This window comes from Lissotriton vulgaris, chromosome 1_1 (genome assembly GCF_964263255.1).
Source record: "Lissotriton vulgaris chromosome 1_1, aLisVul1.2, whole genome shotgun sequence".
NCBI lineage: Eukaryota > Metazoa > Chordata > Amphibia > Caudata > Salamandridae > Lissotriton > Lissotriton vulgaris.
This window is the reverse complement of record NC_141685.1, coordinates 1,808,345,655-1,808,489,833: the sequence shown is the minus strand read 5'-3', so window position 1 is coordinate 1,808,489,833 and position 144,179 is coordinate 1,808,345,655. Positions and strand designations below refer to the sequence as shown.

The 144,179-nt window shown below is 44.9% G+C and overlaps 1 protein-coding gene across 1 annotated transcript; it reads right to left on the bottom strand.

The window, feature by feature from the left end:
- Window positions 1-45,520: 45,520 nt before the first annotated feature.
- SPIC (Spi-C transcription factor) lies at window positions 45,521-136,026 on the bottom strand. Its single transcript, XM_086938097.1, has 6 exons — window positions 135,990-136,026; window positions 99,775-99,801; window positions 93,781-93,874; window positions 56,386-56,516; window positions 54,214-54,331; window positions 45,521-47,085 (listed from the first exon to the last, which is right to left on the bottom strand). Exons 2-6 carry the CDS (start codon window positions 99,775-99,777, stop codon window positions 46,658-46,660), a joined length of 774 nt encoding a protein of 257 aa, XP_086794223.1. The 5' UTR covers window positions 99,778-99,801; window positions 135,990-136,026; the 3' UTR covers window positions 45,521-46,657.
- Between the last annotated feature and the right edge of the window lie 8,153 nt (window positions 136,027-144,179).

Below are 144,179 nucleotides of genomic sequence, written 5' to 3'. Positions count from 1 at the left end.
TAACACCCCAAGGTCTGTGCCATTCATTCATGGCCAGCCTTGTCTGTTATTTGAGGAAGGTACCTATTTCGGTAATTAAAATCTGATATTTTTGCTATTTTCAAATGACAGCTACCTAATTTTAAATGATTAGGGTTGCTGTAGGATGAAACCAGACGCCCTTATGTAGTCACTGTTTCCAAGGTTGTCTCTTGCCTTTAAATGTTTTATTTCCCCTCACACTTTCTGCTGGAGAAGTTACGTTGTGGCAGAAAGAAATTCTTTCCCATATTCATTTTGATCTCTTAAACAGACTAAAAGCTTTATTGTTTCAAAAAGACGATAAGATGTGTCAGAGGAGCATTTACTCTTCAAGTGGCAGGTTCCTCGACTTAGGTACAATCATTGTTGTGCACTCAATTACAACTGCATTTCGTTAAACTGATTCACCCTATTTTTAATGCTTATAACAGCGCTGGAATTGCTCACTTTTTCAAAGTGGTTTGCTCTGGTTATATTTCTACATTTCAGACAGTGCTTGAATTTTTTTTCATTGCTCTTTTGGTTCTATTTTTGTTACTTCACAATAAATGTCCCGCAACAAGGCCTGATGGTTATGGAACTACAACATGTTCTCCTGTGTTGTGAATGCATGGTGCAGTACTATAGAGAGTCCTTGCTTTTGGAACTGAACGAGAACTGGTCTCTGTCCTTTCAGACCACGTGGTTTAAGAGTGTGCAGCCTGTGTTTCACTGCCTCGACCGAGTGTGCCCTGGACTTATGCCCTTCTAACCAATTGTACCAATCTCTGAACATAAATCAACATGTGCGTCATGTGCAGTTGCATCAGTTGTGCTGTCCTGTGATTCTGCTCCCTTTGCTGCAAGAAACCTATTATGATCTGCCATTGCCCAGGCCGGATGCTCCTTCGCCTTCTAGTACCTCTTAGGAGCCTGCACTCCTACCACTGTTGCCTTGACTTCTGTTGAATGGGCTGGAAATGACTCTCTTTGTCCCTTGGATCTTGTTTTTCAGGCCTCTGTTGACATGCTGTCTGATGATGTGGGCTCCATCCAGGGTCCCTAATACATTATAGATATGAATGTGGTGAACCTGTTGGACATGCTGCATTTCATAATGCAGGGCTTTTTACATATATACATTTTTATTGCTTATTTTTATTTTTAGTTGTCTCCTGTCCGACCAAGGAGTGGGTGTTTTGTTGCCCATGTTTAGTCTCCATTTTAGCTTCTCATTTTTAACTTACCTCGTTTTCTAGAGGTGGTTTGCACATGCTTTTCCCTCTTACAATAATGTCCTTTGCTCGCATTTCTTTCGGATCGGCATTGTGGCCCGATAGTCTGCACATATAGTTCCAGAGTCGTACACTTCAGATTATGAGGAATTGTTTTATTTTCTGTGCTCGTAGGAGACCACATCTTTGCCGCAGTCTAATTTAAAATCTGTTCTGCACTTCTGGCACAGTGTGAAAAGCTTGCCATTTTATTATAAAAACAGCATCCATGCTGAAGTCAGGGAGAGGTTATCTTCCTGCCAGATTTGTGATGGAACCCTGCTGTGACCTGTGGCTGAGGTGCTGTTTAGCTGCTCCTGGTCTTCATCCTGAGAAGGGAGACATCAGTGCAGAGGAAGTGTGCAGGCTTGCACACTTGAAACAGAGTCATTTCCTCAATACATTAAAGCTAGCTCGCTGACATGCAACAATAAGGTATGGGGTTTGGTTAGTCCAATAGGCTGGCATGCGGAAGGGTACTCACGACATGCTTCTTTAGCAAAGAGATATTAGGACTAGATATGAGTAATGTTAGTAACATTATGAACGATTAAAATGGTTGAATTGTGTTTTTCACACTTCTAATAGTGCTTATTGCAATGATGAGTCTCATCTTTTTCATAATCACAGTTTAGGTTATATTTAAAAAGATAAGAGCTTTTCAATATACGTATGAAAGCACACAACTGTATCTTTTCTTTGTGACACTTTGAGCATGCACTAGTGACAAAGGAAAGGGTTCAATCTGTTTCCACAATTCATTTGGGAATCTGAGAATCATGTTCTAGGTTACTAACAACATCTATAATTCTGTTTGTTTAGGAGTGTAAATGCAATACTGTGAGCTAGCCAAACAGGCCAACATTTGCTGATTATTTAGTAAGACTCAGCCCCTGTAATGTGAAGCTTTGTTGTTCTAAATATAAAGTCCTGCTAGATCAGTGGGAACAGCTTATCAGCCCATCACCAGAACATCTCAAATCCTACAAACAAGCCCTAATTTCTCTCATATCTAGTCTCACGAATGCTAAATTTTCCTATTAACAAATCTGAATCTCCTCATTGTATGCCCACCCCACCTTCTGGCTTACAATATTAACAACCTTCTATCCTCTCATTGTATGTCCGTCACTCATTCCTCCCTTTTAGCTGAGGTCTAAGTTTTCATATTTTATCCTTAAGCTCGCCTCATTTCTGGCTTTACTCATGAGTAGAAAAGCAGGCAGCAGGCAGATATATTGCCCGCCCTCCCACCTTGAAATATCTCATTGCTTCACCCGACAATTGAAAAGGTGTTAGCGTACACATTACAATATAGAGACATGACACACCTAGGTCACTTACACATGGAGGGTAGATTTCAGACATTAGTTAAATTCCAACAGGATTATGATACCACATCACTAGACATATTTATATATACCAGAATGAAGCAGGCACTGCACGCAACTCTTCTGTCTTTTACAGAGGAACCACATACATTTGACACATTTGATTACTGTCAAAACTATAGTTGTGGGTATCAACACACGAAAATATTGTTGTGCACAGACTTATAAATATCAATGAGCTGTAGACATAAATTACTCTATAAGTCCCATCTGTGGCAGATGTTTATAGACGTATACTAACTTCATTAAGTTTGCTTGGCATTAACAACATGTAGCACACAATCAATGATGTTATGTCCTAGATCTCTAATACTCCTTTGTCTTTTTTCACCACTGGTATTACTGTTGGATTATGTGGCACAAAGTATGTTACCTGTCATGTACTAGCTCTTGTGCTTTTCTTATTGGCTAGGTGCCAAATGCAGTGACATATGACCAGGTGCCAGAAAGCAGCAACATGGGTAAAGACCCTACTCCAGGTGTGCAAGACTGGCTAAGGGGCACTGTGATGGTAATGCAGAATTACACTCTTCAATGCAACCAATTACTGAGAGACCTAGAGAAACATGGCTGCCCTTTCATAACTTATGACCATACATTTGATTAATACATGGGTGTTGGTCTTTCCTGTCTGTGCATACACCAAAGGCTGACTTATAGATATTTTGTGAGCTATTTATATGCAATATTGGTGTTATAACTGAGGTGGTAAGTGAAGATCACATAAATAGATTAAAAAAATGCTCACCTCATTCTTCCTATATATTGCCTATCCTTCTGACATTAGTCCTAATACAAATTTTCCTTGGCTCTCTCTCCTCTCATGCACAATTGAGCGACTCATGCTCAATAGCTTTATGACCTTCCTCATTGGTTATAGCCTGCTTAGTAACCCACTTCAGTTTGGTTTTGATTTTCTGCAGTCCACAGAAACTGTAATCACTCATATGTCCAGTTGTATTAACTCTGCCCATCACAATCAACTCTCTTCTGTTCTTATACCTCTTGAGTGCTCTGCAGCATTAGACACTTTAGATTATCTCACTTTATTATTCATCGTTTATTGAATTAATTCTCAACCCATTCTCTGAAAGTACCTTCTAAATGTTGTGGTACTTCTTGCTCTACAGCCCCTCAATTCTGTCAGTAGGTGTTCCACAAGGGTAGGCTAACACATATTAGATTTAAACCTATAAAAACTGAGAAAACCTAACCAAAAGTGAAATAAAGTGAGAGAATGAGTCAATGTTATTTCTTCCTGAAGGTGACACCACAAATAAAGCAGCAAGATTGGTTTAAGAATATTCTGCTTGATTTTTGTTGTTTAGGGTTGCCACTTAATTATTGTATTGTCTTTCTGTTGTTTCCTCCAGTTTTGTGCATTTGGATTAAAGGTCCATGGTTCACAAACATTTTTTAATGTGGTCTAAATATTTTTTACTCTGTAGAGAATCTAGGAATATTAAAATCATATTTGATCTTTTGGCAGTTTTTAATTCTTTCACTGAAAGTTTCAATTGCTGTCTGATAGGAATATTTGGTAATAGGTACTATTGCATTTACCCACAGACACTGAATAGGCCCCTTCTTTAACAATTCAGTATTTATAATCAGTCAATTGCCAAACACCCTTCGCTTTAAACATTCAATGCAAGCTGTAATGACAAGCACCTGTGAAGATACTGCTGTCACATACACTTAGGATAGTGGTGAAAACATGACTCAAGACTTTTGGAGATACCAACAAAACTCCTAGCTGCAAGATGTCCCGTTCTTATATGTGATGCCTTAAACTAACGTGGCTTTTAACCCAAGTGCAGCTTACTGTAAATTTACAGTTACAATGTTATCAGCAAAATGTAAATTCCAAGAGTAGAATGTGATGTACTTTAAAAGGTCATGTGAGACATATACCATGAGGACACTTGGCAGCTATGATTCATCCACACAACAGCAGCACCACCTTATTGTAGTCAGGCAAAGAGTACAGAAAAGCAGAGGCGAGCATGCTTAAAGCATATATGGGCTCATGCATCAAAATTTGGAAAAACAAGTCCTTATTAGCAATAAATAAGGAATCGCAAATAAGGTTTCGTTGTTCGCGATGCATCAGCAGATTCGGTATTTTTTTCCAATTCAGTAAAAATCGTTAAAAATTACCGAAAGCATGATAGCAAAAGCGCAAAATAAAGAATAGCAAATAGCGATTTTGGTATTAGCGAAATCGCAAAAAACTGGTCGCTTTGGAAGCAGGTTGATGACATCACAACCAGGAAGTCATCCAGCCCATGCTTCATTCAGTGCCCTGAGGAGCTCAGAGGAGGAGGCAGAGCACAGGAGCTGAGATACTCAACCTCAACTCTCACAAACCAGCAATCCAGGATGGACAAGGATGCACCCCAAACCTCAGACACGCCCAGAAAGAGGAAGAGACAGTTCTCTGGCAAGGAACTGGAACTTTTGATTGAGGGGGTGAGCAGCAAGCATGACAAGCTGTTTGGAAAGCTGTCACTCAAGGTGCATGAGGCGGATAAGCGCAGGATCTGGCTGCGCATCAAGGAGAGGGTGAATGCGATCGTAGACACGCACAGCAACATAGACGATCTGAAGAAGAGGTGGTATGACCTCAGAAAAAGGGCGAAGGAGAGAATCCCTGAAAGGGGAAGGATGCAGCTCCCACTGGAGCGGGGACATCCAGAGTCACTCCCAACACAGCCCTGGAGGACCTCGTCGAGGGTACCATTGAGCCCGAGGCACTCGTGGGAGTCACCCAACTGGACACTTCCGGCGCAGCGACCGGAGAACAAGGTAAGATGCATGCCTGTGCTGATACCCTGCGTGTTGTATACCCATGCCCATCCCCCCAGGCCAATCACAGTGTACAGGTAGAAGTGCCTAACACATATACTCTCACAGAAGTGTTGCATCATGGGAGTTGTAGTCATGCCAACTAAGTGTGCACTATGATCCCCAATGTGAAAGAAATGAGACCAGCAGCACAGGGCTAACAGTCTGTCCAAATATGTCATTTATGAAGTAGAAAGTATGCAAAATGATTAACAGACACAGTTTGAAATAAAAATAACAATGCACTGTTTCACTCACAGATGCATCACCCATGGACTCTGATGAGAAACAGATCAGAAACACGGGCAGGGACCGATGGAGAGACTCCATAGGGACGTCAATCCACACCACCACCACTGACATCAACACCATCACCACCACCACCACCACTGACAACACCACCAAGACTCAGGGCAAATGTCCCCTCCCTGCAGGTGATGGAGACGAAGCAGAGGCCAGCACCCACAAATGTTTCCCACCAGTCACATGTCACTCCTCCAGCTCCAACGCCAGCCCGTGTCTGAGTGAGACAGCGGCACAGGCCTCTGGGAAGACTTGCTGAGGGATTTGAAGAGCCTACACACGGATACGGTGGGGTAGAGTCTCAGATGCTGCGTGTTCAGCACCTGCAGGGGAGACACATGGGAGCAATGAACATGAACATAGCAAAATTGGCAAGCAACATGTGCATAATGACAGACACTGTGCATCAAATGACCACAGCCGTAGCAGAGGGGAATAGAGACATCAAAAAGTGCCTACAGGAGCTAACCCGTGCCGTCCTAGCAGGGCAACACAGTGTGCGCAGGAGGCATTGCCAGAACTTGCTCCATTCTAATGCATCTATTCGGGCCATCACCAAGCTCTGCAACAGCACAGCTTTGAATTTTGAATTTACAGAAATCTGTATAGCGCACATATACCACGCGGTTTCTTGGCGCTTGTAGGATACTTAGCCCATGGCTGGGGTGACAGAGTTACTGGGGTGGGAAGGCATGAGAAAATAAGAAAGTCTTAAGGGCCCTGCAGAATTCGAGATAAGAAGAAATAGATCTAATATGGAAGGGAAGAGAGTTCCAGAAGGTGGGTGCAAGGACGCTAAATTTCAGGACCCCAGATTTCTTTTTCTTGAACCGGGGGACAGAAAGAAAAAATGTAGTGGAAGAGCGAAGTTCTCTATTGGGGCAGTAAGTACTAATGGCGGAGGAGATGAAATCAGGGGCAGTTCCCGCCATGGCCTGAAATGTGGTACAGCCCAATTTAAAGAGAGCCCGTTCCTTGATAGGCAGCCAATGTAGGGATTGGAGAAGGGGGGTGGTGTGATGGAATCTGGGCAGGCCATAAATCAGGCGGGCGGGCTGATTTTGGACTAGCTGAAGGCGATGAAAGGCATATGCAGGAGCGCCGTTGTATACAATGTTCCCGTAGTCCAGCCAGGACAGGACCATCGCCATCGAAATTAATTTAAGGGCAGGGACAGAAAAAAACCGAGAGATTTTCCGTATAGTGCGGAGAGCAAAGAAACAAGAAGAAACGACAGAACTAATCTGAGAATGAGGAGTAAGATGTTTATTAAGTGAAATCCCTAAGGTTTTTACAGAAGGAGAGGGTGTGGGGGAAGTGCCTAGGGAGGGAGGCCAAAGGTTGGGGGACCAGGGACTGGGAGGGCTACCAGTGACAACAAGTTCGGTCTTGTCCGGGTATAATTTCAAATGGTTGCCATTCATCCAATCACTGATGAACAGCATGACAGACTGAAAATTAAGTATACTGGTTGGGGAGTGTGACAAATTGAAAATTAGTTGGAGGTCATCGGCATAGTTATACACGGTGACCTCCATTTGCTGAAGTGCAAAAATAAGTGGAAAAATGTAAAGATTGAATAATAGAGGAGAGAGAGAAGAACCCTGGGGAACACCACACCGGACCAAGTGAGGAGGGGCAGTGAATTCAGCAAGGATGGAATGGTCAACCGTGTCAAAGTCGGCGATGAGGTCTAAGAGGACGAGGGCCTGAGAAGTGTTGGTGTCTAGCCCCTCTTCGAGCTCGTTCATCACCGAAATAACCACCTTCTCGGTGGAATGCCGGGGGCGAAAGCCGGCCTGCCGGGAAGCAAATCCCCTAATCTCCTCCACAAAGGCACCTAGGACCCGGGTGACATGGGCCTACCGGGCCTTAGCCAAAAAGGGGAGGAGGGAGATGGGACGATAATTAGAGGGGGAGGCCGGATCAGCCCCCTTTTTTTTAGAAGGGGGATGACAATGGCAGTTTTATGAAGGGCTGGAACAATCCCCTGTTCAAGAGAGTCGTTAAGGAAAGTGAGGGGGGGAAGATAGCAGCTTGTAAAGAGCTTGCGAAGAATGTGCGCCGGGGCAATATCCACAGGGGATCCAGATTTTACACGGGTCAGTAGGGAAGAAAGGTTTCTCTAGTCAAGGGGGGTATATGAGTCAAACTGGAGGTAAGGGGGAGGCTGGGGATCACAATGAGTAGGGGAAGCGGGCGGAATCTTGGCCTTAATAAGGGCAACCTTCTCAACAAAAAAATTGTTGAAAGAGTTGCACAACAGCTGGGAAGGAGGGATTTTGGAAGATTCTCTATCAGACGAGGACAGTTACCGGACTATAACAAATATTTCCCTGGACTGGTTCTCTGCAACAAGAACTCTCCCTGAGAAGTAGGCTGTTTTAGCAAGGAGGATATCCTTTTTATATTCTTTGAGGATGGAGGTATAACGGGATTTCAAGAGGGGACAGTAGGCACGCCTCCAGGCTCTCTCAGCTTGATGCGCCTCCAGTTGTTTTACCTTCAGGGCGAGAGACATCCATTTGTTCGCATCATGGGCTCGTTTGACTGTAACACGCTTCAGAGGAGCAGCTTGATCGCAAGCCCTCAAGAGCCAGCTGTTCAAAGCATCCAGCTGCCTGGATGGCGTAAGATCAGCCAGGTCAGGGTCAGAAGCTGAGAGGGAGGAACAGAGGACAGGAATGTTAGCTCTATTCCAATTTCTCGCCCAAGTGTCTTTAGAAAATGAAATAGTGGATGAGATACTAAGATCTAGAGAAAAAGAAATCAAAAAGTGATCCGACCAGGCGCAAGGCTGGACGGAAGGGGCGGAAACCAGAGTATTAAGGGTACAAATTTGGTCTAAAGTGTGGCCATGGATGTGGGTGGGGGAAAGGACACGTGAAACAAAATTCAGACTAAGGAGGAGTTCAGTGAAGTTGCGGGAAACCGCATCTTCCGCTGGGTCATTGGGCCAGAAGTTAAAATCCCCGAGGAGCAAAAACGAAGAATTGTTAATGGCCAGAGTTCCCAAAAGATCAGAGATAGCAGGGAGGAAGCGAGGGCAAGACTGGGGAGGGCGATAGACAAGGCCTGTTAAAGGGACCTTGGAAAAGGTGGAGCGAATAATCAAACAGTCCGCCATGGGTAAAGAGGGGGAGGCGAGCAATTGAAAATGGAGGTCCGCCCGGACAGATATACTGTCACGCAGATCTGTGTCACCTCAGGTCGACCTGTATCATTACTGTGGTGATGTGGCCAAGGCCTTGGGTCAAGTGACCACTGCAGTAGAACATCTGCAGTCTGGAACATTTAGTGCCAGCAATTTGGGAGTGGAGGAGGGGAGTGAGGCTGCATCAAGCGTCAGCAGCGTCTCTGCGCTGGAGACCAGCGATAGGAGGTGCAGTTAGCGCAGCTCTACAGCCACCGACACACATCATGGTGTTGTAGAGTAGTCACGCGACAGGAGGCTGGGGGTACGTGGAAGGAGCAAATAGCCATGTACTACCGGCTATTTGGCCAAGGTGATGTAACCGTGGGCCACCTACATTTCGTCAAGATACTCCCGTGATGCCAACGGACATGTATCGCTCACAATGCTTTGAGTCTGCGTCATGTTGACGTATTATTCATATTCACTTGACAAGTGCTCATGTGTATTAAACATTTGCACACCAGAAAAGGTAGTGATAGCTCATTCTTACCTGTCTCTGAAGTGATGTTGTGTGATGTAGGCCCACTTCCTTTGACCTTCAGCTGTGTTTGGCACGTTTGCCTGTCTGTGTTGTGGGGGGGTTGCTTAGCACGAAAGTTATAATTTCTGTTCACCTCTATTGGTATCCCCCTTCTTGTGGCAATGTTCTGCAGCATGGCACACACTGCTATTATCCGGCAGCAGGTTACAGGGTTATGCTGCAATGTACCTTCCCTCTTGTGTAGGATCCAGAAGCGACTCTTGAGGATACAAAGGGTTCGCTCCACTACATTCCTGGTACTGATATGTGCTGCGTTGTAGTGCTGCTCCTGAGGTGTTGCTGGGTTGAGGTCGAGAATGAGGAGATATTCACGCAAGGCGTAAGCGCTATCACCTGCAAGGTGGGGAGCAAAGGGTTAGCGGCATGAATACCATTACATATGTGATGATGGAGTTATTGATTAGGCATAAGTATGTACCTAGTAGGTGTCCCTCTCCAAATTCACCGCTGAGCAGGCGCCTGTGGATGCCACTGTGTCTGAATATGTATGCGTTGTGTGTGCTGTCGGGAAATTGTGCTACAATGTCCGTAATGATGTGCTTGGCATTGCACATAACCTGCACGTTTATGGAGGGATATGACTTCTGGTTATAGAATATGTATTCGTTGGCTGAGGTAGGACAGATGGGGACATCCCTGCAGTCAACCTATGACATGGGGAAATTGTGCCACCTGGTAGAAGTCCTGTTTGGTCCAGTTCAACTGCTGTGGGGTTGTGGGGAAGGTGATGTGGGTATGTATCATTGTCAGCATGGCATCTAGGAATTTGCTGAAGAAGTGTGAAAGTGCGCTTAGCGATACGACTCCGGCAACCGCTACAACCCCATGGAAACTTCCAGACGCCAGCAGATGCAGGCTACATAGGACCTGGACGTGGGCAGGGATGGCATTGGGTCTGGTGCTGGAGTAGTTGTTCCAGGTCAGCAATGAGGCACATGATCATGGCATGATTCAGTCTGTACTTGTCATAGATGAAGGTCCTCATTCTGGCCCAGCAATGTAATGCGCACCCTGAATACCCTCTACTGGATCCTCCTTCTGCACTGCGCTGCTGCATTGATTCTCGTTCTTCTAGCAAGCACGTAGAGGGCAGCCATTTTGGATGACATCCAGGGTCTCCAGTGGCATATTTGAAGGGTCTCTGATTGTATCCACCTGTAGGATTTTTTTTTCTTTCACCAACTTTACCTCCTGGTTGAGATTCCCCTTATTTTGCTCATGCTAAAAAGCGATTTTGGGGATTTTCGGTATTTGCGATTTTTGATGCATTCCGTTCCAATTTTTTTATTGCAATTCAATATTTCCTGGGGCTAATGCTTTTCTCTGTATAAATGAATCGCTATTTTGCAATTCGATAATTTAGTGCGTGGGTTTAGTTGCGATCCTTTATTTTTTTCAGTATTGGGGTTGATGCATTGGGATTTCAGTTTTTGTGTTCGGCAAGGGCCTGTTTTACCGATTCACTATTTTACCGGGGGCAATTTTGGTTGATGCATGTGCCAGTAAATGCTTTTAGGTGCCTTAGAATGCTGGTTTGTAAATTAGTTGTAATGCTAAGTTCTAAGGGTTCTACCAAGTAATATGCTGTTGGTAGGGATGATCACCCCTATAATGTCGTAATAATCAGTAAGGCGTATGGAAATTACCCTTAACTATGCCCAGGAATTTGTTTATTAAAACATTTGAACATAACACTCTTAATTTTTTAATTCAGTAAAAGATAATCAGATGTGAGAAAGTGTACTGCGATATGAATGTGAGTGAGAGTGCAATACAATTACTTTTTATAGGTATTCGCAAACATTTTCCCAGGGGTCACAATGTAAGGTCTGGGGTGTGACCGAGGGCCGCATGAATGACAGGACAGTGGCAGTGGGGCTCTTTGTTATGCTGCATCTGTGTCACAATACCTGAACCTCACTTTGGGGTAAGCCTCCTCTCTGCGTACTATCACTACCGTGGAAAAGTAAAGTGTAAAAGGGAAGTAACTCAATTATTGAATTGGAATGAATTAGAATGGCACAATTTATAAGAGCACTGGGAGGTTTGGAGGCTCGGTAGGTTTCTTTCAATAGAAAGTGCAATACTGTGTTGTCTGATCTCATTTTAAAAGCCAGCGCTGCCTTGCAGGCTGCTTTTAAATAATAATTATATGCAAAGTAGTAATCTACCATAGTTTTACATATAAGTCACACCTACATTCTTCCCTAGGTGCCCCAGGGGTAGGGTACCATGTAACAATAAACAGGGATATTATGAAAGATGTTATGTAAACTCTGGTGAGGGAAAAACTGCCAATTTTGTTTTTCCCCATTGTAGATAATGGGCTCCATGGGCTAACATTGATTTGTTTTATTTAACTATAAATATTGATAGCAGCCACATAAAAATATACTTCAAGGTATCACATTAATATTTAAGATAAATACAACAACCTGCTACTGTTAGAGTAATAATAATTATGACAGGAAATAAGTTATTAGACTTTCTTTTCTGTGAGCCAAAATCCAGCCTTTCAGCTGCTCTCTCCTGATTGGTCACTCTCTGCCAAGGCTCGCCGGGCTGCTCTAATGAGGCGTGAAAAGCTCTGCTAGCGAGACAATGGGTTTCCTGTGGGCAGAGAAGTACAAGCTGCCAAGCAGATGGCAGTAAAGGAGTGAAAGTATCCAAGCTGCTCTTTAAAATGGATAGTGACACTTTAGGACAGCACAGGCTGACCCCCACTTCCTGGCACCCAAGCCACACAGGAGCCCCTGTAATTAGATTAGATAGAAGGTTGGAAGGGGAGTGTTTAGGAAAATTAGCTACACCAGTAGGTTGGGTTAGCTTGATATAGCTCAGCTCCTCTGGAGAGACTTTCTCCATTTTGAGAGAGAAGTGCTTTCTGGGACAAGATGAATATGCAACACTTTGGAGGAAGTGGTCATACACATGGGTGGCACCCTGCATCCCATTGGTCAGGCGTGCCCCCCTGCTTGATGACCAGGAACACTGGAAACATATGGTTGGGCTGCATAGCTACTCAGATCTCCTGCCTGAAACTACTAGGAGAAAAAGGACTGCCTTGCTGGTACCCTGGCCTGTACCCAAAAGGATTGCACTCTAAAGAACTGCGCCTGCTGCACACTTAGGACTACAGCCCTAAAGACTTTGCCTTGCTTCAAGATGGATTAAGGAGTAGACTCCTTGCAAGCTGGTTAAAAGAGCCCAGCTGCATCACCTCCACCAAGAGTCCCCATCCTGGAATGCGTCCAGTGGACTTTTAAGGATTTGGCTAGGGTCATTGTTGGAATTGTTGTTCATACATCCCAGGGATCCTCGAGGAAATTCCAGACCCTTGGATTTGTGTTTGGGTCACCCTGTAACTCCAAAAGGAACTTCAGGAAGAAGTTCCAAACGTTTTGGAAAAAGCTCCATATGGTAAACAGCTCGACGTCGAGCTTCAACCGTGACCTGACCTGGATTTTAGGTTTATCCCACTGAATACTCCAAAGCTCTAGACTTCCAGAATTTGACTGGGGCCTTGTGGAGAAGCAATCCGGCCATGTTGCTTTGAAATCGACTTGCTGGAGGGGACTGCTTGACATCGAGAGAAAAATCCTCTGGTAAAGTTTCTAAGTATGAAGGTAACATTTTGACCAAGGCCTCCTACTTGGTGTATCTGACCAGAGCTCCAATCTTAACTTGGTCCTGGCCAGAGGATATCAGATGTCCAAAAGTGGCGCTATATATTTTTAAACACTATAAAGTGTTTATTCTTTAAAAATTCATATCTCCAGTCCCCTACAGTGGATTTTTGACATTTTGGTGTCTATTTGTCCGTAAAAATGTAAACCCTTTTTATAAATTGGAGTTGGATTTTCATTGTGTATTGTGTCTTACTTATTTAATGTATTAGTGTTTTGAAATGCTTTACAAAGCTGTCTCCTAAGTTATGCCTCCCTGCTAGTTTCCAGCGCCCAAGTGTTGAGCAAGGGAATAATTTATTAAGACCCTGACTGACCCTTTTATTGTGTTTGTGGCCTTACTAATAGTGGTAAGTCACTACTTATCACTACTAAATATTCACTTTCCAACACTTTGGGGGTCATTTGGATAGCGGCCAGACGCCACCGATCCGCCCGCTAAACACCTCCGCCCGCTTAGGATTTCCCCCTGCCACATTTCCATGGCGGGGGGACCCCGGTGGACGGAAAGACCGTCCGCCGGTTTCCCACCCGGTTGCAGAGTCGACCGGGTGGAAAAGCTGTTAACATGGTGGCGGTGTCTGGGAGACATATATGCGGGGTTGTGCCTTTCCATGGCGGCGCAAGGCGGTTTTCACCATTGGGGCCCGTAGCAGGCCCCCAGGGATTCTGGGGGGTGGGTGGTGCACATGGCCGGTACCTATGGTCCCCCCCTGCAGTTCAATGCACAACATTGCATGCACTGCGCGGTGCCTGCCATGTTGAGCATGGAAGTGCACAACATGCCTTCTTGCGAGAGCACCGCACTCCACGATGTCAAGAATGGAGGATGCACCCGCCAGTGTGGCGGGCGCATCCTAATGTCAGCAACGGGACCGACCCACCAATGGCGGGCGGTCCCATTCCACGAAAGGATGGCGGGCGGACAAAGTCTGCCCATCATCCTAATGACCCCCTTTGTCTCTTAAAGCACCACATATCTAGTGTCGAAATTGGACTAATATAGCATAATATACATCAATCCTACGAGTAAAATGAGTAAACAGGTGCCAGTCTGTAGAGGATTGAGAATCGGGCTGTCAAACTATACTTTCCTTTTTTGCATGGTCAGCCTGGATTTTTCACCTTTTCTTGGATCCTAATAATGCTGGTCTTTGTGCACTACAACACCACCATTTAGTGCCACAATGTGTGTGTTTTGCTCCTAAAACTGTACTGTAGCAGTGGTTTGACCCACTCGGTTATTTAACTTTGCAGATATGTCATTGTATGCAGGTGAAGTTGTAATTATGCCTGCACAATTGATGTAATTTTGTAGAGCAAAGTATAAGTGTAACTACAGAGATTACACCATCACACTACTTTTAAAATAAAAATTCTGTTTTGGTGAGAAATCTTAAAGTGAGATGCAAGGACACAATGCAATCAACACAAACGTAAGCAGAATCTTGCCAAGCTGGAGTGGTAGTTCTTTTAACCTGAGCAAACCTTTCCAGTTCATTTTTTATCTGAGATGACCGCCCAAGCATTTTTGGAGCATGAAAATACATTTCTGAACATGCGCAGTTCTTCTTTTCATGCAAGCGATCAGAAAATTAAAATTTTTAATTCAATTTATACCATATTTTTTCAACCAGGAAGAAAGTGCCATATTGATTGGGAGGCTATTGTGCATGCAGTAGCAACTTCCTCTTCCTGTCTTGAAGACCACTCCCTCTGTTTTATTCAGCTATTTGTCATTTTAGATTTTGGAGGGAAAGCATACATTTTTTTGTCTGCAAATCTGTTGCATCCATATTCTTGAAATTGTTACCTTTTGATTAAATTCATGTCAATTCAAGGCATTCGTTTGGCAAAAGTTTGTTGTTCGAGGGAGGCAGGATTTTTTTGTTCCCTTTTTGCTTTATTATTCTTTTTGTTTGTTTGTTGTTGGATAACCTACATTTAGGGTAGGGGCATTTTTGGGATTAAGTTGGTTTAAGGGATAACGTTTTCACATTTTTGAGATGGTGGAGGCCTTGGGTTAGAACTACATTTTATTCATTTCCATTTTTTATTGTATACAGATTTGTTTAACATTTTACTGTGCTGTTATGGTTTGGGATCTGGCCTGCCTGAGGTAGACCTTGGTTGTAATTTTAATGTATTTTCCGCATTGTCGCTGCTGCTGTGCTGTATGTTTTGTATTCATTGTAGATGATTGTACTTGGCCTTTTATTAAATACAAAATGCAGGTTATTTTTGTATGCATGTGCTTATTGGTGAATTGGGTTAGCGTGGCTCCTGAAGTCCAGACCCACGTAACCAGATTTGTGCCTTTGTTCTCAGCTATCTTCATCCCCAAGTGCTGCCCACCATTGTTTGTGTATCTGTGAGCTGATTGGTATTGTGTTTTATATTTTTTTCTGCCGCATTTAAAATTATTTTGGAGGGGTAATTGTGTTTGGGGAATTGTGAAAGTTTATTTAATTTTGTTTTCTGACATTGCTGATTTACTGATTGTGGGTAAGGTCATTCGGTTAAATGATATATATCAGCGCAATCTTTCCCCAGCAATGATACAAGATTTTGTTTTGGGCACAGAAAGGTGCTCAAGACAGGAAAGTGGTACAAAACACCATTGGTGCCAATGGGAATATTTTTCTCTAGTACCCAAAAATGTATCACAAACACTCAAAAATGCCAAAAATGCGAAAAAATTCACAGATGTATCATAAATTTAAATAGCCAATACATGTTTATGCAGATATCTTACACAAAATGAATTTGCTCAATGGTGAGCGAGAAGAAGGGAAGTGATTAGAAAAAGTGCTCATGAAGAGATCAAGAAGGGGCGAAAGTTGAGTAAAGATATACAATATATACAATAGATGGATACAAATTAATATGAGAGCAGCTGGCTGGAACTCCCTTGTAATACTATCATCCATGGTCTTATAAAACACCTAATAGTTTTAGAAAAAATTCAGACGTAAATAGTATCTCCAGTACAGGTAGCTATAATTATAAATGTCAGGATAGGGCATCCATGTTATCTGTTCTCCATGTCTCCTTGTTTGCTAGCCATGCTGCAGTGGCCATTCTGTGTCGCCAGTCTGTGTGTTTCTTTGTTCTCCTTGGTTACTTCTTTACTGGCCATGTGGGGATGACCATTTTGTGTAAGCAACGTGTATGTGTATGTGGTTGACTCTCTGTTTTTGTTCTCTATGCCGCTGTAATTGCTAGACATGCGGCGACCACAATTTTGTGGAAAGAGACGGAGAGGAAGAAGAAGAAGAAGTGAGAGAGAGAGAAAAACAAAGAGAGAGAGACAGAGAGAGAGAGAAAGTTGGTCATTTAGACTTTGTTTTCAACGCCTCTTGCTTTGCTGGCAAGGTGGTGGATGAGCTATCTACAGCCATTTTGTGCAGTCAGCCTGTGTTTCCATCCTTTTATTCACTTTTAAATGCCATTTTCTAGGTGCAGTGATAGAAGAAGCCCATGGCATTTTTGCTATTTTTTTCCTGATATGTTTATTTGTGCTTGTGGCTGATTGTAGTACAGTGCTTTTGTTTTTGATGTATTTATTCACATTTTGCCTCCCCTCCTTCTGTAGGGTCTGAATGGGTCCTGGAAGGGCACCAGCTATTATTTAGTTAATTTATTTTTTGCCTGCCTTTCATGAGGTCACAATAGACCCTGATAGGGTACAATCAATGGCTAATTCATTTATCAAATGTTTGCTTGCCCCCACCAAAATCCCACATGGTTCTGAATGTCCCTGGAGGGTCGCTATCAATTTTTTAATTCATTTATTTGGCTTTAATGTGCCCAATTTGCCTCCCATGGGCCCCAGATTATGAATAATTGCCATTAGTAATTATTTAATTTGTTTTTTTGCGGTTACTTGCGTTTGCTCTACCTGCCTCCCATAGCGTCACCAGGGGCCCTATAGGGGCACCAGCAATTATTGAATTCGTTTATTTGATTTTTGGCTGTGGCCCCCTGCCACCATAGAGACCCATGAGCCCTAGATTGGCACTAGTAATTATTTAATTAATTTTTGGAATTTTTATCTGCCCCCCCCATTAGTCCCCAATGGGCCATGAAGAGGCACCAAGATAGCGTTTCCTAGAGTAATGTCTAGCAAAAATAATTAGTTTATTCATGGGCACATTAAGCATTTATGATGATGATGCTTTGTATTACACTGTCTAGATTGCCCTAGCCTCACTGACTTTCCAATTTTCTACAATTGCCGGCAAGTGCACAAAATGTTACAATTCTAAAATTTAAAGCAGTTTGTGAATTAGCTGACAACAATACCAGAGCCCTCTGTTAAGTGTCTCCTTTTATTTTAACTGTTTCGTTGCCCTTGCCTTTCATTCTGTCTTTGCAAGCTAATTTATATTTTCTCTTCTTTCGTTCTCTGCTCTTCCCTCTCTGTGCTTCTACCTTCGTCCCTTTCACATCCTTATTTTGTGATCCCCTAGAGATCTCCACCTTCGTTTACTCAGTGCGTACTCTCTCGCCCTGTTCTTTCTCTCCTGCGCATTCCCTCTGTCCGGCACGTGTGCCCCCGTGCCCCAACCCTTCTGACGAGCCCCCCCTCCTCTCCTGGGTGTTCTGTCAGGCCCAGGCAGCGCTTAGCCAGGGCTGCTCTTTTTGGTGCTTGGCACTGGAACAAGCTGGACTCTACAGGCTATTTCTGCTCTGTGCTTCTACCTTTGTCCCTTTCACATCCTTATTTTGTGATCCCCTAGAGATCTCTCCCTTTGTTTACTCAGTGCGTCCTCTCTCGCCCTGTTCTTTCTCTCCTGCGCATTCCCTCTGTCCGGCACGTGTGCCCCCTGTTACCCCCCCCTGATTATTCACGGCCGGCCAGCCATACTTTCAGTTTCACGGCCGTGTCTCCTTTTATTTTAACTGTTTAGTTGCCCTTGCCTTTCATTCTGTCTTCGCAAGCTAATTTATCTTTTCTCTTCTTTCGTTCTCTGCTCTTCCCTCTCTGTGCTTCTACCTTCGTCCCTTTCACATTCTTATTTTGTGATCCCCTAGAGATCTCTCCCTTCCTTTACTCAGTGTGTACTCTCTTGCCCTGTTCTTTCTCTCCTGCGCATTCCCTCTGTCCGGCACGTGTGCCCCCCATGCCCCCCTTCTCACGAGCCCCCCTCCTCTCCTGGGTGTTCTGTCAGGCCCAGGCAGCGCTTCGCCAGGGCTGCTCTTTTTGGTACAATGAGCGATTGTGTTTTCGGTGGGTGTCCTGGGGCTGACTCCTGCTTGGCACTGGAACACGCTGGACTCTTCAGGCTATTTCTGCTCTTTCTATATTTGTCCTTTTCTTCCGGCTTCTCGGCTCTGGGATGTGATTACAGAGGATTCTTAAAATGTGCGTGACTCTGGGATTTCTCTTTCCCTGGTTTTGAGTACCACCTTTGGTCTTCCAACCCACTCCTTCTGCCCCCACCCATCGCCCCTCCTTCTAACCAAGCGCCCCGCCCTCTTGCCCCTCATCTACCCTCGCTCCTCCTCTGCCCCCACCGCGTCCCTCCTTCTCATTTTGTCCAACCTCTTGCCCCCCCTTTTCCTGCCCCGCCTTCTTTCCCACATCTGTCTCAGCCCATCCTCTGTGTTTCTTCCTCTGCCCTGCCTCTCATCCTGCCCTTTCACTGTCTTACCTCCAAATCCCCCCTGTGCAACCACCATCTCTGACAAAGCCTATTATCTTCTTTTATCTCTTATACTGACCCTCTTTCCTACATTTATTTTGCGCACCTTCATCTTTGATGTTTCCAACCTCTCCTCCCCGTCCGTAATTTGTTTCCTGTGACGTCACCTCACTGACGGCGAGATTGTGTGATCTGCAGATAAAAGTTAGATTCCCTGCAAGGTCGACTTAGCCTTTCACGTTTTAGAGCTCGCAAAATCTCACGTGCCTTTGAATTAGGTGATAGTAACCCACACATGCTATTTACAGTAGAGGTGGTATGAACATATGTCTAAAAATAAGTTACTTATTGGGAAGGATCTAGTCATCCTGCTCTTCAGCTCTTGTCCAAATAGTTCACAATCTCTGCGATGTAATCAATGGCCCGCATCTTGGCTGTTTGGGGCTATTGAGGAGTGTCAATGTCACTTGCTAGACATACTTCGCTGTAGTTTGGGACTGTCACAGTTGCATAAATGCCAATTTCAGATTACTGCACTTGAGTGGAAGAAACCTACCTCTCTGGAGAAACAGTAATGAAGTAAATACGCGAGAACTTAATAAACATACATTTTGTTATAATAATAGAACCTAGGTTCGTCTCACTCTACCCCCCTCACTCTACCACTCTACTGCCCTCACTCTACCGCTCTCACGCCCTCTCTCTACCTCCCTCACTCTACTGCCCTTACTCTACCGCCCTCACTCTACAACTCTACCGCCCTTCCACTACTACTCCACCGCCCTCACTCAACCGCCCTCACTCTACCACCCTACTCTACCACCCTCACTCTACCGCCCTCACTCACTCTACCGCCCTCACTCACTCTACCGCCCTCATTCACTCTACCGCCCTCACTCTACCGCCCTCACTCACTCTACCGCCCTCACTCACTCTATCGCCCTCACTCACTCTATCGCCCTCCCTCACTCTATTGCCCCCCCTCACTCTATCGCCCTCCATCACTCTACCGCCCTCCATCACTCTATCGCCCTCCCTCCCTCTATCACCCTCCCTCTATCGCCCTCCCTCTCTCGCTCTCCCTCTATCGCCTCACTCTATCGCCCTCCCTCTATCTATCACCCTCCCTCTATCTATCTATCTATCACACTCACTCTATCTATTGCATCACCATAGCATCACTGAGCACAACCTCAGTATCACTCAGGGCAACCACAGCATCACTCAGCGCAACAACAACATCACTCAGCACCACCACAGCACCTCTCAGCACCACCACATTATCACTCAGCACCACCACAGCACCACTCAGCACCACCACAGTACCACTCAGCACCACCACAGCACCACTCAACACCACCACAGCACCACTCAGCACCACCACAGCACCACTCAGCACCACCACAGCACCACTCAGCACCACTTCAGCACCACTCAGCACCACCACAGCATCACTGGTTCAAATATGTTCTTTCAATGTTTCAAGCTGTTTTCAAGCTTTCACGCTTTATTACAAATCACAAAAAGATGTTAATATTTCACTTCTGTTCTTGGATTTTCATCACAATAAAATACAATGAACATAATCTTCACAAAAGTTATTTACAAAAATTTAAGCTATTGCCATTACAAATTAAATAAATTATTTAAGTATTATTAAAAAAATTAAAAGCATTGTTATTTGTAATATCAATACATATAAGTCACGTAAATACAAAACATGTTGCATTACAAATGCTATAGGAGTCACATTTGCGAAAGTTATAACTATTGGCATTGTAAATGACAAAGCTATTAATTTAACTATTTGAAAAAAATAACACATAAATAAATAAAAAACAATTAGAAGACCAATAGCTCAAACTTTCCTAATGCGAGCCCTATTGTATTTCCAATGCTTGTTCATCATTGGTATTAACACAACTTATGATTAAAAGTAATTCTCTGCTCTCTTCATAGTTTTCTTCTTCGAAATGTCCACCATGATCATGCAGGACATATCGAACATTTGTTGCTCACCCTGCTTTACACACTTTTAGGAAATGACCTAATTTTCAAAATTTCTTGCATTGTTGACCCAGTACTGGACATAACTTGAAAGAAGAAACATGTGACGGAGATCCACATCTATAGCAGTAAACTCTATTAAACTGTTGTGGAAAATGATTTGGTCTAGAAAATGTTTTTGATCTTGTGTTTCCTGAGAAACCTTTGGTGATTGGTTTATTAACTACTCCATAGATTCTTCAAGCAATTTTGCATCAACCGAGGAACCTTCGATACTTTTAGCTGAATCTATAGCTTTATCTAATGTTGGGTGTTTACATGCAAGCAACCTTTCTTCTATCTTTTTAGAGTGGCATCTAACCACTAATTGATCACGTACTAATTCTGCAGTGAAATGATCAAACTCACATTTGGAAGCTAACATTTTTAACGCTGTAACATAAGTGTATATACTTTCATTGGGTTGCTGCGTTCTCGTGAAAAATGGTTACCTATGTACGACCATATTTTTTGTTTTTGAAAAGTACTTGTCAAGTTGCGCAACTGCTGTTTCAAATTTGTCTAAATTTTCGTCTTCAGCAGGAACATCTTCAGGTAAGTGATCATACACATTCTGTCCTTCTATGCCTAAGTGGTAATAATTTAAACTTTTACATCTTTCTGGTCTGAATTTCTGAGCATCAATTGCTCCTAGGTAAGCTTTGAAGGATCTTAGCCACAAGTTCCACTCCAAAGGTGCTTCTCCAGGTTCTTGTAGAAATGGAGCTGGCGCTTGAACGCTCTGCATATTGATGGAATATTAAAGAAAATGTAGTCAATTTTAAAAAAAAGACAAGTTATGAAGAATGTGTTGTAAAGAAAAATAACAGCAAAACACACAAGATGATGGACAGAATGTTGCACAATGGCAATACATTCATTCACCCACAGTCACAGATCAGGGTTTAATCCATTGTTATTTTGCTCACCAAGCCACCCCAGTTCAGACATGGCCATTTGCAAATCAGTCTTGACCCTGTGCCTCATGGGAACAGTCCAGACCGAACTGCCAAGACATGTTACGGGACCCACGTCTGGGCACCTGGAGGGTGGTTGTTGACTCTTGCCTTTGCGCACAAGTTCCTCTTCTTCCCGGGACGTGCAGGATAGATGGCGGTGGATCTATCTCTCTTGTCGGGTCCCTCTGCCACCGGTGTCTCTGAGGTCTTTGCCCCTTGGATATCCACGGGCTGGTGTGGAGTGGTCAGTTCCCCTTCTGCCGGACGTCTGAGCGCTCTCCGCATCCAATCTTCTGCTCAATCCCAAAGGTAGGTGTTACCAATGGTCCAGACTGTACTCTCCTGCAGTCGACCGGTCGTCGGGGGACTTGTAAGTAGATGCCTGTTCTGTTCCTAATGTCATCAAAGTTCTCCTGGACATGTTGGTCACTGTACACGGTGTTGTGGTGCATGTCACCTCTTCTTCTGGTGGGTGTGTGGGCTTGTCACACCTCTCCTCACCTTTCTGGATGTTGTTGTTCTTGATGGCGTCGTGCCATATGACTTCTTCCTTCTTTTCCTTTCCTCGGGGTGTCGTGCCACTCTTTCTCCATCTTCCTTTACGCGACGCGGTCTGGTCATCTTGCTGTCTTTGTCTTCCTGACCAGGCTTCTCCAGGCAGCGTGCACTCCGCTTGTTTCCCTCTGGTCTTGTCCTAGCTTTCGGACACTGTCTTCTTCTCTTGTGTGACTGGACCGGTCGTTGCGATCTTTCTTGTTTCCTATTACTTCTGGTTCTTGTAGGTGTTGCATCCGTCTCTTTGGGTCCTCTTCCGGACGCTCTCTTGGTCACTCAGTTCACGGACATCTTCTTCCTTCTGAGCAGACTTCCTGCCAGGTCTTTCCTCGCTGGTGACCATATTGCTGGTCAGATTCTCCTTTTCTTTCAATGTGATTGTCTGGCTTTGTCTTCCTCGTGACCAGACTGGGTGGACACCCTTCTTTCTTCATGGACGATCTCCCTTGCGACATCATTCTCCTTGTGACCAGACTGGGTGGTCGGCTTTACCTTCTTGCGACCAGACTGGGTGGTCGGCTTTACCTTCTTGTGACCAGACTGGGTGGTCGGATTTTCCTACTTGCGACCAGACTGGGTGGTCGGCTTTACCCTCTTGCGACCAGACTGGGTAGTCGGCTTTTCCTTCTTGCGACCAAGCTGGGTGGCTGGCTTCATCTTCTTTGCGACCAGACTGGGTTGTCGGCTTCCTCTTCGTGAGTCTTCATACTGTCCTTGACCCTTGGGATCGCCACTTGTTTCCGTTGCAGTGCTTTTGCGTTGGCGTGCCTTTGTCTGCGTTCTTCGTATGCTCTGCTGGTTCTGGAGGGTTACGTCACCGCTCCTTGGACCTTCTCCGGTGGGCACGCTCTCGTGCGTGCTGCCAGTGGCACTCTTGTCTTCTTGGGGCGTTAACCGTGCCTGGTTGCTTCACCTTCTCTGGTTGCGTAGTGATCTTGCGTCACTCTTTCATTGCACGTCCTTGTGCATGGAGTTCTTTCACTCCCGGCGTATTCCTGCGCAGTGCTGGGCTGTCCTGATGTGTGTGTGTGGAGGTCTTGCAATTTGCTGCTTGCGGTTGGCGGTCGTGAAGCTTCCTTGCTGTTTAGCGTGATGCAGTTGTCTTCGCTGCTGTTGTGGTGAGCACCTGTGGCCACCAGGCGTCACCACACTTTTCCTTAGCAGTTGGTATGGGTCGCAGTCTCCGTCCGCGTTGTTGCAGGCTTGTTTTCCTCCTTGTTGCTGTGAGACGTCGCTGCCTCACTCTGGCACAACTGTGTGCTGACCTTTCTTTCTACTCACAGATGCTCCTAGCCGTATGTATCCCTGGTTTGTCGTAGGCTTGTTTAATTCTTGCTTTTTGTTCTTGCTGCCGTGTACGACAATGGCCGCTAGATGGCAGAGGAGCTCTTTTGCAGGCACCAGCAGTATTTTCTCATTTTTTGCCAGTGCTTGGCTTCTTCCAGTTTCAGAGCTGGGTGCAGAGCCTCTCTCCGGGACACCTGCGTACAATCTACAGGCTGCCTCCACATCCATTGGCTGGACTCACCCCCTGGGACTCACTCCCTGCAGCAGGACTTTTCCTTCTTCCACAGTGAGTCAGTCCATTACTTTTTGTTTCCCCAGGCCCTGCAGGAGGGCAGATTGCACTTTTATTTTCTGGGGGAAACATAGTGCTCGCTGCAGGCTTTTAGCTCCGGGCTGAGGACCAGGAGGTGGGCCGCTTCGCTGCTTTGCTGTGCCCGCCTGCAGCTCTGCTTTCACTCTTGCGCTCTTCTGCCGGCCGGCCTGCCCAGTCTCTCTCAGTTTGCTGGCAGGGTTTACTTCTGTTTTCGCTGTTGGTCGTTTAAATCAGCCACATGTGGATGCGCCGACTCTCTTCAGGCCTCACCCCACTACTGCTGGCTCCTTCCTCAAGCCGCACGGGGTGGGGGGAGGTCCACTCACGACTGGGGGCAGGCTGTTGGCAGCAGTCGCTGGCATCAGTGCTCGCTGGTACATGCGGGGGCAAAGTTTCCTATTTACAGAGGGTGGGCTCCGCTGTGGTAGCTCAGCGCCCGGCAGCTCTCCACACACTGTGGGCACTCCCCTTTGAAGTTCCTTCACCCCGCCGCTGCAGCCTCACATCACACACGCTGTCTGGCAGGGACAGGGAAACGCTGCAGGTAGGCCGCGGGTGGGCTCCGCTGGCTCTGCTTCACCTCGGGGGAAGTGTTGGCTGGCTCCAGCGTCTGTGTTGTACTGGTGGGGCCACGTTTGTCACTTCACAGCGGGTGGGCTTCGCTTAGCATCACAGTCTTGAGGGTAGGGGTCGTTTCAGGCTTACGCGACCCCCAAGGGCATTCTCAGCGCCCGGGCTCACCTCCGGCCTACGGGCCTTTTCTGCCACGCGGGTGGGCACCGCATGGCGGGGACTCCTCACGGCGGGGGTCACACATTTGCGGCAGGTACAGGTGGGCTCTGGCCGGTCCGCTTATCTCCGTGGGCACTCCGACAGCAGGACTTGAGAGGTGCTCCCGGTCACCTCCTCATTGGCATATTGGCCCGGGGCTCAGCGCATGCCCCGCGGGCCTCTCGGCGCCGATCGTAATAGGGGTGCCCCTAGGCGGGCAGCATTATCTCCCCCTTCTTCTTTGGCTGTAGCACGCCAGGGTACAGCCACCTCGTCGCCAGTGTGATGTTGGGCCCTAGGCCCGCATTATGGTAATGAAGGGAGACACGGACACCAGGATAGTGGGCTGGTAAATGGGCAAAGAGCACGTGCGCTCCGCCCCCTTTGTTGACTGGGTCACTTGACTCGTTACACCAGAGGTGGGTGGGTGTACAGTGTAGGGTTACAGAGTAAAACAACTAGAACGTGTCCAGCAGGACACTACAGTTATTTTGCTCACCAAGCCACCTCAGTTCAGATATGGCCATATGCAAATCAGTCTTGACCCTGTGCCTCATGGGAACAGTCCAGACTGATCTGGGGGTGAATGTTTTGCCATTGTGCAATATTCCGTTTCTTTAAAGAAAAATAAAGCATTCAAATCGCTGTGATCTGCACTTTATTGTGAAAACACTAAATTAAATAGCTTGAAAACCAGGAGTAATAAAAAGCATTTGCAGAACACCAATGGTGTTTTTATTGCACAGAAGTGTGCAGATTTCAGTTGTGGAAATTTCTTTGACAATGTAGAAAGGTATTGAGCTTTGCTTTGAGTGAAACAATTTGGTTGGGAGGGAGGGGTGGGGGAGAGTGAGCAGACCATGAAACCAAAAGAGTGTGAAAAAGGCCGCTTTAATGGAACAGGTGCACATTTACAAAACACAAAACCTCGGCAACAGCCTAACAATCTAAAACTTTACCAATTTTGTTTGTATATTTTCAAATCCCCAAACCCCGCCCCCACCCCTCACCCTCCATCAAACCCGCCCCCACCCGTACATACCCAATCACATAATAAACCATACCAAAAACCCAACCAACATTATAACATCAACATTACCCAAACCATAACTCCAAACCCCAATTACAAACCAAACCGATCCAGATCCCCCAACCCATATCTCCGAACACCACCTCAACCTGTACAAAATTCCCCCAACAAAATCCAACTTCACAACTAACGGGTCCAATCCTGGCCCAACAACTGACAATCCAAAATAATCCGCCACCCAGAAAGCAGTGGGGGGAAAGACCGAAGGGGAAAGACCCCCACCTTTCTGCCCCCCAACAAGAAACCACAAAACCGGGGGAAAACACAAGGGGGGGAAAGGAAAAGAAGCAGCAGAAACACCAACCAGTACACTATTCACCTAAAAAATTCTGAATCGTCAAACAACGAGACAAAACCTCGCGCAACTCAAGGAGGTACAAATCCATCCCCATCCTGGACAAATGAACTCCATCGCCTCAAAAAAATTCCACCGCATCGTACTTAATATCACTGTGCACAATACGCCCGAAACCCAGGTCTCTACAAAACCTAGAAACTTCCAGATTAAGTTTCCTACGGGATTTATCAATTGCCTTCGGCTTCACAGCATTCCTCCAGACCCTCCTGGGAACCAACTCGGTCCACAAAACATGACATCCTGACCATTGCTGGTGTAGCAAAGAAAGATCTTTCTTCATCGCACGAAGGAGAACCACGCCCTTCACCAAACCCAAATCATTCTCACCCAAATGAAGCACTAATACATCAGGACAAACCCCCCCTACCAACCAGGAATTAAGGGCTGGGATCAAGTCTTTCCACAACATACCCCCTTTACCCTTCCAAACAATATTAAATAAACGATCATTGAATCCTAACATTGCTCCAAAATAACTCAGGCGAGCTTGAATTTGCGCCCGTTTTATGAACGAATGGCCCACGATCCATACCGTTAAGAATTCAGCGCGAGGACCAGCCACGGAACCTGAAAAAGAAAACAGTATCAGACAGGCAAAACAGAAGAAGACGCAAGCGCTCCACTAGATTCGCTTCTGACATAACGCTGAAAGCAGTTTGAATTCCAGCGCCCCAAGCCCATGATGTCTTCCCTCGACCAACCCCTGTTAAAAGCCTCGGTGGCCGCCCCAATCCTAAAAGAGTGCGTACCGTACAGAGTATCGTCTAGGCCAAGATGACGCAGCGCTTTTCGCAGTACCATGCGCAATTGATAATTGGAAACCAGGGAACCATTCATATGACGAAAAACCTGATGTTCCAAAACCCCACCCGACAGCTCCCTCCAGCAATGAGCCCACCATAAAGGGCACGTCTCCGGAGGGGAAACCGCCTCCAACCAAACACCCTTGCCTGAACTCCTCTAATCCGTCTTAGAATGAGAGAGCCAAATATGGACTCCCCGAACCGACAACTGAACCTCCCCCCACAAAAGACCTCTCGAAACTTTATTTCCCAGCAGCTCAGACACCCGAAACGCACCAAAAAACATCCACACCATCAATGTGGCAAAAAGACAAGCTTCCACCCGATCTGTACACACAACAGGCAACACAGCAATAACATTGAACAGTTTCTGCCAGGATAAGGGGGACCGAAGGGCCCGAACACAGCCCGCTCCCGGGACCACCCTTCCAACATTCTCCTACCCAACTCCCCAGCCGACGGAGCATAGCCCCATAACAACTTTCCCATGAAAGAAACACCTGCCAATTTACCAGCAATGGTAACTCTGGTCAAACCCTTGTCCATTAACCGCAAAATGAACTGAATTACATCTTCAGACCTCTGCCAAGAAATCTCTCTCTTACAGGCTCCCGATGCCAAAAACTCATTCCAGGCCAACTCATACGCCAACTTAGTAGAAGGAGCCAGAGAACCTAGAACCAATTGAACAACCCTGTGTTGCCTACCGTCCACAGATGCTCCGGCATGGGAGTCGGCTCCTCGTCTGCCTCCAAAGCAAGCCCACTGAATCTCTCCCACTGTGAACGAGACAAAGCATCCGCAATGTCATTGCCCACTCCAGGAACGTGCAGGGCAGCCATATTATCAATTCGAAAAAGCACCTTTTTGTGGGCCAAATCCCGACCCCACAAAGTAACAGCCACTACAACTGGGAACAATTCCAAGAAGGCAATGCTCTTGCCTCCATTCTTCCAAGTCTCCGGCCATTGTTGCGCACACCATTTCCCCTGCCAGTACAAGCCAAAACCCTCACTGCCAGCTGCGTCAGAAAAAATTTGCACATCCCACAACCAGTCCACCTCCCGACATAAAGGTACACCATTGAAAGAATGTAAGAAAGTGACCCACATACGCAAATCTTCCTTGACCCCGCCGACAGACGCACTCGATGATGTGGCAAGTAATGACCAGAGAGAGCTCTCCCCAACCTGCTACAGAAAGTCCTGCCCGACTTGACCACCCTACATGCAAAATTAAGGTGACCCAGCAAAACTTGAACCTCCCGCATCAAAACCTTCTCCTTACACAACATTGCACCCACCAATTCCAGCATTTTCTGTTTCTTTTCGAGTGGGAGACGAGCCTGTATTAACTGTGAGTCAAGCTCAATTCCTAAAAAAGACATGGTCGCGGAAGGACCCATGGTCTTTACAGGAGCCAGTGGTACACCCAAATGAGTCATCAGTGACTGAAACGTTGCCAGAGCATTTTGGCAGTCCAACGAATCCGCTGCACCCACAAAAAAGAAGTCATCCAAGTAGTGCGTGACCAACGTATACTCACTTTGTTGAGTAAAGAACCATTGCAGAAACGTACTGAAGGTTTCAAACAATGCTCATGACATAGAGCAACCCATTGGCAGTGCCTTGTCCACGTACCATTTACCAAGGAAATGGATACCCAGAAGACTCCAGTCCTCAGGATGGACTGGAAGCAGCCGAAATGATGATTTAATATAGCATTTTGCCATTAGAGCAGAAGGGCCTGCAGTTACCACCAGTTGCATAGCCACGTCAACAGAAGAGTAAGACACAGAGGCAGCTTCATTGTCAATAAAATCATTCACCGACCCACCCTCTGGCCAGGACAAATGTTGGATGAGCCGAAACTGCCCAGGCTCCTTCTTGGGGACCACTCCAATAGGGGACACAATCAGATTCACCAAAGGCCAATCATCAAAAGGACCTGCCATCCTGCCCTCACACACTTCTTTAACCAACTTCTCTTGCACCACAGCAGGATGTTCACTTGCCGACTTCAAGTTCTTAGACCAACGCCTCAAACGAGGACCCTCGTAACCCAAATGAAAACCATTCTGAAAACCTGATAACAAAAACGACCACAGCTCCGGAGGCTCGTAGTCCTGCAAAGCGGCAGCCAGATGAAAAACATTAACCGGTGTACGAGCCTTTGGGCCCAGAACCGGCTGACGATTTCCCTCCCCTGGGAGCTGGAGATGGCTGTGGCGCAACATAAGATCCTGACCCCTGCTGTGAACCCTAGGGACCCCCGGAAGGCCTAGGACCCCAACATCTCGACAAAGGGTGATTTTTTCTGCCACATTGGGAACATTCATGCCGGAACTTGCAATATTCTCTATTACACGCCCCTTTATTGAAATCCCAACACGTGCCTGAACTGGACTGCGCTGTTGAACTGGCTCCCTTCCCTCCCCGGGTGGGCCGCGCCTGAAAGGGGCGATAAACTAAAGGAAAACCACTAGCCGTAAAAATAGTTCTACCACTAGCGGATGAACCCATGGTATGCTGCCAAAGGTCAGTGTCCAACTCCCCCCATTTTGCCTCTGGGTCCCAAGCCATGCGCGCCCTGAACTCTTCGTCATACTGTGCCCATGCAAAATCATTTCTGGTTGTCTGCGCTTTCTGAATAACATCCATATATTTAAATAAGGAAACACAGCGCTCAGGGAACTTTTCACAATAGACGCTGGCATAGATTAAAAAGGCCGCCGTCCAGTTTTCAATATTCAACGGAACTTTAGGGCGCTTGGCCAACTCATATTCCTCTTCCTTAGAGCCTTCCTTGGCCCGAACCTCCCTGTGCAACAATTTCAACAGTTCCACATACTCACCATTCCATATCCGTTCCTTAGTGCTGAGCATTAGATGAGCCCCCAAGGGCTTAGTGACACCCATATATGGCAACTTTTTAATTTTCAGCTCTTTACTGTGCAAAACGTTTTTTGGCGTGTCCAAACCAACTGTGGAAGTACCACTATCCACTTTAGTACTTATTCCTTTATCCTCCTCATTTGTACCCACACCTTGGTCTTTTACCATACGACCTTTATACAATTTACCGTCAGTTTCACCAGAGACCAAGTCCACACCAATCCCAATAGATACCATTTTAGGTTGCACAGAATGTACCACATTCTCACCTGGGCGCAATAAAGGAGGCTGACTTGGCTCCATCCTCCATGCCGTACGTGAACCGTCATCCGCCCTCCGAGGAGCCCTCACCGAGGGGCCGAGTACTCGCGGCCTGGACGACTCTGCATGACTCCGCACCACTGGTGCCTGTAACACACTATGAGAGACATTAGAATGCCCCCCCCCCAGACACAACTTCCCGCACTTCGCCCTCCTCAGGGCTCTCTTCGTCATAGTCCAGAATTAACGACTCCTCTAACTGGGGAGGAGCAGGCAAAACCACAGTACTTTGAACATTTGTAACCGTTTGAGAACGACCACGGGCCTTACCAGCCCTCAAACTTGACCTTGGCGGGGAGGCCGACTGTACGCGCCGGTACCCTCCTCCACTAATACCACTTACAACCTCTTGATCAACCGGTAAAAACAAAGTAGAATCTCGAAGAACTTGAGGCACAAGAGAAGTCGTGCATGACCTGCTCTCATGAACGGCGCTGGAATCCCTCGATGAGGCTAGTAAGGTCGCGCTTGACCTGCTTAATCCACCTATGTTGACTTCCCTCGTTGAGGCCATCGAGGTCGCGCTGAACCTGCTTGCGTTGGCCGCGACGGGATCCCTCGATGGTATGGGACGTGCCATGCAAGGCTCCACCCGCACTTCACCTTGGCGTGACTGGGCTGCCTGCCGCCCTGCCAAGTCAGCTGCTCCCGGGCGAACACCAACCTGCGAAGAAAAAGGCCGGACTGATGTGCCGGGTCCCTTACTACATAAAACACCAGGAACCGAAGACAAATCACCTACCGCTCTACCGAAACCCTGACCACTCTCCCGGAAAACCACAGAACCAGCCGCGCCTTTCCTTTTTAAAGCAGCGCTCAGCCTAGGGGGAGAAGGGGAAGGAGCACATACCTCTTCATCAGAACTAACATCTAATAGAGCCTGAATAAACTCCGAAGCAGGGCCCTGAACTGGGGGACCCTGAACCCCTGGCTCCCCCAAGGCACCCAAGACCCTATCCCTCCTACCCACGTGCAAACCTGGAAACTGTAGCCCACCAGACACAGCAGGCAAAAAACTAATGCTCCCACACCCTTGCCGAAAAGCGGCGTCCCCACGCCCCTCCCCCCAAGAAGGTAAACCATCTGAACCTCCCAAGGACCGAAACCTAGCTACAGAGTGACCCACACCAGAGGAATCCCCCGCAGGAAATGACCCTTCCCCACGCCCAGCACCCTCCACAACCCCCATCTGCGCCCACTCACCCTCACCCAAAGAACCACTGCAAACAGAAACTACTTCACCCCTAATAGAAACAGTAGGAGAAAACAATAATGGGCTACCTTGACCCATATCCGCAGCACCACTCCCACCATAACCAGACAAATCAGAAATTGCAGAACCAGCAGGCAAAGAAATCTGCTGTGTGAGAGAAGGAGTACACACAATATCATTTGTAACTGCCACAGGCGCTGAAAATTCAGCCTGCCCGAAACCACTCTGAGGAGCGAACACTTCAGACACAGTATGCACCTGACCGCCCTGTAACGGTCGCGACGCCACTGCCTCGCGCTCCAAAATGGCCTCCGCCCCTCCCCCGCTAGTGACGTCAGTAACCGCCACCGCGGAGGCTGAGGCAGAGCGGCGCGTGCAGCCACGCTGTCTAGAGGCACGACGACCACGCAAAACAGGAGCAGAGGCTGCCCTGTCACGTAGAGCTACCGTTGATACCTCACCCGGCACCGTCTGAAAATCACCCACCAACCCCGATCCACCCACAGAAAGGCCCAAACCACTCGCGGGGTCAGAGGACCCTGAGCCACTCCCACGGCGCGACCTTGCGCCCGCTCTCCTAGTTCTGGAGCGGCCCCTTTCACTCACCGCCTCCTGCCACCGACGTTTAGGGGAAAAACATGTAGCCACCGCAGCCGACACCCTTGCCGATGCCTCCCGCTGGGGACGTGGGGGCTCGGCCTGCTCTCGCTCGCCTATAACCAGATCCAAACGGCCCGCCTCGCTAAGCAGACGAATCGCCTCAAGCACTCGATAATCTTCACCAGCCATCACTAACCTGAAAAGATAATCACTACAAAAAGTAGAGACTAAAAAGACCTAATGAATAACACTGACAAAAACTAGCTGAGTAAACAACCGGCCACCAGGTCACCTAAGCCCAAAATGGTGCCCGGGAAAAGGAGCCCCGCCCATTTATATGCTGGGCTCCAAAAACAACCAAAAATAGCCCAAAAGAAGCCCAAATGGAAACTGCTCGAAGAAGCGACCCCACCCAGACCTCCCAAACAGCCCGGGGGAGGAGACCTCCCAGGGGTCGGTTGCCCTCCCCCAAGCCCCCCTTGTGAAAAGCTGCAGTCCTCCTTCTCTGCACTTTGCTTCCTCTCTTCTTTTTTTCCCCTTTTATTCCCCAGAATTCAATACGTCTCAAGAGTGTGAGACAGAAACATAAGGCTGAAAGGACTCAGCTCATCAGCGCTGGAAGTTGAATGCCACCAAGCTTCAAACGGTAGGGGTTCTATTATAATTCATGTGAGTGCGCGAGTGAAAGTGAGCGCGAGCAATTCAAAACATGAATTGTGTCAATAAAGTCAACCATGCGCTGCGCATGTGTAATGCTTGGTTGCCTCGCCTTGCCTCTGCCTCTCACTGTGCTTTTCTTGCACCTGTTGCCTCGCGCTGTAGTCGTTGGTTCCGCCACAGGCCAAACGAGTAAATAAATTAAAGGAAAGTCTCTCACCTCGTAATGTGTAGCAATTTACATTACCCTGGAGATTATCTCGAAGTAATGGTGCTTTCTTGTCTGTTGATTCTCTGGCCCCTGTCATTTCCCATCCTGTTTCCATTTTCATGTAGTTCTTTAATAAATTTTTCCCTTTCCCTTGTGTACATCTTCTTCATTGCCCACTCGTGGCCAAGTTATTGAAGTAAACTCCGACACATTTTCTGTGGGTTTAGGGTTTATTCAGAGTAGCTTCATGTCTCTTTTACAGGGGCCCAGAGACAACTGCCCGCCCTGGAATCCCAGTGGGTCTGGAGTTCCATGACGGCACAGCGCTCCAGGCTCACATCACCTCAGATCTGCTTGTCCCAGCCAGTCCACCATAATGCTGAATGCCATGTAAGAAGGACTACCCAGGTCGGCTCTGGGAGGTGCAAAGGGATGGGGTTTCCATAAAGCATACCTCTGATATTTCCTAGACCCATCTTACCACCTCGAGGAGGAACACCAAATCACTCCATCCTCCGTACAGCCATTCATTGACATCCAACAGGGGGGCCATCCAATAAAAGAGGGGGATATATGCCATGCCCAGGCCTCCATTGTAGAATGAGTGGATACATTTATTTGATATTTGATATTTATTAGGATTTATAAAGCGCAACTATCGTTCCGGAAGGAGCATCTTGGCGCTGAGCATACAGAAGAACCAGCTTGGAGAAGCATAGATCAGATGGCTGCGAGAACCGATAGATCAGACTGTGGGAATATCCAGGTCTTCAGGAGTTTCCTGAAAAGGCTTTCTGTGGGAGCGTGCCTGAGGTTCAAGGGGAGGCCGTTCCATGCCTTAGCCGCTAGGAATGAAAAGGCTTTTCCACCTTTAGTTTTTAGCTTGATTCTGGGAACACTAACCAGATTGGCTCCTGATGACCTCAAGTCGCGCGATGGGGTGTAGCGCAAAAAGCGCTTAGCCAGGTAAAAAGGGCCTGTATTCCTGGTGGCTTTGAAAACCGTGACAAGGAGTTTGAAGAGGATTCTTTTGTGAAGGGGCAGCCAATGAAGAGTGTTAAGGGCTGCAGAGGCCGAGAACCTTCTTGGGAGTTTAAGTACGAGCCTGGCCGCCGCGTGTTGGACACTTTGTAGTTTCTTAAGGGTAGACTTCTTTATTCCTGCCAAGAGGCCATTACAATAATCCAGCCGGGAAAGGATTAAAGCCACCGCGACTGATTTCCTGGCTGAGATGGGAAGAAAGTCAAAAAAATTCTTCAGCTGCCTGATGAGACTGAAACAGCACCCCGCAGTGATGCGCACATGATCGTCAAAACTAAGAGACGAATCAAATTGGACACCCAGATTGCGGGCCGAGGAAACGGCACTCGGCGGAGCTTCAGAGTTTTGGGGCCACCAATCTTTTGGGGAAAAGAGGCTGTCTTTACCTAAGGGTATTATTTCCGTTTTGGCACTATTACACTTAAGATGGTTATTGTTAAGCCAAGAAAAGACTTGGGAGAGGCAATTCTGAAATCTGAGGGCGGCATCGGGGTGTTTTTTATCTATGGTGACGACAAGCTGGGTGTCGTCAGCATAAGATGTTACGAGGATACCGTGGGATTCAATCAATGTGAGAAGGGGGGCCATATAGATATTAAAAAAGAGTGGGCTCAGTATGGACCCCTGGGGCACACCTGATGTAGTGGGTCTTTCGCCAGAGAGGAAGGGGCCTAGTGAAACTGTTTGAGATCTGTTGGATAGGAATGATGTTATCCATGTTAATGCAGTGCCCGTTACACCGATCTCGCGCATTCTGTTAATAAGGATGGCATGTGAGATGGTATCGAATGTTGCGGTTAGGTCGAGCAGGATGAGTACAGCTTGTCTCCCCTCATCCTGCAGGAACTTAATGGTGTCCGATAGCTCAATCAATGCAGTTTCTGTGGAATGGCCAGGGCGGAAACCTGATTGCTGTGGGTGCAGGATATGATTGTTTTCCACAAAGGCTTTTAACTCCTCGTGTACTAGCTGCTCTGTAATTTTGCCTAGTGCCGGAAGTAAGGAGATTGGGCGCATATTGGATAAGTCTGTCAGCGATTTGTTTTGTTTTTTCATTAGGGGCTTGACAATGGCCTTCTTCCATTCAGCGGGGACAATGCCTGAGCTGAGGGATTCATTGACAATGGTAATGATTGAGGGGTTGACGGCCTCGATGAGGTGGTGGAGGATAATTGGGGGGCAGGAGTCCGTAGGGGCTCCCGATCTACAGGTCATGATAGCCTTCTGTGTTTGCGACAGGGAGACTGTTGAGAAGTTACCCAAAGAGGGTAAATTGGTGACGGCATCTTGTGTGGGGATTGAGGGGGGGGAAAGTCCTTATGAATGTTATTGATTTTGTTGATGAAAAAGTCAGCTATTTGATCGCAAAGGGTTTGGGATGGAAGGATTTCAAGTGCAAGGGCCTTGGGGTGGGTGAAAGACTTGACTATATTGAAAATAGTACATTGTTTCTGTTTAGCTTCCTCTATGGCTGTGGTAAAGAACTCCTTTTTAGCTTTTTTTTATGTTGGAGAGGTATTGTTTCCTCTGCAGGATGTATAGGGTTCTGGAAGTGTGATCGTAGGTTTTCCTCCACTTTCTTTCAAGGACCCTGCACAAAAAATGGCTTTCGGTAAGGGCCTGAGTATACCAGGGGGCATTAAGCTTTCTTTTGCGATGGACTGATTTTTGATTGTTTGGGTTGGAATTGGCCAAGACCACTTTATCGATCCACACATGGAAGTTTTTAGAGTCTTGCGATACGTCTCCAATGATAGTGGGAGGAGGGGCAAGAGGCTGAGGGTTCAACTTAATGCGCTCGGCCACTTTCTTCCAGTTGGTCGAGAAGGGGGTGGGAGAGCACTTAGTGTTCGGTTGCGATAAGGGTTTAGCCTTGATGGAAAAGGGGATGAAACAGTGATCGGTCCATATTTGTGGGATCGGGGGAGATACAGCTAGAGTATCTAAATTTGTACAGATGCCATCTAGCGTGTGGCCGGCCCGGTGCGTAGGGGGTATGACCAATTGAGAGAGGCCAAAAATATCAAGTGATTACTGGAAGTTTGCAGTGTGAGGGTCTGCGCAGGATTCCAAATGAAGATTAAAATCACCAAGGAGGGTGAAGGTAGGATAATGGGTCATAAGTGATCCAAGATTTACTGTATGTGTTCTGCTTCAGACTTGAAACAATAGGACAGACTTAAACTCAGCACTCTTAAAATGAGGAAAGTGTGTGTATATTACTTCACCTTTAAAAGACACACATAGAAAAGGAGCTCAGTACTCTCAAAAGAAGGCAAACAAACTGTTCCAGGTGCTTTTAAAATGAAATGTGTGTATTTATTAGTACAAAACATTTAAAAAGAAGACAAAATATATTTTGCAATGTACCTTTCCAGATGTCAAATGAAAGAAGTCAAATATAATGAGCATGTGTACACAGCAGAAAAAATTATGAAATATACACATGAAGTAATGAAACTTATAGCATATATACACAAAGTATATTAAAAAAAAACATCACCGAAAGAGTGTCTTTCAACATTCTGGCCAGCACGACTAGGTAGCCCTCACAGTCAGTCAGAAGTATCGATTGGGACAAATGTTCCCTGTGGCAACACGTCTGCTCCACAGCGTGCTCCTCTCTGAGAGACAAGATTTCCTGTCTTTAATACATTTTGCTCAATCCATAAAGAGATTTTTAGAAGCCTTTCCCCCTTGCTTCTGTTGCAAAAACAAGGCTGGCCGTACCTGTCTGCATCAAAGCCCCCGTGATCAATTCGAGGCAGAGCTGTACATTCCGCACATTTCTCAGACAAAAACAATCTCAACCCTGTGGTCGTGAGTATCCCACACAGTATGTTCCAGCTTACTCTGTACAGTGAAGAGCGATAACAGGTCGAGAGCAAAAACATCCCCTCTGCACCCTGCAACTGCATGAGAGCACAGAAAATGAAGTAATTTATATAAAATGGAGTAGATGGTCAATGTATCTTTGCTCATAGTATCACACGTAGGTGATCTTGGAGAGACGGCTAAGCCAAAAGAAGGTGTTTATCTTGGCAAATTAGGGTATGGATCCAGGCGTATGGAAACAGTAGTGGTTAATTCTGTAGGGTGTACAAGAGATGGGGTAGCGCATTCATGTTGAATATGGCTACATGACATATTGAAAGGGAGTCGTGCCCATCTATCCATGTCTGCTGTAAGCTGGGTCATAACGGGCTTCAGATTAAGGTTCCAGATTAGTTTAGGTAAAAGAGGTATGCGGAACCCTAAGCAAAAGCTGAGTCTGCAGGTTTTGAGGTGTGGCCACCAGGTTGCCACTTGTTCCTCGTCCCTCCTCAGGGGGACGAGGACTTATTTGGTCCAGTTAGTAGTCAAGCTGATGCTTCTCTGTATAGGGTAAATATCTGAAGCAGTATTGGAACCATCAGGGATGGTCATGAAATGAAGATAAGGACATCGTCCGCATATAGAGCAATGGGGTCCTCTGTCACAACACCCCAATTGAATCCCAGTGTCTGCACGTCGCAATGTATTCAGGCAGCCAAAGGTTCTATGGCCAGAGCACAGAGGATAGGGGATAGCGGGCAGCCTTGGAGGGTGCCATGGCCTATTCTAAAGGGGGCAAAGAGGATGCCGTTAACTGGGGCTTGGGCCTGAGGATGTGAATATATTATACTTTGATGAACAATCAAATTTTGGGTCCAACCCCTTCTTTTACATCACTTCATTGAGAAATGATCAATTGACAGAGTCAATGGCCTTCTCAAAATTTAGGACGAGGAGTGCTGTGTGGTCGCTAAGCAATGAGAGGTGGATCAGGGCAACATGTACCTCAAGGAGACAATGTCTGGTGCTACTGTTGGGCATAAAACCATAGTGATCTGGATGGATTGATGGTGGCAGGGTTTTAATCAGTTGGTTGGCCAATATTATGGCATATATTTATTTTTGAGTTGGTGATGGATATTGGGTGGTAAGACACACATTGTTCTGGTGGTCGGGCTGATTTCAACAAGACCACTATGGTAGCTAAAGCAAGCTCTTGGGACAAATTATGAATTAGGGCACGATCTTTGTCTCAATGATCCAGAGACACACGACCCTAAGGACGACCAAATGATAACATTGATCATGACAAATCTTTGATGGGAATCCTATAAAAGGTTTCTGATCTACAATCACGGGTGGCCCCCTGCTTTAGGTTCTTTGTTTCTTGTCAGAACTATTTAGTCTTGACTTTAACTAGATGTACTATGCTAGACATCGGGTTAAGTAAATAGGAATTTCCACAATACTTTCCTGCAGAGACCCCTAGGTTTCCTTGTTGTTCATGCAAATTATGAATTGCCATTCACTTCTTGATATAAATAAAGGAGGTGTGGGGTCAAGTGGGCCTGGAAGTTTCAATAGTATTCCATAGGGAAACATTCTGGGGTTTTCCCCAAGTTCATGTCGCAAAGTGCCATAGTGATCTCCTCTGTCGTAATGGTAACGTTCAGTTCGGCCTTGTCACCTCTGCTTATTCTCAGCATTGGGATGTCGGCTGCTAGTGCTAGAGAGGATGGTCAAGGGCTGCATATGTGGAGCACAAAGATTACAATAGTATGCCACAAATGGTGCCACAATATCGGTGGCTGTCTGCCACTGTGCCGACCTCGGTCATATTCAAAGGCACTATCCAGGAGGTGAGGTCTTTTGTCGCCAGTTAGTAGAGCTGCTTCCTCGATTTATCTCCCCAATCTAGACCCTGTTCGTCCATGCCAGCAAACATTGGTGGGCCTCCTCGAGTGCCAGTTATCGAAGTGATTCTCTCTCTAAAGCCAGATGTTTGTGCTTGGATTCAGTCACTTCGGCATAGCCAATTCTTTCTAGCGTAAGGATATTAAGTTCTAGATTGATCATTTGTTGCAGTTTGGTCCATTCCTTCCCTTTTAAATAGGAATGTGCAATTTCAAATAGGGTGGCCTTAGCTGCTACCCACAACACTGGAGAGTCTACTGTGTCTTGGTTTAGTTTGTAGGAATCGCCTATTTCTTGAGCGAGAAAACCTCTAAATTCACATTGCGGCAGGTGCCCTGCATTGAGTGTCCACATTGTTCTGGATCTCTCCCTCTGGTGACCAAAGACTAGGGTTACTGGGGCCTGGTAAAAATGATGCGAGGTAGTATGTGGCAGCCTGCTGTGTGTGTGAAGTCAATTGCAAAGAGTAATATCAAATCAATGCAGGATAGTGAGTTGTGTGCTGTGAAGAGGTGAGTGCATGCCTGTACCCTCCAGGCATCACAGAGTCCCAGACTCTCTGTTCGGCACTGCAGACCTCTGACCACTCTACATTGGATAGTCCCATGTCCCATGGAATCTAGTGTGGAGGTCCTGATGTTGTTAAAGACTCCCCCAATGGTTGTACAACGGTACAATACTGGTAAATACATTGCATGCCTTTGCCTTGCATTTTTTTAGCGCAGATGTTTTTACCGCGGTTATGCATTTACTTAGCATGCCGATACCACGCATTGTTTTCATTTTTAAAAACAATGTCTTTGTTGGGGTAGACCACGCTAACTTAACTTAAATGCGTGGTATTGGCATTCGATGTAAAAGCATAATCGCTGTAAAAATATGCCTGCTAAGAAATCAGAGGCAAAGGCATGTGATGCATTTACCTCATTTTAAAGGCTGTTCCCCCCAATACATGTAATACTTTACAAAAAGTGAAGAAAGTCCACCTTCAGGTCATACATAGTACAGCAAATCAAGGTGGGCGGGACATATTTGCTAATAAAATGGTGTATATATCTTTCTAGGGTGTCCTCAACCACACCATACTGTCCTAAAGGTTCTAGGCTCAAGTGGGAGACAACCAGGCAAAGGGCCTTAAGGAGGAGCACCACAGGTTCCCTAGATCCTCATTGGTATCCTGTATGGTAGACTCTATCATATCCATAGTGGGCCAGGAAAGGACAGTTAGTCCAACAGATGGATTTACTGCAGTAGCAAAATACCAAGCTGTGGCATTTAGCAAAATGGAGCACCACCCCTCACTTAATTTGGCTGTTAAGGCCATTGATATTCTATGTCATTAAGATAACGAAGCCCATAACAGGGGGGAGAAAATGTTATGCAAGGCCAGCATGGCCTGCACTGTGGGTCCTCTAATAGTGGTGTTGAGTCCTCTGAGCTTAAGGTGGGAAGACTGTAGGTACTGTGGCAGATGTTTGGACTTGTAGACCAAACAAAACATTGAAAACTACAATTCGATAAAGCGGGACTCAGCTAACATAACAATCATTCCCCTACAATTCCCCTCAGGCACATGAGTCTCCTTAAACCCCCCAAAAAACTAGTTTAAACTGAGAAGTAAGTCTAGGTGATTGCACCCCACTCAGGTCAGCAGTGACCAGCCATGCAAGAAGGTTACAGGTGTGCCGATAGGGACCTTGAACATGTTGGTCTTGAGAGACTTCAGGCAGTGTCTGTTATGCCCAGAGGAGGATTTGGTCTAGATTGTTGGTTGGTGAGTGCCTTTGGGGTGTTTCAGTGATGGAGCTTCTGGTCTGAGTGAGGGCCTTCAGAATCAGAGCAGGAGGTGGCTGTTGATGCTCAGTGGCAGCATTTTCGTGATTTCAAGCGCCTGCTGGGGACCCGGTACAGTTCGGGGGGCTAGGTCCCACACCAGGACCAAACCCGATGTGGGAGGTGGTTGCATAGCATGGGTTGTCATTCTGTTGCCCACTTCCACGCAGACTCTGGGTTCAAAGAAAACCGTCTTAGAGTTGTGGATGACCTTGAGTCTTGCTGAGAACTACAGCATGAATTGCAGTTTCATTGTCCGAAAGTTCCAATTTAACAGCTTCAAGTGATTTCCGGAGTCGTTGCACATAACAGGTGTAGTCTGGGAAAATCATGATATGCTGTGATTGGTAGGTAACCTCTTTTGCTTTTTAAGCTTTCTGAAGAATCTTGTCCTGGTCCCCGTAATTCAGGATTTTAGAAATGATCAGGCAGAGGGCACCCCTGGGGAAGGCCTCTGCACCAAGGATCTATCTGTTCTCTCAACTATGAAGCAAGTGGATAGGTGAGATGATCAAACCCAGCAGGTGATTCAATTCTCCAGGAAGGTCTCAGGGGTTGAGCTCTCAGTGTCCTCCGGGAAGCCCATAAAGCGCAGTTTGCAAAGTCTGGGCCAGTTTTCAGCATCCTCAGTTTTTTCTTCTAAGAGTTTTGATGTTGCAGACAGTGCAGAGACTGTGGATTGAAGTTTGCTCAGGGTATCTTTCGTTGTTGAGAGTTGCCTTCAACCTCTGTGATTCTGCCACATTGCAGAGGTCGTGGCACAGAAGGGAGACCTCCACCCCTCCCTCCCCAAATTTGGATCCAAGAGCCGTGCAGTGAAAATTGAATTGCCAGCAGAAGAGCTCCAGTTTCTTCTGAAGGAGAGAAGACATGTGAGGAGATCTTTGGGCTCAAGACATGTATTTGTCGATCTTATGCTGTCCCTGTGCTGCAGGGGCTTGTCGCAGCCCTTGATCTGGAGGGGGGGTCCAGGTGGGGAAGCCGTCCAGTTGGGCTGCCAAGTGAGGAGTCAGGACTACGTGGGCCACGCTACCAGGACCTTCCACAAGCAACCTTCTGCAAGGTGTGGGCACTGTCAGTCCACATGCTCCACCAGGCTTACTTGGGAAGCACAAGCAGCTGCGCTTGAGTACTCACGATTTCTCCCCGGGAGTACCACAGATGGGTCCAGGCCCTTAATGGCAATCTCGTAGAGAGAGGGAGCGGTCCAGCCTACTCCACCAGCTCCTGATGGTCTGTCCCCAGTGCCCAGCAGTCATCCTCCATTCACAAGCTTCCCATCTGCACAGCACTTCCTGGGCATCCGCCTATTCATTGGGAGGAGGATATGGTGTTGCGGGCTTCGGACAATAGAAGCAGCCGCTTCAGTATTTGGGGCGTATCATATCACAGTAGGCATGCATTTTCTCGCTGCGTCCCGGAGTGAGTCAAGGGATGGAGCCCTCCTAAAGTGTTTCTGTGAAAGGCCCCCTCAGGATGAGGTGGAGAAGGTACTATCCCATCCAGGTCCTAATTCGGGCTGTGAGGAGGTCACTGAAAATGGCAGCGGTCCACCCCACCATCTGTGTCATTAGGACAAAGGGTGGCAAAAACAGGGCAGATACAACTGTTAGGGCTGCAGGTCGGCCCCTCCCTCCTTGTGCCTCATGGACCCCAGGCTCTCCCACTAATCCTCTCTGCTGGGTACAGCTCCTACTGACCTTATTAGAGCTGTGCGGCCGTCACACCGGTTGGTGTCACCAGTTCTGGACTGCAGGGGAAAGATACAGCCTGGATCCTCTCAGGGGAGGCCTCCCAGGTTAAGTTACGCCCCAGCAGATGCTGCCACTGCAGAGGTGGGAGGGGCAACAGCATGCTTCACTTAAAGATGACTGCGGGTCGGTGGCCTGTCACCAAGTCCTGGGGTCCAGGAAGTAGAGTAGGGTGAGTGACACTTCGGGGTCACTGGGCCAACCTCTTCTCTGGTGTATCTGTGGCTCAGAAAGGGGGGTGAGGGGCCATAGCAGGTTGTTCCTATTATACACGACTCCATATTCTCAATGTAGCCACGTTAATCTGCAGTGCTGTCTTAGGCCGGCGGCCATCATTGATGGTAGAAAGTGGTCAGAGTGGCAATGTCATATTCAGCGGATACCCTCGTCACAAAGGAGGGGCGGGAAGGCAGTTTGTAGTGCCCTCACCCTGTCAGCATCAAGAGTGGGGTAGCAGTGAGCCCGACTTGTCAGGAGCTCTGGCAAGGGGTGACCACCATCTCAGCCCGTCAAGCCAAGCACCTCAGCAGTCAAGATTTTAAAGACTGTACTGCACTGTATTTTGTATTGCTTCTATTGTAAAGAGAAACACATAGGTAAATAAACATCACACTTGAAACAAGTAACTTGCACCAATGCATACCAAATGATGATGATTAGTGTTATGTGGATCTTTACAGGTAAACTAAACTTGATATCTTGATATGTAATGTTTGAGTTATCATTCTGGATCAATGCTTGCCATACACATGTCGCTGAGATAACTACTTTACTTACTTTTCCTTTCTAAAGGAGGTTACCACAAATTGCACTTGCCACCCTTCAAATTATACCAAATCAAGAAGGGAAATAATACTGCAAGGAATAAATTAGAACAATGGTTAGGCAAGAATAGGTAGTGTACACAATATATGCTGAATAGAATCTACTGAAGTAACCTTCTTCTGAGTCCTCTGTGACTTGAAGACTTCTTAATGCTCACTTTAGTAAATGAATCCACACTACATTGGAAGTTGTTGCTTTATCATGATAGCTCACTCTGTGATTTCTATTAGCCTAGTTGCCTGTGATGCAGAATGAGAATCTTTTGGCTAGTTCACCAGCATCCTTCATAACAGGTGAAACTTGTTTTTCCTGTCATGTATTTTCTGTTAGCAGTTGGCTACTCAACACCTTTGGAAAACCTGCTTTCAAGTATTGGATCAATTGAGGGAGGTAGCAGTCATCACTTTTTCTAGTCAGGTAAGAAAAGAAGTTCTAAGGTAGGGAATGAGTGATTGTTGTTTTTTGGCTCTGTGCTGCTAGACGCCATTAGCAGGCAATAGTTACAGAGGGTAGGGAAAGGGCAGTAAGTATACAACTATTACAGATGGAAGGATGGGTTTTCCACTGCAATGGCCTCCATCTTGTGGAGGTGCAGTCAAGAGGATATCTCCCTCTGGCGTTCCGGAGCATGGCCTCTGACAGAAGCAGCTGGATGTTCCAAGAAAAAACATGAATTATAGTATTCAATGCAAACACTTGTTTATGTATTCATTCAGCAACATTGTTGGTCCCCTAGCACCACTGGACATTTCTTTATGTGATTCTTTATCACAGGGCCTTTTTTTCCCCATACTGAATTCATATAATGCAGTTCCTGGTATGAAGTAATTCATAACCATCGCCATATTCAAAAATGGATTTTTTTCATGAGGGGACAGTCACTTTTACCATACACGTAATGTGTCATAAAAAAGTGACTGAGCTGCAAAATATAAAAATAATGGCAGTAAAAAATATAGCACCTTAAATGTATCCTGCACAATTTATTTTAATATATATATATATATACATATATATATATATATATACACCTCGTAAAGTGTTAACTGAGCCAACCTGGTAGGGCAGCATGTTTTTTGGGACAACTACTGTGCCATGTCTTAACTTCCAAAGGCCCTGCTAGTACTCTACTCACCCCAGAGCAACCCTACACTTACAGTCTTTGTCCCTAGCAGGAGAGAAAATCAATTCTAACACTGACAGAGGAGAGAACACCTTGCCTCTGTTGGGGAGTGTCTACAAGGAAGGATTAGGCTTCTGCAGCTGAGAGAATGCAAGGGTCATTTTAGTTGAGGGACTATGCAAGAACGTAGACAGAACTGGGTGTAGGAAATCCTCCAGTTACTCCATAGTGCATAGAATAATTCTGGAACTTCACCACAATATTTTGAGTACATTCTTGGACCCGGGAGAAAAATATTTTGGGCAAAGATGACTGCTTGAAAGCTGGAAGAAAGAAGACCCAAGGACTCTTGATTTCTGCCCCAAAGGAATGGAACTGCTCTACAAGAGTTAAGTGGTCTGCTACAGGGACACAACAATTAGAAGAAGGCTCAGCTGACAATTGTGGGCAGGACCTTTCAAGACTGATTAGGGTGACTTTTACAGCAGTTGGAGAATTCTGGGGCTTAGTGATTTTTTCCATCTCTACGGACCGTGGAAAAGTACTGAGGCTTTTCTAGAAAGGGTGAGTCCTCGGTTGGTGAGGTTCATTCAGCTCAGAGCTCTTTACTGCAAAGAAAAATGTTTTTGTGAGATCACATAAGAAAGTTATTTGACTTCGTGAAGGCCAGCCTTGCCTCACTAATGCATTTTGAGAAAGAAAAAAGTTACCAAGTCTGACCCATGCAATGTCTCAAATCTACCCTACCAGTGAAGCACCATTGGTGAGTGCTTAAAAATGACATATTTGAGTTTGAGAGACCCTCGCCAGCTTAAGCCGCTTGCATTGCCGTCCTGGAGGACTGGAAGGCCAAAAATACATTAAGCCAGAAAGTAAAAACTTTGACTGTCAGTGTGAAACTGTGGCATTTTTGCCTTAAAACGCATATCTTCAGTTCCCCTTATCATATTTTGATTGGTTGGTGTCTGTTTGCATTAAATTGTTCTTGACTTTTTCAAAATTGGTTTGGAAATTGTATTGTGTTGATTTCTTAAACTTAAAACAGCTTGGTATTGCATTAACGTGGGCATATAGAAACATGCCTGCTGCTTGTGCCAGTGGCAGAGCAGAGATTCTCTTCAAACTGTGCTGTGTCATATCAGAGTGTATATATTGCGTTGGTAGGGGTATTCCCTTCCCAGATTGATAAACAAGTTTCTGGTAAGCATTCATCAAGCTAACAATACATATGAGCAAGTATCACCATATCACAGCAGGAAGGAATTTTCTCTATTGGTTCTTCGCTGAACACAACTTCACATCAAATTGACATTCCTAAATTGGTATCTGAAGATGTGTTTAAAAAACGACAGCACCTTTGGGGTGATGTTAGCCTGAGACTAAATTGCAAAAGCAGTGGTAAGAGTTTTTTGCGCCAGCACCTACTTTTTAAATGACAAAACAGGTTTTGTTGATGCCAGAGGAGAAAACTCAACTGATTCAAGCAGAAGGAGTCTGGTGATCCAATTTCTCCCTGATGTTGCTGATCGTGAGCATGATGAATACAATGGTGTTCTAACTGCTTCAAGCTGAAGAAAGAGAATGTAGCCAAAATAGCTACTAAATGCTGCATTATTGACCACATAAGAGCGTATCTCCTACCTCTCCTCAGTAAGTATCATTGGTCTTGGGAATCATGGTCCCAGTAATTGAATAGCAATGTTCCATCTTCCTTTGCTTGCAAGAAAATTTGAATTGCATTCACCGACATGGATGGGGACCCTCGGGGTAGATTTATTGGCACTGCATCCTGTAAAAAGTACACAGTGCTAAATTCAGCTTCCTTTTAAATGATTTGTGTTGTTGTTGTCAGTTGAATAATACATATTTAGAATAGAAACCAGGTTGCACAATGTTGAGGTCTAGTAAAAAAAATATAAATAAAAAGAACTATTACAGTGAATGCTCATTTGCCTGCTCTAATGATCATTCCTTTCGACACGGCTCCTGAGCCGCAGATAGGCCAACCTCCTAAAAGTATACAGCACTGGCTGGATTGGTCCATCGTATGTAAAATGAGATCTCACACTTCCAAATCAAGAAAAAATACAACTGCATAACTGTCACCCATCACCTGCCCATCTCAGTCCTCAGCGTCCCGCCACCATGTTCTCCAGTTCACAACCTGCTCCTGACTCAAATGTGCACTTTGGCCCTAATCTAAAAGTATACCGTGTGCAGCTTTGTGGTTGGCAGCTATTGTCAAGGCTAAAGTTACACATTTTCTCACCCATCCTGGACCTCTACATTCTAAAATAAGTTCCGGGAAAAAGAGTTCCAGGTGAGGGTGAGAATCCATGTGCATGTTTAGATGAGCAGGAGCATGCCTTCCGCAGGGTGAAGAAAGAGCGCGTTAATTAATGCTCTGGTTGAGCTCATATTCAATGCCACACATGCAATTGCAGTTCGTGCTCCAGTTGTCTGTCGTGCAGTATTCTGAGTTCATCTGGAGGTACTGACAGCACACAGACTCTTTTCCTAAGCAACAAGCAGGGGAGAGTCTTTGCAGAACTGTCGCACTGAATTGGTAGGTGAGCTTCCTTCTGATCTTCATGATCTCCCCCGTCCGACTGTAATTCCTCAGGGCGCGCGCCATTTTCTGGTAGGTCATGGGCTTGCGGTTGCCTTTCCGCTTCCCCCAGATCTCTGCCAGGGTCTCCTTGTTCTTGGATATGAACTGGAAGACTCCGTTTCGTTGATCTACCCACTGGATACAGTGGCACATGCAAGGGTCGTACAGAGACTCGTGGAGGTACTCAAAAAGGCGAAGCTTTTTTCTACCTAGAGAACAAAAAAAATGGTCACAAGTAGAAAACTATTAAGATATAATCCAAATACACACAAAGGGGCATATTTACAAGCCCCTATCGCCACCATAATGTCACTTTTAGTGGCGTTTTGTATTGGCGATAGCGTCTTCGCCTTATTTGCAAGGCGGTGTTAATGCTGCCTTGTAAATTAGGCACCCTTTCAAGCTGTACTTAGGGCAAGGCATTGGTTGTTGTGATGGGTGTTCCAAGGCAACACTCATTGATTTTGATGCTGCTTCCTATTTACGAGGGTGGCGTAAATAGGAGGCAGCACATAGAATCAGCAAATTGCCCATTAAACAATCCCAAAAAAAAAATAATGTTTTGCATTAAGCAGCACACATACAATTTACAAAACGTCATTTTGAGGAGAGAGACCTTCTCGTACATAAACAATCTTTCCCACAACGCAGACACGCTTGCACTATGGTGCAAGGTGCAAGGGTGCCTACGTTGCCACTAGGCTGCCAGGTTTAGCTCCAGCACAGGGGAAAACGCAGGGCTGCACTATTTTGTTGTAAATATGGTGCAGGCCTGCTTTTCTGAAGTGCAGAGCAGGGACGTCAAGCCAGGAAGGCTAACGACGCACTCCGTCACTATGTTGTAAATATGCCCCCATGTTTAGCCACTTACTTTGAGTTGTGTGTAGTGGTAGTTGATCAGATCACCCTACACAAATGTGGTATCAGTGTAAAGTGAAAGGAGATAAATTGAAGATACCTGCTATTATCTGTGTGCAATCAACTCTTTTCATATAGATACCTGTCCTAATGAAGCTTAATCTATACTCTTAAGCACATTTGGGTACGTAAAATTTATTTTATTCCGAGTGATTATTTTCCTGCAATATTCATGTTCTTGCACAATTACTACATACATTATTAAAAACATTTTTAAGTTTGCAGGCAAGGAACCTTTCGCAGGATTGCTGACAAAACAAGATGGTGATTGAACGCTATGAATTCTTTTTCGAAAAAATCTTTTTTTGTTGTTTATAATGGCAGAGTACATCTTGGAATTGATCTCCACTAAGTGACTTATAATAAGAACAACTAAAAGTGCATTCTTAGTAGTGATAGGGAGTCAGTATAGCTCCTTAGCACAATACGGGCATATGGATCTGTTTCGTGACCATACTTTACAATTAGATCGCCTGATGTAATGTGCTTGTCAGTAGTGGTGGTGGGGTGATATTGGAAGGAATGGGGGAAAGGGTTGATGAAAGGTGTCGCTCAGCACACACGGGTTCCCATAATGCAAGGGTCATCTCAACGGTGAAACATCATGGAACATCAAGGATACAGGAGGGACACTAAAGTGTATATTAAAAGAGGAAGGTGCAGGAGGATGTAGGAGGGAAGGAATAAACAGCAACCTATCAGCAACCTGTCATGTGGGTCATTTAGGATTAGCCCAACTACTTTTGTTCCTCCAGCCATTACCAGTTACCAAGTCTCCAGCCTGAGGTCATTGTGTTTGGGGCATTTTCAAGTGTGAACTACTGTGGAATATTCCTTTTTTTTAAAGTTTGAGTTTATTGAAATATAAAGAGGCAAAGACAGAAAATGAAGAAAGAATAATAACTGTTATACAGCTAGAATTTTGGCGAAAATTGTATAATCTGTATTTACTAATGAAATGGGGCGATAGTTATTGCATAAGGTGTGATCCTTATCTTCCTTAGGAATCAAACAAATCAAAGCTTCCTGAAAGGTCCCACGAGAAGAGCCGGAAGTAGAAAACGATTGGAATAACAAAAGGAGTTTTGGTAGAAGAAGGGAAGAAAAATTATTGTAAAACTCGATAGTGAAACCGTCAGGGCCGGGCGCCTTGCCGTGACATAATACTGAGACGGCATTTGAAATTTCAGTAAGAGAAATATACGAATCAAGAGAATGAAAATCTACGTAAGATGAAGGAGGAGGAGGAACATTTTGGAAATAAGAGAGAAGATCAGCTGAGTCAGGACAAATTTCGGGAGTATAGAGATTTTTATAAAAAATGTGGGATATTCCACATAGCTTTAGGTATAGTGATCACTACAATGTTCAGGCAAAGACTACAAATAAGGTCAAACAGCACTATCTAATCACTAAATCTGTATATTATGTGATCACATAATGCTAGGCGCAATAATTTAGATAACCATTCCACCTGTGTTGGTGTGACAGGCGTCTAATGTCTGAGGATACATATCTTGATTTTATTTTTTTAATCAATGTATTGGTTTTTTGGGGGCATTTACATACATGATACAGATTTGCTTAATCTTTGCATTGTTGTAGTTACATGCCTTTTAATCATTCATATCACTAATACAGATTACATCATATGAGCAGTCTTTCATATTACAGTTGTATGTACTGTAGTTTTGTTGCAATGGTACAGTTCATGGCTACACCCTCTCTCCTCTTTTGTTCCTCCTTGCATTGGAAATTTTGACAGTGGCAATGGGAAGGGTTAAAGGAACAGATACGGCCACTAGGCAGTCCAAGTTACTGCTCTGTGCGGATGAGATGCTAATCCTTAACAACCTAAATACATCACATAATAGCTCTAATAAACTCTTTCTCAGCCTATTCCAGGTATACATTTAACTTGGGAAAAAGTGAAGTGCTGATGCTTTCTAGGAACCATGATAAATTGGTGGTAGAGAGGTTGGTTTTCAAATTGTTTCAGTCACATATTACATATGTTGACATACTAATTAAAAGGGGGGGGTTAGACAATATTGTTATGAATATCAAGACTTTATAATGATAATGAATTTTTATGGTGGTTATCACTGCAACTGTCCTGCAACTGTCCTGGTGGGGAATGCTTTGGAGCAGGGAACAATTAATTCAGATATCGTTCTGTTTGAGTTTAAAAAGTACACCAGGAAGTCAAAGTCTTTGAAAATGAATGTGATTTCCCTCAAGTTGTATGCACTTCAAATAGTGTCTTTATGTTAATGTTCAGGGGTGTTGTCATTCCCCCCTGCTTTAGTAGCTACAGCGGGGGTCGAGTCATTTGGGCGTCTTTTGTCTGCTACCTGGCAGATAAAAGGTCATAATTAACACAATAAGAAAGAAAGGAAAGATGGATTGATAGAAAAGGGATAAACAATGAATGGGTGCATACGTGTTTGAAAGGATGGATGAATGAGTGGGTGAAAGGATGGGTAGATGAAAGGATGGATGGATGAGTGGGTGAGAAGAAGAGTGTATGGATGGAAGAGTGGGTGAAAGGATGGATTGGTGGGTGAAAGGATGGGTAGGTAAAAGGATGGATGGATGAGTGGGTGGGTGAAAGGATGGGTGGCTGTGAGGATGGGTTGGTGAGAGGATCGATGGGTGGGTTAGACCATGGAAACCATGGCCTCACCCAGCACGTCACTGAACCCACCCACAATGCAGGACAACTGTTAGACCTGATTTTCTCCTCAATTAGCAACATCACAATCAACAGCCCACTGTGTCTGGATAAGCATCACAGAAGAGGAGTGGGCTTCTGCCCTATCCACACACCAGCCCAAACACACTAGCAACTTGCTAAAAGTCATCAAAAACCTCAACACCTAGATCATGTGTCAACATCCTGGTTCACCTCAAGTGCAATTTATGGCAAAAGCCTCAACCACAGATGAGTTGGCATACAGAGGAACTCATGCTCACTAAAGGACACTGCAAACAACTGGAGCACAAATGGACAATAAATCAAGACACTACAGATAAAGACATCTTCAAATCAGAGCTAAATTGCTACCACAAGCACATACAGAACACCAGGCGCACAGGTCTTGCATATTGCTTTGATGTCGGCACTAACAGAATCAAGGAAATCTTCATCATCATCAAAAATTTCACAGTGCCTCCTGACACCTCAAGCAGCATCACCTTCTCAAAGGACTCTAACTGAGCAGCAAAGAAACCACACCCATCCTCAACACCTCCGTCGACTCATCTACATTACCGAAAATAGGGAAACATGCCACCCTCATGTCCCTGCTCAAGAAATCATCCACTGACCCAGCCATGCTTTCCAACTACAGACCCATTTGCAACCTACCACACTGGCAAAGGTCTTAAAGACACAAATCAACGGATGCCTCACCAACCACCTCAGCAACCAAAAGCTCCTCAACACCATGCAGTCCAAATTTAGGCCCAAGCTCAATACAGAAACAACACTAATTGCCACCAGAGACAACATAGGCTTGATCCTTGACAAAAGAGACATGGGAGTCTTCATTTTCCTGGACCTCTCTGCAGCATTTGACAAGGTCTCACACATCATCCTCATCAAGCACATGCATGAGATGGACATTCAAAGACCTGCCTTCTGCTGCTGAATCTGTTCCTACTTAATGGATAAAACACAAGCTGTCAGCCTCATGCCTTACTCCTGGAAAGCCTGCGAACTATTCTGCAGAGTATCTCAAGGTTCCTCACTCTGCCCCACCCTCTTTAGTGCACATATGATCTCACTGGCCAATGCCATCACTGCACAAAATCAACATCCTCTCCTACGACAACAGCATGCAATTCATGCTCTTCCTCTCGGGCAAGACTCCCAGCACAAAAAACACATTCACTGCCTGCAGGACTGAAGCTGCTAAGTGGATGAAAGCTAACAGTATCAAGCTCAACAACGACAAGCAAGAAGTAGTGTTTTTCAACAAGAACAACTCACCATGGGATTCCAACTGACTTAACTTGGGCCCACACTCAACAATAAACAATAAGAGGTGTACAGAGTTCCCCCGGGAGAGCTCTACAAATTTAGCTCAACCAGTAATTCTCTCTCACTGAATCTAGACAAGGGGTGAAGTGAGGGTCTCAAGTGTGCGGTGTAGACCCATATTCCAGAATGAAAAGGTACCTCACACAGGCTACCGACAGGACTACAGCTGTAGCCCCAGTCGACAGTCGTCCAGCCTCATCATCGGTACCCTGCTCCTTCGGCAGGCTGGCGGTGCAATACCCGTCGGGCAGCGATGAAAGCTGCACTTTTGATGGAGATCTTTTATTCTGGGCCAGCGGGTGTGTGCGTGTGAGGGGCCTAAGGGAGTGTAATCGTGAGCGTGGTAGTGAAGTTAAAAGAAGTCAGGGAAGTCCTGTTGGTGAATATTTTAATAGTCAGGCTTCCTGCTTCAGTAAAAGGATAAAGGGGTATTGAGGGGTGGTAAGTAATGGAACCAACCCTTATTCGACCCTTAACGTGCAAGAAATGGTCAACATGTTTCACGCCCTAAGGGCGATTCATCAGGACCTGGGTGCTCATAAATTACTCGGGTCCTGTAAATTTAGCAGGACACCAGTATACGACCTGAGGTAGTGTCGTATCGTAATGGTTCCACAGAGGGGACCTTCTGGAACTGAAAAAGAAAAGAAAAGAGAGACAACAATGTAGACACAGAAAATGGCTCTTTTGCTTTAACTTGTTGGTGACATTTTATCTGTGTTTGTGTGCATGCTATCCCACACTCAACACCCATGCCACAAAAAAACTCGAAATAATCATATACAGCAAACTGGACATGACCACTAAAGTCAAAGCATCGCTGCATCATGCTTTCACACCCTAGGGATGCTGAGGAATATCTTCAAATGAATCCAAAGCAGCACGCCCTAATGACGAGCAAGCTGGACTACAGGAACACCTTTGATGCATGGATCACCAAGCAACTCACTAAAAGACTGCAAACCGTCCACAATTCAGCAGCCAGACTCATCCTCAACCTCACTCACAGTACTTACATAACACCACATCTCAGGGAGCTCCACTGGGTCCCAATACAAAAACATACTCACTTCGAACTCCTCACGCGCACATTCTAGGCACTATACAACTTAACCTGCACCTACCTGAACAGTTGCATCTCCTTCCACCAACCACCCGACACCTCAGCTCTGTAGAACTCCTACTCTCACACATCCCATGTATACACAGAACCAGATCAGGAGGATAGGAGTTCTCTTACATTGCTCCTAACGTGTGTAACAGGCTCCCGCTCCACATAAGAGCCCTCCTCCGCTCTACTTGAATTCTGCAAGAAGATGAAAGCCTGGCTTTTCAATTAGACAACCTACCATAGGCAGGGCTAGGCACTAACCTGCTCAGCACCAGATCGCCAGGATGATAGTGCACTTTTCAAATATATAAAACAACATACCAACACATAGGAGTGGATAAAAGGATAAGTAGATGAGTGAGCGAAGATGTGTGGATGAGTGGGTGAGAGGATGGGTGGAATGAGTGGAACGATAGCATAGTAAATGGACATCTGAGAGGATGTATGGATGGCATAGAAAAAGGAAATCTGAGCATATGTATCAATGGCAAAGTAAATGGAAATATCAAGGGATTGATAGACAATAAGATCAAGTAAAGTATTTTTTGATGGATAGGTAAGTCACATGCTGGATCTATGGGCAGATATATGTAAGGATGGATGCATTTATAGATGACGATTGGGTGAATGAATAGATAGAATGATGAAAGATTGAATGATGTATGAAAGAATGAATAGATATGGTGGTTATCATTGGGTAGATGAAGGGTGAAAGTATTGATGGATAAATGCTTGGATGAAAGAGACATGGAAACTCTTCTAGAATGGGTCCGGCTCACTTGCTTCAATTTCTTGGCACCATTAGAGCTTTAGCTCAAAGTGGGTGGGGGGTATTTTAATTTTATGGCTATTACCTCGTTAATTATCAGACCACTGGAATAAAAGTTTTTGTAAATAACTGTTTATACATCTTTTTTTTTTAAATGGACATAATTTGAAGCTTTTTACGATGGATTGGTGGATTGAAACTAAATGAATCACACTTGGCCTAAAACAGTGACACGGTGTTATATTTGGAGGGCTTGCCATTGCTTCTATTATCTTCGTGCATAGCGTTAACATTAGATGCTCCTTCTCCCACCTTTGAAAGCAGGTGCATTTCTTTTAGTACACCCAACAAGACATAAGAAAAGCTATTACAAGAACATTTTAAAACGTCCAATAGCTAAAATGAAGTAAATAGTCCACTAAGTCGTAATGGAAATGAAGACCATTAATTTCCCTGTCCAGGTATATAGTAATTCAATAAGATCCTTTGTTCACCTTTTACTCCTTTTTGATGGATAGAAGTGGTAAGCATTGTGTGTATGACTTGATTTTCTTCGACATTTTGTAGACATTGGTTGATACTTTCATCAGGACACAAATCTTCAGGAAAGCTCTAAAAAAGATAAGCAATTACACTGTGCAGACTTGTTATAGGTAACACAATTCAGTAAAGTACAGCATTATAAAATACAACTTTTAAGTTGAGGAGCAATCATGCACAGGTTGTAAAAGACCTGTCAGAAGGTAAATTCGGAAAGCAGATATTATCTTCATGTAAATGTAATACCTATTTTCCCTTTCATTTCACTGACTCATGTTGTAATGTCTGCAAAACAATTCAAACATGGCTTACTCTGAAAGTCAACTCAGAACGACCAACGTGGATTGATAAAAATCATGGGTAACATCTCTCACTTAAGCTGGGGGACATCATGTGATGTTAAATGAAGCCCCAGCTTACTTATATTTACGTGAAAGGGAAATAGAGAAGAAACTGCGTCACAAATAGAAATAGAAACCAGAGCAGAGTCGGTGCCATAGCAAAATTGTAGTGATCAAGTCCACTCAGGTAGAGCTGGTTCAGAGAGGTTTATTCAAGATTATATCAAGACCCCACCAGGAGCAGCCAGCATGCAGCTCAGCCCAGCCAACTGTGCCTATTTGACTCCCAGCATTCCATGTTATGTCACCACAGAAAGATTTCATTGGCAGGGCAAGAATAACATTAGAGTCAGGATACAACAAACCTCTTTGTTTGAGCAAGGATTTTTCACAGGGTCATACAATAACTTAACTTTTCCCCATCAAATCTGACACGCCTGTGCTCTTTCCATCAGTGATCTCTTTGTGAGAAGAAGGTGTTTATTAAATCTGCAAATGTCCTAACTAACCCAAGCAATGGATCTGACCGAAGCTTATGTAGCCCAATTCATGTAAACTTTAGTTGATCGAATCAGCAGGAGTACCGTGTCCATGGGATTCAGCAAATTAAATAAAGTGACCTGGCAGCTATCTCAAAGAAGTTGGTTTTCTCTAGCATAGCAAATGCACTTTGCTAAGATCAGCTCAGCTCCCATTTACGGATCTGGATAGGTTTTTAGTCAGGGTTAGCATTGAATAACGTCAATGAAACGTGAAATGAAATTGCTAAAATCTCTGAAGCATTTATTTTTCATTTGTCCTATGGCTGAAGTACTAGATTTAAAATGTTATTCTTCATCACAAACATCATAAAAATATCACAGTAAAATACACAACAGTATTTTTTAATAAAACCCATAAAAGACTGGATTGGTCAAAAGCAACAGTATGCAACAAAACGATTTGAGATCAATTAAGTTGACTTGTATTCCTGAAAATAGTTCATAGTAGCAACAATCACACAATCAGCAAAATCCATTTCAACAAATAATTATAAAGTAGAATCTTATTCCTAATACTTTTGATTTGGTACGTAAAGCCTGGTTAGCAAACCCCATTGCAATATCAGAGTCAAAAACGAGCGTTTAGCAGTCTAAAATGGGGAAAAACGTGGGGGGCATCTGCAAAGAAGCCCAGTTTCCAACAGCCACTCTCTTACCCATACATCTACTTTCAAACCCAGTGACTCACCCATAGAGCCATTCACACAGCCACTCAGTCTCTCATACAGACACCAACAAACACCCTCATTCACCCATAGGGTCATTCACACAGCTACCATAATCACCAATAGAGTCACTCACACACTCACCCACCAATACAGCCACTCACACAGTCACGCACTACCTATACAGCTACTCACACATCCACTTATTCACCCATACAGCCACTCACACACCCATACAGCCACTCAGACATCCACTCCCACACTGATACATACAATCACAGTGCCACTCTGACATATATTAGAAACAGTATCAGACATTAGTAGTACAAAAGGAATAGTAATTTTACTCATGCAGTAGCTTGGAATATATCTTAGTATATATCCTTCATTCTGAGAAATGTTTATGAAACACTAGCACTTACTGGATGATGTCATCAGTGATGTCATTTGAGATGACATCAGTGATGTCACTGACCAGGCCATGAGTGATGTAATATGTATTCTAATATCTGCTCACACAAAGGCAAGCATTAACTACACAGACTGGCAATGAGGAGACATTGGCAAGTTTGACTTACTAGATGGTCCTTCCAGGTACCACCTGGTTCTTCCACAGGTGCAGCGGCACAGCTGCTTATGTTTCTCGTGATGTGAGGGTGGCTGTTGCTGAAGGTCTGGTATTTTTCCCATTCACAGTGTGATGCAGAAACTAAGAAATACAAAACAAAAAATTAACATTGTATTGTGCTGCAATTGTATTTATATAGCACTTACTCCTCCTTGAGAGGCGTTAAAGTACTTTACTCTGAGCTGAGCAATGCTCCATGAGCCCAAGGTTAGTGGTTAGACCAGTGTTTATTGGTTGTTGGGATTAATATTAGGCTCTTAATGAAACCATTATGTGCATTTACTTACAATTCTTTGTAGTAGATTAAGTTAGTAGAAGTTTGGTGTGCTCATTTGTAGGGGGGAAATTAGTTCATGTGGATGTTGGTGGGATTAATACATAAGCTAAAGGGGATGTTGTGGTATTGCTTATGAGGTGTGGGTAATTGTCAGAAATGTAATGATAAAGATTAAGGCAAACACACATGTGACAACGTAGGCTCTGTTCAGAGAGAGGATGGGTGCAGAGACAGAAAGTAGGGAAGTGTCATTAAAAGGTAAATAGGAGAGGCGACAATCACAAGTATTAAGTCTAGGTCATTTTCCATGCAGGGTTTCAGAAATATAGAGGAGACTTTTTAAAATAGCATACAATTTGAGGCTGCAACATTGTAGAAAGAAACCACATCTGCAAGTGAGAGTGCTCTACTAGGTAAATATAAAAGGCACTAGATTCATACAGTCTGTCTTTGGCTCGGCTACCCCTACTTCAGTGGGGTAAGCTGGCCAGCTCAAGGGTTGGAAGGGTTAGGTAATGTCTGGGTGCAACGCTAGAAGGAAGTAGTAACCTTGTGATCATAGAATTTGAGAGGCTAAATGAAGTAAGCATCAAAAATGAGATTCTGCAAAATGCTGAAGTGGAAGACCTTTGCCATTCACCATACAAATTTGCCTTACCATATTATTTATAAAAGCAAAGTAGATCCTTTTTGATACCCTTAGTTGAGGATGGATTAAATGAAGGAGATAAGAGCCACTCTTTTCAAAGGAAATGTATTGCCTTCATTCCTATAGGTGAAAAGTGTGGTGAAAAGTGTGGATCAAGACACTGAAGTGAAGGAGGTGGAGACACAACTACCTTTAGAAATTCCATGTAGACTTTGTTAGTAAGATGATCGGTATTACAAAAGGGGCCTCTGCAGACCCTTCTGTAATTTCAAAATACCACAGGGTGCGCAAAGTGGGCACAACACCAGTTGCCACCCTGGGGCACTTGTATAATATGGCCCCAGATGTTTTCAGAAGACTTGGGACCAGGCACGGAGGTACAGGTAACAGCGGTGGGGCAGAGTGGGGCGGGTAGGGCGGGGTAGAGTCAAAAGACAACAGGATAGAGAAAGTCATCGGTGATGCGGCTGGCAAAAGGTAAGTGGTTTAATTTATTTTCCTTTCCCTATCACTTTGTCTGTTGTCTCTTCCCTGGCCTGCACTGCCCATCTCTGTTACCTGTGCCGGCCGTGCCTGCTTGGGACACAGTCGGAAGCCCCTGTTAATACTGCATATAGGTTCTGATTCAGTTCCTGCAACAGGAAGGACACAAACCTCACTGAAACTCCTACAGCCCAGTCACGTTCTATGTGGAAAAATGTACTGTTGGTGCAGCAACCAACCTTTATTTCTAGTGTTTGAAAATACATGTGGTATATCACTGTCAAAACCAAAGGGGATGATGGACGGAGTGTTGAACATTGCAAGCACTCACCCCCAGTCAACTGATCTGGGTATAATCCATCATCATTCCTTAGCTCACTCCGCCACCCCAGTTCAGACATGGCCATTTGCAAATCAGTCTGACCCTGTGCCTCATGGGAACAGTCCAGCCCGAACTGCCAAGCCTGGTCTTCCTTGGACCGGAAACAAGCATCCTGGGACCGGTTTCTGGCTAATCCCCTTTGGTTTTTGCTTTGTATAAATACTGTAATTCTGAATTTACATTCCCAGAGGTCAGAAATGTACAGAAGAGGCTTCGTTCTAGGCTTAAAGTACGTGTTGCACTCCCAGGTGGCAAAGTCATAATTTTAATTTTGCTAACATGTTAAGAATCACACATGCTAAGTAATCAGAAAACATTACATATATTGTTAGTTTTGTATCTGGAGATTTCTGGGTCTAGTAGCAGTTTATAACACCTCGCGCTAGAATGGACACATTTGGCTCATCGACAAGCTTATGCAGTGGGCTGGCTGAAAGGTGGAGAAGGCTTAGATTAGTACGGTTTAGGCAAACTGCTACTTGAGCTAAACAAAGTTGTGTCACTGCTATGTCCAGCTGGACACATGAGTCTTAGGTGGTGTTTGACCAAGCAAACCTGTAGAATCTTTAGGCTCTACTCAAGAAGCATACGTTAAGTTTTCAAATATATTACGTCTATTGGAGTGACTAATGAATTACAAGGTGAACATTCAAAGTAACAAGCATTAACAACAGATATGTAATATACTAACCCATGTAAACACAGGTATATTGTTTTTTTCCATTGCATGCATGTATTTTGCTTATCATGTTGAAGCCAGCCATGCCAATCCTGAGAAAAGCTGCATAAAGGATTGTTTTCTGTATAGAAAGCAGATAGGAGCTACGTAATAGAATGTGTCAAAAAGTGTCATGAGTCAGGGCACCTTTCAGATTTAAAATAGTCCCTTATGAATTCCAATGGAAGTAATTCCGTGAAAGTTGAATGACACATCAAAGCGCCGACAGTATGAGGCGAGAGAGAATATTTATCTGGGTGAAACCAAAGCCTATTCCATGTATGTAATAGTGTAATATGAATTGTATTGCATCATGAATACAAATGATCGCATTGAAAGACAAGCAATTAAAATGATGTACATGTTAAAACGTTGTTAACAATAGGTCTTGCAGACAGATGACAAACCAAACATATAAATGTCCCCTTTATAAAAGGGCGATGACAGTTACCCCTCACTTAACAAATAGTCTGGTTGGTGTAACTGAAGGTTCTGCATTAAGTTTTTTGGTTCGTAAATATTTCTTCTGTAGACATAATACAATATTAATTACAATCATAAAGCAGTTACAGACAGTCAATATTTAGGAACAAAATCTTAAAATCGATAGATATAAAAAGTATCACCATAGGTTTAAATTAGCCCAAGCAATTAAAAAACAGCGATAAACAAAATCCCCCAAATGTGCGAGCTTTCAATGAATGGGGCGTCATTTGAAGAGAAGCAGTATCTAATTGCATCATGTGTTGTTCCACAGTTTGCACAACTGCCAGCCTCCAATACTTTTTTCTTAAGCACAGTGATTTAGGGCCTACACAAACAATATATTCCAGTGATTCAGTCTTATTACCACAAAGCGGGCTTGATTTTGTTGGAAGACACTTAGGCCATCATTATACCACAGCTACAAAATACCACTTACATCCGAAACTTACCATGATAAACATCCATTCACCCTAGTTGTTCCATCAATCTCAAAACACTATATCCCTACACACACCACGGTACAAGAATTCCAGTGATGCACCACGACCCAACATTTTGCATGAAACAACAGCACCACTAGCCCTTTGCACTACACCGCCAACCCATCATCCAGCCACACCCAGCATCACAGCATAAGGATGATTTTACCTCTCCCAAGCACCACACCACCACCTGAAATCCATCCTACCACACCACCAAGCACTACACATTCATGCAAGCACTGACCTCTTAATACTACACAAGCACCATCAGCCCTATGCCACTACCTACCACCATTGCACCACAGCACACTCGACTGTGAGCACACCATTAACAACCAGTGCTGTACCAGAACATTCAGCACTGCACTGGCATCACCCAACCATCTCTGAGCACCACAACATTCTTTAGTATCTTTTTCACATTCCTCATTCCTACTATAGCACTATGACACCAGCACCATGCCACCAGCACTGCACTGATAAACCTCAGCATCAAAACACTAACATTGCTTGACTGCATACTATCCTGGGCACTGCACCACCACTCTTAGCAGTAAACCACCACTTACCAGCACTGCACTACCATCTCCACCAGCCGACCACTGTCTTCCAGCATCACAGAGCTACCATGAGCAGTACACCATTGCTCCCCTACATCAGAACCCTGTCAGAACATCGCTCTGCCACCCCAACACAAACCCCCTAATAAAGTGCAATTATCTCCTGACGTCACATCTCTGCCCCATCACTACACCACCACTGTGTATTAACAAGCATTTGCAATGCAATAGGTCTCGCATTTACGCGAGTTTAAGCTAATGGCATTGTAAATGACAATGTGTTTCATTTATGTTTTAAAAACCAAAACATAAATAAAAGGCATTGTCTTTTACAATGCCAATAGCTCAAACTAGCGTAAATTCGAGGTCTATTGCATTGCAAATGTGTGTTTCTTTTTTGGCATCTACAATTCGAAAAGGGTTTTCTGTAACACACATTTTAGGAATGTGGCCCTTATATTTTCCACTGTTTCCAATCTTTGTTCCTTTAGAATAACCTGGTTCTCATGAACTTCTGAAACTAGGGGTACACTATTACTGCTCAAGGGCCTTTTCAAAATATTTTGAGTGGGCCATGGATATGAATTATTCACCTTTTCACAGCCACTCACACCTTCTTTCTCCGTTAACAGCCACCCATATGTATTATAAAAAAAGCACAATCAGTCTAGAGAGAGAAAATACTAAACTGCACTGACTGCAAGATTTTTACTAATACGCCACGTCAACATCATTGTTTCGGCGAAATGCCTACAGACAGCCGTCTTAATCTGGACATTTAGACCATTCAGAATCAATTATCACAGTCTTAAATGACCAGATGCTTGTGGTCACGGTACTATAAATGACAAATAGAGTTTCAACTGTGGAGTACCAGGGCACACATTCCATTGCAGAGCACACTCTCTGGCCACTGTGAATCAATTGAAACAAATGTCTAAACTACCTTGACGTGAGCCAAGGTGCGTAATTACATGAATATTTTGATATGCAGTTTTCCCGAATATACAGTTTATCTCCGAGACCTCCACTTATACATTGAAATCCGTCCTGTCCTGTCGTCAAGGTGTGCTATTGATAATTGAAAGAGTGTTTGCGTGTGTGTGTGGGGGTTTACAATGTATGTCTCAAGGTGCTTCCCTATCAAGTATTGCGCTCTCGCTGTCCCCCGATATCCCAAGGGTAAGTCTGGGTGTAAATCAGCTTCCATGTGTTGCCCTGTTGACTTTGGCCGTTTCATCTGACCACACTCGATCAATCACATCGCCACTGCAACACCTGTTCAGGTCAGCGCTCATTTTGAACACACCTGCATGTCTATGAACGGTTGTACACCCCCCATTCTAAACATGTTTTTGTTGATAATACGTGAATTTTATACGAAGAGAGAGGGTGAAATGGCAAATGGCATGAGGCAGACTGTTCTCTGTGATCTAAACCCACCTGTGCCTTACAATAAACACTTCTTCTCCCTGTTCTCCTTCCTGTGACCTGTGGGTGGAGGTCGCAGTGTGGACAGACAGCAGACCCGAAACCTTTACAATAGTTCAATCTGCAAGCATCAGCTCTGTTACAATTGTTTTGTTTCTGAAATCGGAACTTGTATGAAAACACACACCCCTGTTCCTAAATGTGGGACACAGCTCGCTGTTGAATGCCTGGGCTGTGGTTGTAAAACGAGTCAGGTTACAGGAAGGTTACACCCCTTGCGAGCGCATTTACATACAAATAGGCCGATGTTTCATTTATACGAGTGGTCAGTCCCACTGGAACTGAAGCTCTCCGGGGAACTTTTTAATCTCGTCACAAGAAGCTTTATGTGGGGGTGCGCGCCCGCTGCTTTGAGGTTTCCCTTCATGCAGAATCGCTGCTGGGGTTTTTGCTGCCTTGTGTCCCATTTTGAGACCAACTTTGATCCCGACCGGAGCGGAACTATGCGTGTGTCTGGGAGAAAGCACGTGGGAGCAAGTTGGTGTCCAAGGAGAGCTCCGGGGATCTTGGGAAAGTGAGCATGAGCCGCACAGATTACTATGTTTATTCTATCTCAGATTACCTCTGAGCTACACAGCCTGCGGACGACGAATATGAAGACTTCTAGGAAACCTTGGACAAACTGCACCAGGAAAGCAATAAGCGCGGTGTCCCTGAAGCAGGTGCCATGCTCGGTGTTGTCCGGGAAAGTGAAAGCGCGAAGGGAGCCGTACACGTGCACATCGCCTGTCCAGGATTGCACGTTTTGTCTCCCTTCGCGCACCAAAGCCACGACAATAGAGTCTCGTCAAGGCGAAGCAGTGCATGCGCTGCGCTTGCAAGGCGAGACCTAAAAAACTACTACCAAGCACCCACCACCTCTCCAGCAAAACATCACCACCTGACCACATTGCACCATTACCACCAGGGCCCCAGCACCACATCTCAATAAGCAAGGCCCACCCTTAAATCAACACAACCACGTCCACTACTGCACCATATAGTATAAGTACCTCAGCCTAATCTAGTATCACCCACCTGCCCAGCACTGCCTTCAGGTTACGTCAATTGAGAGCCTACACTAAACACACCCTCTTCAATGGCTCCAGATTTGCTAGAGAATAGTATTTAAAGGTTCTCATAACCAGCAAGGTGACGCTGGTACCTACCCACACATAAGTCACCCGCCACTCTGGGAGGGAGAAATGAAGGTGAGCAGTCAGAGAAGCACAGAAGTGGAGGAAGTACAATAGGTGACCCAGCTAGTGACCATCTAAATCATATAACAAGGCTCGTTATTCTTAAAGCATTTGCTGTTTTTTTAATTTCCCCTACTAATGAATCCCTGAGGCAACAGATGGTGGACTGACCAGTTCTTGCCATGATTTTACTTCTTTATTTCCAGAGTATGCAACGCATACAATTGAATCGATTATTATGTTTTCAAACGTGCTTCAGTCATGGAATCATGGTCTTTTTTATCAGCAGTTTAAAAAGACTGAGGCTCTATCGGTGGGAGCTTCTAATGACCTTTATTGTCACTTTCACTTAATACGGCGGAACAGATGTGCATTGTGTTTTTTATCGCCTGCTCTGGATGTTAACAGCGGATAACACCATTTAGAGAGGGTGTCAATTTCTGTTACTTGTCCCGTCCACATTTCACTAATGTGCGAAGAGCAATTACAAGCTGTTAACGCGTGGGGGAGTATGGCTTTTAGAATGTGATCCCCTGAAGCCACCCAGTACAGCAACAAAAAATCAATATTTCAACCTGCTTCATGTCCCTACAACTAAACCTATAGCGCAGACAAACAACAGTAGTTAGTGCCAGCATTCTAAGCATTATGATTGGCTGAGATAATCTCAACAGTCCATACAGGGTACTAGATTTGATTATTGACAGTGTATGCCTGACTTCTTCGCTTGTGAACATTTGCATTTGATGTAATACTTGAAATGCTATTGCATTTTTGACCTCTATCAGAATGCAAAATGTTGATGCGTTCCTCTCCCTTTAAGGGCATCTTACATGGAAGTACTGGTATTTAAAAGCAGCCCTTCATAACTGTTCCATATTGCACTAAGAAAATAAGTCTAACAATCTCCATGTGGGTTTGGCATGTTCTCCCTCCCAAGAATATAATGTAAGTATTATTTTAAACGGTTTTCCAAAGATATTGCTTACATAGGGAGTAAATTCTACTTCATGCAGGAGCATCATTCAATTCAGCTGAAGATCATGAATGTGCCTACGATACAACTGTGATACACTACCTCGGGACGTCAGGCTGATGGGCTAAGGATACCTCGATCCTGAAAGCCTACTGCTGCCTCAACCTTCCAGGGGTCTAACTGGTGCCCAATAACACCAGTTAGCGACAGCTAGTAGGAGATAGCGACCATCTTGGGCCCCACTTTGCATGTCAGTGATATTTATCACTAATGACATGCAAAGTGGGCATGCCTATTACTAAGTTTTGGAGATATTCGCGCTAAGCACGAATATCTCTAAAAGCTAACACCTGCCCTGAGCAGTTCTTAGCCATGTTATCCAATGGGAGGTGGATAACATGGCTAAGAGCATTAGCTCGGTAATGCATGAATATTGCTTACTTTTAAGCGATATTCATGCATTGCGGCCGATTTTTAACCCATTTGCGATAAACCTTGGTAATACCAAGGTTTATCTGCGATAAAAATCGCCGCAGCTCAGCGGTAAATTTTTGTCTCTAACCAAGCAATAGCGGTAATTATCGCTATTGCTTGGTAATATGCCCCATAGTGTTTTAAATATTGTCGTACAAAAATAGCATGAGTATAAATCGGTAAGTATAGACTTACTATTCTTTATTTCACTTAAGTATTTTGCCAATCTTATATTGTATATTACCTACTGGTGTTCGTCAGTAGGTAGTTATAGTTAGGTACTACTTTCCATAGGAAAAGCTTTTTTTGGTTTGCTGGTAACTTTGTGAGAACAATATTTGTTGGTTGCATTAATAAGGGGGGGAGAGGGTGTAGGGAGAGGGGGAGTGGTCCAGATGTCCTCACAGAGGCTCATAGTTGGGCCTGGCTGCCCAGGTTATGGTGGTGGGTGTGGGATGGGGAAAGAGTGGGGGGAGGGATCCTCAGACGCTGATTAAAGGGATAGGCTCAATATCATTTTTTTTCCCATATATTACATTTATCAGATTTGTCACATTAGTTGGAAGGAATGGGGCTTTGGGTTGGTGAAACTGTTGTATGGAGATGGGGTGCCAGAATCAGGTAATGGTACAAGCTCGCATGGGCAGACTTAGAGTTGCAACTATTAATATTTGTGGCCTACATGACGCCAAGAAAATTCTGAGGGTCGTGGTTGGGATACAATTGCTTGGTGCAAATATTATCTGCCTCCAAGAGACACATATTGAAGGGTCACAACGGCATGTAATAATCACATCTGGATTTAGGGTGATTAGTGCAGCAACGCAGGGTGCCAGGGTTCGGGCCGTTGTGGTATTGGCAAAAGGAGGGGCGATTCAATTCACATGATCATGCTCTGATAAATTTGGCCACTGGGCAATTATGCAGTGCTAATATGGTGTGAGGAAGAAAAATACACTATACACACTATATGGATGTAAAAGTGATGACCCTGGTGTGCTGGATACTATTTCTAGTGAACTTGGTCATTGGGCCTTTCTGCTTATTTTGTGCAAGGATTGCAATATTAACTTACCTAGTGATTGGTCTCTGGAGGCAGGATGGAGGTATATGGGTAAGAAACCTAAAGTGTTTCCGGCATAAAATAATCTGTGTCAGACCCACGGTTTGGTCGACTGCTGGTATTCGTTAAAGCCAAATGATCCAGGGTATACCTATTTTTCTAACCCTAATATGACACGTGCTATACTGGATTATATGTTCATCTCTAATTCGTTAAGCTCGAAATGTCATATAGAAAAGTTACCACAGGTGCTGTCAGATCATAATCCATTGGATCTTGATGTAAAATTGGAGCTATCTAAGCAAAACATAAGACCCTGGAAATTTGAGAGATCACTGCTGCTAAATGTTGAATATTGTACACATATGAGACAGCGGAGCTTCATGTTTTTAGGGGATAACGTGGGTAGCACATCAATCGAGGTGGTGGGGGCCACCATGAAGGTGGGTATTAGGGGGGAAACACTGTGGTACTGCCTAAATCTCAACAAACGTGAGGAGCACACAATGAAGACTTTACAGGATAATCTGGAGGCGGTGGAGGAGGAGTTGGTAAGGGCTGTTTGTGAGGGTAGGATTCGGAGACAGTATAGCGACGGGTGGCGATAGCTAAAACCGCCATCACTGACATACTGGCAGATAAGGCAATGAGCAAAGCAATAATCTAAAAAGAAACAGTCTAGGAGCTCAGTGAACAGATTGGTCACCATCTGGCAGTTCGCACTAGGCAATAGACAACTTCAAATTTAATTCCAGAAATCAGTGATCCTGTGCTAGGACAGGTCTCCAACCAGGATCTGATTAGGGATGCATTTAGGAGGTATTATCAAACCTTATATACGGCTGATATTGGGACTGATCAGAGTAATATCAAGGTATATCTAGATTTGGTACTACACTTAAAAGTTTTTGAAGAAGATCAGGAAAGCCTAGACAGCCCGCCCCATTGGGCAGAGATATTACTGACAATAAACAGCTTAACAAGAGGGAAAGCTGCTGGCACAGATGATATCCTGACTTAATTTTATATCACCTTTTCCAGACAGTTAAAAGGAATTATAAATTAACTGTATGTACATATTTGTATTGGTGGGTGATCTCCTGGATCATGGTCCCTTCCAAAAATTGTGGTTTTCTTTAAAAAAAAAAATCCCTCTTACCACTGGGCTCTAACCTTCCACTCACCCTGATAACTGGTGATTCGAAAATCTATTCAAAACTGCTTGCCAGTCGACTTGCACCAATAATCCATAGTGTTATCTCGGAAAGCCAACACTGGTTTGTTCCCGGAAGGGCCACAATAAATCATATCCAGAGATATCACCAATGTTGGAGGAGACCCTATGGCTCTTATTCTGTTGGATGCAAAACAAGGTTTCAATTGGGTCTCCTGGCAATATCTATGGACCTCAATGTTTAGGCTCGGTATTAGGGACGGTTTTATTCAAGTGGTCAAAACGTTATATGTCAACCATCAGCAGCCGTAATGGTGAATGGTGTATTCTCAGAAAAAGTTTCAATCTCCCGTTTGACTAGGCAGGGCTGCCCTTGCTCCCCTCTATTATTTGTGATTTTTATTGACCCTTTTATTCACAGATTAGAAAATAATAGACAAATACCAGCAATATGGTCGCAGAACTGGGCAACTAAGACCTTGCCAATGCAGACAATATTGCCCTGGTTACAGCAGACCCAAACTCTGCCATAACGGTAATCGAAGATGAGGCTGAGCTTTTCAGGCATTTCTCTGAATCAACAGTTTGGGCTGGACTGTTCCCATGAGGCACAGGGTCAGACTGATTTTCATATAGCATGTCTGAACTGAGGTGGCGGAGTGAGCTAAAGAATGATGATGAAATAAACCCAGATCAATTGGCTGGTGGTGAGTGCTTTCAGTGTTCAACACTCCGTCCAGCATCCCCTTTGGTTTTGCTGAATCAAGACAAGACACAGGTTGTCCTTAATGATAAGGTCAAGATGATCGATAAACGGGTGGCTGAAAAGGCCACATAACTGGGTATTAGTATATCTAGACTAGACAATGTGGTTAAAGATAACATGGAGCCTCTAATGGAGAGCGTTAAAAAAGATCTTGCACGGTTACATAATCTGCACTTATCTATCGGTGGTAGGTGCAATGTAATAAATATGCACTTTTTCCCAAAAATCCTATATATCTTTAGGGCCTTTTGTTTAGAATTCACGCCTCAATGGCTCAAAGCAATGGAAGACATATTCTACCAATTTTTATGGGCATACGTGCGACCTCGCCGAGCCCTTAGGTTTCTTACTGTCCCAAGGGATAGGGGTGGTTTGGCTCAACCGAACTTGAAATGATACTATTGGGCTTCTACATTGATTCATAGTCGTGAACTCCCCAGGACAAATACAGATAACATACGAACTGATAAAGTCCCCCCCCATTTGAACTTTTGCTGGGGAGTGAGGCAGGAGGATGTTTCTGGCGTCAACTACATGACAGCTACTATAAAAAAAGTTTGCTTTAAAACTCTTTTTAGCGCCTTTTAAGTTTGGAGTGCTGCACATAGAGCACTGGGAATTGCCAGATTATCTTTTTATACACCCATATCTAATAATCACAATCTTCCAGAGTTTTTCGAGATTTCTTCAAGGAAAAATGGATCAGTGCAGGAATTGTTTAGATTGCTTTTTTTTCTCCTCTTCAGGACTCCGGTCCTTTAAAGAGATGAAAAAGGAATATAGTCTTTGTTGGAGGGATATTTTAAAGTTTCGTCAGATCAGAGATTTTCTATTACGAAAAGGAGCTGGATGGGCCAAATTTAAGAGAGTGGAAACTATTGAAAGAATAGTCAAAGATAAAGTAAGCTCTATCGGGGAGATATATGCTCTTATAAATGCTGTTATGCCGGATGATCTGGACAAGTGCTCCCAAAAGTGGCTGTTGAATGTGGGGCTATCAGAGGGGACTTTTTTGTATGCGCATAAGTTATCACAATCTATTTTAATGTCTACCAGACTACAAGCACAGTTTTATAAGACGTTTTTCTTCTTGTATTATACGCCTGACAAAATGGCAAAATGGGGGGCAGGAAAGGGAGCATTTTAAACACGCTCTGCACTCTATAATGCTGATATTGTTCATATCTTTGCGTTGTGTAATGTTCTGCAAAAATTAATTAAGGATATATCAGATTTTTTATCTGAGGTGCTAAATACTGAAATAATGTAATTGTGTTAGTCACCTCTGAAGCATATATTTTAGGGACAGGACATGAATTGATTTTTATATCTATGTCGGTTCTAAGGATGTGTATTGTGTCCACCTGGCTGGACCCCAGAGCACCTGTTTTTCAGCAATGGTTAGAAATGAAAAGGGAGTCACCCGCACCGAAAAGGTATGAAAATCTGGAATCCCATGAGCACATGGATTCAAGACCAAAGCAGGATATGCAAGAGCATTCATTTTCCCCTATGGTTTTTTGAGTTTTTTGAGCTCTTGAAATGAAATAAATGAAAAGAACATTTGTATAGCGCGGGAGCTACCCTGAGGCGTCCTAGCGCTGCGGACAAACGCGTATGGAAGAGCGGATGTGGCCTAATCTGAATTGTTAAACAGCTGGGTTTTTAGCTTCTTTCGGAAGGACAGAAGATTGTGCTCCGGACACAGGTGGAGAGGGAGAGAGTTCCAGAGTTTGGCCGCATTGTGGGAGAAGGAGCATCCCCCACATCTGGCCCTCTTGATTCTGGGTACTGTGAGAAGGTGGGAGGAGGTCGATCTAAGCTGTCTGTTGGGTTGGTAGGGGGTGACCAGAGAGTGATTGATGGTGGCGCCCAATTTCCAGAAGGCTTGATGGGTGATGCACAAGCCCTTAAATGCAATTCTTTCCCTGACAGGGAGCCAGTGGTGCTTCTTGAGTTCGGTTTTAACTGGGATACGACGAGGGATCTGGAGCAGGTTGCGTGCCGCACAGTTCTGGATGACCTGGAGCTTGTTTAAGGTGGGCTGTGGTGCCACTAGGTAAAGGGCATTCCCAAAGTCCAAACGAGACAAGATGAGACCCTGGATCATGATCTGTCTGGCTTTAAAGGGTAGTAAGGGAGTGATTTTTCGGATAAGCCTAAGTAAGCCAAAGCAGGTGGCTGAGAGTTTGGCTGCTTGGTGGTTGAAATTGAGAGACTTGTCCAGCCAGATGCCCAGGCTCTTGATTGTGTCCTTGGGCACGGTGGGAGTCCAAGACAGGTAGACCAGATGGAATTGATAGTGGGATTGGGGGAGTGACCTAGTAACATCAGCTCGGTCTTGTCTCCATTTAGTTTGAGACATGAAGATGTCATCCATGAGGTCACTGCTTCTAAACAGTCCCTGAGTTTGTTGGGCCCGGTGTGAGAGTGACTCAGAGCCACCACTAGCTGAGTATCATCCGCACAGGTGACTATTTTTATCCCGAAGGGCCGGACGATCTCAGCAAGGGGGCACATGTAGACATTAAAAAGCGTAGGGCTCAAGGAAGAGCCTTGCGGTACCCCACAATCGAGAGCTTTGCTGGGGGAAGTGGTGTCGCCCTCAAAAACTTGAAAGGAGCGCTCACTCAGGAAGGATTCGAGCCATGTGAGTGATTTCGATGAAACTCCTAGGTTGGTGAGTCGTTTCAGTAATATGCTATGATTTACAGTGTCAAAGGCGGCAATTAGGTCTAGCAGGATGATGGCTGCAGTGCCTCCCTGATCCATGATCTTCCTTGCCTCTTTGTCACATTAATGAGAGCGGCCTCAGTACCGTGCATGGGTCGAAATTCAGTTTGAGAGGGGTCAAGCAGCTGGTGGGTCTCTAGGAAATCCGTCAGAGTCTTATTGACGTGTTTCTCTATAATCTTGCTAAGCCAGGGTAGTAAAGAGATTGATCTGTAGTTCCCTGGGATGTTAGGATCTAGGTGGGGTTTTTGAGGAGGGCTCTGACCATGGCCCGTTTCCATGGGAGCGGGACAATTCTGGTGGCTAAAGAGGCATTGAGCAGTTCCAAAATGGTGGGTATGATGTGCGTGGTAACTGCCAGCAGAGAGCGCGGTGGTGCTGGGTCATTTGGGGAACCGGATTTTACTTGGAGCATGATGGATTGTAGCATGGAGGAGTCAAGAGAAGGAAAGTTGGCGAGTGTTGCTGGGGTGTGGGATTGTAGCTCAGGAGGTTTGATTGCTGACGTGGGGGTCTGAGTGTGGGGAAAAGAGGTGTAGATAATTTGTATTTTATTGTAGAAAAATTCTGCCAGGTCGTTGCAGCGGGATTGGGGGCTAAGGTGGAGGTTATTTCTAGGGCATTATGGTCTGAAGAGTCATCAAAATGGATATTAAAGTCTCCTAGGAGAGTGAAGTTCGAGGAACTACATGCTAGGTTGGCTATGGAGGAGGGCAGGGAGTTAAGGAATTGTCTTAGAGTCCCAGGTGGGCGATATATAAGCATCCCGAGAAGGTGCTCTTGGGGGAGAAGTCAAGGGAGAAGGAGAGACTTTCGCAATTGGGTATTGGATAAGGGGAGCTGCGGCAACTATAGCATTCTTTGTAGATAATAGCTAAGCCGATTCCCCTTCCCGTTCTAGGGTCTTCTTGTAAAATTTAGTATCCTCTGGGTAAGGCCTGAATGATGTCAGGTTCTGATTCGGAGTGGAGCCAGGTTTCGGTTAAAAACAGGACATCTGGGTTATGTTCTTCTAGGAGCAGGGAGATCTGAGTTTGGGGAGAGATCTGCAGTTTAGAAGGTAGATACTTCGCTGTGTAAATTTCCTTAAGGGGACGGGGAGAGGCTGAAATCCGCAGTGAGGGTACATTAGGTTTTGACCTAGTGGGTTGCATGTGGTAAGGCAGAGGGGTGGGACCTTTCCTCTTAGTCTATACAATGACAGAGGGCTGTATCTCCTGACCTGGGTGGAAAAATGCGCCCGTCCGTGGCCGACCTGGGCCAGGGGCCATGACCCTGGCCCAGGTCGGCCACAGACGGGCGCAGACAGGCTTGCCTTTGGCGCGCCTTCAGCGTGCCAGCGATGCGCCCGCTACGCATCTTGATGGGCATCGGACTGTGTGGACTGACAGCTGCAGGCAGCTGATTGGTCGTCTGGCCCGGAAGTCGTAAATCACTTCCTGGAGCCAGGATCTTGTCCCACGTCCCTCCACGCAAACCAAACAACTGGCGGTGGACCGGGAAGCTTGGAACAGGTAGGACAGTGAAACACAAAAATATGGTGAGTTTAAAAATGTGACTTTTGGTTGTTTTGTTTTTAAAAGAAACAGAGTGAGCCCTTTCCCAGGCGCTCCTTTTTACCGAAGAAGTGGTGTCTGCCTTCCTCAAGCGCATCTGCCTTATATTATAAGAAGGAGTTTGCACATGTCACTTTAGGATGTTATTGGTGTCACATTGGCTGTTGTATAACCAGGGTTGTACTGTTTTGATACACTATCTGGAGGATCTCTAGCTCTATATTACAATTATGAAATGACGTAATGCATTACATTTGATTACTCTTTATTGTTTTATCGAAGTTTTACCTGTCTGAGGTGGGGTGGGGTGAGTGAGGTGGATCGATAGGTATTTAAAAACAAAATGAATAAAGATTGTTTTTTTTTAAAAGAGCATTTTTGTTTTGCTAATAACGCTGATGCAGTTTAAGGAATTCCGATTACATTTTCAAGTTTGCTAGTCACTTCAGCTGAAGTCAGGAAAGTTTTGGGTGATCCATCAAGCGGGGGTAGAGAAAAAAAGGAGGCCCCAAAATGTGTTTTTCCCATGGAATTTCCGATAGGCATTTTGGACATGACTACAGCCCAAACTGCTGAATGGCATTACACTAGATTTGGCAGAAAGCTAGATCTTGGTCCAGAAAGAGTTCTCTATGTAATTTGGTGTAAATGTGTTCAGTAGTTTTGGACTTATTAAAGTAAAAAGATTAAAGAAGATTAAAGAAACACAGATCCATTGTGGATCCTCCGTGGATCCAGGTGGATCGTGCGGATTCACAGGCCAACAGCAATGCCGTGATTGACTGGCTGTAACCTGAGACGAAAGTTGCAGCTGCCCTTTTTGTGCAGAGGGTTTCAGTTCCTCGGGGGGTAATAACATTTAAAATGTAAAAAAAACACATACACCCACTCACAGACCCACACACCTACTCACATATGCACTCACACACCCACACAACCAATCACACACCCATACAGCCACTCACATACCCACTCACAGACCCACAAAAGCACAGACCCACACAGCCACTGACACACCTACAAACACACTTACTAACAACTTACACACAATCTCTCATACACCTACTCACACACCCATACAGCCACTCGCACACTCACAGAACCATTTTCACACCCACTCACACACCTATATAGCCACTAACCTACACAGCCACTCACACACCAACACATAGGCAGTGGTACACTTATAGACATTGCAATAGCATATGTTTGTATTAAGTGTGTTGTTATTTTAGTATTCAATGTGTGCAATATAACTGGCAGATTTGTCTGAGGATTTACGATGGATCCATAAAATTAATTTTTTTAAAGAAAGACTTGGTGAGAACTACTACATAAGTTACCTTAACTTATTTTTTTGATTTTCCATTTTTGAAATATATAATACCAATGAATGTGTGAATAAAGTGTATTTATAAACTTGTGAAAATGTACATATGTAAATTGAACTTATAAGTCAAATTGTACTACAATTTATATTTTTAAAAACTGGTGAAATTTACTAAAAAAAAAAACGTTACAGGGACATTATAGTTAGAAAATAGAATTAAAAAAATCCTTCGAAATTCACTTTAAAAAAACAACTGTTACTGGGATGTTATAGTTAGGTTCAGATTTCACACACACAAAACAATACAAATGTAGCAGTTATAGTTATAGATATCTGAAGTAACTATAAATCGTGTCCTAAGTTATGTTATGTTATGTTAATGACTCTTTTATCGCGCATGACTCACCCAGGGGCATCTCAGCGCTCACCAGAGGATGGGATCCTGTGGTCAGAAATTTTTCAGAACAACAAGGTTTTTAATTGTTTCCTAAAGGTCAGGTAGGTGGTGGATTTTCGCAGCATCACTGGGAGGGAGTTCCAGTATGTCGGTGCTACAAAAGAGAATGCTCTACCGCCTGTGCGGGTTAGCCGTATCCGGGGAATGAATCCACTGAGGGAGGGTTTACCTACTCAGGTTGGGAACACCCTGTGTTGTAAAATACCCCTCACACACCAAAAGGACCCTTGGTGTCATGCTTCATCATTGGGGTTTCCGCACCCCTCTACGGGATGCGGCGTGCTTCAACCAGCGACTACGCGGGAGCACTTATTTAGACTATGTGAGGTGTGTGTGAAGGAATTATTATGTGCGTGAGTAGTGAGGTTATACGGCGAGTGAGGTTTAAAAAGGGCCTGGCTAGTGGGCTCGTGGGGTGTGTCGACATGTTTCGAAGACTAAGCTCCTTCTTCAGGACAGGGTACACAAATCCCCACCTTACTCACATATCTCTACTTAAAACATGTATTTATTTACAAAAGTGCAAACTAGTGCAGGTCCTAATATGTACCTACAAGATGAGAAAGTCGCAGATTGTTGACCTGTAAAGGCAGGGGACAAAAAATATTTTCTGGTGGTCCGCTCCTTTAAATAAAACACTAGGCGCAGCGACCTGTGGAAAAATATATAATCATTGTGTGGGATCCGATCACTAGACAGAAATGTCATTCTATTTGTGATTTCGTGCCTGGCGTGAAAAAGGACTTATACAAGACATACAATACACTCAACATGAAACACACACTCTAAGAACGAATTCTTTGTCCATTCCTTTTATGGTGATAATAAAATTCAGGGTTCAGAAAAAGTGAGAGGAAAAGGAAATGAAATGGCATACTGTTATTAGTCAAATCCAATGCCTCATGAGCCTCAGGAAAGTAGGGGTTAACGTGCAGATTCGCTACCTGTAAAAGGATGCATAATTGAAGTTTTCTTTGGTACTTACATACTCGTTGCGGTGTTCACCTTAGTTCGTAAAGCATACTCACGAAGTCTAGGAGACACTGCTGCCTAACTACCCCTTGCACTGCTCTGCTGAGAGTGCGGTGGTTCCCGTGGCTTCGTCGATTTTGTACTGCCATTAATTGGTAATTATTCCCCTTGATTGGCCGGATATGCCCAAAAATGGGTTTTCCGGTTCATCTCTGTTAGCTGGCAGTCAGGTGTGCGTGTCTTTGCAGAGCACCGGTGTTCCGCGCATGCGCCCTTTCAGTGTTGGATGTTCTTACTTACTGTGCATGGTTTTTGGCGAGACGCTACTTCCCAGTCATGCACATGTGCTGTTTAGAGCGCAAGGATGCTGTTGGGACACATCTGTCTGTTCAAGCTCGCATATATAAGCGTTTTTAAATACAGAAGAAGGTCCAATCATAATGAAATAATGCGCACACAAGTGTGTGCTCGAAGGTATCTTATGGTAAATTAAATAGTAAGTTAAAGCGCACGTTTTCTAACATACCAGGTTTTATGATGTTGTCTTTGAGGGGAATTTGCAGTTTATCGTGGTTATTTTAGTTTGTTGTGGGATCCTATCCATGATGACGCCATTGAAAGGCCATTGTTACAATAGGGCTTACAGAGTATGTACTTTAAATCGTTACAGCGGTGAAGTACACAGTATAGGCGGATGATCATGGGAAAAACGGAGGGTGGTATTTCTGGTTTATGTCAGTTGTCCCCATGGGATCTCATCATTTAGGCCTGTAACGTGGGTCCCCAGACGGAACACCCATCTTTGTTCTTTTTCGAGTAGACCAGATTCTGATGGTAATTGTTCAATGACTGTCCAACAGATATCGTTAACACAATATTGAGCTTCCAGAAAGTGTGTAGCCATTTTGGTTGTGCTCTTCTTTCACCGTATGTTGTTTTTATGTTCACTTAGCCGTGTTTTCACTGCTCTTGTGGTCATGCCTATATATTCTAGGCCGCAGGGGCAAGTGATCATGTACACTACATTGCGACTGTTACAGTCGGTCATTGTGCACTGTTCCCACTTAGTTCCATTGTTGAATGTCAATTGTTTGCTCTTTTTTGTTAAATGGCAGCTGGCACAGTTTCCGCATGGGAAATGGCCTTGTATTCCATGTTTTGAAAGTGACACTGGTAATTCATGTTTTGGGTGGGTGTGGACCAGCATGTCCTTAAGATTCCTCCCTCTTTAAGTGAGCGAATAGTGGTTTTTCGAAACCTAGTGTTCCACTAGACAGAATGCCCCATCTTTTATTGATTATCGTTGATATTTCGTTGGAATGTGTATTGTATGTAGTCACACATATGGGTCTTGTTTGCTCCCAATTGGGTTGTGTTTTATTTTCCAACAGTGCGTCTCTATTGTTGTTTCTGGCCCTTTTCATGGCAGTATTTATGATCCTGTCTGGGTATTTCCTCTTCTGTAGTTTGATTTTGAGGTCATTTGCCTGGGATTTAGAGGCGCATAGGTCAGTGCAGTTTCTCCTTAGGTGAAGAAACTGGCCGTAGGGTAAGTTCGCCCAGAGATGTCGGGGATGGAAGCTGTAAAACCTTAACAAGCTGTTCCTTGCTGTGGGCTTAAAGTGGGTCGTCGTTTTGAGGACTCCCTCTTCATGGTAAATATTCAGGTCTAAAAAGACAAGTGTGTCTTTTGACACTGTGTGCGTGAATTTCAGGTAGGTGTTCTGGATATTTAACCATGACATGAATTGTGTAACTGATTCCAGATCACCTTGCCAAATGACAAACACATCGTTGATGTATCTCTTCCAAGTAATAATGTGTTGTCTAAAGGGATGTTGGTTGTGGAGAATCTTGTTTGTCTCTAAGTGGTGTACATAGAGTCCCGCTAGACTTGGAGCGAAGGTGCTCCCCATGCTTGTACCATGGCTTTGGAGATAGATCGTTGTCTTGTATTCGAAGAAGTTCTTTGTGAGTGCTAGTGCTATGCATTCCAGCACTACTCCTCTGGGTGTTTGATATGGCCAATTGGTGCTGTACAGAACGTCTTCAATGATGGCTAACGTTTCGTCATGTGGCAAGCTAGTGTACAAGCTTTCCACATTCAGACTGACCAAGAGCTGAGTGTCTGGGTTGAAAGTTGCATTTTGTAGTAATTGTAAGACTGCCTTCGTATCTTTTTTTAAATTTATTTATTTATTTATTTTTTGCCTTTGTATCTTTGAGATAGGTGTCCGTGGCTTGCACTAGTGGTCGGAGGAAGGCATCGGCAAACTTTGATAGGAGTTCAAGTATTGACCCTATGCCTGAGACAATCGGTCTTCCGGGTGGGTTGTGCATGTTTTTATGTATTTTAGTAATACAATAGAAGTATGGTGTTTTAGGTGACTTTTGTGTTAAGAACTCTGCTTCTTTTTTTGTTAGCCAGTCGTGTGTCAGTGCCTCCTCCACCATCCCACCTATCGTGATCCTGATTGATTCTGTTGGGTCCTCTTGTAGGACTTGGTAATTGCGTCTGTCGCAGAGTAACCTTGAGCACTCTTGCTCATATGCTGTCGTTGTTTGTATCACTATTGCTCCCCCTTTGTCGGCGGGCGTAATGGTGATATCTTTGTTGACACCCAGTGTCCGTATAGCTTCCTGTTCCTCTTTGCTGGCGTTCTGGAAACAGTTTTATGGGTAGAGGTTAGTGTCTTTAAGTCGTTCATTATAGCTTTCTCGAAGGCTAAGACCTCGACAGGTAATAAGTTATCAGGGGGCATAAATGTTGATTTGGGCCTCAGTCCTGTGTCGGTTCTTTGGACAGGTCCTTTGTCCTTGAAGAAGGTTTTAAGTTTGATTTTCCGTATAAAATCTTGCATTTCCATATGCAGTTTAAAGGAATCAATTTTGTTGGTAGGAACATAGCCTAGGCCTTTGTTAAGGATGGCTTTTTCGGTCGGGGTTAGTACCCAGGGTGTGATGTTAACCACTAGGTCCCCCTCTTGCTGGTCGACGGTTGGTTCTGGAGTGCCCCCGTCATGCTCCGTGTGTTCATTCTGGGATCCTCCTGATCGTGGTCTTGCCATGTTACTGTGTTGCCCTTCCTGTTCCTGCCTCGGCGGGGTCCCAGGCGTGCCCCTAGTAAAGGCTGAGAGTCAAAATAGCACGATTCAAAATCAGGGCCCCATTGCTGGAACATTGGTCCGGTCTGTGGTGGACCATAGTGGTATGGTGGAAAATGTCCTGGGTATTGGGGGTATTGCGGTTGTGCTTGATAGCCCCGCCATCCTCGTTGTCTTGGGTATTGCTGTCCCTGCCGTCTGTAATTACCTCTGAAGAGTTTTTGTCTTTGATTGCCACTTGAATTAGATCCTGACGACCCACTATCTGAGCATTCACTATCATTGTCGCTGTTATTATTTCTTGACAGATATCCCACCTTCGTGTAGGGGTAGACCCCTTCTGGGGTAATTTTTTCTTTGTCCTTTTTGAGTTTATTAAATTTGCTTTGCTTCAATGAGAACTCAAACTCGCTCATTTGTTGATTGAGTACATCTAATCTTTTTTTTATTTCAGCAGGTTTTTGGTATGTTTTTAGTTGCACCTCTATTTTCTGTATCTCCATTCTGAGTTCTTGTGCTAATTCCATGGCTGTTTTAACTATTAGCACTAGCCAGTCGTGTGTGCAGTGCCACAAGATTAATGACCATTCTTTTTTAACTGCATATCTTTTGGAAGATAAAGGGTTTGTTTTTCACCAGTAGTCCCTGTGGTGCTATCTTACTTCTTAAGTATTCTGTCATGAGTAATCTGTGTAAGGCTGTTTTTTATTTGGGTTTTACGTAGGTTAGTTAATTCATCCCAGTTTGCTATGCTGGGTCCTGGTTCAGCACTGCTTAAACCCTCAAATGGGTTAACTGCTGTCAAGATTCGATCAATCTCGTCTTCCCCGAAAGTGAGACCATGTTCATCCTCCATGATGTGAATATTCATGTGAGCGTGTGTTTATGTGAGTGATCGGTGTATGTCAAAAAATATATATAACTCCCGCAGCTGCACGCTGCCTGAATAACTAAATTAACAAGAAGGGGAGAGAGAGATTAAAGGTGGATTCGTTCTCCCTGGTCAATAGTTAATAAATAAAAGGAATCCACTGAGGGAGGGTGTCCCTACTCAGGTTGGGAACACCCTGTGTTGTAAAATACCCCTCACATACCAAAAGCACCCTTGGTGTCATGCTTCATCATTGGGGTCTTCGCACCCCTCTACGGGATGCGGCGTCCTTCAACCAGCAACTACGCGGGAACACTTATTTAGACTATGTGAGGTGTGTGTGAAGGAATTATTATGTGCGTGAGTAGTGAGGTTATACGGCGAGTGAGGTTTAAAAAGGGCCTGGTTCGTGGGGTAAAAAAACAATTTTATTCTGCCCCCGGGCTGGCGCTATTAAAAACGTGCAGTCAATGGAGGTGTAATATGCAAGAATATGTGCACTACCTCCCATGTGTATGTGTCGACATGTTTCGGAGACTAAGCTCCTTCTTCAGGACAGGGTACACAAATCCCCACCTTACTCACGTATCTCTACCTAAAACATGTATTTATTTACAAAAGTGCAAACTAGTGTAGGTCCTAATATGTACCAGGTGAAAGCGAAGTTCCTTTGAGCTGAACTTAAAAGAAATAGCGTAAACAATCTATACCTAAATTAAAAGATTTATGACAAATCCACAAACTAATCGAGAAAAAGGATCACTATTTATTATGTATACATACAATAAAATACAATAAAATACAGTGGATACTAGACAAAACAATGCTAGAAGCGAAATAAAAACATTTCATAACAAATCATAACATTCAATTATGACCCGCATAATTGGTGCACCAGGACAGAAACAGTAAGACATAGAAATTGTACAATACTAATCGTATATTCTGACTCCTGGTTTCTAGCATCGATGTTGTGTACTCAAATAATCAATGTATCTACAACGATGACAGAGTCTTGAATTATACAGGACAAGAAAGCGTTGACGCGTTTCGGTGGATTTCCCAGATTTTGGCCACCTTTCTCAAGAATTAACACAATGTCTGTCGTAACCATGGGGTCATTACAATTTCCCTAGAATAAATATACAATACGTTAGGGAAAGTCTCTAGATCTCTTTCACATACCACATTTATTAACGGCCAATTACATTTGATTAAAAACATCCTATATGTAGCCTTTCTTATATAAAGATTAAGGAACACAGAAATTACGGAAAATAACACATTCCCCAAACGTCTTTAAAGAAAAAATCTTGAATGATTTATGATTCAGGGAGAAGCCCAATTGGGACACAATGAGCCTATATACACCCACGTAGCTAGGGGGGGGGCGAGGGGGGCGGACCGCCCCAGGCGGCACTGTTTTGAAGGCGGCGGCCGCGCGGCACTGGTGGCTCGTTGCCGTGGCTTTTATAATTTTTTTGGGGACAATCACTGTCTGACACTTTGTCAGTCATTGTCCCCAAATAAATTCTAAAGGCCGCCGCAACGGGCCACAAGTGCCGCGCGCGCAGCCCCCGTTTGAAGCAAACTCACGTGACCTACGCTGCACGCAAGTGTGGTGCGTGCGCGAGGTCAGAGCATGCAGTCTCTGTCTCTCCCGGGCTGCCGGGCAATTCCACGCACAGAGGCACTGGCTAAGGCAGGGACGAGTTACGTCTCGCAGTCATGCGGGGGTCAGCTGCCACCCGCAAAGGTTTGTGCTGCACTTTCAGTAATTCTAAACTGCGCGACACTTGCTCGGTGCACGTCGAAAGGCCGTTTTTAAAACGTAAATAAAATGTTCTGCCTCGAATATTGTCTAAAGGCGGGAGACATCAGAGATGCCTCTGAACTGAACCCCATCTGTCTCTGACACCCCAGCTCAGCCCTCTTAAGCGGGTCCTTCCGGGCTGCACGCCTTGTCTTTCTGAGAGCAGGGGACGCCAGGCACTGCGTGCGCCTCGCAGCACACTGTGATTGTCAGTCCATTTATATAGCGCTTCTTAACCCCGACCAGGCATCGAAGAGCTTTCAGCCGCAAACCAACGTGAGGCCCTGGCCGAGCCCCTGGGCACTTATCATAAATGATTGTCGGAGCCCCTGTAAGCTGATGCTTATGGGGTGATGGGTGAGTGTGTTCAGTCCACCCTTCTTCTAGTGTCCCGCGCCCCGCGCCCCGCTCCTCGTGCTCCACACGCGCCCCCCAGCCCCCTCACTCCAGTTTTAGTGCATGGCGTTTAATCCCACCCACGCATTGTAGCGCACAGCCCCCCTCGGCTCCTCCTTTTAATTACTTCCACAGCCTAACTTCCACGCTCATTTGTGGCCAGGAATCTTCCACAAGATATACAGAAGAATATATAAGATATGCAGTGGTAAAGTCATGAACGTTGGTGGTGGAGGGATTACTGTCGGAGATAAGGATTTTTTTAGATGTCAGATATTGAGTACTTGGGTGTTTTTAGGAATAGTGAAAGATTTGTCATGAAAGCAGTTTTGAAGGACACGTTGGTAGGAGCCATTTTGTGGAAACCAGATTTAGTGTCATTTGGTAGAAGGAAATATCTGATATATATGCTGAAATCAAAATGATCTGAAGTAATTGCTGAGCTGGTTGTTTCATAACAGAGACGGGTACAGGTGACCAGCCAATCATCAACCTTCACGAGGTGTTTAACCGGTGGTGATTGGCTGGTGACCTGGAAGCTATGGCTGACTGGTCAGAGGGCTGAGGCAGAATGAATGCGGTGTGAAACCTTTAAATATATTATTACTGCCCAAGTTATATATTAGTAAGAAAAACTGAAGGGCTTCTTATATATGTAACTTCTTGTTATTAAAATGAATCTTAATCTGATTGTACAAAAATCTTGTATTTGAAACCACCAATACTGTTAGAAATGAATCACTAAGGGCCAGATGTACAAAGACCCACTGCAGGGTTTGCGGCAGCAAAAGGGCTTATTTACAATGTACAAAAGCCCTTTAATGTATCATAAAAGTATTTGACTTGTAAAAGGACTTTTGTGACCCTGTCAAAAGGTTCCTGATAGCAAATAGGAGAGGAAGTGAAAGGGACTTCAACCTCTTATTTAAGAGCAGAAAGGTATGTTATAGTGGTTTGTGACTCCAACTACAGCCGCAAACCATTGCTCTTTTACAAGATTCTATAGTCGGGATGGTAACTGGTTCACAGAGGAGAGACTGTCACTTTCGGTCACCTTGGGGCAAACACAAGAAATGATGGACGAAGCGCTGATACTTTTCAGACACTAATCCCAAGTCACAGATCTGGGTTGAATCCATCCTCGTTCTTTAGCTCACTTCGCCACCCCAGTGCAGACCCAGCCATGTGCAAATCAGTCTTGACCCTGTGCCTCATGGGAACAGTGCAGCCCGAACTACCAGGCCAGGTCTTCCCGGTACTGGAAACAAGCATCCTAGGACCGGTTTCGGGGTTTCACCCCTCATCAGCTGGGTAGGCTTCCCACTTCGGAACTGTGTCAGTGGCATAGAGGGGAGCAGGCAGTTGTTCGGACGACCAATGCATGTCCCTCCTTGGATGTCTTCCAAAATGGGAAACATTTTTTAAAGTAGACCCTGCCCCTTCAATGAAAACAGGTGGCATAGAAAATGTTCCCATTTGGAAATGCAGGGACGGAGGTCTGGTGTACTTTCCAGGTTTGCCTTCCTTTATATGCAGCAAATCCTAGCGAAAAAAGTGTCACTCATAGTTGTTGAAATGTCACTCATAGTTACGCTGACATTATAAAAATGTCACACTTAGCAATCTGAAACCATGGCAGCTATGCTTCCTTTATATCCGGCCTGCTGTTCGACGTACTTCTGGTGCCAGCTGCACCCCTCCACGTGCACAAACCATGAGCTGAACATTGCATGCATTGCCCTGCAACTGCAGAAACATAGACATGGCTGTCGGTTGTACAGTGGGGTGTCAGAGAACATTCCATAAAGTATAGAACCCTGCGAATGCTGGTAATTTCTAACTTGCGAAGACATACAGTTTTACAGATAAAATATAGCGCACAAACGATGTGTGGAAATCTGGTGTCAATCAATCAAACAAACAGGATTTGCACAGCGCTGCTTATCACCTGTGAGGTTATCTAGGCACTGGGGGCTGAGCTGCTGATGAGGGACGTTAATCGAATAACCATGTTTTTAGGCCCTTCCTGTAATCCTGCAGGGTGGCAGTCTGTGTGTTCTCCTTTGTACTGCTGGTCACCGGTGTATTTAACTGTGTAGCCTTGGACCGTGTCATGTATGTGCATGTAACTTGCATGATCGAGGTAACTATAAGTGGCAATACTATGTGTCTCTCGGTCTTTTTTCCCTAGTACCCTTCCGCCACCTCATCAGGGGCGGCAATCTGAGGGATAGCCCCGGGCGCCACAAGCTCTAGCTACGCCTCTGCCTATATATGGAGTGTTTACACTGGCTTGGGACAACATACAGTTGGAGCCTACTAGTCATAACTAAATGAGTCATGTTAACACTAATTCTGGAGATAACTACTAAAGTATTAGAACCAACCTCTATCGGTAAGGGAAAGGTGTTCTTGGACATGCTGTTTTGGATCAATCATCTAATATTAGGGGAATGTATCTTACCCTTGTGTGAACAGTAATGAATGGGTTCCCAAACTGCGTCCCTCTATCTACAGGTATATGGCGCAATGCACAGAATTGGGGTATCTGACCTGAGGTACAGGACATAAGGGGAAAAACCAAACATAATGTATAGTCTGTACATCTGTCCACCTGTAACTGTTAAAATTGAAAATCATGGATGTATACCTTAATAGGGTCGAGGATGTTGCATCTGGTTAATTTAAAATAGCATCGCCATGCACGGAACGGTTAAGAACGTCTCATTATATTTATAATGAGCCAAGGGATAATCTGTAAATAGATATATGATGAACGAAATCAGTCTAAAACTGTTACTGTTGCCATGCGCCTGAACAGTCTATCTATGGTGACACTATAAAAATAGAGACAGTCATACCTATATCAATGGCTGTGGGAGGGTGACTTTAGCTGTTGAGTCGAGCCGTGAGTATTGCTCCTATTTCAACTGTAGAGGGCGCAGCCCTATTCCTTCTCTGACACTCGTTGCAGAGATCGACCGCTATTAATGAAAAAGCGGTATGCCGTGTGAGACAAGACTGTTCTCATAGTCAATGTGCACTAGCTTTAATCTAATGTTAAAAAATTATTTGCGCTATGCCTAATTTCGGCTTACCTTTTTGATTTGATCTTGGCGCCCAGCTTCTATGTTTTCTGTGGCGTGTAACGATAATGCAACAAACACGCCTGGTTTAAATATCCGTCTCCCAGGTTCGGATTGGTTAAGTAGTGGACCTATCCGAATTGGTTATACCAAGAGCTGATTATTTACATAGGGAGAGTCATCACAAGCTTGCCTGACAAAGTTCCCTATCTCGTCCGCTATGAGGCGTTCCTTTGTAGCTACATCCGAACGCTATCAGCGTTGTCGGTGCAGCGCGATTCGCCAAACTAAGAACCCATGTTAAATGGTAATAGTCAAAGTTTCCAAGACGGTACAGCATGCTGTTGGCTGGTTAATATTTCCACCAAGTAAAGTGACAAATATTCTAAAAGCAAAAAATATAAGATCAATGGTCATAGTGAATTAAAACTCACGCATTAGGTTATAATTTGAAGGAAACAGCAATATCACCGTACGATTAGTAACCCGGCTTCCAATGCAAAATCTCTCAATTATGCATTGGTACATTTCCGAAGATGTAAAGGAGAAAAAATCTCGTATCTCTCAACATCTGGAGAGAAGCCCCGTGTTTCGAACAGGGGAAGGATACAAGGGTAACCGGAACCCAACTTAGTGGATCCACACTGGGTAGTCACAGATGGAGGGAGAAATTGTAACATATGGAAGCAACCTGCTTCACTTTGAAAGAGATGTTGTTATAAGATTGGTTTGTTATAGGAGACCTTCCTAGGTACAGCATGCGCTAAATGCACTTTGCCCAATCTTCTCTGGTGTTCAACCCTTTAAGAATGGTATTCAGATGGCAAAAGTACCATTGTTCTCGTGTTTTCCTCATTTTATCAATATCTCCTCCTCGCCTAGTAGTTCTAATTTTTTCCAAAATGAACCATCTCAAGTCTTCACAGAAGTGCTTCAATTCTCTGAAATGATCGGTCAAGGGCGCATTGCACTTGTTAGTGCGGATTGCCGATTTATGTTCCAGAAAACGCATACGTAATTCTCTGCTTGTCTCCCATACATAACCTAAGTTGCAGGGGCACACAAGCAGGCAGACTACATTCTGGCTTCGACAGTTGTTGAACGTATTTGGGGTTAACTTTTTACCATTGTATTCAAAACTGTTGTTAACAATACAGTGGGAACAAATGGAACAATTCCCGCACTTGTAATTGCCTGATGCCATAGTTCCTGTCAATGCAAGCTGTGTCTCTTTCTGGGGTTTGTACGTATGAACGAGACAATTCCTCAGGGTTTTATTTCTCCGGAAGGAGAAGAGGGGTTTACTAAGCTTGTTTTCTGAGTTAAAATTTAAAATTAGCCAATTCCTGTTGACTATATTTTTTATCTGATTATTAACATGTGAGTATTGGGTCACAAAAGGTATTCTATCCATCTTAGGATTTGATCGGTTTTTACTTTGATCTAACAAACTGTCTCTATTATAGAAACGTGTACGTTTAAAATAATTTTTCATCAATTTGTTAGGGTAACCCCTTTCTTTTAAGTTCCTCACTGCGCCTAGTGTGACCAGGCACTCATCTTGTAGGTACATCTTAGGACCTGCACTAGTTTGCACTTTTGTAAATAAATACATGTTTTAAGTAGAGATACGTGAGTAAGGTGGGGATTTGTGTACCCTGTCCTGAAGAAGGAGCTTAGTCTCAGAAACATGTCGAAACACACACATGGGAGGTAATGCACATAGTCTTGCATATTACACCTCCATTGATGGCACGTTTTTAATAGCGCCAGCCCGGGGGCAGAATAAAATTGTTTTTTACCCCACGAGCCAGGCCATTTTTAAACCTCACTCGCCGTATAACCTCACTACACACGCACATAATCATTCCTTCACATAGTCTAAATAATTGCTCCCGCGTAGTCGCTGGTTGAAGCACGCCGCATCCCATAGAGGGGTGCGAAGACCCCAATGATGAAGCATGACACCAAGGGTCCTTTTGGTGTGTGAGGGGTATTTTACAACACAGGGTGTTCCCAACCTGAGTAGGGAAACCCTCCCTCAGTGGATTCCTTTTGTTTAATAACTATTGACCAGGGAGAACGAATCCACCTTTAATCTCTCTCTCCCCTCCTTGTTAATTTAGTTATTCAGGCAGAGTGCAGCTGCGGGAGTTATATATATTTTTTGACATACACCGATCACTCACATAAACACGCGCTCACATAAATATTCACATCATGGAGTATGAACATGGCCTCACTTTCGGGGAAGACGAGATTGATCGAATCTTAACAGCAGTTAACCCATTTGAGGGTTTAAGCAGCACTGAACCAGGACCCAGCATAGCAGACTGGGATGAATTAACTAACCTACGTAAAACCCAAGTAAAAACAGCCTTACACGGATTACTCATGACAGAATACTTAATAAGTAAGATAGCACCACAGGCACTACTGGTGAAAAACGAACCCTTTATCTTCCAAAAAGATATGCAGTTTAAAAAATGGTCATTAATCTCGTGGCACTGCACACGCGACTGGCTAGTGCTTATAGTGAAAACAGCCACGAGATTAGCACAAGAACTCAAAATCGAGATACAGGAAAAAGAGGTGCAACTAAAAACATACCAAAAACCTGCTGAAATCAAAAAAAGATTAGATGAACTCAACCAACAAATGAGCGAGTTTGAGTTCTCATTGAAGCAAAGCAAATTTAACAAACTCAAAAAGGACAAAGAAAAATTTACCCCAGAAGGGGCCTACCCCTACACGAAGGTGGGATATCTATCAAGAAATAATAACAGCGACAATGATAGTGAATGCTCAGATAGTGAGTCTAATTCAAGTGGCAATCAAAGACAAAAACCCTTCAGAGGTAATTACAGACGGCAGGGACAGCAATACCCAAGACAACGAGGATGGCGGGGCTATCAAGCACAACCCCAATACTCCCAATACCCAGGACCTTTTCCACCATACCACTATGGTCCACCACAGACCGGACCAATGTTCCAGCAATGGGGCCCTGATTTTGAATCGTGCTATTTTGACCCTCAGCCTTTTTTTGGGACACGCCCGGGACCCCGCCGAGGCAGGAACAGAAAGGGCAACACAGTAACATGGCAAGACCACAATCAGGAAGATCCCAGAATGAACACACCGAGCATGACGGGGGCACTCCAGAACCAACCGTCGACCAGCAAGAGGGGGACCTAGTGGTTAACATCACACCCCGGGTACTAACCCCGACCGAAAAAGCTGTCCTTAACAAAGGCCTAGGCTATGTTCCAACCAACAAAATTGATTCCTTTAAACTGCATATGGAAATGCAAGATTTTATACAGAAAATCAAACTCAAAACCTTCTTCAAGGACAAAGAACCTGTCCAAAGAACCGACACAGGACTAAGGTCCAAATCAACATTTACGCCCCTGATAACTTATTACCTGTCGAGGTCTTAGCCTTCGAGAAAGCTATAATGACCGACTTAAAGACACTAACCGCTTCCCAAAAAAACTGTTTCCAGAGCACCAGCAAAGAGGAACAGGAAGCTATACGGACACTGGGTGCCAACAAAGATATCACCATTAAGCTCGCCGACAAAGGGGGAGCAATAGTGATACAAACAACGACAGCATATGAGCAGGAGTTCTCAAGGTTACTCTGCGACAGACACAATTACCAAGTCCTACAAGAGGACCCAACAGAACCAATCAGGATCCCTATAGGAGGGATGGTGGAGGAGGCACTGACACACGACTGGCTAACAACAAAAGAAGCAGAGTTCTTAACACAAAAGTCACCTAAAACACCATACTTCTATTGTATTCCTAAAATACATAAAAACATGCACAACCCACCCGGAAGACCGATTGTCTCTGGCATAGGGTCAATACTTGAACCCCTATCAAGGTTTGCCAATGCCATCCTCCGACCACCAGTGCAAACCACGGACACCTATCTCAAAGATACGAAGGCAGTCTTACAATTACTACAAAATGCAACTTTCAACCCAGACACTCAGCTCTTGCTCAGTCTGGATGTGGAAAGCTTGTACACTAGCTTGCCACATGACGAAACGTTAGCCATCATTGAAGAAGTTCTGTACAGCACCAATTGGCAATATCAAATACCCAGAGGAGTAGTGCTGGAATGCATAGCACTAGCACTCACAAAGAACTTCTTCGAATACAAGACAACAATCTATCTCCAAAGCCATGGTACAAGCATGGGGAGCACCTTCGCTACAAGTCTAGCGGGACTCTATGTACACCACTTGGAGACAAGCAAGATTATCCACGACCAAATTCCCTTTAGACAACACATTATTACTTGGAAGAGATACATCGACGATGTTTTTGTCATTTGGCAAGGTGATCTGGAATCAGTTACACAATTCATGTCATGGTTAAATACCCAGAACGCTTACCTGAAATTCACGCACATAGTGTCAAAAGACACACTTGTCCTTTTAGACCTGAATATTTACCATGAAGAGGGAGTCCTCAAATCGACGACCCACTTTAAGCCCATAGCAAGGAACTGCTTGTTAAGGTTCGACAGCTTCCATCCCCGACATCTTCAGGTGAACTTACCCTACGGCCAGTTTCTTTGCCTAAGGAGAAACTGCACTGACCTAGTCGCCTATAAATCCCAGGCAAATGACCTCAAAATCAAGTTACAGAAGAGGAAATACCCAGACAGGATCATAAATACTGCCATGAAAAGGGCCAGAAACAACAATAGAGACGCACTGTTGGAAAATAGAACACAACCCAATTCAGAGCAAACAAGACCAATATGTGTGACTACATACAATACACATTCCAACGAAATATCAAAGATAATCAATAAAAGATGGGGCATTCTGTCTAGTGGAACACTAGGTTTTGAAAAACCACTATTCGCTCACAGAAGAGGGAGGAATCTTAAGGACATGCTGGTCCACACCCACCCAAAACCAGACTTACCAGTGTCACTTTCAAAACATGGAATACAAGGCCATTTCCCATGCGGAAACTGTGCCAGCTGCCATTTAACAAAAAAGAGCAAACAATTGACATTCAACAATGGAACTAAGTGGGAACAGTGCACAATGACCAACTGTAATAGTCGCAATGTAATGTACATGATCACTTGCCCCTGCGGCCTAGAATATATAGGCATGACCACAAGAGCAGTGAAAACATGGCTAAGTCAACATAAGAGCAACATACGGTGCAAGAAGAGCACAACCAAAATGGCTACACACTTTCTGGAAGCTCAACATTGTGTTAACGATATCTGTTGGACAGTCATTGAACAATTACCATCAGAATCTGGTCTACTCGAAAAAGAACAACAATGGGTGTTCCGTCTGGGGACCCACGTTACAGGCCTAAATGATGAGACCCCATGGGGACAACTGACATAAACCAGAAATACCACATTCCGTTTTTCCCATGATCATCCGCCTATACTGTGTACTTCACCTCTGTAACGATTTAAAGTACATACTCTGTAAGCCCTAATGTAACAATGGCCTTTCAAGGGCGTCATCATGGATAGGATCCCACAACAAACTAAAATAACCATGATAAACTGCAAATGCCCCTCAAATGACAACATCATAAAACCTGGTATGTTAGAAAACATGTGCTTTAATTTACTTTTTAATTTACCATAAGATACCTTCGAGCACAAACTTGTGTGCGCATTATTTCATTATGATTGGACCTTCCTCTGTATTTAAAAATGCTTATATATGCGAGCTTGAACAGACAGATGTGTCCCAACAGTATCCTTGCGCTCTAAACAGCAAATGCGCACGACCGGGAAGTAGCGTCTCGCTAAAAGCCATGCGCAGTAAGTAAGAACGTCCAACACTGAAAGGGCGCATGCGCGGAACACCTCTGCAAAAACACGCACACCTGACTGCCAGCTAACGGAGATGAACCGGAAAACCCATGTTTGGGCATATCCGGTCAATCAAGGGGAATAATTACCAATTAATGGCAGTACAAAATCGACAAAGCCACGGGAACCACCGCACTCTTAGCGGAGCCACGTAAGGGGTAGTCATGCAGCAGTGTCTCCTAGACTTCGTGAGTATGCTTTACGAACTAAGGTGAAAACCGCAACGAGTATATGGGTACCAAAGAAAACTTCAATTATGCATCCTTTTACAGGTAGCGAATCTGCACGTTAACCCCTACGTTCCTGAGGCTCATGAGGCATTGGATTTGACTAATAACAGTATGCCATTTCATTTCCTTTTCCTCTCACTTTTTCTGAACCCTGAATATTATTATCACCATAAACGGAATGGACAAAGAATTCGTTCTTAGAGTGTGTGTTTCATGTTGAGTGTATTGTATGTCTTGTATATGTCCTTTTTCACGCCAGGCACGAAATCACAAATAGAATGACATTTCTGTCTAGTGATCGGAGCCCACACAATGATTGTATATTTTTCCACAGGTCACTGCGCCTAGTGTTTTATTTAAAGGAGCGGACCACCAGAAAATATTTTTTGTCCCCTTCCTTTACAGGTTGACAATCTGCGACTTTCTCATCTTGGAGGTACATATTAGGACCTGCACTAGTTTGCACTTTTGTATATAAATACATGTTTTAAGTAGAGATACGTGAGTAAGGTGGGGATTTGTGTACCCTGTCCTGAAGAAGGAGCTTAGTCTCCGAAACATGTCGACACACACACATGGGAGGTAGTGCACATAGTCTTGCATATTACACCTCCATTGACTGCACCTTTTTAATAGCGCCAGCCCGGGGGCAGATTAAAATTGTTTTTTACCCCACGAGCCAGGCCCTTTTTAAACCTCACTCGCCTTATAACCTCACTACTCACGCACATAATAATTCCTTCACACACACCTCACATAGTCTAAATAAGTGCTCCCGCGTAGTCGCTGGTTGAAGCACGCCGCATCCCGTAGAGGGGTGCGATGACCCCAATGATGAAGCATGACACCAAGGGTCATTTTGGTGTGTGAGGGGTATTTTACAACACAGGGTGTTCCCAACCTGAGTAGGGAAACCCTCCCTCAGTGGATTCCTTTTGTTTATTAACTATTGACCAGGGAGAACGAATCCACTTTTAATCTCTCTCTCCCCTTCTTGTTAATTTAGGTATCTGGGGAATGTTCAGGAGGGCAAGAGCATTTGATTTTAGGTTACACTCGCTTGCGTGCTTTAAAGTTTGTCCCTAAGATAAGCTGGACCCTCACCTCGTAGGGCCTTGAAGGACAGGCAACAGATCTTGAACATGGCGCGTTTTTGAATTGGCAGCCAATGCAGTTGTCTGTGCAGGGGGAGGGAGGAAGTTCCAGGGGGCAATTCAAGACCATTCTGGATGTGGTGTTCTGTATTACTTGTTAACTATAACGTACACCCTTGCCATGCACTGCTAATAATCCCTCATATTACTTCACTCATTCATTTTTCTATGACATCATTGATAATGTCATAAAGTTTTTGCAAGTGATATATATTTCTATATATATTTATTTATTTGTATAAATATAGATATAGATATATGTGTGAGTGTTTAAGGTGTAACAATGAGAAGTTAAGAATAGTAAATCAATACAAATGCGTTCACCTTTACAGTTCTGTGGTAGTCGATATCCTGGACTCAAAATTTCAATATTTTGTAGGACAATCTCTATGGACTTTATTTTCTGACAGACAACCCTCAGGGAGAATAATTCACCAGATTTCCTCCCGAAAAGTCCAAATGTATAAACATTGAGGGTCTAGTGAACATAACTATGAAATGTTTAAAATTGTGTATTCTGCGTTCTATGTACACTTAAGACAATGTATTGTTCTCTAGTCAGGTAAACATTCAATAGGAGCAAAACTGTGGTCAAAGGCCTTAATGTGAGGTTTAACTTTATAGCATCCTCCAGGAGCGAATAGGACACTTCACCTAGCACACTTTTACTCAACTTCCCATTACCCTGCAGTTTTTACACCACAAAATCTTTTACAAAGCTGGGCTTTACAACCCAACCCATTACAACACATTCCCCATTACAACGCAATTTACTATTATAACTCCACAGGGGAGTTACTTTGGGGAATGTGTTGTAATAGTTTGCGGTGTAAAGCCTTGTGTTGTAAAAGATTCTGCGGTGTAAAAAATGGGGGGTAATGGCATGCGGAGTAATGCATGTGAGAAAAAGGATGTTTCCCTGCAGGAGTGGCATGGGGTTGCATATAGGAATGGTCACTGAATGGACATATAAATCAGGACAAACTGTGGCGCAAACTGAAGAACTGAAATATTCCACCTTCCCTTCTAAAACAGTTAGTCCTGTTGCACACAGACACCTGGGTAGAAGTAAAGTTGGGGGTGGCAGGCACCCTCCTTTCTAGAACCACCAAAGGTGTGAAGCAGAGCTGTGTCCTAATCCCCACTTTATTCAATGTATTCATGGTTGATTTTACACCAAGACTGAACTGCTGCAGTTTCCAAGCCTCCAAGCTGGGAGGGTTGGTACTTTCAAATCACCTTTGATAGAATGTTAATCTGCCTCCCCAAATTCACTGCATCAGTGCAGAAGCGGCTCGAGTTCGGCCTACAGAAAGAGCCACTTGCCAGAAGGGGCACATACATTAACTGAAGGTCAAGAGTGCACAACCGAACACCTTGAATGCTCACCTCTGGAGGAATACCTTGAAAACCAGGGATAACTCCCCTGCAAGGCCTACCTCTGGGGGTCAATAAAACAACCGGGCCTAAGGGGAAATGGGAACTGTCTACAACCCATGCCAGCTTTAAAAACCTGGTAAATAACACCATCAAACAGATCTCATTAATGGAGGAGGAGGCAACATTGGCAGCCAGAGCCCATGGCTGGTTTGTATTGCAGAGCTATGTCACAACAACATCGCAACCCTACTTCCATACAGGGTTCACCAAAGCAGTCAAAGAGGAGTACCTGCACCATCGTCTTGCCATATTGCCCTTGTTAGTTCATCTACCGACCTGGACACACCACCCAGCCCAGCCCAGCTGTCGTTCGTGCAGAGCATGGAGAGAAGATATGCATCATTTACTGTACATCTGCAAAGAATGAATGGGTGAGCGTGGTGGGGCGATGCTTCGCGCCCTTCTCAAACAAAGAGGAACTTGATCACGCAGACAGGCGGTCATGTCTTGCATTGCCCTGGAGGATTTGCAGCTAAGTTGCCACCTTTTGAGATAGCTAAACAAGTTAGAAAGTAAAATGACAGCTAAAACCAACGTTGAGGGTGAGTAGGAGGGGTGGTGTGCCTGCGGCAAGGGAACAGTAGCCTATGAAGCTGTGCAATATCTTTTTCGATTCCAGGAGTCAAGGAAAGAGCCAGCTGCATCGAATCTCTTGAATGCCCCTTAAAATCATCAGGGTCATCAACTCTCCAGGCAGTTGACACAGACTGGGAATCAGCCACCACCTTACATGTCTGCTTGCTCTCTTCTCGAAGAACTTACCTCTGATGGGGGACTGGCAGGCACTGGGGACCTGCCTCACCAATGTACTTTATCTTTTTACACTTGACGCTGCTTCCTACCTGATGCCTGTGCACATTCACTTTCGCGTCTTTGCATACCCCGGCTAATGAACTGATCCCGACAGCAAGTATTTTAGCTTCAACAATGTGTCAGCATGCATTTTTTTCGTTTGTGCATTTTGTGCATTTTGTGACATCTTGTTTTTTAACTGAAGTTGTATTGTGTTAGTACGTTGTTTTATATATTATTTTTAATGTTTGGAGTGGTTTTGATTAACCAAGCAATAATAAATGTACTTACACCGAATGGACTAACATACATTGCATGTTTGGGATTATGAACAAGTAATTCAACAGACCTGACACAATAATAATAATTCCTTACCTGGCGGATAGAGAAGTCCAAAGTTTGGCTGCTGCTGTAAAACTTCGAAGGCGTCCTGAAAAGCTTGTCCTATTGTGTCTTGGTCAGGAAAGCTCTAGAGAATGAAAGGTTTAGAAGACTCTGTGATGCAAAAATTGTCTTAAATAAGCAAGAAAGGCTGTAATGGTATATTGCCTTATTCTTAGGCTGCCTCCCCAAACAACGTCAAAGCTTACATTAAGTCCCACGTTCTGAGTGGTCTGATAACTAGATGCGGAGATACAGAGGGAGAAACTTGTTCCAACTGGTATCTGCACTCCAGTTACCAGATATTCCAGGTTTTCAGGCCTGGGATGAGGAATTTCAGGCCTGGGATGGGGAATTTCAGGCCTCGGATGGGGAATAACATGATGAACCTGGTGTGGTGCTGCAGGTAGGACCCCAGTCAAGGCCTGCTTCAATGCACATTTTCTTCACATCTTTGTTAGAAATCTACCGGACTTGCATATAAATTAAATTTACTCCCTTAGAACATCTAATGACATAAAATTGATCACTTTAAGTCAAGGCAACTGACTACAGAACATACCTTTACTTTACTGTACTATGGGACAGACTTTGTGATTTCTAACATGGCTGGGAGCAAAACCTTCTCATAAATATCTTTGGCCCACACTACTTCTTTCCTTCAACCCATCTCATCCTGCTAACAACCCACGAATGCATAGCCCTGAAACAAAAAACTGTAGGAAGCACTCTGGACGTGATCTAGGGATAACTGTGGTTATTGTTGCTACCAATGACTTGCCATTTGGCCCCTATGGTGCTGCCCTTTTACTCTTAGGGGCATATTTACAAGCCCCTGTCACCACCACAACATCACTTTCAGTGACGTTGTAATGGCAATAGGTGCCTCGCCTTATTTACAAGGCAGCATTAAGCCACTTAACGTGGCTTAACACTGCCTTGTGAATAAGGCATCCTTTCACGCTGTATTTAGCGTGAAAGGGGAGTGCAATGGGTCTTGCGGTGGGCGTTCCACCGCAACACCCATTGATTTTGACACTGCTCCAAATTTACGAGGGCAGCGTGAATAGGAGGCAGCGGCAACATTAAGACCAGGGAAAACTTTCGAAATGAGGAGAAATGCTTTATTTCTCCTCGTTTTTGCTGTTTCCATGTGTGCTGCCTTGTGCAGTACACATAGAAACAGCAAATTGCCTATGATAGTGTATGTGCAGGAAGGTCCCCATTCCTGCACATAAACAAACACTTTTAAAAATGCAATTTTACTACTTCCATGTGTGCTGCATTAAGCTGCACACATAGAAGTTACAAAACGGCATTTAAAGATTGTTTATGAGCAGGATGGGGGACCTTCCTGCACATAAACAATCTTCCCCCTAAAGCAGACACCCTTGCACGATGGTGCAAGGAAGCCTGCGTTTGTGCTAGGTAGCTGAACTCAGCGCTAGCGCTAGGTGAAGTGCAGGGGTATGTCGCATTCTTGTGAATATGGTACATCCCTGCATTTTCAGAATGGAGAAGTGTGCGGTTAGCAATGTTTGCTTAACACCACACATCTCTCTGCTGTTGTAAATATGCTCCTTAGTATCAGCCACGATGAAGGCAGGAATATAGTGTAAACAGGGCTTCAAGAGGCCCCTTTAGCGTTAAATAAGTGCCTACTGAGCCTTACAGGTTGCAACAAGGGGTCAGCCTCGTGATTTCACAGGTTGCGTGACGTCACTTTCGCAATTCCCGGCCTTTTGGCCAACTGACGCTCAACAAACTTTGCGCATGACTTTAGCCCCATATAAAAAAATTAAGCAGTGGTGAAAGGAACTTGGGGCCCGATGTAGGTAGCCCTTTACCGATCCGAAGCGGCCGAAAATACCGATTTTCGGCCGTTTCCGATCGGTAAAGGGCTACCGAGATGTAGGGGCACATTTTCGTTAATTTTACCGAATCGGTATCATTACCGAATCGGTATATTTACCGATTCGGTAATATGTACCGAATCGGTAAAATAATTACCGATTCGATAATATTTACCGATTCGTTAAAATTACCGAAAAAGCAATGTAGGTAGAAAATTTACCTTTGGCACATGGCTTACAGAATCGGTATTTTACCATGGAATACAAATCCATGGTAAAATACCGATTCCTGTGTACATGCACATCTGTGCATGTACACATGTGCCATGTGACAGACAGACGTGCCCTTAGGGCATGTCTGTGTGCCACATTGCACACATGCCCATTTTGGGGGTGCTAGAGGGTGTCAAAGAGACACCCCCTGCGCCCTTGTGAATTCTTTAATTACCGATTCGGTAAATACCGAATCGGTAATGCCTAATCATTCCTATGGGCTTCAAAGCCCATAGGAATGAATGGGCATTACCGATTCGGTATTTACCGAATCGGTAATTAAAGAATTGTTAAGGATTCGGTAACGAATCCAGATGTTGGGACCTACATCCCATTTACCGATTTTGAAATACCGAATCGGTAAGATTCGGTATTTCTAAATCGGTAAATGGGATTTACCTACATCGGGCCCTTGGTGCTTGATCAGGAATCAGAGCACTGCTGACATGTGGGTCAATTTCACCTTTAGAACATGTAAGATTTAGGAATCAAAGTCAATTGCTCGATATTCAGTGCACTCTTAAACGAGTTCAAGTAAAGCATTTATCAGCCTGAAGAAAAGCATACAAAGCTGCCCATCAATTGATTTAGAAATGCAATAAATATTAAAAAATATTTTTGACACCATCAATAGTCTAACCAATCACAGCTTTCTGCACATGATCATAATGGGCGTCTCAGATTAAGTGTTTTCTCTAAGTGGCAGACATAATGTTGTAGAACCATATTCTGTTGAACCCGCCCCTTTCCACACCACAGTGGCCTATACTAGCAAATAATTCTGGACTGACAGCATATACGTCATGATCAAGAATCACACGATAAATGCTTCTTGTGAATATTTTCATTTTGGGTTCTACAAAGGCCTTTCACCTTAATATTTTTGTGTTCTGTTCATCATAGCGCTGAAGCAATATACTGCACGTTTGAAATATGCATTGTATATGAAAAAAAATAAAACCTAGATGTTATTACACTTTAGATCACTGCACACAAAGTGACAACATTTCGAACCTGGCCCATGGGTATTATGCATAAGGGAATAGCAGACAAACCTTTGTAAAATACAAGAAAAACTATAAGCTCTTACTCACACACACTGCCGGTCAGCAAACAACCCGTGTCAATGGTGGCCACAATACACTTATGACTTTATGAAAGAGAAAAGCCTCTTGAAATCTGGTTCCACCAGCTCTTCTTACGCATTGCCCTTGTTACATAGACAATGACAATACAATATTTAGTAAGTTATACCATGCAATCAACTGTAGGCAGTGTTGATTCTCCACCAAACATATTTTAAAAGAAAATTGAATTTATTTATTTATTTATTTATTTGCATTTGTAATGCGCACAGATACCTACAAAGGGTTTCCCGGCGCCAGGACTCAGAAACCAGCAACACAGAAAGCAAAGCGACCAGAGGCCACCAATATTTATTTGTTGAAAAGCCAGGTTTTAACGCTTTTCTTAAAGCTGGCGAAGTTTTCCTCCTTTTCCTGAATAAGCTATTTATTCTTTTTTCAGCTTTTGGAGGTTCATTGTAAAAGTTTTGAGTGTCGCTTTCCAAGTTCGATCCTTCCAGGTCATCCCTCTGCCCTAAGTGCCATTTCCTGGGGGCAGAGTTCCCACGTATAACCTGCCCCATCATTGCTACATTCTGGTCCGCAGTGTTTGGTACTCTCTCTCAGATGACCTCGCTGTTCCAAGACCCCTCCCCATTCTTGGTGCTTCTGGGCAACGTCTCGTCCATACCAAAGAACCTCTGTAGCTTCACTGCCATCGCTTTATTATTAGCGAAAATAGAGATTGTACTTCGCTGGGGTCTCATAATACGTCCAACTGCTAAAGCCTGGCTCCAGAGTTTAATATACCACGACCTAACAAGTGCGATCAATTCCGCATTACTGTCCCCCTGTGCCTCACCTAAAGAAATGTGGCAGCCTCTCCAATCCACCCCGGATTCAGCCCCTCAATCACCTGCTGCTGCATCCTCATGATGTCACACTAGTCAATACCCCAATGCTTAGGCCTGAATCCACCTCCCCTTATGCTCTCCTCATTATTGTTTATCCTTTTATTATTCAATGCTTGTCAATTGCTATTCCTACGAGCTTGTCGTATAATTCCTCTGTATAACTGAGTCAAGTCTTGATCATGTTTTGTTAATATAATGCTGAATGTCTTGTCGTATTGTTTTCTCTTTTCTGTGCTCTATTTGGGAAAATTCACTAAATAAAGATTTTAAAAAATAATAAAAATGTTGAGTGGCAAACCTCACAAATAGCATATGAAACTGTCACATTTTTTATTTTGTACAAAGCTGTTAATCATTAAATTGTTTACTAGCGAAAGTACCATCCGTGGTACATATGACCACTTACAAATCGCTCATAATGGATGTTGAATATTACTTTTTGATAGGTAGATCATGTACGTAAAGACATTTAAAAAAGAAAAACTAAAAAATATACTTGTTAGATACAAATCACAACTCAACTAACATTACACAGCATGTACCAACAGAGAGACAGCCCTTTATAAGAAATAACCGGAATCAACTCAATTGTTTCCCATAGCCGGCCAGGGGGTGTCAAAATAGACAGAGAACGGCATTGACCACCCCGAATGTCAATGTGAATTCCCACCAGGAGTGATTCGCACATGTTTCTGTCACTGAAATGTGCAACCTCTCATGCTTCACCCAGGCAGAACAGCTAGTAGTTCTTGTAAATAGGGTTTTGTACGAAAGTCTGCCTGCAAGAAACAAAGTGTTGAGTGGGTATGGGGAAAGATCCGTATTACAAATCTCAGAGTTGTTTCAGGCATGTACCACATGTCGCTGTTGTTTTGCTGAGAGGAAATAATCTAAGTAGATGTTAGTATAGTCTGTTAGAATATGTGTTAGAACTTGTGCATATTTGTTTTCCCTCACAGTGCATATAGAAACCCACAACGCTTTCTGCAAAGACGTTCTTTCAACTTGTAGCCATCCAATCGTTCTACTTATATTTTAGGAAGTGTTGGAGGTCATGTTCAGAAATTGTACTTCTCAGAACATGCTGTTCCATTCACCATTTCTTTGGACCGAGTCGAGGTATCGAGATCGGTGTGATGCTGATTCAATAATTTAGAAAATGTTTGTAGAGTCAGACATCTGTCACTTCCACTAGAGAGAAAAACTTCTAGCCAATGGAACAGTCTTTTGTAGGAAGAACCCTTACACAAGAACCAGTTGACTGACATGCACAGTTGCGTTGTGCATGAACCATGCACTTATCCTATTTTTCCTAAGAACAAGGCATGTCAAGTAGTTCTACAAAACGTGTGCGAATTTGTACATAAAATAGTTGGCGTTTTAATCCAGTCTCAAAATGCAAAATTCCATGTCGTCATACTTTTTTCTTTTTATGTCGAACTGCAGAATGCACACATTTTCGAGTTTGCTTAAACTTCTTTAAGCTTATGTTATACTACCTTCTAAAATTGAACAAAATAGTCAACACTAATTATATGATCTAGTAAAAAAGGCAATGGTGTTCCTTATTATTTCAAACGTATACTTTCCAGAGGCAGCACTGAACAGAACTGTTCGACATATCTGTGAACCTGCACCAAATTAGCAAATATCATACAAAGACAGCCCTTAGCAGACCCCTGTTTCTAGACTCACTCCCTTGCAACTCTCACTCATGAGCTATATACAGTAAATAAACCTTTAAATTGTCTATATACCATCTTAACATGCATTTTTTCACATTAGCAGTGTAATGCTCTAAAAATATATCTGTACGTTAAAAAGAACAAATGCCAAAGCCACTAAGACATTGTTAGCAAGCAGGTAAAAAATACATAAACTTACCATAATTATTATTTTAAAGGGATGCACCTGTAAAGATATTTCATTCAATTTAGTATATTATAATTACGATGATGGAGAAATGATAATAAAATATTTAACGAAAACTACAACAATTTAGGAAGACAATGCTACTATGCACTAATGTTCACCACATAGCCTTACTTAGATGAACGCATTATGCACAGAGTAGTAAAATGTGATGAATAATATAAAGGAATTGCTTTCAGCATTTCTGCACTCACTTGTAGTAATGTCTGGGTGGCACAAATACAGATGTAACACAAGGAAATAAATCATATTTACCTGGGTGAAATAATTTCTCCAAGGGGATCCCTCCGTAATCCAATCGCAGCTATTTAAGCACTTCTCATTTTCTGACGTCACTCAAAACTTTAAAAAAAATGAATTAGATTCCAGCATACTGCCGTAGATAACTTTCAGACTAACTGTCAGCACATAGGCAAATGAGACTGTTGTATAAACAGAAGTTTAGAAAGAATTTGCAACCAGCTTGATACTGTAAACGTGGGAAAACCCGAGTAGAACTTCCCATCAGAGGTTGACTGGGCAAACCGAAGCACAAGATTTAATCCAGGCATTTAACAATCGTCAGTTATTAAAATAGCTTCTTTCTTCAAAATAAAATGGTATTTGTGTTAGAATAGATTATCTAATTATGATTCCAGAAAAGGAAGTGTGATGGTGTTGCATGCTATAAAGAAGGAAGTTAAACGTTCTAGTCCACACATTGCTACAAGGTAGGTAAAAGCGGCATGGGGACAGTGGCTTTTAAATCAGCCCCGTGGTGACCCATTAGCAACATTTTACGTCACTTTTGTGTCTGTAACAGTCAGAAACACTGGTGGTGACAGAATTCTCATCCCGAGCCGAGATCAGGAAAGTGCATTAAAGGGAAAACCAATGTTTAGCAAATACAAGAAACCTCACAACAGGAATTACCTTTCATTGGCAGAGTATATGTGGTGACAAAGGAACTGTGTGCTAAGAGGTAGAATTAGAGTATATCTGGTGACGAGGGAACTGTGTGCTAAGAGGTAGGATAAGAGTATATGTGGTGACGAGGGGACTGTGTGGTAAGAGGTAGAATTAGAGTATATGTGGTGATCAGGGGACTGTGTGGTAAGAGGTAGAATTAGAGTATATGTGGTGATCAGGGGACAGTGTGCTAAGAGGTAGAATTAGAGCATTTATGGTGACATGGGAACTGTGTGCTGAGAGGTAGCATTAGAGTATATGTGGTGATCAGGGGACTTTGTGGTAAGAGGTAGAATTAGAGTATATGTGATGATCAGGGGACTGTGTGCTAAGAGGTAGAATTAGAGAATATGTGGTGACATGGGGACTGTGTGCTAAGAGGTAGAATTAGAGTATATGTGGTGATTAGGGGACTGTGTGCTAAGAGGTAGAATTAGAGTATATGTGGTGATCAGGGGACAGGGTGCTAAGAGGTCGAATTAGAGAATAAGTGGTGATCAGGGGACTTTGTGCTAAGAGGTAGAATTAGAGTATATCTGGTGACGAGGGAACTGTGTGCTAAGAGGTAGCATAAGAGTATATCTGGTGAAGAGGGAACTGTGTGCTAAGAGGTAGAATTAGAGAATATGTGGTGATCAGGGGACTGTGTGCTAAGAGGTAGAATTAGAGTATATCTGGTGACGAGGGGACTATGTGTTAAGAGGTAGCATAAGAGTATATGTGGTGACGAGGGGACTCTGTGCTAAGAGGTAGAATTAGAGTATATGTGGTGACGAGGGGACTGTGTGCTAAGAGGTAGCATAAGAGTATATGTGGTGAGCAAGGGACAGTGTGATAAGAGGAGAATTAGAGTATATATGGTGAGTGACATGGGGACTGTGTGCTAAGAGGTAGAATTAGAGTATATGTGATGATCAGGGGACTGTGTGCCAAGAGGTAGAATTAGAGTATATGTGGTGAGGAGGGGACAGTGTGCTAAGAGGTAGAATTAGAGTATAATTGGTGACATGGGGACTGTGTTCTAAGAGGTAGCATAAGAGTATATGTGGTGACGAGGGGACTGTGTGCTAAGAGGTAGAATGAGAGTGTTAGACCTGGCACCATTGGTGTGAGTCTCCCTTCCATTTTTGCTGTTGCCTCATGTATTTTTGCTGGTATTAGATGCTTTGGGCACGGTGCCAATTCTGTCCCGTGCCACAGTGCAAGTGCTTCCTACTGTAAATTGATGTACTAATAAGTGGTTCCATGTTTGGCTATTTGGTTTACTTGTCAGACCTTAGTCTAGTGCACTGAGTGTGCCCAGGGCGTGTAAATCCAAATGCTGCTGGAGGGCCTGCAGCACTGGTTGTGCCACCCACAGAAGCAGCCTTGTAAAATGTGTCTAAGGTCTGCCATTGCAGAGCCTGCATGCAGTCTGGTACTGTCATGCTAACTGGGCAAGTGCACCCACTTGCCAGTCCCTAAACCTTCCCTTTTCTTCATATGAGTCACCTCTATGGTAGGCCCAAGGGCAGGGTGCATTGTAAGTATAAGGTAGGACAAGCCCTGGTGTGTGTGGCATGTCCTAATAGTGAATTACAGCCATTTTTGTTTTTCACTATTGCAAGGCTACCTGTTCTCCATAGGCCAGAATGGGCTGTTAGAGTTATTACATTTTATAATCCTAACTGTCTCAGAGAACATGGTAGAAATTCGAGTTTAGTATGCCTGAACTCAGAATAATACATCTTTTACTGAAGTTGGTTTTAATATTCTGTGTTTGCAAATACCACTTTTAGAAAGTAGGTATTTGCTTGTCTAACCATTCAAACCTGCCTCTTCTAGGTTGTGCATTCCTTTGTCTGGTTTTGTGAGTGACAGGGCTGGGGAATTCCAGGAGACAGGCTGAGTCACCCGGTGGTGAATAGAGAGATCTGCATCAAGATGGGAGGGAGGAGTTGCACCTGAACCTTGAATAAGGCTGAGCCTGCCTTCCACAATGCTGGCTCCACCCCCTGGGGAGCGGCTGATGTCTCTGCCCAGCACTCTGAAAGAAGAGGAGTCCTGTAAACAAAGTGCTCCAGGACTGTACTTGCCTTCCACAATGCTGGCTCCACCTCCTGTGGGGCGTCTGATGTTTCTGCCCTGCACTGTGAAAGGAATGGAGAAGTCTTGTAAACAGAGTACTTCAGAACTGGTTTGGACTGGGCAAAGGCCCCTCTATCCTCAGAGAAAAAAGGATTTTGGGGTATAAATATTGGGACCCTGATCCCATGAGATTAGATCACTTTTGGACTACAAGAAGAAACCTTTACTGAGGAGAGGAACCTAAAGAAACTGAGGAGAGACTATTCCCAAGCTGAAGTGCTGCTTGGGGGATTGGCCTGCAGTGGTTGCCTTACTGCCAAAGGAAGGAGAAAGGAACTTTGTGTACTTTGCTTTCAACTAGTGAAGGATCTCCAAGGGCTTGGAAAAGAGCTTGCCTCCTGCTGAAGTCCCAGGGACAACAGACTTCAACCCCCCAGCTCCCCAGAGATCTTTTGGAAGTGCCTGCAGAAGCGTGTTGAGGTCGCTGTGCCTGCCGTTGCAACTCCGAAGGAGGGTGTCGCCACTTAGTTGTCGCATTGAGCGGAAGCTTCACTCATCGTGGGAGAAAAACGTCGCCGCTGGAGCTGTTGTCATCACATCGTAAAGGGGTCGCCGCTGCAGTCCACGCATCGAACCGAGAACTTCTCTCATCCCCGAGAAGCGTGCCGCATCTGGAAGATCTTCACGTCTTTATTTCTTTGTATCTGAACTTTGCCGCATTTCCCATCACTGCGACATTGCTTGTCGTGGAAGCGTAACGCAACCTAAGGTACATTGACGCAGAGTGTCGCATCTAAGAACTGAACTTAACTAAGCTTAAATCTACCATTTTAAAGTAATCTTATTGTGTATTTTTGTCGTTTATGGTCTTGTGGTAACTCTATATAAAGTCTACTTATTTTTTATATAAAACCTGTGTGGTGTCTATCTGTAGTGTTGTCACTGGTTACTGTATGTGGTCACAACTGCTTAACTTACAACGCCTCTGAAGTAAAGCCCTTCTGCTCATGCGAAGCTACCAAGGGGGTGAGCAGGGGTTATTTTAGGAGTGTAATCCCCTTATTCTGACTAGAGGAGAGGGTCCCTATTTGTCACACGTACCTACCTGTGCCAATTAGAGACCCCCAAATGTAACATTGGTAGTCAGTGGTGTGGATTCTGGATTTGCATTTGTGACTCATGTACAGTGACTGGTGAACACTACTTTAGTGAGTGCAGACCATAACGATACCACATACTTTTTGTTGGATTCCTTTTTGGATTTTTGTTCTATTTTTGAAAGATGCCTGATTCAGTTGAAGCAGAGAAAGCAGAATCTGTAGCCTCTATTAATTGTAAATGGGAAGAAGAGAGGCTGGAATGCTACATAGTACAGCAGCTGAAGTACTTTTGCAAGAAATTCAAGGTTTCGACTGTTAGGTGCACCAAGAAAGAAGAATTCTACAAGGCGCTGAGGGCCTGGGTAGAGGGAAGGAAAACTCCTGAGACTGAGGAGGATGATAATGCAGAAGTACAAAAGGGGGCTTAGGAGTAAGGAGACCACCTTCCCCTGCAGGTAGCAATGCTTCTAACAAAAGTCTGTCTCCAGAGGAGTTGGAGGACAGAGAGAGAACAAGAAGGCATGAAATGGAGATGACCAAGTTCAAGGTGAATAGGCAGCTGGGATTATAAAATAGAAGATTAGATCTTTAAAAAAAACAACATTGACTTTAATTGGGATATTACTGAACAAAAATATAAGCAGTGGCAATACAGACATTTTGACCAGTGACACCCTACCAATCAATGATAAAGGAAGTAAGCACCATTGATCTAGCAGATTTTTTATTTTGTTCTTCATTTTATATAATTCAAGGCAAGAGTTTATCATAATCTTCGGTCACAAAGATACCTAAGTATCTAATCAGATCCCTTTTTGCTGCTTGGGGCTGAAGATAAATCGGAAGAAAATCTAGACTGGTGTTTAATGTAAGAACTTCTGTTTTTTTTTTCATTAATCTTGTACCCCCCCTATCTTCTCTTAGTCCTTGAGTTCCCCCATAAGGCGCTCGATGTTTTCTTTTTCAGAAACCAAATAGAGGATAATATCATCGGCGAACAATTTTAACTTAGACATCCCGATGATGGGGGGAAGAATGGCAACATTGTCTCTTATTTTTGTTACTAAGGGTTCAATGAAAAAAGTGAAGAGCAACGGGGACAAGGGGCAACTCTGCCTTGTTCCACAATTTATTTTAATCTTCCCAGCCTGCTTAGCATTGATAATTACCTGAGCCAATGCACCCTCATAAATATTGTGTATCATTCGAATAATTGGAGCAGGGAATCCAAAGTGACCCAGAGAAAAAAAAAGAGCTGGCCAATTTACCAAATTGAATGCCTTTTCTGCATCAATCATTAATATACAGGCAGAAGTCGAATTAATATTAAAATAATCTAGTGCCTGTATCAAACATTCAGTATTTGCTGCCATATACCGACCCGCAATGAACCCCGTCTGGTCTTGATGGATTACCTCCTGAGCCGCAAGGACAGATCTTTACGCCCATATTTTCATAAGTATTTTGTAGTCGGAGTTCAGTAGGCTAATCAGCCTATAAGAATTCACGTCCTCTGGGTTTTTATCCTTTTTGACGAAGCTTATAGTTATGGATTCTTTGAATTCTGCTGGAACCTTACCACCTAATCTAATATAATTAAAAAGTTTTTTCAGAGGTGCCTCAAGTTCTTTAATGAAGACCATATAAAATTCGATAGGGAACCCATCCTGTCCAGAGGCCTTTGCTCCCGATGTTGCCCTTATGCTATCGTGTATTTCAGTAGAGCTTATCTCACACCCAATTTGAATACTTCGAGTTTCAGAGATTTTGGGGATTTCTAGATTATCAAAATATCCCTGAATCATTGCTTCTTCTACCTGATGTTCTGAGGAATAAATTCTCTCATAATGATCCAGGAATATCTTTGAAATGTTTTCATTCTGTGTTTCTATTCCACCTTGGGGATCTAGAATTTTCAAAATGCTAGATGACTCCTGTTTCTTTCTGGTGGAGTTGGCCAAAAGCTTTCCCACCAGTTGACTATCTTCATAGACCCTTTGCAGAAAGGCTTTTGAGCTATTTATCTCCTCCAGAGTGAAAAAATCCCTTAGCAATGTTCCAGCCTGCTCCCATTGATTCGGCTGCTGATGAAGTTTTAAAGCGTATTCCTTCTCGGCAGCAGCCTGTAGTTCAAATATTTTTAACTTTCGATCGTTTGCCTTAGCACTTGTAAACACAATAATCTGACCACGGGCTGCTGCTTTGAATGCATCTCATACAGAAAAGGGCTCAGCTGTATCTTTATTCACACAAAAAAATTCTAACACCCACTCTTTAAATCTAGTAACCCAGTCCTTATTTTGGAGAAGGGTGCGATCCAGTTGCCAACTGGGGCGCTCCCCTTCCATTCCTCCTAATACTAGCACGACTTCGACCCTCCTATGATCAGAAAACGGGTTACATCCTATCACAGTTCTTGAGATCTGAAATGATCTAGATATCAGAAAAAAATCTATTCTAGATGCCGAATGAAACTGATTAGAGTAACATGTAAAGGCCTCCTTATCTGTATTCATACAGCGCCAGGGATCCCGTAATTGATATTCTGTCAAAAGTGCTTTAAACACACGTTATGTCTTAGGTTTTAATTACTTCTTGTTCTTATTAGAAGTATCCCTCTTCAGATCATGGATATAGTTAAAGACTCCTCCTAGTATGACCTGCCCTGGAGTGCCCCTTAAAACTTCACTAATCTCCATCAGGCCCGAGATATCGTCGAGGATGGGAACATAATAATTCACAAAATTAAATGTTTTCCCCAGCAGCTTCGCAGCAACCCATAGCCATCTTCCTCTGGAGTCTCTTTGAACCTGTAAGATTTCCCATGGAAGACTCCTTGCAAAAAAAATAGCTACTCCCCTCTGGGCTATCCCTGCTGAAGAAAAAAACACATGAGAGAAATATCTCGGTAAAAACAGCTTCGGGGCATATGACTTCAAAAGCGTCTCCTGGATAAAGACCACCTGAGGATTAAAAGTTATTACCCATTTCAAGAGAGCACCATATACTTCTGCTTATTCAGTAGCCCATTTGCATTAACGGACAGGATATCACAAAAATTATATTTCATCTAGAAACTTGTAAAATGTCCCCCGAATTCCGTACCAACCATTACTAAATATCCAATTACTTATCCTACTGCATTTGTTCCTTTTTACTGCGTTTACCCCCCGCCACCCTGAACCCCCCCCCCGGAATGTGGACCACCCCTCCCCATCCACGCTTCCCACATTCCTCCCTCTTCTGTCTTCATTGGGTGTCTTCTTATTACACCCTGTTGTGACCCGTAACCCTGGGTCGCCCCACTCTCTCTAAATACTTCGGACCAAGGTATTAAAAAATAGCATTCTTTCCCTTCAGCATTTTTAGACATTAGACCCTGAAGAAATCTCTTTAAGGAGGGATTGATCATCTGCAATATCAGTGAACATATAAAACTTTCCTTTTACCAGGACCTTCAACTTTGATTGCTGTGCAATCGATGCTTGGGCGCCATTGGCTTTGAATAAATGCAAGATTTTAACAAACTCTTTGCGCCTTTTGGCAGCCACCGCAGTCATATCCGGGAAAATCCTGCATTTTATTGTTTCTGAAACAGAGAATTGCCGTTGTTGATAAGCCTTAGACAAAATCTTCTCCTTGATCCAAAAATCAGCAAAATTTAAGAGTATCTTTCTAGGAAATGGTGAATTTGTGAATCGTTGTGCTGGAACCTGATGAGCCCTTGTAATAGTCAAATCACCCTCAAACTCAGGTAGAACTGCATGTTGAATAAAAGAGGTGACCCACTGGATAGTATCGGAGCCTTCTGTTCCCTCCGGAACCCCATCTATTCTGAGATTCGATCTTCTCGAGTGATTTTCTAGCTCTTCAAGTTTGTGCTCTAACGAGACCTTCTTCTTAGCTGCCTCCTTGACTTCACCCACAACCAGATTTACCTTGTCCTCAAGGACCGAGATCCTAGACTCCGCCTCCTGCAGTCTACTGGGAAATGCCAACATAGATCCCTCGAATTTATCCATTCTTGAATGAAGAGTTGCTATCTCTACTTGCTGGTTATGTTTTATCTCTCGGATTTCGTCCAGAATCAGATTCAACATCTCACGGATATCAAGTTGATATCTAACTTCTGTCCCTGAGAGATTCATTTCGTTTGCTACGGGGTCTGCATTTAAAACTCTTGAGTTCTTATTAATACTCAGCTTGACATCTTCTTCTGCTGACACCTGAGCACCCTCTTGCATTTTCAGATTTTGAAAAGAGATTTGACCAGGTGTTCCTTCCCCTACCAAATCCTTTAATACAGTCTGGGAGGATTGCGCTGGAGTACGGACGAGTAAGGACTCCGGTCTCTGGTCTTGAGGCTGCGTCATGGATGCTTCAGTTTGACCTATGTCCTTAATCGGTAGGGAAGTAGAAGGCTTCGCCGGGGAAGTAGGAACCTGCGGAGCTTGATGAGGAATCGATTTTGGGGTGATTCTCTTAACAAAAAGAAGAAAATCCTTCTTCTCCTTGCTTCCTATGCCGCCTGATCCATTCTTATTCTTCCCCTCCAGATCCGGAGATGTTATCTCTGTGACTGTGGAAGGAGAAATCACTATCAGTGTTTCTGGCTTAGGGGAAAGGGATACATTTAGAATATTTATTTTGCCCGCAGCTGTTTTCTTTGACTCTATGATGTGCAATGAGGAGGATGAAAGCTGACCATCGTCATACGAAGATTCGGGGAGAGTTTCTTCCGCTGAATTTTCCTCTTTACTTTTCTCTTTAATTCTGTCTCTATCTTTGGCTGCTTTTTGGGCCGCTTTTCTGGCTAAAGTGAGGCGAGTCTTTGTTTTTTTGGCGGGGAGCCAATTCTGTTTTATTCGGTTTTAAGGGTTCTTCTTCCCCTTCCTTCTGAGGTTTGTCTATCGTACCCCTTATATACCAGCCACACCTCTCCTTCCCTGCACTTCTATACCCTCCTCAACAAGATTAAGCCAAAAAAAGGGGGGGGGACATGGGTCACAGGTATTTATTAGGTATTACTCAATGTGCACCCAAGTCCCGCGCAGGACTAGAATTCATCTGACAATCCGGGGGCAGAAATAGCAGTATTAGCAGTAGTAGCAGCTGAGTCTGCCTGTTTTACTGGCAATCCGCCTCCATTCCAGCTTTTCCAGCTTTTCCCAGTTAAAGTAAAGTAAAGGCTGAGGTGAAGTGAAACAGCAGCAGTACCGGCAGTACCGGCAGAGAAAATGAGGCAAAGTGCAGCAGGGGCTGAGTCAGTGGAGTCAGCGAGCACCCTCAGCAGCGTGACACACAAACGCCGCACTTCGCGGAAACTCCCCGAAATTCAATCCACTCCAAAAGTCCAGGCGTTCCCTCCGGGTCAGTCCGCATTCATCCGCGGGAGACGGCGCAGCGAGAAAGGAGAAAACGCGGCAGCTTTAGCTCAGCAGCCTCGAGTCCGATACTGTCCGTTCCGCCATTCCTGGGGGCGGGTCCTAGAACCACAGGTCCCAGCTACTCGGAGGCGTGGAGCTCCGTAGCAGGCATCCGGTCTCCACATAGAAGATTAGATCTTGAGGAAAAGAAAATGCAGTTTGAGCATGAAAACGTTTTGAGGAAGTTGGAGTTTAAAACCAAAAGTTTAGAAGTTACTCCCTCTGGTGGCAGCATACCGTCAGTACATACAGAAAGTAGAGTGTATATTCCCAAGGATGTGGTGAAGGAGTTTTACAAAAATGATGATATTGGGCAGTGGTTCAGAGCCTATGAGGTAGCCAAGTCTTCCCACCGGGTCCCTGAGAGAGATTGGGGAGAGGGGTTGTGGGGAAGGTTCCTTAGTGAGGGGCGGGATACATTGTTAGACCTGCCTTCTGAAGTCCACAATTCATACAGCCACATGAAAGATGCATTGATATCTAGATATGGTTTGACACCTGAGCTCTATAGGCAGAGGTTCAGGAAATGCAAAAAGTTAGCAAACAGTACTTGGGTTGAATATGTCACTTTCCTTTGCAGAACATTGGATGGTTGGGTAAAGGGCAGCAAGGTTAATGATTTTCAAGGACTCTTTGATTTGATTGCATGGAAGCTCTTGTCTGATAATTGTTTTCCAGAGCTGCGCCAGCATCTGATAGATAGCAAGCTGACTAACCCTAGGAAGCTTGCTGAGGAAGCGGACCACTGGGTGAGCACCCGGGTCCACAAGGGTCATGTGGGAGACTCAGCCAAAGGTGAGCAGGGTCCTCAGCAGAAGAGTGGGGGGGGACAAGGGTAAACAGAAGGAGTTCTGCAAAGGGCCCCAAAGTAGTCCCCAAGGGAACCCCGTGAAAGGTTCCCAGCCTCCCCCTGAGAGAAAGCAAGGGGCCTGACAGGCAGTCCTGTTCCCCAGGGGCCCCTAAAGTGTTACAAGTGTGGCGACCTGGGTCATAATGCGAATGATACCAGGTGACGCCTGTTTGGTAAACAAGCGCCCACTGGTGCTCCGCCCCTGCAGATGGCTAGTGTAGCCTTGGGGGAGGAGATTGATGTCCAATGTGGGTGGGGTCCCGCACAGATGACCTTAGTCTCTTTAGGAGACAGTGAGATGGTCTCAGAAGCTCTGCTGCCCAGGAACACTAAGAAATATGGACAGCGAGTGACCGTCAATGGCCACTAGGTGGAGGCTCCTAGAGATACTGGAGCCAGTGTGACAGCTGTCAGGTGTCACCTGGTGTCTCAAGAGCAGATTGTCCCTCATGCATTTTGCCGAGTTGTTAACGCCGACAACACAAAGAGTCATTGTCCAATGGCTCAGGTTCCCTTTGAGTGGGGGGGGTCTCTGGTACTCTTCAGGTAGCTGAGGCCCACCATGCCTGTTAACTGTTTGTTGGGAAATGATTTGGAGAGCTCCCCTTGGGAAAAGGTGGAGAAGACAACTCACTTGAAGATGGTTGGACTGCCTGACTGGCCGTGCGTGACCACCCGGTCAATGCCAGTCAGTAGGGGTTCTCAAGAGGACTTGGAGCCTGAGAGGGAGGCCCAGGACCCTGCTGAAGAGAGAATGGCGAGGGGCACGGGAAACCACCCCCGAAGTTCCCGCAGCCTAGGGGGAGGTAGACCCTGAAGGGGATGCCCTGGAGCCTACCGGGGAGCAAGTAGCTGAACTGGGGGACCTGCCTCGCTGAACCATTGGCAGCAAGAAGGAGGACCCTCCAGGGAAGAATTTTGCAAGGAGCTGAGAGAGTGCCCTACTTTTGTGGGCTTGCGGCAACACGCTGCAAGCCAGGCAGCAGGTGATCAGTCAGGGTCACACTTGATTTACTGGGAGAATGGTCTCCTGTATAGCGAACCTAAGGTTGCTGAACCTGGGTCAGCCCGTGTGCTGGTGGTACCCCAGAAGTTCAGAGCCTTCTTACTGGGGCTGGCTCATGATGTGCCGTTAGCAGGACATTTGGGGCAGGACAAGACCTTTGAAAGGCTTGTCACCCACTTTCATTGGCCCCAAATGCGCAAGAGTTCTGATGCTCATTGCAGAACTTGTCAGACTTGCCAGGCAAGTGAAAAGAGTGGGAGGAAGCACAAGGCTCCTCTCCAGCCATTCCCTGTGGCCAGTACCCCGTTTGAGCGGGTGGGGATTGACATTGTGGGGCCACTGGACCCCAAGACAGCCATGGGCAACAGGTTCATCCTGGTTTTGGTGGTCCATGCCACCCGGTACCCGGAAGCCATATCTCTGAGGACAGTGACGGCCCCCGTGGTGAGACGGGCACTGATGGGAGTTTTCTCCCGAGTGGGATTCCCTCTTAAGGTAGTGTCTGACCGGGGGCCAACTTTATTTCCAAGTATATGAAGTCCCTGTGGCAGGAGTGTGGGGTAACCTACAAGTTCACTACTCCTTACCATCCCCAAGGAAATGGGCTGGTTGAAAGGGTCAACCCGACCCTGAAGGGCATGATAATGGGTCATGAGGAACCCTTGAGGCATAAGTGGGACGTCCTCGTACCGTGCCTACTGTTTGCATACCGTGAGGTGCCACAGAAATCTCTAGGGTTCAGTCCCTTTGAGCTTCTCTATGGACACACTTCACAAAGGAGGGGAGAGGGTCAAGCAATACCCTCCAACACCCGAACCCCCTATGAATCACATATAAACACAAAGAGGGGTGGGAAGGAGAAACAAAGCCAAGTAAAGACAGTGAAGAGAAAAATAACAAATCTTGATAAAACTGCCCTCACACACAATGTGTGTGACATGCTTCATCATCGGGTCTGCTTACAATACGCCCCCACGTAGCCACACAGGGGGCGGACCATAGGGAGGGGGAAACACTAAGCAATACCCTCCACCACCCGAACCCCCTATGAATCACATATAAACACAAAGAGGGGTGGGAAGAAGAAACAAAGCCAAGTAAAGACAGTGAAGAGAAAAATAACAAATCTTGATAAAACTGCCCTCACACACAATATGTGTGACATGCTTCATCATCGGGTCTGCTTACAATACGCCCCCACGTAGCCACACAGGGGGCGGACCATAGGGAGGGGGAAACACTAAACACACTTCACAAAACACATAGGGACAAACACAAAAGTGACTCACAATAATCACAGAGAAGAGTGTTACCCTTTTAAGACTGGGTGACAGATAGACAGAATAGTGCAGTAAGGAAGTGCTCATTAAAACTGGCTCGTGGATACCTGTAGAAACCCTTTATTAATAGGTTCCCGGCCAGGATTAAAAATAGGTGAGGGATGGACAGTGTTTAGGCAGGAAATTAAGATCCTAAAACAGTCCTCCTTTAAACTGCGGTGGTCACATATTTTGACTGTCTTTATGTGCCCTCTCTTTCGTGGGTCACCGCGGTCTTCGTCAGGACAGTCAACCTGTCCCAGTCCTGGCCCACCTCTCACCTCACTTAGGCATATTTAGAGGCGCCCACGTGGAGGAACTTCCACCAACATGGATCAATATTACTGTGAAAAGAAGGGGAGAGAATATAAAAATCTTTCAGGATGCATCTACCCTTGATGGTATCACATATTAAAAGATGTGTGCCGCATTCTCTATGGACACCCAGTCAGAGGACCTATGTGTTTGGTTAAGGAAGGCTGGGAGCAATCTCCCAGGAAACCTCCCAAGGATATATATAGCTACATGCTGACCTTCAGGAACCAGACTAGGCATTTCAGGCAACTCGCTGAGGCAAATCTGGAAGCCAGCCAGGAGGAGATAAAGCGCTGGTATGACCAGAATGCCACTCTGGTAGAGCTTCAACCTGGCCAGAAAGTGTGGGTCATGGCCCCAGTGGAGCCCTGCACGCTCCAAGATAATAGGACCAGACCATTTGAGGTTGTGGAGCGCAAGAGTCCAGTTACCTACTTGGTGGACTTGCGGTCTCCTAGGAACCGCTTGAGGGTCCTACATGTCAACCGCCTTAAGCCCCACTTAGAGAGGTGTGAAGTAGGCATGCTCTTGGCAACAGATGCTGGGATGGAGGAGGAGACTGAGTCTCTTCCTGACCTCCTGTCAGCCTCAGAGTAATATGGGTCAGTGGATGGTGTGAACCTCTCTTCCACCCTGACCCATGAGCAACAGAATGACTGCTGCCAGTTGCTGGGACAGTTTTCTGATCTGTTCTCCCTGGTTCCTAGTGTCACAGATTGGTGCGCCCATGATGTGGACACAGGAGACAGCTTACCTGTGAAGCACAAGTCTTACAGAGTAACTGACAGGGTGAGGGCTTGCATCAAAGAGGAGGTCTCAAAGATGCTTGCGCTAGGGGCGATTGAGTCCTCCAGCAGTCCTTGGGCCAGCCCAGTGGTCTTGGTCCCGAAGTCTGCAGCGCCAGGTGCCACACCCGAACTCCTGTTCTGTGTGGACTACAGAGAGCTCAATTCAGTCATGAAGACTGACGGGCACCCCATCCCCAGAGCTGATGAGCTCCTAGATCGGCTAGGGGCTGCACGGTACCTCAGCACGTTTGACTTAACGTCTGGGTACTGGCAGATCGCCCTGACTGATGGGGTTAAGGAGAGGTCCGCATTCTCCACACCAGATGGGCATTTCCAGTTCCGTGTTATGCCCTTTGGGATGAAGAATGCCCCTGCGACCTTTCAGAGGTTGGTCAAGTAGGTGTTGGTTGGACTGGATGAGTTCAGTGCGTCCTACCTGGATGATTTTGCAGGGTTCAGTGCCAGTTAGGAATAACATCTGCGCCACCTCTGGGAAGTGTTGATGGCGCTGCGGAAAGCAGGCCTCATGATCAAGGTGAGTAAGTGCCAGATCGGGCCGGGTTCCGTGGTGTACTTGGGACACCAAGTTGGGAGCGGCCAGGTGGCGCCCCTACAACCCAAGATTGAAACCATCCTGGCTTGGGAGCCACCCAAAACCCAGACAGAGGGGAGAGCCTTCTTAGGTCTCACAGGGTACTACAGGAGGTTTGTCAAGGGCTATGGCAACATTGTTGCACCCTTGACCGAGCTGCCTTCCAGGAAGCAGCCCTAGAAGGTGATCTGGACTGACACCTCTCAGAAAGCTTTTGAGGCCCTGAAAGCTGCCATGTGCACGGCGCTCTCAAGAGAGTTTATCGTCCAAACAGACGCTTCAGAGCATGGTGTGGGGGCTGTTCTGTCACACATGAATGAGGAGGCCCTAGATCAACCTGTAGCCTTTATCAGTAGAAGGTTACTTCCACGGGAACAGAGGTGGAGTGTTATTGAGCGTGAGGCATTTGCTGCGGTCTGGGAACTGAAGAAACTGAGACCAATCTTGTTTGGGACTCACTCTTGGGTTCAGACAGACCACAGGCCCCTCAGATGGTTGATGCAAATGAGGGGTGAGAATCCAAAGCTGTTGAGGTGGTCTATTTCCCTTCATGGTATGGACTTTACGGTGGAACACCGCCCTGGTACAGAACACGCCAACGCTGATGGTCTGTCCAGATATTTCCGCCTTAGTGAAGAGAACTCCCAGGAGTTAGGATAGTTCTCCCCACTTTTCAGCTGGAGGGGACACGTGTTAGACTTGGCACCATTGGCGTGGGTCTTCCTTCCATTTTTGCTGTTGTCTTATGTATTTTTGCTGGTATTAGATGCTTTGGGCACTGTGCCACTGCTATCCAGTGCCACAGTGCAAGTGCTCCCTATTGTAAATTGATGTACTAATCAGTGGTTCCATGTTTGGCTATTTGGTTTACTTGTCAGACCCTAGTCTATTGCACGGAGTGTGCCCAGGGGGTGTAAATCCAAATGCTGCTGGAGGGCCTACAGCACTGGTTGTGCCACCCACAGAATCAGCCTTGTAAAATGTGTCTAAGGTCTGCCATTGCAGAGCCTGCATGCAGTCTGGTGCACCCACTTGCCAGTCCCTAAACCTTCTCTCTTCTGCTTATCAGTCACCCCTAAGGTAGGCCCAAGGGCAGGGTGCATTGTAAGTATAAGGTAGGACACGCCCTGGTGTGTGTGGCATGTCCTAATAGTGAATTACAGCCATTTTTGTTTTTCACTATTGCAAGGCTACCTGTTCTCCATGGGCCAGAATGGGATGCTAGATTTATTACATTTTATAATCCTAACTGTCTCAGAGAATATGGTAGAAATTTGAGTTTTGTACGCCTGAACTCAGAATAATAAAATACATCTTTTAGTGAAGTTGGTTTTAATATTCTGTGTTTGCAAATACCACTTTTAAAAAGTAGGTATTTGCTTGTCTAACCATTCAAACCTGCCTCTGCTAGGTTGTGTATTCCTTTGTCTGGTTTTGTGAGTGACAGGACTGGGGAATTCCAGGAGACAGGCTGAGTCACCTGGTTGTAAATAGAGAGATCTGCATCTAGATAGGAGGGAGGAGTTGCACCTGAACCTTGAATAGGGCTGTGCCTGCCTTCCACAATGCTGGCTCTACCCCCTGGGGAGCGGCTGATGTCTCTGCCCTGCACCCTGAAAGAAGAGAAGGAGTCCTGTAAACAAAGTGCTCCAGGACTGTACTTGCCTTCCACAATGCTGGCTCCACCTCCTGTGGGGCGTCTGATGTTTCTGCCCTGCACTGTGAAAGGAAAGGAGAACACTGGTAAACAGAGTGCTTCAGAACTGGTTTGGACTGGGCAAAGGCCCCTCTCTCCTCAGAGAACAAAGGATTTTGGGGTATAAATATTGGGACCCTGATCCCATGAGATTAGATCACTTTTGGACTACAAGAAGAAACCTTTACTGAGGAGAGGAACCAGAAGAAACTAAGGAGAGACTATTCCCAAGCTGAAGTGCTGCTTGGGGGATGGGCCTGCAGTGGTTGCCTTACTGCCAAAGGAACGAGAAAGGAACTTTGTGTACTTTGCTTTCAACTTGTGAAGGATCTTCAAGGGCTTGGAAAAGAGCTTGCCTCTTGCTGAAGTGTCAGGGACAACCCCCCAGCTCCCCAGAGTTCTTTTGGAAGTGCCTGCTGCTGTTTTGGGCCTTCTGAGGAACTGCGTGTCGCAAGGAGCTGGGAGTGCGACTCTACGAAAAGGAAGCGTGTCGCCGTGGCTGTTGCTGCTGTCGCAACTCCGAAGGAGGGTGTCGCCGCTGTAGTTGTTGTTTTGCATCAGGAGAAGAATCTCGCAACGAGGTCGAAGCGTGTCGCTGTGCCTGCCGTCGCAACTCCGAAGGAGGGTGTCGCCGCTGGAACTGTCGCATTACACCGCATCGACCAAGAGCACCTTGCATCCCAAGAGAAGAGAGCCGCCATCGGAGCTGCTGCCGTCGCATCTTGGATGTCGCTGCTGTAGTTGACGCATCGAGCGGAAGCTTCACGCATCGTGGGAGAAGGATGTCGCCGCTGGACCTGTTGTCGTCGCATCGTAAGGGTGTCGCCGCTGCATTCTATGCATCAAACTGAGAACTTCTCGCATCCCCGAGAAGCGTGCCGCATCTGGAAGATCTTCACGTCTTTATTTCTTTGTATCTGAACTTTGCCGCATTTCCCATCGCTGTGACATTGCTTGTCGTGGAAGCGCAATGCAACCTAAGGTACAAGGTACATTGACGCAGAGTGTCGCATCTAAGAACTGACCTGAGCTAAGCTTAAATCTACCATCTTAAAGTAATCTTATTGTGTATTTATGTCATTTATGGTCTTGTGGTAACTCTATGTAAAGTCTACTTATTTTTTATACAAAACCTGTGTGGTGTCCATTTGTAGTGTTGTCACTGGGTTACTGTATGTGGTCACAACTGCTTAACTTACAACACCTCTGAAGTAAAGCCCTTCTGCTCGTAAGAAGCTACCAAGGGGATGAGCAGGGGTTATTTTAGAAGTGTAATCCCTTTATCCTGACTAAAGCAGAGGGTTCCTATTTGTTACATGTACCTACCTTTGCCAACTAGAGACCCCCACATCTAACAGAGAGTATATGTGGTGACGAGGAGACTGTGTGCTAAGAGGTAGAATTAAAGTAGATGTGGTGACAAGGGGACTGTGTGCTAAGAGGTATAATTAGAGTATATGTGGTGACGAGGGAACTGTGTGCTAAGAGGTAGAATTAGAGAATATGTGGTGAACAGGGGACAGTGTGCTAAGAAGTAGAATTAGAGTACATATGGTGACATGGGGACTGTGTGCAAAGAGGTAGCATATGAGTATATGTGGTGACGAGGGGACTGTGTGCTAAGAGGGAGAATTAAAATATATGTGGTAACGAGGAGGCTGTGTGCTTAGAGGTAGAATTAGAGTAAATGTGGTGACGAGGGGACTGTGTGCTAAGAGGTAGCATTAGAGTATATGTGGTGACATGCGGATTGTGTGATAAGAGGTAGCATAAGAGTATATGTGGTGATCAGGGGACTGTGTGCTAAGAGGTAGAATTAGAGTATATATGGTGACATGGGGACTGTGCGCTAAGAGGTAGCATAAGAGTATATGTAGTGATGAGGGGACTGTGTGCTAAGAGGTAGAATTAGAGTATATGTGGTAACGAGGGGACTGTGTGCTAAGAGGTTGCATAAGAGTATATGTGGTTACAAGGGGATTGTGTGCTAAGAGGTAGACTTATAGTATATATGGTGATGAGGGGACTGTGTACTAAGAGGTAGCATAAGAGTATATGTGGTGAGCAGGGGACAGTGTGCTAAGAGGTAGAATTAGAGTATATATGGTGACATGGGGACTGTGTGCTAAGAGGTAGCATAAGAGTGTATGTGGTGACGAGGGGACTGTGTGCTAAGAGGTAGAATTAGAGCATATGTGGTGATCTGGGGACTGTGTGCTAAGAGGTAAAATTAGAGTATATGTGGTGACCAGGGGACTGTGTGCTAAGAGGTAGAATTAGAGTATATATGGTGACATCGGGACTGCGTGCTAAGAGGTAGAATTAGAGTATATGTGGTGACGAGGGGTCTGTGTGGTAAGAGCTAGAATTAGAGTATATGTGGTGACATGGGGACTGTGTGCTAAGAGGTAGAATTAGAGTATATGTGGTGACGAGGGGACTGTGTGCTAAGAGGTAGAATTAGAGAATATGTGGTGAACAGGGGACAGTGTGCTAAGAAGTAGAATTAGAGTACATATGGTGACATGGGGACTGTGTGCAAAGAGGTAGCATATGAGTATATGTGGTGACGAGGGGACTGTGTGCTAAGAGGGAGAATTAAAATATATGTGGTAACGAGGAGGCTGTGTGCTTAGAGGTAGAATTAGAGTAAATGTGGTGACGAGGGGACTGTGTGCTAAGAGGTAGCATTAGAGTATATGTGGTGACATGCGGATTGTGTGATAAGAGGTAGCATAAGAGTATATGTGGTGATCAGGGGACTGTGTGCTAAGAGGTAGAATTAGAGTATATATGGTGACATGGGGACTGTGCGCTAAGAGGTAGCATAAGAGTATATGTAGTGATGAGGGGACTGTGTGCTAAGAGGTAGAATTAGAGTATATGTGGTAACGAGGGGACTGTGTGCTAAGAGGTTGCATAAGAGTATATGTGGTTACAAGGGGATTGTGTGCTAAGAGGTAGACTTATAGTATATATGGTGATGAGGGGACTGTGTACTAAGAGGTAGCATAAGAGTATATGTGGTGAGCAGGGGACAGTGGGCTAAGAGGTAGAATTAGAGTATATATGGTGACATGGGGACTGTGTGCTAAGAGGTAGCATAAGAGTGTATGTGGTGACGAGGGGACTGTGTGCTAAGAGGTAGAATTAGAGCATATGTGGTGATCTGGGGACTGTGTGCTAAGAGGTAAAATTAGAGTATATGTGGTGACCAGGGGACTGTGTGCTAAGAGGTAGAATTAGAGTATATATGGTGACATCGGGACTGCGTGCTAAGAGGTAGAATTAGAGTATATGTGGTGACGAGGGGTCTGTGTGGTAAGAGCTAGAATTAGAGTATATGTGGTGACATGGGGACTGTGTGCTAAGAGGTAGAATTAGAGTATATGTGGTGACGAGGGGACTGTGTGCTAAGAGGTAGAATTAGAGAATATGTGGTGAACAGGGGACAGTGTGCTAAGAAGTAGAATTAGAGTACATATGGTGACATGGGGACTGTGTGCAAAGAGGTAGCATATGAGTATATGTGGTGACGAGGGGACTGTGTGCTAAGAGGGAGAATTAAAATATATGTGGTAACGAGGAGGCTGTGTGCTTAGAGGTAGAATTAGAGTAAATGTGGTGACGAGGGGACTGTGTGCTAAGAGGTAGCATTAGAGTATATGTGGTGACATGCGGATTGTGTGATAAGAGGTAGCATAAGAGTATATGTGGTGATCAGGGGACTGTGTGCTAAGAGGTAGAATTAGAGTATATATGGTGACATGGGGACTGTGCGCTAAGAGGTAGCATAAGAGTATATGTAGTGATGAGGGGACTGTGTGCTAAGAGGTAGAATTAGAGTATATGTGGTAACGAGGGGACTGTGTGCTAAGAGGTTGCATAAGAGTATATGTGGTTACAAGGGGATTGTGTGCTAAGAGGTAGACTTATAGTATATATGGTGATGAGGGGACTGTGTACTAAGAGGTAGCATAAGAGTATATGTGGTGAGCAGGGGACAGTGTGCTAAGAGGTAGAATTAGAGTATATATGGTGACCTGGGGACTGTGTGCTAAGAGGTAGCATAAGAGTGTATGTGGTGACGAGGGGACTGTGTGCTAAGAGGTAGAATTAGAGCATATGTGGTGATCTGGGGACTGTGTGCTAAGAGGTAAAATTAGAGTATATGTGGTGACCAGGGGACTGTGTGCTAAGAGGTAGAATTAGAGTATATATGGTGACATCGGGACTGCGTGCTAAGAGGTAGAATTAGAGTATATGTGGTGACGAGGGGTCTGTGTGGTAAGAGCTAGAATTAGAGTATATGTGGTGACATGGGGACTGTGTGCTAAGAGGTAGAATTAGAGTATATGTGGTGACGAGGGGACTGTGTGCTAAGAGGTAGAATTAGAGTATATATGGTGGCATGGGGACTATGTGCTAAGAGGTAGCATAAGAGTATATGTGGTGACGAGGGGACTGTGTGCTAAGAGGTAGATTTAGAGCGTATATGGTGACTTGGGGACTGTGTGCTAAGAGGTAGAATTAGAGTATATGTGGTGACGAAGGGACTGTGTGCTAAGAGGTAGAATTAGAGTATATTTGATGACATCGGGACTGTGTGCTAAGAGGTAGAATTAGAGTATATGTTGTGATGAGGGGACTGTATGCTGAGAGGTAGAACTAGAGTATATGTGGTGAGCAGGGGACAGTGGGCCAAGAGGTACTATCAGAGTATATGTGGTGACATGGGGACTGTGTGCTAAGAGGTAGAATTAGAGTATATATGGTGACATGGGGACAGTGTGCTAAGAGGGCGCATTAGAGTATATGTGCTGACTAGGGGGATGGGTGCTAAGAGAAAGAATTAGAGAATATGTGGTGAGCAGGGGACAGCGTGCTAAGAGGTAGAATTAGAGTGTATGGGTGACTAGGGGACTCTGTGCTAAGAGGTAGAATTAGAGTATATGTGGTGAGGAGGGGACTGTGTGCTAAGAGGTAGAATTAGAGTATATGTGGTGAGGAGGGGACTGAGTGCTAAGAGATAGAATCAGAGCATATGTGGTGATGAGGGGACTGTGTGCTAAGAGGTGGAATTAGAGTAAATGTGGTGATCAGGGGATAGTGTGCTAAGAGGTAGAATTTGTGTAAATCTGGTGATGAGAGGACTTTGTGCTAAGAGGTAAAATGAGAGTATATGTGGGGATCAGGGGACAGTGTGCTAAGAGGTAGAATTAGAGTATAAATGGTGACATGGGGACTGTGTGCTAAGAGGTAGAATTAGAGTATATGTGGTGACGAGGGGACTGTATGCTAAGATGTAGAATTATGGTATCTGTGGTGACGAGGGGACTCTGTGCTAAGAGGTAGAATTAGAGTAAATGTGGTGACATGGGGACTGTGTGCTAAGAGGTAGAATTAGAGTTTATATGGTGACATGGGGACTGTGTGCTAAGAGGTAGCATTAGAGTATATGTGGTGACGAGGGGACTGTGTGCAAAGAGGTAGAATTGAAGTATATGTGGCGATGAGGGGACTGTGTGCTAAGAGGTAGAATTAGAGTAAATGTGGTGATCAGGGGACAGTGTGCTAAGAGGTATCACCAGAGTATATATGGTGTTGAGGGGACTGTGTGCTAAGAGGTAGCATAAGAGTATATATGGTGATCGGGGACAGTGCATTGGTGGCTCCCCCGCTATGGAGGGGGAGTGTGCGCCCCCTGCCAGTAGCGTTAAAAAAACTAAAAATAAAAAGATGATAATGAACCCTGGTTTATTATTGTTTTATTTTGTTTCCAGGCCGAGTCTTGGGGGCGGGGCTAGGGGGATGATAGGCACCGAAGGGGAGTAGTCGGCACTGCTATCAGCACGTGACAGTTTGGCCGGCCGTCTCAGGCCGCCCACACCCTCACGAGCCCTGAATCTCTCTCCAACCAAGCTGCGTTGCTGGGTTGGAGACAGCAAAGCAGAGTGTCCCAATCTCCCAGTGATCGCAAATCCTCGGTGCTTAGGCCAATCCTGAAACTGTTTTCATGCATGAGAGCAACTTTATATTTGGCTGCAGGGGATGTTGGAAGCCTTTGCCATCAGTGGAGCCACGAGACGAGCAAAAGACCAGTGATGCGGCTGGCTGCAGGAAGTTCTGTTTTGTTATTGTCGTCGGTACCCTCCCATCCCCGCTGGTGCGAAGAGGTAGCATTAGAGTATATATGGTGATCCGAGGACTGTGTCCTAAGAGATAGCCATAGAGTATATATGTGGTCAGGGCAGTGTGCTAAGAGCTAGCATTAGCCTATATATATGGCGATCAAAGGAATGTATGTTAAGAGTTAGAATTATAGTATATATAATGATCAGGGGACTGTGTGCTAAGAGGTTACCTTAGAGTATATATGGTGATGAGGGGACATTGTGCTAAGAGGTAGCCTTAGACAATATGGTGATGAGGGGACTGTGTGCTAAGAGGTAGACTTAAAGTATATGGTGATGAGGGTACTGTGTGCTAAGAGGTAGCCTTAGACAATATGGTGATGAGGGGACTGTGTGCTAAGAGGTAGCCTTCGAGTATATGGTGATGAGGGGACTGTTTGCTAAGAGGTAGCCTTAGAGTATATGGTGATGAGGGGACTGTTTGCTAAGAGGTAGCCTTAGAGTATATGGTGATGAGGGGAGTGTGTGCTAAGAGATAGCCTTAGGGTATATGGTGATGAGGGGACTGTGTGCTAAGAGGTAGCCTTAAAGTATATGGTGATGAGGGGACTGTGTGCTAAGAGGTAGCCTTAGAGTATATGGTGATGAGGGGACTGTTTGCTAACCGGTAGCCTTAGAGTATATGGTGATGAGTGGAGTGTGTGCTAAGAGATAGCCTTAGGGTATATGGTGATGAGGGGACTGTGTGCTAAGAGGTAGCCTTAGAGTATATGGTGATGAGGGGACTGTTTGGTAAGAGGTAGCCTTGGAGTATATGGTGATGAGGGGACTGTGTGCTAAGAGGTAGCCTTGGAGTATATGGTGATGAGGGGACTGTGTGCTAAGCGGTAGCCTTAGAGTATATGGTGATGAGGGGACTGTTTGTAAGAGGTAGCCTTAGAGTATAAGGTGATGAGGGGACTGTGTGCTAAGAGGTAGCCTTAGAGTATTTGGTGATGAGGGGACTGTTTGCTAAGAGATAGACTTGGAGTATATGGTGATTAGGGGAGTGTGTGCTAAGAGATAGCCTTAGGGTATATGGTGATGAGGGGACTGTTTGCTAAGAAGTAGCCTTAGAGTATTTGGTGATGAGGGGACTGTGTGCTAAGAGGTAGCCTTAGAGTATTTGGTGATGGCGGGACTGTGTGCTAAGAAGTAGCCTTAGAGTATATGGTGACGAGGGGACTGTTTGCTAAGAGGTAGCCTTAGATTATATGGTGATGAGGGGACTGTGTGCTAAGAGGTAGCCTTCGAGTATATGGTGATGAGGGGACTGTGTGCTAAGAGGTAGCCTTAGAGTATTTGGTGATGAGGGGACTGTGTGCTAAGAGGTAGAATTAGAGTATATATGGTGACATGGGGACTGTGTGCTAAGAGGTAGCATAAGAGTATATGTGGTGACGAGGGGACTGTGTGCTAAGAGGTAGAATTAGAGTATATGTGGTGATCTGGGGACTGTGTGCTAAGAGGTAGAATTAGAGTATATGTGGTGACCAGGGGACTGTGTGCTAAGAGGTAGAATTAGAGTATATATGGTGACATCGGGACTGCGTGCTAAGAGGTAGAATTAGAGTATATGTGGTGACGAGGGGTCTGTGTGGTAAGAGCTAGAATTAGAGTATATGTGGTGACATGGGGACTGTGTGCTAAGAGGTAGAATTAGAGTATATGTGGTGACAAGGGGACTGTGTGCTAAGAGGTAGAATTAGAGTATATATGGGGACATGGGGACTATGTGCTAAGAGGTAGCATAAGAGTATATGTGGTGACGAGGGGACTGTGTGCTAAGAGGTAGATTTAGAGCGTATATGGTGACTTGGGGACTGTGTGCTAAGAGGTAGAATTAGAGTATATGTGGTGACGAAGGGACTGTGTGCTAAGAGGTAGAATTAGAGTATATTTGATGACATCGGGACTGTGTGCTAAGAGGTAGAATTAGAGTATATGTTGTGATGAGGGGACTGTATGCTGAGAGGTAGAACTAGAGTATATGTGGTGAGCAGGGGACAGTGGGCCAAGAGGTACTATCAGAGTATATGTGGTGACAAGGGGACTGTGTGCTAAGAGGTAGAATTAGAGTATATATGGTGACATGGGGACAGTGTGCTAAGAGGGCGCATTGGAGTATATGTGCTGACTAGGGGGATGGGCGCTAAGAGAAAGAATTAGAGTATATGTGGTGAGCAGGGGACAGCGTGCTAAGAGGTAGAATTAAAGTGTATGGGTGACTAGGGGACTCTGTGTTAAGAGGTAGAATTAGAGTATATGTGGTGAGGAGGGGACTGTGTGCTAAGAGGTAGAATTAGAGTATATGTGGTGAGGAGGGGACTGAGTACTAAGAGATAGAATCAGAGTATATGTGGTGATGAGGGGACTGTGTGCTAAGAGGTGGAATTAGAGTAAATGTGGTGATCAGGGGATAGTGTGCTAAGAGGTAGAATTTGTGTAAATCTGGTGATGAGAGGACTTTGTGCTACGAGGTAAAATGAGAGTATATGTGGGGATCAGGGGACAGTGTGCTAAGAGGTAGAATTAGAGTATAAATGGTGACATGGGGACTGTGTGCTAAGAGGTAGAATTAGAGTATATGTGGTGACGAGGGGACTGTATGCTAAGATGTAGAATTATGGTATCTGTGGTGACGAGGGGACTCTGTGCTAAGAGGTAGAATTAGAGTAAATGTGGTGACATGGGGACTGTGTGCTAAGAGGTAGAATTAGAGTATATATGGTGACATGGGGACTGTGTGCTAAGAGGTAGCATTAGAGTATATGTGGTGATGAGGGGACTGTGTGCAAAGAGGTAGAATTGAAGTATATGTGGCGATGAGGGGACTGTGTGCTAAGAGGTAGAATTAGAGTAAATGTGGTGATCAGGGGACAGTGTGCTAAGAGGTATCACCAGAGTATATATGGTGTTGAGGGGACTGTGCGCTAAGAGGTAGCATAAGAGTATATATGGTGATCGGGGACAGTGCATTGGTGGCTCCCCCGCTATGGAGGGGGAGTGTGCGCCCCCTGCCAGCAGCGTTAAAAAAAACAAAAATAAAAAGATGATAATAAACCCTGGTTTATTATTGTTTTATTTTGTTTCCAGGCCGAGTCTTGGGGGCGGGGCTAGGGGGATGATAGGCACCGAAGGGGAGTAGTCGGCACTGCTATCAGCACGTGACAGTTTGGCCGGCCGTCTCAGGCCGCCCACACCCTCACGAGCCCTGAATCTCTCTCCAACCAAGCTGCGTTGCTGGGTTGGAGACAGCAAAGCAGAGTGTCCCAATCTCCCCGGGATCGCAAATCCTCGGTGCTTAGGCCAATCCTGAAACTGTTCTCATGCATGAGAGCAACTTTATATTTGGCTGCAGGGGATGTTGGAAGCCTTTGCCATCAGTGGAGCCACGAGACGAGCAAAAGACCAGTGATGCGGCTGGCTGCAGGAAGTTCTGTTTTGTTATTGTCGTCGGTACCCTCCCATCCCCGCTGGTGCGAAGAGGTAGCATTAGAGTATATATGGTGATCCGAGGACTGTGTCCTAAGAGATAGCCATAGAGTATATATGTGGTCAGGGCAGTGTGCTAAGAGCTAGCATTAGCCTATATATATGGCGATCAAAGGAATGTATGTTAAGAGTTAGAATTATAGTATATATAATGATCAGGGGACTGTGTGCTAAGAGGTTACCTTAGAGTATATATGGTGATGAGGGGACATTGTGCTAAGAGGTAGCCTTAGACAATATGGTGATGCGGGGACTGTGTGCTAAGAGGTAGACTTAAAGTATATGGTGATGAGGGTACTGTGTGCTAAGAGGTAGCCTTAGACAATATGGTGATGAGGGGACTGTGTGCTAAGAGGTAGCCTTCGAGTATATGGTGATGAGGGGACTGTGTGCTAAGAGGTAGCCTTAGAGTATATGGTGATGAGGGGACTGTTTGCTAAGAGGTAGCCTTAGAGTATATGGTGATGAGGGGAGTGTGTGCTAAGAGATAGCCTTAGGGTATATGGTGATGAGGGGACTGTGTGCTAAGAGGTAGCCTTAAAGTATATGGTGATGAGGGGACTGTGTGCTAAGAGGTAGCCTTAGAGTATATGGTGATGAGGGGACTGTTTGCTAAGAGGTAGCCTTAGAGTATATGGTGATGAGGGGAGTGTGTGCTAAGAGATAGCCTTAGGGTATATGGTTATGAGGGGACTGTGTGCTAAGAGGTAGCCTTAGAGTATATGGTGATGAGGGGACTGTTTGCTAAGAGGTAGCCTTGGAGTATATGGTGATGAGGGGACTGTGTGCTAAGAGGTAGCCTTGGAGTATATGGTGATGAGGGGAGTGTGTGCTAAGAGGTAGCCTTAGAGTATATGGTGATGAGGGGACTGTTTGTAAGAGGTAGCCTTAGAGTATAAGGTGATGAGGGGACTGTGTGCTAAGAGGTAGCCTTAGAGTATTTGGTGATGAGGGGACTGTTTGCTAAGAGATAGACTTGGAGTATATGGTGATTAGGGGAGTGTGTGCTAAGAGATAGCCTTAGGGTATATGGTGATGAGGGGACTGTTTGCTAAGAAGTAGCCTTAGAGTATTTGGTGATGAGGGGACTGTGTGCTAAGAGGTAGCCTTAGAGTATTTGGTGATGGCGGGACTGTGTGCTAAGAAGTAGCCTTAGAGTATATGGTGACGAGGGGACTGTTTGCTAAGAGGTAGCCTTAGATTATATGGTGATGAGGGGACTGTGTGCTAAGAGGTAGCCTTCGAGTATATGGTGATGAGGGGACTGTGTGCTAAGAGGTAGCCTTAGAGTATTTGGTGATGAGGGGACTGTGTGCTAAGAGGTAGAATTAGAGTATATATGGTGACATGGGGACTGTGTGCTAAGAGGTAGCTTAAGAGTATATGTGGTGACGAGGGGACTGTGTGCTAAGAGGTAGAATTAGAGTATATGTGGTGATCTGGGGACTGTGTGCTAAGAGGTAGAATTAGAGTATATGTGGTGACCAGGGGACTGTGTGCTAAGAGGTAGAATTAGAGTATATATGGTGACATCGGGACTGCGTGCTAAGAGGTAGAATTAGAGTATATGTGGTGACGAGGGGTCTGTGTGGTAAGAGCTAGAATTAGAGTATATGTGGTGACATGGGGACTGTGTGCTAAGAGGTAGAATTAGAGTATATGTGGTGACAAGGGGACTGTATGATAAGAGGTAGAATTAGAGTATATATGGTGACATGGGGACTATGTGCTAAGAGGTAGCATAAGAGTATATGTGGTGACGAGGGGACTGTGTGCTAAGAGGTAGATTTAGAGCGTATATGGTGACTTGGGGACTGTGTGCTAAGAGGTAGAATTAGAGTATATGTGGTGACGAAGGGACTGTGTGCTAAGAGGTAGAATTAGAGTATATTTGATGACATCGGGACTGTGTGCTAAGAGGTAGAATTAGAGTATATGTTGTGATGAGGGGACTGTATGCTGAGAGGTAGAACTAGAGTATATGTGGTGAGCAGGGGACAGAGGGCCAAGAGGTTCTATCAGAGTATATGTGGTGACAAGGGGACTGTGTGCTAAGAGGTAGAATTAGAGTATATATGGTGACATGGGGACAGTGTGCTAAGAGGGCGCATTAGAGTATATGTGCTGACTAGGGGGATGGGCGCTAAGAGAAAGAATTAGATTATATGTGGTGAGCAGGGGACAGCGTGCTAAGAGGTAGAATTAAAGTGTATGGGTGACTAGGGGACTCTGTGTTAAGAGGTAGAATTAGAGTATATGTGGTGAGGAGGGGACTGTGTGCTAAGAGGTAGAATTAGAGTATATGTGGTGAGGAGGGGACTGAGTGCTAAGAGATAGAATCAGAGTATATGTGGTGATGAGGGGACTGTGTGCAAAGAGGTGGAATTAGAGTAAATGTGGTGATCAGGGGATAGTGTGCTAAGAGGTAGAATTTGTGTAAATCTGGTGATGAGAGGACTTTGTGCTAAGAGGTAAAATGAGAGTATATATGGGGATCAGGGGACAGTGTGCTAAGAGGTAGAATTAGAGTATAAATGGTGACATGGGGACTGTGTGCTAAGAGGTAGAATTAGAGTATATGTGGTGATGAGGGGACTGTATGCTAAGATGTAGAATTATGGTATCTGTGGTGACGAGGGGACTCTGTGCTAAGAGGTAGAATTAGAGTAAATGTGGTGACATGGGGACTGTGTGCTAAGAGGTAGAATTAGAGTATATATGGTGACATGGGGACTGTGTGCTAAGAGGTAGCATTAGAGTATATGTGGTGATGAGGGGACTGTGTGCAAAGAGGTAGAATTGAAGTATATGTGGCGATGAGGGGACTGTGTGCTAAGAGGTAGAATTAGAGTAAATGTGGTGATCAGGGGACAGTGTGCTAAGAGGTATCACCAGAGTATATATGGTGTTGAGGGGACTGTGCGCTAAGAGGTAGCATAAGAGTATATATGGTGATCGGGGACAGTGCATTGGTGGCTCCCCCGCTATGGAGGGGGAGTGTGCGCCCCCTGCCAGCAGCGTTAAAAAAAACAAAAATAAAAAGATGATAATAAACCCTGGTTTATTATTGTTTTATTTTGTTTCCAGGCCGAGTCTTGGGGGCGGGGCTAGGGGGATGATAGGCACCGAAGGGGAGTAGTCGGCACTGCTATCAGCACGTGACAGTTTGGCCGGCCGTCTCAGGCCGCCCACACCCTCACGAGCCCTGAATCTCTCTCCAACCAAGCTGCGTTGCTGGGTTGGAGACAGCAAAGCAGAGTGTCCCAATCTCCCCGGGATCGCAAATCCTCGGTGCTTAGGCCAATCCTGAAACTGTTCTCATGCATGAGAGCAACTTTATATTTGGCTGCAGGGGATGTTGGAAGCCTTTGCCATCAGTGGAGCCACGAGACGAGCAAAAGACCAGTGATGCGGCTGGCTGCAGGAAGTTCTGTTTTGTTATTGTCGTCGGTACCCTCCCATCCCCGCTGGTGCGAAGAGGTAGCATTAGAGTATATATGGTGATCCGAGGACTGTGTCCTAAGAGATAGCCATAGAGTATATATGTGGTCAGGGCAGTGTGCTAAGAGCTAGCATTAGCCTATATATATGGCGATCAAAGGAATGTATGTTAAGAGTTAGAATTATAGTATATATAATGATCAGGGGACTGTGTGCTAAGAGGTTACCTTAGAGTATATATGGTGATGAGGGGACATTGTGCTAAGAGGTAGCCTTAGACAATATGGTGATGAGGGGACTGTGTGCTAAGAGGTAGACTTAAAGTATAGGGTGATGAGGGTACTGTGTGCTAAGAGGTAGCCTTAGACAATATGGTGATGAGGGGACTGTATGCTAAGAGGTAGCCTTCGAGTATATGGTGATGTGGGGACTGTGTGCTAAGAGGTAGCCTTCGAGTATATGGTGATGAGGGGACTGTTTGCTAAGAGGTAGCCTTAGAGTATATGGTGATGAGGGGACTGTTTGCTAAGAGGTAACCTTAGAGTATATGGTGATGAGGGGAGTGTGTGCTAAGAGATAGCCTTAGGGTATATGGTGATGAGGGGACTGTGTGCTAAGAGGTAGCCTTAGAGTATATGGTGATGAGGGGACTGTGTGCTAAGAGGTAGCCTTAGAGTATATGGTGATGAGGGGACTGTTTGCTAAGAGGTAGCCTTAGAGTATATGGTGATGAGGGGAGTGTGTGCTAAGAGATAGCCTTAGGGTATATGGTGATGAGGGGACTGTGTGCTAAGAGGTAGCCTTAGAGTATATGGTGATGAGGGGACTGTTTGCTAAGAGGTAGCCTTGGAGTATATGGTGATGAGGGGACTGTGTGCTAAGAGGTAGCCTTGGAGTATATGGTGATGAGGGGACTGTGAGCTAAGAGGTAGCCTTAGAGTATATGGTGATGAGGGGACTGTTTGTAAGAGGTAGCCTTAGAGTATATGGTGATGAGGGGACTGTGTGCTAAGAGGTAGCCTTAGAGTATTTGGTGATGAGGGGACTGTTTGCTAAGAGATAGACTTAGAGTATATGGTGATTAGGGGAGTGTGTGCTAAGAGATAGCCTTAGGGTATATGGTGATGAGGGGACTGTGTGCTAAGAGGTAGCCTTAGAGTATTTGGTGATGGCGGGACTGTGTGCTAAGAAGTAGCCTTAGAGTATATGGTGACAAGGGGACTGTTTGCTAAGAGGTAGCCTTAGATTATATGGTGATGAGGGGACTGTGTGCTAAGAGGTAGGCTTCGAGTATATGGTGATGAGGGAACTGTGTGCTAAGAGGTAGCCTTAGAGTATTTGGTGATGAGGGGACTGTGTGCTAAGAGGTAGCCTTAGAGTATTTGGTGATGAGGGGACTGTTTGCTAAGAGGTAGCCTTAGAGTATATGGTGATTAGGGGAGTGTGTGCTAAGAGATAGACGTAGAGTATATGGTGATTAGGGGACTGTTTGCTAAGAGGTAGCCTTCGAGTATATGATGATGAGGGGAGTGTGTGCTAAGAGGTAGCCTTAGAAATATGGTGATGAGGGGACTGTGTGCTAAGAGGTAGCCTTAGAAATATGGTGATGAGGGGACTGTGTGCTAAGAGGTAGCCTTAGAAATATGGTGATGAGGGGACTGTGTGCTAAGAGGTAGCCTTAGAAATATGGTGATGAGGGGACTGTGTGCTAAGAGGTAGCACGAGACAAATGGGATGCACGTAGTTTTGTAAATCACTTCTCCAAGACGGAAGTAGTGAAACCAGGGTTTGCAACGTGGCTTAAAGGTAAAAAATAAAACCACTTGCAAGAAAAATATAAATCAAAGTAGCGATCACATCACCCATTGTGGCTGTAATAAAGAAAACGTGAGTAGGTTAGAATCACAAACAGATTGATTCCTAGTGATTGCAGAGTTCTCTGCATGGGCAGACCTAAATGACCTTACTCTAATGGGCGTAAACAAAGATTATGGGGAATTCGAGATACATTTTGCGATAGTGATGACTGAAGGAGTCGTACCAGGACGTATAGTGGAAGCATCCATGCTTGGGTGTCACCTACCTCCATGTCGTCAGGACTCCAGGTCTCCAGCAATTTACTCTCATTCCACACACTAACGTGCTTGCTCATTTGTAGTAAATGCTAACAACCCACAACATAAACCCAACAAGCTCTGGCTCACAGTGAGGTTCATTTATCTCGAGGACGAGGAATCCTCAGAGTTCAGATGTTTCAAGGCCTACTCTCGGTGGAACGTGTTCTTACTAAGATAAGATGCACTGTGTGATGAATCTGCAACACAGGAATGTGTTGGTTGGATTTGCAAGACACACAGACTGTGCATGTAAGGAGCTTTGCAATCTCACTTATAGCTCAAGACATAAGCAGCTGTGATATTTTTTGCAACATTCTCAAATGTCTACCGGAAACTATGCAAAGTGAAGTTTGCAAATGTTTTTCTTACCACATCTGTGCGACAGAACGATACAATTGTACATTTTGCTCAAATGTAAGTTCACAAAATATAAAGAACTGGCGTGATCTATTTACACCGTTTCGATGGGGTGCAGTATTTACGGGACGCAGTAATTACCTCTAATTCTGAGTTTTTCTGTGGAAAATTAGGAATTACAGCAGAATCAGTATTTGCTACACTGATTTTCATATGTATCAGAATTCACTGGACATTTTCCCCAGATAAAGTTGGCCAGTTTACTTCCTGGCACACACGGTCAGACTGGCCTATAGGGCAATCAGCAAGCAAAGCCAACCCAGTAACCATTTGAGAGCCTGGTGAGGTATACACCAAATAACAAAAGGCTGACAAGGGAATCATTCAAACCCTAACTTATGAAATATAAATGGATTTGATCAACACCATATACATGTAGAAATCTCTTAGTACTGAGCATCAAAGGGCGCATACAAGAAAACAAATGTATTTTTATTTAAAATGTCAAACATAAAACACAAACAGAAATGGGGGGTCCACAAAATGTCAGCATTCAACAGACTAATGACCTAAAATTGTCTCATTAAGTCATTAGATAGGGCCACAAGTACTGCTGGTCCACTCTTACAAGAAGATCTATGTTACACCCATGTCTAGGTATACTGAAAAAGCACAAAACCAAACAGTGTAGCACTATGTGAACAGCTAAAATCATCCGGACTAGATCCAGACAATATAACTTGACACAGATGTAACACAGATTTTATTTCAACTTCAACTTGACAATTTTTTTTTCTCCATATATTATCTGGAATTTTTGGGGTATTTGTTTCTAAGAATTTTCCTGAGGATGATCTTGCATATTAATTATACAAGAGACCGAAAAGTAGACGTCTGTCCACTACTTGCTTCTCTTAAACCAGCTTGGCTTTTGTCAACACACAAATAATTTTTGTTATCAACGGATTCAGTCTCAACCGAACCATCTTCTCATAAGAGTGGAACAACAGTATTGTTGGCCCCATTTAAGAACTTAATGGGACATTTATGGGTCATCATTAATCTGTTGGATGCTGGAATATACTTTCATTTCTGTTTGTGTCTTTTGTTTGACCTTTTAAGTAAAAAACGTTTGTTTTCTTGTATGCGCCACGAGAGTGGAATTATTTACTTTATCGCTTTGATGCGCAGTATTAAAAGCTATTTCTATGTCTAGATTGTTGATCAAATCTTTTTATAATTTATGAGTTAGGGTCTGAATGATCCCCTTGTCAGCCATTTCTTATTTTGACTCTAAGGCAGTCAGGCATTGCCCGGTTTCCTGGCTGTTTGTGGGCGTGTGCTATGGTCTGCTAGGTTGGTTTTTACTGTTAATTTCTCTGATATTAAAACAAACATTGCCAGTAGGAAGTGCAAATCTACGCATTGCAAAACACCTATGCAGCATGTCTTTACAAGTTCATTATTGCCCCAATTTGCAAGTATGGGACACGCTTGCTTAGTAATCTAACTCACTAAAATGGCGGCCAAGTTACTTTTGGTGCTGGGCTTAATTTGTCCCAGTCTGACCCTGCTGGCACAATGTGTCTGGGGAAATTTGCAGTTGGTGCAGTAAGTATTGCATTAGGTGGAATTCAGATCCATGCAGAAACTCTCATTTGCACAAGAATCAGAATTACCCCTCATCTCGTAATCAGGGCCATTTTACCATTAAATTCTTATATAAATGTCTGTTGTGCACCAACACAAAGTGCAAGTAGAGAAACAATGAAATTAATCTTTTTAGGTCTATACTCTTCTACCAGAATATGGTTTCCATCCTCCTGCACACCAGACCCATCTGTCTTCAGAGCCTCATCAATAGTCTTGGCCTTAATGGAAAATGGAAGGGGGACCCTGCTACAACTCTCTGGGGCAGATTTACAATAACTGGCGCATCCCTGCATATCAGCAGGGATGCGCCAGTTATTGTGCGTCACAGCAGACACCTCTTGCGCTGCAATGGATGCACCGCATTTACAATGCGGCACACCATGGGGCAAGAATAGACAGATGCGTGACACATCTGCTGCCGTAAAGGTGACGCAGCTCCAGCAATGCTCGGGGTGCCCCTATGCCTAACATGCTGCGTCAATCCTTACGCCTGCTTCAAGCAGGTGCAGGGTGTTGACGCAGCATAGCCGTAAAAGTGACTGAGTGAAATCTTGTAGATTTCATTCAGCCACTTTTAGGAGACGCCCCCCCCCTCCCTCATCCTTCCGCCGGAACACCCACATGTGGCGCAGGGCTTTACAATGTGACGCATCTCCCTAGATGCGTCACATTGTAAAACCCCACAGCATAGCGCTGGCTTTGCGCCCCTCCGTCATAAAAGTGACGCAACGGCGGCGCAAATGTGACGTACGGGGCTTGTAAATCTGACCCTCTCTGGCTTGTCGTACTCTGTTATTGTCATGTTCCTCAATCGTTTCCTACTTGCCTTACAGTTCTCTGTGGTTTCCAACTAGGGCTACCCTTTCTAATAAAAACCAATGAAGCTGCCAAGATGGCTCCCTGTGGCCAATGCTTTCTGCTGATGCCTACTGTGTTGTGCCTGTCACTAGTCAGAATCCGAGACGTGCATGGCCCCCTGACATAGCCAGCTCCGTTCTGCAGAGTCTTGCCCTAGTGGTCTTGAGAAATTCTTAAACTCATTCTTTTAAATACCATTTTCATTTGATTTATTTCTAACCTGGTTGATGTGAGAGAGTCTTTTACAGACTTTTTGCAGAGACATTTGGGTTTATGGTTCATGCAAAATTAATTTATAATGGTTTCTTTTAGATCACAATAGGACCTCACGTATGAGAAATGGTTGGGGGCAACAGAAATTATTTGCAGTAAGATTAGTGAGCTGCTGCTGTTTTACAATATTGAAAACACATGCCACTATCCCTGAATATTCGATGTACACATTTAGAATTTGGATAAGTGTCCCTGGGCACCTTCAGTGACCTTGCCAAAGAGGGCATGAAAGAGCTGAAATTGGAACATAAATTCAAAGCAGTTCCAAAAAGGGGCCCCTAAAATACATTTGGCTGAGGGCCCTCGAAATCCTTAGAATGTTCCTGGTCAGAATACAATCCAGCCTTCTCTGATGCGGAAACTAACAACTATTACATTGGGTAGCAGTGACACCTGAAAATGATAGTGTTAGACATGGCAGAAAGCATACAATGAACTTATTACATATGTGGACAACCCATCGCAGCAGCGCCAGCAAGCCTCAATTGTAGACCAATCAATTACTACTTCGCTATGCAAACAACCATCACGTTGCCTAATAGTAGTGAACCATCAGAACAACGTGCAACTGTGACATGTAGCTACATTCAATCAGTTTTTAATGCATTTACTCAGAACAAGTAATAGTTTTAGCTTTGTAAATATTTCTTTGCCAGAACGAAGCATGTGGAATGTCATTGGCAATCAACTCATTTACATGGACTGTTACTGGCAATATTAAGCTTTTACAAATATTTCTCCACAATAAAATGTATTCCTCCTTAGAAGTCATATGTACTTCATATACGTAGGACACGTCATGATGAAAATAAAAGAAGGGGACTTTGCAGAAGGCGAAGAGTTAAAAAACAAGAAACGTAATGTAAAGATCAGGATAGTACTCCTGCTCCTTGGTCGTAGAACTGACGTCATACCTGTGATATATACCTGACGAGAACAAAGGGTGTCATGATGCGCACACTATGGGGCAGATTTACGACTTCTGGTGCATCTCTGCTAATCAGCAGAGATGCGCCAGAAGAGTTGCGACGCATCTACCCACCCGTGCGCCACCACTGACGTGACGATGAGCAGATGTGTGACGCATCCCCGGCAGAAATGCGGCTCATTGCTGGAGTTGCGTCGCAAGTGCGACGCTGCTCCAGCAAGGCTCAGGGGGTGCCCTATCTCTAACATGCTGCGTCAATCCTTACGCCTGCTTTAAGCAGGCGCAGGGTTTTGACGCAGCATGGCCCTAAAAGTGACTGAGTGAAATCTTGTAGATTTCACTCCGCCACTTTTAGGAGGCATTCCTGCACCGGAACGCACCCCCGCCCCGCGCCAGAACGCCTACACGTGGCGCAGGGCTTTACAACATGACGTATCTCCCAGATGCGTCACTTTGTATGTACCCCGCACCATGGCGCTGTATTTGCGCCGGAGCTGCCTCACAAAAGTGACGCAACAGCGGCGTAAAAGAGGCGCAAGGGCCTTGTAAATCTGCCTCCATGTATGTATACGATAAGCAGCCACACCAGCCCCTCTAAAGGCCGCAGAAGGCATCTGTGTGTAATGCGCGCTATTGCACCACAGGCTTCACACACGGCTCACACGGTATTGGCAAGCACGAGGCGTGACTGCAATGCTATTTATCCAATCAAGGCCCCCTCAGAGTAAATTCATGCAAAATGTCCCGTAATCTCGGAGCACTTACCCACGGCAGAAGTTCACCGCATTGCCAACCCCTGAACTGGCGCACGCGGATATGGAAGGAGGCCCGAGATAAGGAACACTTTGGGGAAGTTCAACATCGGGGGATTTTTGAAAGCACATTGAGCTGTCATTAGCATGCAAAACCGAACGTGTGAATGAACCGTGAGGTCCTTAGGAGGCATCTGGCTGAGGACTGCTGAGGCTGGGGGCATGTGCCAGTGCGTGCCAGGGCCTGGTATCTTTTCCTCATAAGTGCAGACGCATTTCACTGTGTTCCCTCTGCAGAAACATACCCATAGACGCACGCATTTACTAGAAGGGGACGTTCGTATTCCGGGTTAGGGACCGCTGTACATTGCAAAGCTGTGGCGTAGGTCACTTGAATTAAACAAAAGGCAGTACTATGATAGAATGCTTTGATATCAAAAGTTGGTGGCTTTAGAAAGGACAATGCAGACCCGGGAGTACTAGTTAATGTTTGTCCAGTTTTATTCTTGCCTGCGGCCGCCAAGATTTTAAAAAAAGTTGCAAACTGCCAGCTCACTAATTTTTTTGCCCCAAAACAAGTTGCAACACCCATTTCTGTCAGGCTTTTGAGCCCGACCTAGCATGGGGGCAGCACTACTAGAAATCTCTGAATCTATTAGGATCAGCCTAGATTCTAGTCTTAAGGTTGCTTTGGTGCGGTTGGACCTGTCACGGTGGACCACAGCATCTTGCTACAAAGACTGGAACACCTGGGTGTAGCAGGCTCAGCCTCAGGGCGGCTAGACTCCTTTCTGGAGAAACGAGAGCAGGTAGTTTGGATGAAGCCTTGCTCTTCCAAAGCCATACCGTTGAAATGGGGGTGGGGGTGTGTCCTCAGGGCTTTGCAATCAGCCCTACCCTCTTCAGTATCGATCTCTCCCTCTGGCATTCCTGGCTGAATCTTTAGGCATCAAAATAATTTCCTATGCAGACAATATGCAGCGTCGGCGCACCTACGAGGGGCACTTATATAGCGCCAAATAAACATTTGCTCTTTGCTTCAAGGAGCTACATGACTGGCTCAGGAGGAACAAACTACAGTGCAACCCAGACAAGACTGAGATCCTTTTGTATGGGTTGAATCCCCTCCGTGGATGGACAGGAGCCTGGCCTAATAATGCCCCCTCCCGCCCACTGGCTACAGCAAGAAATCTGAGTGTTTTGTTTGATTCACATTTTTCCTTCATTTCCCAGGTTTCGTGAGTTGCAAATCCTGCCTTTGGATTTTATGCCTGCTCAGGAAATCTCTGCCCCTGATTCCTCATGAAGCTCGGGTCACAGTGGTCAGGGCTCTGATCAGGGCCGGACTTGCCATAGCGGGAACCGTGCAATCCCCCGGTGCGCCACACAGGTCGGGCCGCTTTTGGGCCCCTGGGGGCCGTTTTTGTTACTGGGCTGTTTTTGCAGCATAGCTGCAAAATCGTCCATGACCAAAATCGGCCGAAAACCGGCCCCAGCAAAGAGCTCGGCGGCACCCACAACCCCCCCAGTGGCAAGCGGGTGGGGAGGGCTGATTGTGGTTCCCAGTCCGGCCCTGGCTCTGATATTATGGATTACATCAATGTTTTGTACCTGGGCCTACCAGAGTACTTAATCCAGCATCTACAGGCAGTACAGTATGTGGCGGTTTGCCTACCATGCAAGCTACCTAGGCACTCATCAGTATCTCATCTCCACGAGAAGCTTCATTGGCTCCCAGTGCGCAACACTGACACACCAAGCCTGCTAAAACAAGGGTCCCTCATACCTGAATGAGAGGATCAATGAATATAGATGGTGGAGATCGCTGTGTTCTAGTAACGCTGGGCTGCTAACAGTCCCCCACCATAAAAAGCAACGGAAAGGGGGTTCCTCCTTCACGGTATAGGGCATGTGGAACCACTTGCCTGGCCATCTGAGATTAATCACAGAGGAATCAAGCTTAAAAAAGCACAGATTAAGTCTTTAAGAAGTCAGGAAGCCTGTTTGGTCTTGCATTCCCTGTACCTGTTTTTGATGTCAAGCGCTGGCATATTTCTGGAGTAGCCGAGTGCTATATAAATGATCCTCATTAATTAATTCATTCATTTAATAAAGTTTACATTCCCTGCTTGCACTCTCCCAGGCAGCAAACACAGCAGTGTCCTAGGGGATGGGATCTCTGGGTCACTGTTTTGATCTAAACCCAGGGCATGGGGTCCCCAGGGATGACCTATGGCTCGGGGATGGTGACCCAATGCCCTCTCCCCCCAAAAAATGCGCCAGGGATGTGATCCCTAGGTCTTCTCTGAGGCACAGGGAGAGGGGTGCATGCCTCCTTTCCATAATTACTGATTTGACCTCGGGGTTGGAGTCTTCAGGGCCTAGCACAGGCTCGGGGCTGGGGAGGCAGGCCCTCTCCCCAAAACGTAATATCAGCCCTAGGGTATGGGGTCCCGGGGCATCCAGAAGGTTTGGGCGGCAGCAGCACACCCCTCTCTAAAAAGCCACCTCCCTAGGCCCCAGCCCACCTCAGAGGGCTTCCTTTTGAAAAAGGTGGAAGCTCGCCTTTTTTTTCATTGGGACCACAGATCCAAAGACAAGAAAGTTAAGTATTTGACTACAGGCTCAGGAGGGGTCACTCCTGGACCCACCCTCCACCAGGCCTAAGGGGGCAGGGTATCTTTTCCCTGCCCCACATTATATTTTGTTAACTTTTCTGCAAAAATCTGTTGGATCGGCGGATCTTCCACAGCATGATATATACATGCATATTGAACATTTTATTTCTCAAAAACTACTGAACGAATTACACCAAACCACAAGTAATAATACTACTAGAAATTATGTTTATAAAGATCATAGTCTGTTAACCAATAAATATAGGTTAAAACAACATTAAAATCACCAAAAACCCCCAGTAAAATACATACAAGATCTTCCTATGCCCTAACAGCTTTTAGAAACCTTCCCACCGCACAAGTTACACCAAAGAATTGCATCTTATGGATCAACTGAATTGCATTGCTTCTTCACCTTATCCCATATTTTATAAAACTGTTTTTAAAATTTAACACCTTGCAGAAATAAAATATATGCAATCAAACGAAATATGTTCATTAAAATTGTTTCCCCTTACCCCACATATACATTGGCAATCCACAATGGCCAATGACCAATTCTAAATGTTAGTAAACTCATTGCATATAAGAATTAGGTAGCTCTGAAAGATACGGGTACAAAGCATTATTCTGCCAGGATTCCAGCAAATAAAGAGTAGAGCTCTTAGTAACCAAGTATCTAAGGTCACTTTGCCTGGACTCCCTTAAACAAATTCAATTTAGTTCATTCTATGAAAAAAGGGACATCTTCGACTTTAAAATCCATATTATTAAAATGGTTGGCAATCCTAGTGACTTGTACGCCTACATTTCTGATCATAGAAATTCACCATAAAAAATGTCTGTAGTGCTAAGAGTTAATATTTTCAGCTTGAGTGCAGATAGCTGCTTATACCTGAAATGCAAGATGATATTCAAAGCTTTGTAACTCCAATGTTTGATGCTGATTTCACTCTTACCGCCTGAACCATCGCCCATAAGGGAAGCCCTAATACCTTTTTTAGACATTTTCCTTTAATCTCTCCCTGGTCCGTTCTAGAGCCCAAGCATACAATTTCAGCCCCATATGTAATTGTGAGGAGACCAATACTTCATAGGCTGTACATACTGGTTCAAGAGAGAGTCCAACAAAATCCTTTTAAAACTTTGTTAAGCCTCCAGCTATTATAAATGTGGCCATATCGCAGCCTCAGACGTCCACATGTTTAAAGAATGCCCCAACATTTTACAATTTTGGAATGAAGTTAAAGCAACCCTAGACTCCATCCTTAATACTTCAATCTCCATCACACTTTCCTTGATTATATTTGGTTGGGACAATAACATAAAGGGCCACGCTAGGACATTTCTGTTCTTCGCCATATTGCTTGCAAGAAGAGAGATATGTAAGGTTTGGATTGAAAATTCAGCACCATCCCATGCAAGCTGGCTGTCGTCTCTCTACGCAACCTCTAAAACTGACATGAGGAGATCAGGCGGTGAGCGTAGTCGTATCTTTTGGGACGTTCTGGTTCGTTGGAGACAATAACCGGGGTTTTTTTTTTTTTTTTTTTTTTTTTTTTTTCCCCCGGTCCTATGATTATGCCTTGAAACTCCAAGAACTAGGCCTCCCCCCAGTCGGCTCAGAATGGCTAGTTCAACTGAATAGAACTTCAAGTTTGGAGTCTTTTTCCACGATACTCTTCGGGCCATCTATTGCCAAATTCCACCTAACACAATACAAGATGCAGAGGAAACTCTGCACCTGGAAAGAGTGGTTGGCAGCTGGAGGCTAAATAAGAGGTGGCCAGGCAAATGAGGATAAAAAAAAAAAAAAAAGAAAAAAAAAAAAGAAAAAAAAAAAAAAAAAAAAAAAAAAAAAAAAAGCCTCCAGCTATTGTCATAGCACGTGATGTTAAGGTGTGAAGGTGTAATTTCCAGTTTAATTCTTTGCTAAAAGTTAATACCTAGATACTTATAAGAAGTGTTTCTTCCAATAAAGTTTTCCCCAGTCAACCATGGAAAGGACTTGCTTTTTTTTCTCAAATGCCACAATTTTAGTTTTCTTCATATTTATAGGCAATGAATTTTCCACACAATATGTATTAAAAACATCTAATTTTCTTTGGTACCCCACTTGCATCATATCTGAAATGAGAGGTTGTCTGCATACAATAAACACAGAATGTGTCATCTTTCCATTCTTGGGGACGCATTTCCCATAGAATTACTGGAAGATCGACAAGGTATAGTTAAAAAAGGTGGGGGCTAATATGCATCCTTAGAGAAGAACATTTCCTATTGGGATTTTACGCAATAATGAGCCATTCCTATCTAATTCCACTATAGCTCAGTTCTCTCTATGATGCTCTTTCAATATTGATAATAGACAGGTGGGTAGGTTCATGCTCCTTAGTTCTCCCACAAGGTAGTGTGGTTTATTAAATCCAATGCAGAATGAAAATCAACAAAACAACAAAATTAATTCCATGTTGTTTCTAATGCTCTCTGTCCCATTGCCCCAATACTAAAGCAATGACCAACTGTAGAATGCCACTCCTTAAAGTCACCTAGTTGAATCGGGACTAGGTCATTGCTCTATATAAAGAAGGATAGCTTTGGAACATATTTTTACCAGGATATCATGCTTATTAGGTGTTTGTTTTTAGGATTGGTAGGATCATTTGTCTTGAGACTCGGTTTAAGAATTGCATCTTTCCAACTGTTTGGGAAGCTACCCATTTCAGTGATTGAATGTAACACTATTAGTAAAACGTAGTCCACCCATTTTGAAATTTTTAATGACTGCCACCACCAAACGCAACAGGTTCCTCACAGGAGCTGGAGCAAGATCACCGCCGACCAGCTCACCACCTCCCTCAGCCAGAACCCACCTGCCAGCACAACGGACCCCAACGAAGCAGCCCGCAACTTCACGCAGTGGCTGACCACCTGCGCCGACGACATCGCACCACTGAAGAACCCTCCCAGCAGACCCAGAAGCAAGAAGGCCCCCTGGTTCACCGACGAACTCAAGGACTCCAAGAAGACCTGCCGCATCCTCGAGAAAGCCTGGCTCCTCGACCAGACCACTGACAACATGACCGCCCTCAAACATGCCACCCGCAAGCACCACCAGCTCATCCGCACCACCAAGAAGAAATCACTGAAGGACCGACTGGACAACAACGCCCACGACAGCAAGGAACTCTTCAGCATCGTCAAGGAGTTCTCCAACCCCAGCTCCGGCAACAACTCCTTCACAAGATCTCTGCGACTCTCTCGCCTCGTTCTTCCACCGCAAGATTGCCGACATCCACAACAGTTTCGGCGCTCCATCCACGCACCCAACCGTCGAACCAACGCACCCCACCGCCACCCTCCGCACCTGGACCATGGAGACCACCGAAGACACAGCCCGCACGATGAACACCATCCACTCCGGATCTCCAACCGACCCCTGCCCCCACCATGTCTTCAACAAGGCCGACTCCACCATTGCACCCCAACTCCGGGACGTCATCAACACCTCCTTCAACACCGCCACCTTCCCGGAGAGCTGGAAGCATGCCGAGCTCAGCGCCCTACTGAAGAAACCAACAGCGGACCCCACCGACCTCAAAAACATCCGCCCTATCTCACTCCTCCCTTTTCCTGCCAAAGTCATCGAGAAGATCGTCAACAGACAGCTTGCCGCCTTCCTCAAGACGAACGGATCCCTCGACCCCTCGCAGTCCGGTTTCAGAGCCAACCACAGCACCGAGACCGCCCTCATCGCAGCCACCGACGACATCCGAGCCCTGCTCGACAACAGGGAGACAGCGGCACTCATCCTCCTGGACCTCTCTGCAGCGTTCGACACTGTCTGCCACCGCACCCTAGTCCAACGCCTCAGCAACATCGGCATCCAAGAGAAGGCACTGGAGTGGATCATCTCGTTCCTCGCCGGAAGAACACAGAGAGTCCGCCTCCCCCCGTTTCGATCCGAGGCCACCGAAGTCATCTGCGGCGTCCCGCAAGGATCATCACTCAGCCCCACCCTCTTCAACGTCTACATGAGACCTCTTGCTGCCATCGCACGCCAACACAACCTCAACATCATCTCCTACGCCGATGACACCCAGCTGATCCTCTCCCTCACCAGTGACCCCGACACCGCCAGAACCAGCCTACACGAAGGGATGAAAGACGTCGCCGAGTGGATGAGGAACAGCCGCTTGAAACTGAACTCAGACAAGACGGAAGTCCTCATCCTGGGACCATCGCCCTCCGCCTGGGACGACTCCTGGTGGCCCCCAGCCCTGGGCACCGCTCCCAAGCCAACAGACCACGCACGCAACCTGGGCTTCATCCTGGACTCCTCTCTCTCGATGACCAGACAAATCAACACCGTCTCCTCATCATGCTTTCATACCCTTCGCATGCTTCGCAAGATCTTCCGATGGATCCCGACCGAAACCAGGAAGACGGTCACCCAGGCCCTCGTCACCAGCCGACTGGACTACGGAAACACCCTCTACGCCGGAACCACAGCCAAGCTACAGAAAGACTCCAACGCATCCAGAACGCCTCCGCCCGACTCATCCTGGACATCCCCCGATGCAGCCACATCTCCGGCCACCTGAGGGACCTGCACTGGCTCCCCGTCAACAAGAGGATCACGTTCAGGCTCCTGACCCACGCACACAAGTCTCTCCACGACCTGGGCCCCATGTACCTCAACGACCGCCTGACCTTCTACACGCCCACCCGCCAGCTACAGTCTACTAGCCTCGCCGCCGTACCACGCATCCGAAGAGCCACCGCCAGAGGCAGATCCTTCTCCTACCTGGCAGCCAAGACATGGAACTCCCTCCCCATCCACCTTCGGCTGACCCAGGACCACCTCGCCTTCAGGAGACAACTCAAGACCTGGCTGTTCGAGCAGTAGCGGACCCCTTCCCCCAAGCGCCTTGAGACCCTTCCGGGTGAGTAGTGCGCTATACAAGTGTTATGATTGATTGATTGATAGTAGATTGTCTGGACATGCAGCCCTTGTTAAGTTCAGAGAGGTTATTATTTTTTTAACATATTAACTGTTAAATAAGACAATAAGTTCTCTGGCCTAACCAACGCTCTAATACTGGGATTGCTATCTTTTTTATAGATGTCACTCAAGTATTTCACCCAGACATCTTCAGGGACCCTACACTTGGTATCACTAATAACCGGCTTAGTGTGATTATACACAAGCTTCTAAAATGTATTTGTGAAGTTTGAAGATATAGCATATAAAATTTGCTTCATATTTGCTCTGTGATGGCATTTTAAGTACACTCTTTTAGTAAGTAAGTAATTCTTTATTGCTTTATTAAAAAAATTAATTGCAGTTAAAACTATTGAAACATTATTACTTATTTTAAATCAAACAACATAAAACCTTTGTTTTTTAACCAACCATTTTTTGTATTAACTTTCTTAATTTTTTTTTTTTTAACTCACAGCACTGGGAATCATACCAGGGTGGATATTTGTGGATCTTGTCTCTGCACCCGTATAATTTGCATTTTAATTATTGAAAGTACCAATTTGGCATGCCCTCTTGTTGAATGACACAAACGGTAAGA

Bases quoted from the DNA above. Each gene is read 5' to 3' on its own strand.
- SPIC (XM_086938097.1), bottom strand. The intron at 54,332-56,385 runs GTAAGTCAAACT...TATCTTTTTTAG, and splicing joins GTACCTGGAAGGACCATCTA to AGCTTTCCTGAAGATTTGTG. The intron at 47,086-54,213 runs GTGAACAAAGGA...TTTGTTCTCTAG, and splicing joins CCATCAAAAAGGAGTAAAAG to GTAGAAAAAAGCTTCGCCTT.